This window comes from Pinus tabuliformis, chromosome 9, assembly GCF_031772625.1.
Source record: "Pinus tabuliformis cultivar Carrire ecotype Pingquan chromosome 9, CPIR1, whole genome shotgun sequence".
Taxonomy (NCBI): Eukaryota; Viridiplantae; Streptophyta; class Pinopsida; order Pinales; family Pinaceae; genus Pinus; species Pinus tabuliformis.
This window is the reverse complement of record NC_142307.1, coordinates 666,729,055-666,873,233: the sequence shown is the minus strand read 5'-3', so window position 1 is coordinate 666,873,233 and position 144,179 is coordinate 666,729,055.

Genomic DNA, 144,179 nt, shown 5'->3' with positions numbered 1-144,179 from the left:
AAACATCATAATAGTCCCTCACCACGGGTGCATAGAGTCGACGAACCTCGACATTCTAAGATTATAAGACACCTGACCATGCATTCAATCTTGGCATGCTGGCAATCACCTCGACGTGATGGTTGCACGGGTAGTCTAAGGAGGTGGAGGAGTTGTCCATAAAGTGATAGAAATTCTGGTCATATTTAGAGAAAATCAAAGTTATAATTGTTAAATTTCAAAATTTTAGGTATTTTAGAAGTTTTTAATGGTGCTGAATCTATTTCCATCCTTAAAAAAATGATTCGAAGATTGTTTTTATAAGATTTTTTAAATTTTTTTACCGAGATTATAATGATCCAGGAAATTCCTCCACCTCTTTAGACGACTACGCGTAAGAGTTTGGATGTCATACTCTACAATGAGCTTCCCTCACGGGATCATGATGGCGTCTCATTATTGTTCATTGAGATTTTCGCTAATGGAAGGACAGGGCTGGCGTCAGGATGAGCCGACTTGCCTCCCCGCTCCCTCTTTTAAATCCAACAACCTTCGATGAACACCATTCGTCTCAGACAATAATGAGTCTGGAAGATGTCATGAGCAGGAATTATGCCTCTCATGTTTATTCTCTCTTCTCAGTCAGCAATTGGCTTTTTGCCATACAGACTAGTTATCAAAAATAGGTGCAATCTCAAGAAGCTCAACAGGTGTAATTGGGTTGTTTTCCGCAACAAAACGATCCATGGCACTAGAAAAAGCACTATGTATTTTTTTAAACAGTAACATAAATCAAACCATTACTTTAAGAAGAAGAAACAAAAAAAACATAAATATTATAATAAAAATAAAAAAGGTTAATGAAATGTTAATAATGCAAATTCAACCATAATTATAATAATATTGAGGTCAGCGAGTAACATATACCAAATTGAACCCTCTATACAAACATATATGATTTTTCATCCAAATCCCAATAACCATACAATTTTTCATGGTTTTTCATCCACCTTACAATTTTCATCACATATTTGATTGATGGTTTTCAGGTGAAATAGTTACGCTAGTCATGGCACAAAGCACAAAGATATTATAAAGAATAAAGCGAGCACCATCAATTTGAACCAATAATTCCGCGAATAGGACCATCTTAGCTAGTGGTATTAAAATATTATTGAAAATACGGATAATGAACTTTGTATGCACTTCCATACATATTCCTAATTTCAAGAACATAACAATAAACAAAGTTTCTACATTTTTGATATTATTAAAAATACGGATAATGAACTTTGTATGCACTTCCATACATATTCCTAATTTCAAGAACATAACCATAAACAAAGTTTCTACTCAATGAAATGTAGTTTTCTACAGAAGTTGGTTAGCACACTGAGATCTTTCGAGAAAAAATAAATAGAGAGATACACATTATTTACAACTAAAATATTATTAAAAAATTTGCAATAGAAGCCTTTAGTGCCAGGTATGGAGATCTGCACAAAGAATGTCTTTTACAGGATGTAGAGGGAACTTAAATTAGTTTAACTATGAATAAATTTTAAATTAATATTATTATGTTTCATCGTGCATAGATTTTACAATGTGTAGGATGAGATATGTATGGTAGAATAGGGCGCATAGAGAACTTTATCTGGCAAGAACGAAATTATTGTTAAAAGATTTTCGCACAATATGGCAATTACTGAAGAATGAGTATGGTGTTACATGTTTACAACACATAATTGCACTAACTTTTTGCAATTAAATGATGCATAATGTGCGGATATGACTATTACTTTTACAAATTTTCACATCGTATATCTTATGAATGTTTACAAAGGACGGGGTATGTGTAGGAAAGCGGGGAATATTATTGTGTTTCATTATGCAGAGATTTTATTGTGCACAGAGTTAGGTATGTGTGGGAGAACGGGGGTGCATAAGGAAATTTATTTGACAATGAGGAAACTAATGTTAAAAGCTTTCCTTGTGCGGAGCTTTTACTATGTGGAAGAAGAAGTATGTGTAGGAAAGAAATTAAGTAGTGCTATGATTTTATAGAGCTATGACTCTTTGTAGAGGAGCGGGTTGGGGGGCTCGAGGAATTTTACCAAGAATATCATATACGTCAAACTAAGGGAAACGAGATAACAATATATGCCACTAAAAAAAATAAAAATAAAAAAGAAGGGAAATTAGTATTGGTAGTGCATTATCTTATGTGTGTGCAAAGATTATGTAGAGAACAAATGCATGTGCAAAATTTATGTTAAATGAGGGAAGTGCAGAGGGATCTATTAATTTTAATGTGTACTCAATATTTGACCGGAAGGCATTATTGAGTACGAAAGTAACTATCTGCGGAAGTTTCCAAGGCTTTCACTATGCAGAAAGAACTAGGGCTCCTTTGCGTAGACACGAGTGCTAAATAAATTGTGTTGTGTAGTAACACAAAGTGATTCAATTCATTGCGAGTATAAAATATGGCTTATGTTTTAATAGTAAAATATTAGCAATAAAATCCTTCATTGCGAAGTGAAAAGCTCCACACAGTGAAGGCTAGAAAGCTTCCTCCATACAATGAATCAATTAAATAGAAATAGTATGTATTATTTGTAACTAAAATATTACCAATAATGTAAGCATAAACAATGTTATTGCAAATAGAAAATATGGATTATATTTTCACACTAAAATACTTCAAAATCCTTCGATGTTGAGTGTGGAGATCCGCACATTGAAAGCCTGAAAGCTTCCTCCACATAATGAACCTTCTCCACACTTCTTCACATCCCATAAACAAAGCTTCTATTCAATGAAATGTGGTTTTGTACAAAATCAGTTAAATAGTACTAGTATACATTATTTACAATCAAAATATTATCAATAATGTAAGCATAATCAATGTTATCGTGAAAAAAAAATATGGATTATGTTTTAAAACTAAAATATTAGCAATGAAATCCTTCAGTGCAGAATGTGGAGATCCACGTAATGAAAATTTGAAAGTTATTGTTCGCATTTCTGCAGCTTCTCCTAAAGTGAGCTAATAACATAGTAGTGAGGACCAACATTTTTTATACGTGTTGACATGAAAAAAAAGTATTTTTTGTAAATTTTGTGATTAAAAACTTGTTTATGAGTGTAAGCGTCCATGAATGATGAAGAAGGTGTGTGATTGTGTGGAGTGTAGATCTTCATGCGATCAAAGTTTGAAAGCTTTCTTCGCACAATGGATTTCTTCCACAGTTCCACACATATCCCTATTTACACAAAGATAACCATAAACAAAGTTTTCACTATGGATAGCACAACCTTTAATCAATTGATCAACAAAGTTTTTAGTGTAGAAGAAGTTGATTGTGCTACAGTGTGGAAACCACACTCGGTCTTTCTTGCAGATAGATTCCAGTGTGTGGAGAGGGTTCTTTGGGGATACAAAAAGTCTAATAAACATTAAATAAGAAACATCTATATTTTCTTTTAAATACGAAACACTAATTTATTGCAATAACGACTTTAATAAACATTAAATAAGAAACATCAAATCTTATGCTCAATGAAATATAGTTTGTATAGAATTTTGTGTGCACTCCACGCATCTTTTACTCAACTAACTATTGGTATCTATAAAAGACCGAGATCTCCAAAGGGCTCTTCGAGCAAGAGGGAATACGAAATATGCATTATTTATCACTAAAATATTACCAATAATATTAGCAATAAAAGTTTTAGTGCAAAGTGTGGAAATTCGCACAAAGAATACTTCTGCACAAGAGCCCAAATAAACAAATACTTGAAATATTTGAAAATGTGAAGATAAACATTATTTATAATTAAAATATTTCCAATAATATCATATACGTCAACTTCTTATTAAAATATTAATAATAAAAGTCTTTAATGCAAACATATTTATCAATTATTAACAATTTCCAATGTCAATGGTTGACCAAATACGAAGTCCAGGGATTTCACTATGCAAAAAAGCTTTCTCCACACAATGGACTTCCGTACAAGATCCTAAACAAAGGGATATTTAGAAATACGAATATAAACATTATTTACATTTTATATTGTATACGTCAATCGCTTACTAAAATATTAGCAATAAAATCCTTTAATGCAGATGTATTTATCAATTGATAATAAGGTTAACCAAAAACCGTTATTGAGTACAAAAGTAGCTACATTCACATGTAAAAGGATTTATGCAAAGGGAATCAATTAAATAGTGGTAGAGGCAATGACTACGCTGCATTGTAGCAATTAGCCTTTTTAGCCTTTTTATTCAACCTTCATATAGATATATATGGAATGATTCACCATTTTATTTTATTCATGACATTAGCATGATTACATCATGTAATGAACAATTAATTGAATGCTTAAAATTGTGTGGTTGTGGAGATTATTTAATAATTACAAATATGAACTTGTGAAATGTGTTTGGAATAAATTTCAATATTTAACTAGTGTGTCGAATGTAGTAATTTGTTGCACTGCCAACTCAACAAATAACACACCGGAAAATTTTAAAATTAATTTTTAATTTACAAAAAAATCAATTTAATATTTAAGTTTTTTAAAGCTTTAATAAACTCTGGTTGAAAATTTTGAGAGGCCAAATGTTTCCAATACAAACTATTTACAATATAAATTGCTTGAGAAGGTACAAAATAAATATTATATTTTCTAAATATACAACATTATAAATAAAAAAATTATGGTGAAATTTTTAATAATGCAAAGTCAACAATAAATTATTATGCTTTTTACTTCCGTCAATATTTTATTAATTTTTTTCAAATATTAAATAATTTAAAAATGGTAAATGCACCAAATTTAACCCTTTATTTGAGCATAGATGTTTTTTCAGTTGAAAATAATGGAGAATATGTATTATTGGAGAGAGTTTGTTTCACAATTGTGCGTGCGCCCTAGATTAGAATTAGTTCCTATTTTCTACGAGTTAGTTCTAATCTCCCTAAAACGATGTAAACTTGTATATTTATGTTTTTTATGATCAATTGATAGAGCGTTTGTCTTGAGCAGTCTCTAGGTGCAGTTTTCTCACCTCTGAGTTGCTAGTTTCATATTATAAATTTCATCTTCCATTTTCTAACATGGTATCGGAGCTGATGAGCCTTGGTGGCTGGAGTGAGTGCCTTAGTGGCATAATTAAGCCCTAGTGGTTTGAGAGCCCTAGTGGTTGGAGAGCCCTGATGGCAATGCAGAGCCTTGGTGGCTGGATTCGAAAGCCTTAGTGGCTGAATCATGAACCTTAGTGGTAGTACGGAGCATTGGTCGCTGGGTTGATAGTCTTGGTGGCTGAGAGCCCTTATGGTTAAATCGGTGAACCTGTGATGAGCCTTGGTGGATGGTTCATTTGAGATACTTAGTGGCTGGTTAATCTGAGAGCCTTGTTAGCTGAAGAACTGAGAGACTCAGTGGCTGGAGAAAGGCGCCGTCAAGAGAGCCTTAGTGACAAAGGAGTTGTGGAAAAACTTGTTTTTCTCTCTAAGCTAAGCCAAACTAGCACAAAATTCAGGGCTCATTTACGTGTTCGTCAACATAGCATTGGTTTGGGATCATCATGGGAATTTTCCCTTAATTTTGCACTGATCAGCCTTTCCTTACACGGATGGTCAACAACGCGGGTGATCATCATAGACTTGACCTCCTAATTGCCCACTGGTGCATTTCAATCCCCAATCAATGTGTTGTTCTTCCAGTCGTATTTTGAGGCTGGCGTTGCTCTGATCCTGTGGCATTATTGTTCAGATTGCTGGCATGCATATTGTTTTTTTTTTAAGCTCTGATTTGTGCAAGGATGCCGAGATCCTTTGGTATGTCTTCGATAACATATTGATTGCCTGATAATTCTTCTTGATCGATCCATTCCAGAGATCGTTGGCATAGATTTTGGCACAATTGTTTGTTTTTCCTGACATCATTGGCAGAGATCCTTTGACATCAAGATCGCCCTAATAAACTATCCTTAGATATGAGTCTACTTGATTTATGCATTGAGGTCGAGATCTCAATTCTTCTCTAATTTTACTAGTGTCGCGTTCGTTGAGGTCGAGATCTAATTGAGATCACTTGAAGTTGAGATCACTCCAAAGATCACGTCGTGGGTACTTTTGGAGGTGCGATTCTTTATGAGCCAAGGTGCATTGAAACCCAAGATTGCTTGTTATAGATTGAGGTGCATATAAGCAATATCAATCTATTGGAGAGAGTTTGAAGCTAAGGTCACTCCTTTGGTGAATTTTGTTCTTGGTGTAGTAAGATCGCCAAGATCGTAGTAAGATTGCTCCTGTGTGTTGTTTTTTTTTATCATTGAAAGAATCTCTATTGATTGCTGAAGATTGTAGATTATGTGTTGGATCCATAACTCGGTCCTATCACAATGAATAACCATATGGCAGAAGTGTACCTGAATGAGACCAATAAGCTCGACGGGTCAAATTATACAAATTGGAAGTTCAAATTGCAGACATTGCTCAAGGGTTTGAGTGCATGGGCAATTGAAAATGGGAACAAAGTGAGGCAACTACAGTCAGAGGAGGAATAGCTACAAAAATCCAATACTGGGAGAAGAGGGAGAACAAAGTGAAGGTGTTGTTAAAGATGTTAGTGAAGGATAACATCATCCCTCACATCAGAGAGTGCAAATTTTCCAATGATATCTGGGTAACTCTCAAGGATTTGTATGACATAAAGAATACAAATCACATGTTGTTTCTGAAGAGTAAGTTTCTCTCTATCAGAATGAAGGAAAATGAATCAATTGTTGCATTCATCTCTTGGATCAAAGAACTGAGAGACAAGTTGGCAATATAGGAAAGAAAGTGTCCAACACTGATCTTGTCATGATTGCCTTAAATGGTAGGACTGATGATTATCAAATCTTCATTACAATGCTTATAGCGAGGGAGAAATATCCCACCTCTGAAGAGATGACAGGGAGCTCGATGCACGAAGAAGAGAGGTGGATGAATCTAAAGCCTCAAAATGAAAATATCGCATTGATGGCAAAGAAAAATCCTTTAAGAGGGACACTAGGAGAAGGACAAAAAGGTAGTGGTACTCCCCAAAGAAATCCATTTCAAGGTATGTCTTCGACCAAAATTGATTTAGGAATCAAGTGTTTTTACTGTATCAAATCTAGTCACATTGCTAGGAATTCTTATAAAAAGAGGACTGGTGAAGCTAGACATAGATAGAAGAAGCATATAGAGCACTTTACTGATGAATATCATAATCATGATCTCAAATTATTTTTGTTTGATTCTGCTTTATCTACTAAGACTGATGAGGCCAAAACCTGGTCTGTGGATTCTGGAGCATCCACTCATATGACAGGTAATAAGAAATGGTTTGAAAGTTTTAAAGAGACCAGTAGTAGTGCTAATATCTACCTTGGTGATGAAAGAGAATACTAGATTAAAGGTTATGGAGACATTCCTATGATATTTCCCGATGGTAATATCAGGTGCATCCAAAATGTTATGTATGTACTGGGCATTAAAAATAATTTGATCTCTGTCTCCATGATTGCAGATTAGGACTTGAAGGTAGAGTTTTTCAAAACCTATTGTGTCATAAAGGATTTGTTGGACCACCAAAAGTAGTTGCATCTTGAATATGAGTTGGAGGCCTATACAAGTTGAATTTACAAGCGTGCCATACCAAGCTTTAATATCAACAGCTGTTATAGACATTTTTGTGCCTCGCAGCATGGAGCATGAAATGTCAATAATTACAGGGATCCTCAGTCCCTAAACATGTTGTTCTTACCCCTAGAGGAACAAGGTCAGCAAACCACAGCACTTCCTATCAGTTCTCCACCTGAAAACACTCAAAAACAGGCTATTTTTGGATCATGTCAGCTGCTCCACTGAGCATCTGCGCTGAATGTCAACTGCTCCTCCTTGTACCTGCGCTGAAAGTCAAAACCAATGAAGGCTACCTGCGCTGGGCGAGATTGGCCAAGTGGCACAGTCATTCTGCAAGGTGTCAACTGCCCAGTAAGCTTCCAAACTGACACTTGGTTCAAGGAATTCGCCCTATGATGAGTAAGAGGTACTTGATCTCCATGTGGAAGCAAGGATCTCCAAGTGGACTCAAGAACTGAAGTTTAACTGAAGAGGGAGAGGACACAAGGCAGCTTTAGGTTAGTTTCAAGCTGACTCATCCTTTCTCCAAATCTCCTATATATAGAGCTCTTCTATGAGGTCTAGGGAGGGTGGAATTTTGTGCAAAGCAAGGAAGTGCTGTTGGTTTACAGTTAGAGCTATTGGGTGATTGCTTTTATAGAGGGGAAGAGGAGATTTCTTGCTGCTGGGGAGGTGCTGCTGGATTGGAGCCATTTATGGTTGTAACCTTCTCAGAACCTTTTTCTTCTATCAATAAAGCTTTGATGTTCTCCTATATACTTGTATTGCAATGATGTATTGTTTTTATCTGTATATTTGATTCATTCTAATCCATGCATCAGTTATGAGTACATGTTTCTTGTAGTTTCCCTCTCTTGTTTTTGCAGGATCTTTGTGTAGCTGGTCCGGCAAAGGGAGCAAGGAGCTGGGAACAAGAGGCAAAGAGAGAAGACAGGATCGACAAAAGCGAAAGACATCGGTTGGTCAATCTTTTCTTCCTTCTCTGTACTTTCATAAAGGAAAAATATCAAAGCTTTACTTTCAGTTGTTGCTAAGGAACTATCACCCTTAGAGTAGGGATAGGGTCATTCCGAGTCGGATACTTTTCCCCACAACAAACTGGCGACTCCGCTGGGGACCTAGTATCTTGTTGGTTTATTTTGTTTCTTGCTATTCATCTCATAAACAAGGAGAGCACCAAATCGAACTGCAATTGAGTCCTTCAATTGCAAAGTAGAGGGCAGCTGCTCTGGCTCAGTTTCTGAGCAAGTTTATGATTTGAAGAGCTGATCCACAAGGACTCTTGTGCTCTTTGTGATAGCTTTTCATCCTCTTGATCATCCCTTAGCTTGTACTTGACCTATAGCTTTTTATTTCAGCAAAAACATTGAAATTTTGAGTTTTTTATGACCCGGAAACCCTTGTAAACGCAACTCTCGTGTCTCAGTGCAGGCTGCCCAAAGGCAGTCTGCATTTCAGCGCAGGTACTCCCTTCGAGAACTGCGCTGAAAGTTAGTTTGACAGACCAGAGCCTGCGCTGAACCAGTTAGCCAGTGTCTTGCTGAGGTTTCCTTCTGAGTCTTGGCCCTGTTTTCACTGTTATTTTGCTGCTGATTGCTTGTCATTTGTACTTGCTGTAAACCAAATTTCCTTGACATTATTCCGCCTCAGTTGTGTGATGAAACTGTGATTGTTCTTTCAGTATTTCTTGTTTCAGTTACAGTTTCCCATTGTGAAAAGCAAACCATTATAGCTGTGGCCTCTTAGATCCTGAACTGTAAAAGTATCTTTGTGATCTTAAGAGCTAGTTTTATTACTATTCATGGCTGTTTGAGTTTGTTTGTTTTTCATCTTATGGTTTGAATTCATACATTTTTAGTGTCGAAACAAGTACCTGTAAGGCGTCTTTTGATTTTAGACAAAACTTGTTTGTTTACGCTTCAAATTGAATTCAAAAATTATACGACAGTTTCCTTTTTGTCTTACATCAACATTAAGGAAAAAGAAAAGAAATACATGCATCTTGCATTTGCATTTTTGATAAGTTTGCGTGATTGATCTAGGAGAAAGTGCATTAGTTTGTGCTTTGTGCTCTGTGTGGAAAGATAATGTTTTTCTCTCCCCTCAGTAGTTAGGATTTTCAAAGCTAAAAAGATTGTAAAGCTTGCTTATCATTTTAGCTGCATTTAGGAATTTGTACCAATACATCTCGTGGTGATCCTGAAAGACAAACTGCTAAACAAGATCAACTTAAAATATATTGAATGAATCTAAAAACGCTTTGTAACATAACGCTCACAATAGAGGTCTAGGTAGAGACGTGTTTCGGCGTCGTTAAACGTAGTGACTGTCGATCTCTACGAAGGTGGGTGATTCCTCCTGAGGGGCGATAGCACTAATACGGACTTGTGCTCCCGCGTACCGTCGCGTATATTGGGAGACCCCTATAGGCATTTATCCTTTATCCTTAGGAAGCCGTGTCGGCCGCCCTACTGATCGCGATGCAGTGAACACAGCATTCACGAAGATCGACCACCCGTACCGTAAAACGTATTCTGTGGTTTCGCGAAAGGTTTGGTACACCCTCTGCCTAGATCTCCAGAGCAGTTTCTTTTGGCCTTTTTCAAACTCTATAACTGAAAAAGTCCAACCGAGCATTTGTCACTTCGGGCTCGTTAATACATCGAAGGCGACTAGAGTCATCTTTAGCTTTTTCTCGACTCTTAAAACATGAAAAAGCAAAGTTGTGTCTAAAAGCGTCTAATAAAATTCATTCAATACGGAAACATAATTCCCCTTTTTGTACTTTAGTTGATCGAGTAATCCGCAACCGTGGAGGAAAGTCAATTAGAACTCCGTCGTTCGAGGAGACTCGCGAGTCAACCGTCTTTGTCTCCGGAATCGAGAGTAGTACGGACGAAGCAAACTCGCTTGACCGGGTCAAAATCTCCCATTAAAGTTAGAACAACAGTTCCAACTACATCTGAGATTCTGGTCACTCCTAATATTTCTGGAATCCCTGCCTCTATTGAAGAAGTTCAACAGCGACAGAGGGACAGTTGTACTGATCCTAGTCTGAGAACAAGTACTTGCATAACTGAACCAGTTCCATCTGAAACCGGTCCACAGAGTCTTGTTGCTCAAACAACTGTCGCTGTCAAAGCAACCCCTTCTTCGGCACCAGAAATCTTTTACGGACCTGACGGTCTTCCTCTTCCTCCTGGTCTGATTGCAATAGAGGAAATCGTAGAGGACCAGCAAGCAAATACTCCAACTCATTTTGGAGTAGGCATCACTCTTTTTCCTTCTGCATCAGAAGTTTGTCCATCGCCAGTGGAAGTTCCTGTAGAATCGTTAGGCAGTTTATTGGATAGACTTAAAATGTCTGAGCAACCGTCGACATCTAGGACTGTGCCAAATGACACAGCGACAGCAGAAGCTCCTGCTGTCACTCCGGCGATGTTTGCTGGCATACCAGCTGTCCCGACTAGCTCTCAACAGCTAGAAGGAGTCCACCCAGGGACTATTATGACAACTTGGTCTGTTCCAGTTTGTTCTTCCGGTATAATACCCGGTAATTCTTATGTTGAAACTAGACAAATTGATCCCTTTGGAAATCAGTTTGGACCATCCAGTCCTCAAAGGCAATCTATACCCTTGAGCTCCGGATTGTTACCGTATGGGGGGCAATATGCCCTTTCACTTCCCCCTCCGGGAGGATACCCATACGGCAGTTTTCAACCGCATTCAGGTTTGACTGAAGTTACGACGACTGGTTGGGTGCCTATGTTGCCCCAACAACCGAGAGTTGTATATTCCATGCAACAATGTGTACCTATGTCTAGCATCCCGACGACGCCAGCAATTGTAACCGTGTCGCAAGTTCAATCGATGCCTGTTGTATGTCAACCCCGAGTTGTAATGCAACAGCCCCTTGACCCTGCAACACAACCACAATCGCCAATTGCCGAGACGACACAGATACAAACGGGAACCATAACCCCGCATCTTGGTCCGTCGGTTAGTATCGCACAGCAAAACATGGCTTCGCAGCCATGGATGGTGCAATACCAACAACCTCAGTTTCAACAGGTGTACCAGGGATCTGAGCAACAGATCTTTGCAAATAGTGGGCAACCCTATATTCAGAACGGGTTAAATCAACCACTTTACAGTGGCCAAGCCCACCAGCCATATCAGTCCTATCAACATCAGTTGCATTATGCTGGTATGCAAAGGCCTACTGCTCAGGCGATTCCATCGTATCCTGGGTACGCCTCGCCAAACCTAAATCAGCAGTTGCCATTCGTGGCGACTCTAGAATTACCAGATTTACATCGATTGACGAATGATCCAATCGCCTATGCCCATTGGTGGCCAGCGATTCCTCACAAACTTCCTTCGGACATTCCTAAATTCAATGGAAATCCTGGCGAAGACCCGTCGAATCATGTGATGACTTTCCATCTGTGGTGTTCGTCGAATACCTTGAATGATGATTCGATAAGGCTTCACCTTTTCCAGAGGACATTGACTGGTCCGGCGGCTAAATGGTATATTGAATTACCTAGAGCCTCTTTCGACAATTTTAGTTCCCTAGCCACGACTTTCTTAACACACTTTCAGTTACCTATAAGGTACGAAACTGGAACCGAGATCTTAACCAATTTCAAGCAGACAATGGCCACACATATATCAGATCATATACATGAGTGGCGTCGTCGTCGCAGAATGGTAAAGACTTATGTTCCAGATCAGCTTTTAGTTGAGTGGTTTATAAAGTCGCTTCTTCCTGCTATAACAGAAGATGTGGCCAAGGGAGGCATCGTAACAAAGGAGCAAGTTATTGCTCGTGCCCAGTATTTAGACTTAGTATATACTCAGTCTGGCACGCTCTATGACAAGATACCTGACGCCCCTAGACCGGAATTTTCAATTCCTCCCCCTCCTGGATCAAATAGTGACTCTCATGCCGGCGATGGTGTGATTGGCACTGCAAACGCAAAGTCAACACGGGATTCGTCTAAGAAAACCCGTAAGACTTCGAATCAAAATGCAAATGAGGAACTTCTTGCCTCAAAAGTAAATGCCATGTCGACCGACAAGGGCAAACAACTGAAGCAACCAGGGGGCAAGAAGATAAAGAAAAGGAAAGGGAGACCCCCGACAGGGTGTCATATATGCGATGAGGATTATTGGACAAAAGATTGTCCACATATACCTGAAGTTAAGAAACTCTTCAAGAGTTCAAAAACCCCAGCAGTATTGACTGATCCGTTCCCTAATCCAAGCCAAAATCTGGTTGCCAATCAAAATACTTCCCGATCCCAAGTGCTTATGTTGTCCACCTCAAAGCAGCAGAATAATGCTTTGACAAGGAATAAAGGTTACCGGAATCCACAGCGGTCGAATAACAAGGCTGATAAACAACCTAGTAGTTCGATAACAACTTTGAACGAAGTTGTGCCACCCATCGTTCCTAAGCCGATAATAAACTCGCCAAAGGGAGTAGTACACAAATCGACATTTAATCCTCGTGCAAAAGTAACACAGGATTATAATATAACAGAGGACCTGGCTCAATCATCGTCCGCTATGTCGACACCTGAGGTAGTGCAAAATTGCACCTCCCAAGAGCAAGCTTTATTATCAGCTATAGGTGGGATTGGCCCAATGGATTTCGATCTCCTGGCCTTTGATCATAAAGGATATGACCCTAAGTTACCAGCTCAACAAGCTTTCCTTATTAAAGTGAAAGCCCTCAACAAAACTGTTCATCGAACAATTATTGATGAGGGGGCATCTACATGCCTTATGTCGATGAGTTGCTGGAAAAATTTAGGCTCACCACCCTTGTCGAAATCGTCAACGACTTTAAAAGCATTTGATGGACGATCATACACTCCATACGGGATTTTAAGTAACTTGCAAGTTGAACTGGGGGGCAAAACAGTAGAAGTTGATGTGGAAGTAATCGACGGAAACCTCGATTACAACATCCTACTGGGAAGGCCTTGGATATATGCCATGGCTGCAGTTGTGTCGACCTACTACAGGAGAATTGTATTTCCTTTTCAAGGAAAAATTACAATCGTCGACCAACAAACATTTCTCCCCAACAGTTCTCAAGTTACGGGAAGCAGCACAATGATCCATGAAAGTAATCAATCACTCCAAAATATCGGAGTAGGTCTCCTAAAAGACCCTGCCTTAATGGGTACTTTTGCCCTACCGCCGGCAAGTAATCTGACGGAAGTAGCCACAGTGGAAACCTACAATATGAAATCTTCTATATCCAACGGATTCGGAAAATTCCTAAATATTTTGTCAGCATGGATCATCGCCCTAATGGAAATACTGTAAATACAGTGGGCTCCGAGGACGGTTCTTATCTCGTGTCAACCTCGTTAAAAAGTGAAACAAGGAGTCATGAGGATAGTTCTTTTACTATGTCAACCTCATTAAAAAAATGAAACAAATCCCCTGTTCAAAATTCAAAGGTAAACCTTCATTCCAACAACCAAAGTTGAATGCAATGAAGCTTGGGGGGCACCCTCCTTTGACATACGTCATTATGATGCTGGGGGCATGCATAAAATCGAGCAGTTTTAGCAATGTTCATGCTCGTTAAAAAATAAACGCAATCATCGAGCAGTTTTAGCACATAGTTCATGCTCGTTAAAAAATAAACGCAAGATCCGAGCAGTTTTAACGCGGTCTTCATGCTCGTTAAAAAATAAATAAAAGCAGTGAGCAATGTTCCCTCCAGAGTTTAAGCTCATTTTTATCTAAAAAAAGAACCTATCCCGGTAAATAACCTTTTGAGATCGTAAATCCATCAGCCATAAAAGCCTTGGTCGTGTTTGTGCACCGTCACCTCCACTTTTCATTTGGCCGATCATTCACCTCCATTTGTGTGTTTACCTCTTTTGAGAAACAGCTGCGAAGAGTGATTTCACCTAGCCATCCTTGTGACACTGCCGTGATTGGAGAATTCCAACCTGTACCTGGAATCTGCTGCTATCCCTGTTTATCACTCGTTCCTCAAAAGACGAGTCTTCTTTGAGCTCTTTTCATCTGACTCGTAAAATATGAAAAGTTTGCCGAGTTTTGGCCTTCCAGCTCGTTAAACGACCGGAAGAGCTATCCCTCCTCTAGATTTTAATCTTTTTTGGACCTGAGGGATTATTGCACAAAAAGATCGAGCGCTTGTCTTGTTCGGCTCGTTAAAAGTACTGAACACTCATCCCTTCTGTATTGTTTTATACTTTTTCGGACTTAAGGGATTAGATGACGAGAAAGGAATTTTGGAGTTAACTTTCTGTACCTTTTCAGACTCTCTAAAAATGAAAAGGACCGAGTTTTCCTTGTCGTTAGACTCGTTAAAATGATTAAATAGCGACAAACTTGTCTTTAGACGAGAACGAGTTTCCCTATCGCTAGGCTCGTTAAAACATAGCGATGGGCTTGCCCGAAGGGCAGGTTATAGAACAAGCATATGTTATCCTCCTCAAGCTTGACAAAAATAAAGAGGTACTGGTCAGAAATGACTGGGGAAAAATTGGGAGAACATCAAAGCTTAATGGTAGCAAGTCGCTCTTGAACATGACACTTTTCTTCCGTACCACATCGGGTTGGGTTGTTTCATTCACCGGTCTCATCACCATGGTCTTCGCCAAACCATCCACATTTTGGGGTAATGCTACCGATCCATCGCATCAGTGTCGTTATATGTTCAAGAGAGGTCATTCTGAAAGTGTCAACCGTGTCCCATCCACTGCCATACATTATCCTTCATCCATTCATGATCGCCACCCTGAATCATATGTCACAGTTTGTTTTCACCTCCACTAAAATCATTAGCTCCGTTCCGTGTCATTGATGTGGGATTCATTAAGGCCCTCCTTTGACGGATCGCTTCTTGTCGACTTCAGCTCATTATCCAAGAAGTTGATCTAGGAACAACCCCATCAGTACTTTGAAGCTTGCATGCCTCAATGGCAAGTTTCTCACTTCCGGCGACAGGTATACATCAATGACCTTCGACCAGAAGATTTTGCGTGGCGTTCGACGCCAAGTCCTTTATTCACGCCACGTGAATTGTACTGCAGTACCTTGAGGGTCATTATCATTATCGGTGATTCCTCTCGCGCTTGTTAACGGTTTTTCATCATTGACCGGTAATCAAGCGATGTCTTTCCATGTTCGACTTCAGCGAAATTCTCACATGGATCGACTTGTACTTAGAGTGAAGATCGAACGAGTTTGAAGACCCCGGATCTAGTTTCATCCATCCGGGCTGCGATACATATTCAGGAAATATAAAAGCATTTGTCATGTACATCATTGCAGCAGATGATCATCCTATTCAAAGGATGATAATTTCAGCAGAAAATTATCAGTCTACCATCAGACGATCGTTTGTTCTATGTACCAAAATGTATTTATAAAGCTGAGCATGGGAATGCCCGCCTCAGCTATATCATGAAAACAGAATGAAAAATAATGTATTGTATTGTATCGTATTACAGGGCACCTCTCAGCACTTGAATGAACTTCGGATCCTCTGGATAAAGCATTTCACCCGATAAACGACCTCATACTTTAGGGGGCAACTGTTATAGACATTTTTGTGCCTCGCAGCATGGAGCATGAAATGTCAATAATTACAGGGATCCTCAGTCCCTAAACATGTTGTTCTTACCCCTAGAGGAACAAGGTCAGCAAACCACAGCACTTCCTATCAGTTCTCCACCTGAAAACACTCAAAAACAGGCTATTTTTGGATCATGTCAGCTGCTCCACTGAGCATCTGCGCTGAATGTCAACTGCTCCTCCTTGTACCTGCGCTGAAAGTCAAAACCAATGAAGGCTACCTGCGCTGGGCGAGATTGGCCAAGTGGCACAGTCATTCTGCAAGGTGTCAACTGCCCAGGAAGCTTCCAAACTGACACTTGGTTCAAGGAATTCGCCCTATGATGAGTAAGAGGTACTTGATCTCCATGTGGAAGCAAGGATCTCCAAGTGGACTCAAGAACTGAAGTTTAACTGAAGAGGGAGAGGACACAAGGCAGCTTTAGGTCAGTTTCAAGCTGACTCATCCTTTCTCCAAATCTCCTATATATAGAGCTCTTCTATGAGGTCTAGGGAGGGTGGAATTTTGTGCAAAGCAAGGAAGTGCTGTTGGTTTACAGTTAGAGCTATTGGGTGATTGCTTTTATAGAGGGGAAGAGGAGATTTCTTGCTGCTGGGGAGGTGCTGCTGGATTGGAGCCATTTATGGTTGTAACCTTCTCAGAACCTTTTCTTCTATCAATAAAGCTTTGATGTTCTCCTATATACTTGTATTGCAATGATGTATTGTTTTTATCTGTATATTTGATTCATTCTAATCCATGCATCAGTTATGAGTACATGTTTCTTGTAGTTTCCCTCTCTTGTTTTTGCAGGATCTTTGTGTAGCTGGTCCGGCAAAGGGAGCAAGGAGCTGGGAACAAGAGGCAAAGAGAGAAGACAGGATCGACAAAAGCGAAAGACATCGGTTGGTAAATCTTTTCTTCCTTCTCTGTACTTTCATAAAGGAAAAATATCAAAGCTTTACTTTCAGTTGTTGCTAAGGAACTATCACCCTTAGAGTAGGGATAGGGTCATTCCGAGTCGGATACTTTTCCCCACAACAACAGCTATGACAGCAGAGAATCTTTGGCATCAAATATTTGGATACATCAATCTTCATGACTTATTACTGCTACAAAAACAAGGTATGGTTAATGGACTTCCTATTTTAAAAATGCACATGTTGATTGTGAAGGATGTGCACTTGGGAAGATGCACAGGGATGAATTTCCCTCAATTTTAAATAGAAGAAAGAGAGATATTCTCGAATGCGTGCACACTGATATATGTGGACCAACGCAGACAAGGTCATTAGGAGGAGCTTATTAGATTTTGTTATTTTTTGATGATTGCACAAGACATACCTAGGTATATTTTATCGAAAAGAAAAGTCATACTTTTGAATATTTTAAAGAATTTAGAAGTATGGTTGAAAAGAAAACAAGGAAGGTCATTAAAATTCTTCATTCATAATTTAAAGAGTAGGATTCCAATGAAGAGCCTTGATTTTAAGACTCCATTGGAGGCTTTATATGGTTTTAAGCCCGTAGTTAGTCATTTAAGAGTCTTTTGTTCAAAAGCTTTTGCGCATGTTCCTAAGGAGGATAGGAAAAAATTGGATGCTAAGCCCATAAAATGCATATTTATAGGGTATTGTTTTGAGTTTAAAGCATACAAACTTTTTGATCAATCTACTCACGAGGTATTTGCGAGTAGAGATATTATATTCCATGAACAGGTTGATGAAGGGAACAGCGACAAAGGCTATGGGCAGTGGCACATGCCTTTACCGATTGAAGATATCAATGAGGAAATTACAGACAACCACGTGCAGCAGAAACAACAAAATTAAGAATCAAGTGATGCAGGTACAATCAACAATCCAAGTCCACTAAGGAGTGAGAACGACATATTTGAAGAAAGTTTTCTACCAAGTGTTAAGAAATTTACAACAGAGAGATAAATTATTACTGAGATTTACAGAGAGGAATAATAAAATAACCGACAACAATACACATAAATATTATACACACAATATTTATCCAGGAAAACCCCAAATTCAGGGAAAAACCCAACCCAATGAGATCTCATTAGCGTTGGCCAAAATCCTGACCAATCCGACCAAGTGAGCCTTCACCGCTCACCTCCAAGCCTACATTACAATGAATGATTCTCAACCTTTTATAGGCTCCATTAAATGCAATACCACAAACCATAATACCATGGCTACACTATACCATGTGCCCAAAACCACTACTATTTAACCAAGTCAACCTTGACTCAAACCCCGAGTCAATTTTACCTAACAATTCCCCCCTTAAAATTGAATTGGGGTTCCTTGACTAAATCTAGCCAAAACATGCTAAGTGTGACAACCCTGCTCACTCTAGCACTTACCTCCTTCAAATTTTTTACCCTGGATTTGTTAACCAAACATCCCCCTATTACGTAGGTCTAACCCAGACTTTACCAGTAATTACCCAAGGGTACGCATGCCTTACTAGGTCTTATAGTTGTATGCCCATTTACAAGCAAATTAAAAATTTCACTCCATTATAATATACTTTCTTTTGTTTACCCTTGTTTCTATCTTTGTACATATGAAATCAATGTCCATATAAAAAGAACCCATCTACCGAATTACATGGGTCACCAACTGCTGTGATCGCCATTTATCTAGGCGTTCTTTTCAGGTACATGGTTCATCAATTAATTAATCCACGTGCACATATCCTCCTCATCCACTGAATCTCTGATGACCCAATAATGTGCATCTTTGCTTCACAATTTATGGCTTTTGATCAAGATTTGTAAGAAAAACCCAATTATCTCTCTATCTACCAAGCCAATACAAACCCTTGGCAACAAAAAACGTCATTTTGAAGCCAACTTAGCTCTGATACTAGTTGTTAAGAAATTTACGACAAAGAGATAACTTATTACTAAGATTTACCAAGATTTACAAAGAGAAATAATAAAATAACCAAAAACAATACACATAAATATTATACACATCATATTTATCCAGGAAAACCCCAACCCAATTGATGAGCCCCAATTTTTGGTACAATTTGGGCTCATTTGGCCTACTTGCTTTGCTCAAACCATTCATTTTTTATTGCTTATGCATTCATTTCTTGGTTTATTCGTGTTGTTTGTAGGAAGAAGGGTAGGCATTCTATCTACGTGACTAATACATGATGATTTCAGGTTTTTGGCATTAAAAGGGAGCAAAGACCACGAGAAAGGAGACAAGGAGACAATGAGGTGGCACTGCTGGTTTTTAGGAGAGGATGTCCACAGTCTTGGGGACCTTCCTCGTAATTCCCACCATAGCTCCGAGCTCCAACCAATCTCCCCACCGAGCTTAGAGGCAGCCAACTGTTCTACAGGAACAGCAGTTATAACTGTTCTACAGGATCAGCAGTTTAACCTTCAGTTGGACAGCCGAGCTCCACAAATCAAGGAAACCTGTTGGATTATCATTTTGCATAAATACTGAGGCCGTAGCCTTGGATAGGAGCTTTTTGAACCTTTGCATTACTCTTGTAATTTGGAAGTACGAGCTACAGCTCGGTGTTTGTTCCTTTTGTAAGCCAGTTTTGGCATGACATCTGATTTTTGGTTATGAATAAAGGCAGGCAGATTTTGATCTCATTCTGAGTTTCTAAGGGAGCTATAGCTCTCAGGTTAGGGCCCAACCTGAGAGCAATAGATCTCCTCGGTGTTGTAATGTTATTTGCATTTCGTTCCAGCACTTCGTTTCTTTACTTTGATATGCAATTCGAATTTACAGTCTGCTAATTTAGTCTTTTTCATGAGATTGAATAGGATTAGTTTATGGTAAATTTGCTTCCAGTTGCTTAGGTTAGAAGAGGATAGATATAACTCAGGTTGTTAGAGCTCACTGCCATCTCTGCTTAGGGATTGGGGTGCAGTCCATATCAACCACCAAAAAGAAACGCAGTTCTTCTCACTTCCATGCAAGCTGCAACATAGTCATTTTCGTTGAAGATCCATCCATGCACTTTTGATATTGAACCATACTTCTACATTCCACTTCCATGCACGAGTTTCTTTTCTCGGTTTTCCATTGCTGTTCATAGGTTTAATGGCACAATTATCATAGGTTAATGAATTCTCGTTTTTGGTGCAAGACATAAGTCATTTGTTTCATTTACACTGCTCCATATCATTCCACTTCCTTCTTCTTCTTCTTAACCTCTCCTCAAGCCACCTACTCGGCCTCTGTCCAGCTCGTTTACCCTCCAATTCATCCACTGCCATGTAGCTTCATCTTTTTGACCTTTTGTTAATCCCATCCTTCCAGCCATCAACCCACTGCATGTACTCTTTCTCCATCTGACTTCTCTGCTCCTGAGCCATCACCAGTTCCATCTCCATCTCACCTATCCTCCCACACCACTCCAACACTTCACCATCTCCCAAAACTTCCACGGTCAAACATCCTGTAGAATTGCACAGACTTCCTGTAGAATCCCTGAGTTTCCTGTAGGATCCCCTGCAGACTTCCTGTAGAAGCCTGCAAACTCAGTTGCTGAGCATCCGAACGTGGTAGACTTCTGTGGACTGATGCTAGAGACCCTCAGGGACCTCCCTTAGCCATCCTGACCTTGCCCATGCTTTCCTTCCATTCAAACCGCTCCTGCACAACCAAACCCTAATCAAAAGCATCATCACAATAAATCCAACCACTTAAGAACAAAATACAAAAACATGTCTTTTCAGATGCAAGTAGCTTAGATTCATGCATTTCAACTCACTAGAAGTAATGGCATCATTGGTAGAAGTTTCATTCACATTTTTGCATTGTAAGGGTCAAGCTAGTCAAATTAGGGTTTACTAGGGTTTCCATGCTTTGTTGGCTTTCAGTTTCCTTTTTGCAAAGTAGGTTAGCTTTCTTCAAGATAGCTTTCGTCCATCACTCATAAAGCTTCTTCTGAGAACATATAGAAGTTGGCTTGAGCCCTAGTGGACTTGTGCCAGCTGACCAAGTGACAGCTGCGACAAGAGCTAGTACTTGTGCATACAGCACCGTCGCTTCCAAGTTTGTACGAACTACCGGGTTGATAAAATTAGAGATAGGAAGCTCCAGGAGTTGTAGCATTATTACTACAATACTGGAGCCCACCACCAATGAGATCTCATTAGTGTTGGCCAAAATCCTAACCAATTTGGCCAAGTGAGCCTTCACCGCTCACCTCTAGGCCTACATTACAATGAAGTATTCTCAGCCTTTTATAGGCTCCATTAAATGCAATACCACAGACCATAATACCATGGGTACACTATATGATGTGTCCAAAACCACTACTATTTAACCAGGTCAACCTTGAATCAAACCCCGAGTCAGTTTTACCTAACACCAAGGAGATTAGGTAGGCAGAGTCAATTCCCAGCAAGGTATAGAGACTGTGCTCTTATGACCAGTATTTTAAATTTTGTTGAGCCCCTAAATTATAATGAAGCAAGTCATGATGAATGGAGGGTAGATATGAAACAAGAATATGAGTCAATAATTAAAACCAAAACCTGGGAATTAGTTGAACTTCCAGAAGGGAAACAAACCATAGGTTGTAAATGGTTATATAAACCTAAGTTCAAAGCAGATGGTAGTATAGACAAAAATAAAGTTAGGCTGGTAGCTAAAGTGTACTCGTAGAAATAAGGTTTTGATTATGAAGACACCTTTTCTCCTGTAGCTAAGTTAAACACTATTAGGATGTTAATAGCCTTAGCTAGAAAGCATCATTGGAGGGTACACCAGCGAGATGTGAAATATTCTTTTTTAAATGGAGAATTGAGAAAAGAGGTATATTTAACACAACCTGAAGGGTTTATTGAATAGGGGTAGGAACATTTGGTCTGTAGATTAAAGAAAGCATTGTATGGATTGAAACTGACACCCAGATCGTGGTATGTAAAAATAGACTCTTTTTTCTTGCAGAATGGTTATAAGAGGAGTAAAAATGACCCAAATTTGTATACTGTGTTTGACTTAAAGGGACTAATTGTCTTGATTTCTTTATATGTTGATGATCTGATTATGACTGGAAATGATGATAAATTGATTAAAGAAATCAAAGTGCAAATGTCAAAGGTTTTTGAAATGAAAGACCTTGGAGAGCTACATTATTGTTTAGGTCTTGAAGTTTGGAGGGATTCTGGCCAGACTTTTTTCACACAAGGAAAGCATGTTAGGGGATTATTGAAGAAATTTATAATGGGTTAGTGTAAAGTTGCGTCAGTACCTTTACAACAAAATGTCAAATGTCAGAATGATGATGGTTCTAAGGAGGTGGATGCTACACTACATAAACAACTAGTTGGAAGTCTGATTTATTTGACTACAACTAGACCTAACTTAGCTTTTTCAGTCAGTGTGTTGAGCGACTTTATGTCAAAACCTCTTGAGAATCATTGGGTGGCAGCAAAAGGCGTCTTAAGGTATCTTCAAGGATCCTTAGACTTTAGCATTAAATACACTGATTCTTTTGATGTTAAATTGACAAGTTTTTTAGATTCAGACTGGACTGGAAATCTTGGTGATAGAAGATCCATAACATGTTATGCTTTCAACATTGGTTTCAGGGACATTTCTTGGAGTAGCAAGAAGCATAGTACTATATCCTTATCTTCAACAAAAGTGGGGTATCAAGTTGTATGTGTAGCCACTTGTGAAGCAATTTAGTTGAGGAGACTTCATGATGTTGGAGAAGAACAAAAAGATGCCACTGTGATTAAATATGACAACCAAAGTTCAATCAAGCTAGAAAATAACCTTGTGTTTCATAAAAACACAAAACATATTGATACTCAGTTTCACTTTGTTAGATAAAAGATTCAGTCTGAAGAAATTTTCATTGAATATTGTAATCCCTGTGAGAATGCAGTAGATATCTTCACGAAGCCCCTTGGGAGGATTACATTTGAATTGTTTAGGGTGATGTTAGGTGTGCAAGTGAACCCTTTCTGCATTAAGGGGGGGAGTTGAAAATAATGGAGAATATGTATTATTGGAGAGAGTTTGTTTCACATTTGTGCATGTGTCCTAGATTAAGATTAGTCACTGTTTCTAGGAGTAAATTCTAATCTCGCTAAAATGATGTAAACCTATATATTTATGTTTTTTATGATTAATTGATAGAGCGTTCTTCTTGAGCAGTCTCCAGGGGCAACTTGTTCACCTGTGAGCTGCTAGTTTCAAAATATAAGTCTCATCTTCCATTTTTTAACATTTTCATCCAAATTCCAATAACCATACAATTTTTCATGGTTTTTTATCCAATAACTAGACGAGTTTTTCATCCCACATTTGATGTTTTTTATGTGCAATAGTTACACTCCTAGTGACAAAAAAATATTAGAAAAAGAAAAACGATGGCAACCAATATTTAACAGGGAATAGGTCCATTAATGTGATCGAGTTGTATATGTCTGAACATTAAATTTAACGATAAACATATACTGCGTAGCCACATTAATAGCTCTATAAACTAGAAAATAATCCTCGCCCAAAGCAACCACCATCAATTTGAACCATTAACTCAACTATCGTCTTGGGCAGTGGAACAACTACAAGGGACGGACAAATCAATTCACGTGTGTTACGTGTAGTTATCCATATCAAATCAAAGGAAAACAGGTTTTGACTATAGTGTGTATATTTGTATTTAAAGACCTTTTATTTCAAAACTATTTTTTATTAAATTTGGTTTGAATTATGTGAAAGTTTTGAGTTTTATTTTGTTTATAAACTTGTTATTATCATTTTTATGAATTTTAAGATCTCAAAATGCAAATATATATATATATATATATATATATATATATATATATATATAATTAAAAGTGAATATATCTAAATATATCTAAATATCCTTGATTGCAAAATATTCAATTATGTGGCGAGTTTTATATTTTCATAGAGAATTAATTAAAATGGATATATCTAAATAAAACATCATTGGCTACAAAAAAATTTAACGAATTTATTTTTTATTCAAAATTTTATTATTTTGAAATTTTATAATAGAAATTCAAAACAAAATTTTTATGTTTTATAAATAAAATTAATAATTTAATTATATTATCTTAAAAATAATTGATTTATATATATTAAATTGTTGAATAGTAAAAAAATTAACAAAGCATCAAATGGGCACTGTAATTTCTAATGTGTCTTTCCTTTGCCTATAAGTAAGTTTCGACATTTTTGAAAACAAGTGGTCTCTCCTTTCTGAATTTTTGAGTTACAATGGTTTGACGAGCTATCAGAAGAGAGCTGAAGTTGAATTAAAGAGAAATAAGAATGGTAGAAGCTGGATCCATGTAGCTCTGCGGTAGACACTGGAAAAAGTATCAACCTAACAACTCTAGCTATTTAATTCCTTTCTGCTGGACGATATGAGCACTGCTGAATTTAACTTTAATGTAGATAGATTTCAACAATATTTGGGAATGGGAAAGGAGCAAAGTTAATTATTGGAATTGATTGAATTTGTTTTTTCTTATTAGTTGGATTCTAAATATTCTCAATATTTGCCATGGAAATAACAAAGATAAAGATATATTTTAGAATGAGACATGAGAAAAGTTAATTGTTGAGCCTAGAGACTCATTCTACATCCCAGTATGATGTGTAAGGATGTCAGAGAGTCATCAAAATTGAAATTTTGCTCATGTCTGTCACAATAAAAATTTAAAAATCTGAAGGAAAAAAAAGTGTTTAAATAATACCGCTCATATTAAAAAAATTTGCTCGTGAAGAAATTAGATCCCTCTTGGAAGATAGATCTATGCTGGTTTAAATTGTTTGACCTCCAATCAGTTAAATGCTAAAATATTCCCAAAATATACTATAAAGATAATAAACATAACTACAAATTGATTCCAAATATATTTTAGAATAGACAGGAGTAAAGTTAATTATTAAGATTGTCTGAACTCTTTTCTTCCTTTCAGAGAAATTCGAAAATATTCCCAAGCCTCTAATGAAGATAATAGAAATAAAGATATTCTATGCCAACATTATGTTGAACTACTTTTGTAAAAGCTTTTTTTTTTTTCAGTACAAAAAAAGCAAGATTATATATTAATAGCTCAAAAATAGGAATTTACAATGATATTCAAAAAGTCCCATATTATAAAAGTTCAATCAATGGAGATGCCATTACAACAATCCATCCAAATACATATAGAAAGGGAATAATAAACAGTCCATGTCCTCAGACATATCCAGAATAATAAACTAGTATGCAGTTTAGTATCAAAAGGAAAATAGAAAGTATTCAGCATGTCGACTGCTCCTTCTAGCTCACTGTATAGCGTGAAATAACAACAAGTCCATCAGAGTTACAAAAAATTATACATAAAAGAAGAGGGTATGTAGAAACTAGCCAGGTAATGGGAAGTCTCCCATGTCAATGACTTGCTGATCCAGGGTAATTTCTAAGTGCATTCTTCTAGTGTTACCATTTAAGCCCTTCTTCAATAGTTCATCTGCATCCATATTATGTTCCTTGCCAATATGCCTGATAGTGGAGTTTCCACGTTGATTCCATTGTAGTTTAATTCTTCCCAGCCATCCCTATAATAACGGGTTGGTGATGTTTGCATTACCCATTAATTGATCAATTATAATTTTTGAATCCCCATGGATATGAATAGAAGGGATATCAAGGAAATTTGAAAACCATAAGAGGCCCCATAAGGCCATTTCTTCAGCCTTTGTGTTAGTGCCCCTACCTCCATGCCATAGTGTTCGGTATGTCAGTGTCTTTGAGACAACAAGCCAAAAACCACAGCCACATGTGTGTCGTTGAGCAACACCATCAAAAAAACCCATAGAGTATTCCATCTTAAGTTCAATCCTCTTTTGACGAGGTGTTTTGGAGCAGATTTCATTAGATGTATGCAATGAGTGGTTGATTAAAAAATTTTCAATGATCTTATTGAATTTTTCAGTGCAGTTATGAAAGATACATCTGTTTCTCCACTTCCAAATTTCCCAAAAGATAATGGGCAGAATGATCCTCCACACAAACTTTTGAGAGCTCCACTACTGTAAATAATCTACAATGCCTGCATGTTGGATGTATGGAAAACCAATATATGAAGAAAGTATTTTTCATATCTGAATTGTATGTTGACATGTAAGGAAAATATGGCTGTTATTTTCTGATTCCTCTTTGCAAATAAGACAGATGCCAGGTCCTTGTCATTGTCGCTTTTGCAGGGTTTCCCAAGTAAGATTTTTATTATGGAAAACTAACCAAGTAAATAGTATGATCTTGTTTGGGATATTAGTTTTCCAAAATGCAAATAAAACATGTTTCTCGATCAGATGTGTGTCCTCGGAACAAAGAGAGAGGTATATATCTACAACTTTGATGTTCTCATTCTTCATCTTCCTTGACTAGATTAGTTTATCATGATTTCCAGCATGGCAAATCTCGAGTTGTTTCATCTTAGCAACAATGTGGTCCCAAACCAGGACACATTGCCCAGATAGGCCCAATTCCTGCAAGTTCTTCCAGACTGGGTAAGGACCCCTCCAGAGTGAAATGGCTTGACACCAAAAGAATATGCCTCCTCTATTGAGAGCAATTAAGAGCTGCTCTGGGACCATATCCATATTTCTAGTACCCAGAATGTGGTAAATGCCAATGAGAATGCTGTGGCCAGAGCTAATGTTCCAAGCCAGATATTGTAGGAAAATGTTTGTGACTTTTTTGAAACTGATCCAGATAGCCGATCCATTGGAGACCCCGATGGAGCCTCTACAGAACTAGTATATGAAATTCAATTTCTTTAAATATTTTTGTCTGATGACCAAACTCCATGTTCTTGTCCCAAAAATACCTCTCTGAGGTGACTTGCTTAATAATGCCCATCGAAAATGACGGAGGTCAAGAACACCAAATATTTTTGTCTGATGATGAGACTCCATGTTCCCATCCCAAAAATACCTCTCCAAAGTGATTTGATTAATAATTCCCATCCAAAATGATGGAGGTCAAGAACACCCCATCCCCTCATGGTCTTTCGTAGAGCGATTCTAGATAGTTTGGACAAGTGCAATTTCTTATGTTCATGACAACCCCCCCAAATAAAATTAGCCATAACATGATTGACAGAGTGAATGATGGCAACATGAATGTGATACAGATGGGCCCAGTATACCCCTAGTTGATTAAGGATAGATTATGTAAGGATGAAACGGCCCCCCAGGGATAGATTCGTATATTCCCACCTAGAGCTCTTCTTGTAAAATCTATCTAAGAGCCAAAGCCAATCAGCATTCCTATTATTGCAGGGTTTGATATGGTATCCAAAGTACTTCATGCCATGACTCATCAACTTTGCAATTCCATGATAAATAATAGATTTGTGAGAATTCATATACAGACCAGTAACATTTGCAAATTTCCTAAAAATATGGAAAAGGCGTAACGATGTAAAAACGATTCAACATAACCATAATGAGGACATCATCAACAAAGAAACCATGTGATATGTTGATGTTGCAGCCCATCTTCAGAGCCTGGAAATGATATTGTTCCACCACTTTTGAAATATGCAGGCTCAAGCCATCCATAGCCAGGATAAATAAAAGCAGCGACAAAGAACAACCGTGTCTCAAACCACGCCCTACCTGGAAGAAATTTGTGGGATATCCATTAATGATCATATAATAATCAACATTTATCACGCACGCCATAATCCATTCCACACATTTTAGATGTAGGCCTATTTTGAATAGGACCAACATGAGGTAACCCTAATCCAAGTAGTTGAAAGCCTTCTTCAGATCAACTTGCTGGATGGTTGCATTTAGATTTTTTGTATGTATCGAATGCAAGCATTCTTGTGCATTTGCAATGGCGTCATGTATTTTTCTACCTTGTAGAAACCCATGTTGTTCAGGAGATATATGGCGCGAAAGATTACTTTGCAGACGCCTAGCAATGGTTTTTTAGATAACCTTGTAGATGAGGCTGCACAGAGAAATAGTTATGTAGTCGTCAGAATAGGTAGGAGGATGTCACTACGAGATAAGGGCAATATAAGTAGATTTTATGCGATGGTGTACATACCCAGAAAGTCTAGACTCCACCATTTGCAGAGGTTCTTTTTTGAAAAGATCAAAAAAATGCGTGAACAACTCCATGGTCCACCCATCCGGTCCTAGGCTTTTATCGGCCTTGAAAGATTTGAGGATAGTGAGTAATTCTTCCTCAGTGATGCTCCTGTATAGAGGATAATTTGATTCTTTGTCAAACATATTTGGGTAGTGCTCAATCCCCCAGATGAGGTCTTCAGCATTAATGTTATTGTTGCACTCATATGCCTCTATGAAATGTGCAGTTTCAGCATTAGAGATTTCTTCCTGTGACTGGATATGATTTCCTTCAGCATCTTGAATCCCCCATTCAAAATTTGTGTTACGTCTATGGTTTGCATAACGATGGAAAATTTTTGTATTTATGTCTCCCTCTTTTATCCAGATAGCCTGGCTCTTAAGGCGCCATGTGGCTTCTTCAAATTCTAAGAGTCATTTACTTTTTATTCTAATTCAAGTATGTGCGAGCGGGTAGCATCTGGAAGAATGTTCATGGCCATCAATGGGAGGAGGAGGTCTAGCTCACGTTGAATGTCGTAAATCTCCTTTTTCATGGATTGATTTTTTCTCTTTTGCCAACTTTTCACTTCCCTGTGGAGAGTCTCCAGTTTGTCTATTATATGATCCATAGGGGAGGATTCAATATCCCCCATGCGACGCCATGTATCCCTCACTAATGTATTAAATTCAGGATCATCCAGCCATGTTCTGTTACATTTAGATGGCATACTTAGGCGCACCATCGACTTCTTCCAAATAAGTGTAATAGGCATGTGATCTGAGAAGAAAACATTGATGATTTCTGCCTGCACATCCCCAAAGTGAGCAATCAAGTGTTCATGCATTAAAAAATGGTCGAGTATCTTGGCAACATATGCCTCACTAGCGCATCCATTGTCCTAAGTGGGAGCCACTTCCTCTGGGAAAATGTCCACAAAATTGTGTGCTAGAAGAGCATCACGAAACATCCTCACCAAGGGGTCAATCCTTCTCGGTCGTCCCCAAACTTCTTCTAAAGCAATGGTGCAGTTTAGATCACCAAAATGATGAGGGAGGCTAGCTCCATTATACCAGAAGAAAACAAACAGTTGCAAAAAATAGTCATATCTCTGTAAGGAGCATAGGTATTTAGAATATGAATGTGATCGTCCATTCCTTGGACATGTCTTTCAAGGAGAATGCCTGCAAAACATCTGTATGCTTTAAAAATGACCCATCTAGGGTCCCAAATTTCCATTAGGCCACCAGAGAGACCCATAGTTGTAGTAGCAGATATATGCCATTCCAGGAGCATTTTCTTGAAATACTGTACAACTTGTGGAACAGAGTGCATGGATTCTTTTAAAAGAATGATGTAAGGGTCAAGAGAGTAGAAGAGACTCTTGAGGGACCGGTATTCTAGGGTTGCCCCCAAACCCCGTAAGTTTAGTGACAAAATGAAATTCGTGGAGACATTTTCTCAAGTTATCGTGCTCTAAGGGCCCGTGAGGGGAGAATGTCAGCGATAGCCACATCAACCAAAAGACGGTCCATAGGGGAGGAAAGAGGATTAGGCCTAGGACATCCTCTGAAATGCCATCTTCCATGGTTTTGTTTCCGGCGGATAGTGATATTACCGGCAGAAGTAGGGCTGATGTGCGGGGTAGGAGTGCTAGATGGCTTGTGGATGGTAATGATCCGCAGGTCCAAAGATTTTTTGTTAAGCAGAAAGTCTAGGTCACTGCCCACTAAGTTGGTAGGTGAGTCTAGTGGCGAGGTGGTCGAAGTGACACTTTTCCTAGGTCCCTTGTTTCGGTTAGCGAAAATAGAAGGTGACGAAAATGGAATGTACATGATTTGGGTGGTGGAGGGTAAGTTGTGGGATGGGAATGAAGCCAAGAGATGGTTTTCGGGAGTGTATAATAGGACTAAAAGGAGCCAAATAATCAGACTTTAGTGAAGATAAAGGGGAGGAAGGAACCAAAATGGGCGATGAATCATTTACAGAAGAGTCTGAAGTATGAGAGTGGGGAGGATAGGAGCCAAGAGGAATACCTAGATGATGACGAGTATAATTTCCATGTCGAAAAATATTTGTTGGCCGACCTCCCCCATGATGAGACTTTGAAAATGCACCAGAGAAAGGCCTTTCATGTAGACGTCCTCTCGACCGACGTGGGCATTGTACTAATAGGTGTCTGGTGTGGTGCTAGAGTGAACACTAGACAAGAACTCCCCAGAAGTCCAGTCTCTGAGAAAGCTGAGTCTCGCCCCAAAATAAATCTATATGGTCTGGAAAGCTGCCACGGTATTCTTTTTCTATCAGGATCCATGAAACCCACTTGTCTGGAGCACCCAAGCATCGAGGATCTACATAAACAAATTTTCCAATTACGTTACCAATATCCATAAGGACTTGTTTCGTCCAAAGCTCAATTGGAAAACTCGATAATTTCACCCAAATAAGCTTGTTTTGTGGAGTGTTATGGAGAGAATTGTATCCCATGTACTAGCGGTGTAGTGCAAGGAAGCTCTTCCCATCAATCTAAGGCACATATTTAATTTTCTTCAAAACCTCCTGACTTAGAAAATGGAAGCTATACCAGCCTTTCAATAGCCGCACAATAGTCGACATGTACGTAAGCATTGATTTCCACTTCTTCTCTACCCAATCCCTCATGTCTGGGTCAGAAATTTCTGAGAAGTACCACCTTCCAACTAGAGAGCGCTTCTGTAGATTGGTAACCCTGTCAGATAGAACAACATTGTTTAAAGATAATGTAGGTGGCGAAGAGATGGTTTTAGTTTAATGATGCTTGTGCTTGGTACATCGTCGCCATGCAGCGTGTTCGCCACCCTACGAAAAGAGGATGCATGGTCGCCATCTGGAAGACAGAAATCACCCAATATATTGTGCCAAGTGTCCAATGAATATGGGCCACCCCGACAGTTAGCATCAGAAGATTGAAGGAGTGACTCAGCATCCATCGTGGCCCGAATAAGGGCCTCGTTGGTAGATGAGTTAGAGTAGTGACCTGCCATAATGCCTAGAGCATAAAAACATAGCAACCAGATCCCAAAGCATTGCCTGATGTAAATAAATGACGATGTATAGGCAGGTAGCTGAGAAAAGAAATAAAATGGGTCCATAAATAACTGCAATCCCCTCGAAGACCAGGAGGAATGTTTACGAGGGAGAAGACACGAGTGGAGAATAAACACGCATACCACCAAGATTGAAGTACGTCGTCAAGATATCATCCAAATTGGGCAAAAAGGGCGATGCTGACACGGGGAATAATACCGAATTTAAAGGGGCGATGTACGAGGATCCCGAGAACATGGGAAAGTGTCCGGCGGATAGGTGTTGGCAGTGGGATGTGATCTTAGAAATAAATGCCACCTACACTGGTCGAAATAATCGCTCGTCAGAGAGAGGGACAATTCCGATACTGGAAAAACAATCCGACAAGAGACTAGAGCTGAGAGATTAGTTCAGGGAAGAGCAGAATAGAGGATGGTGGAGATTACCAGGATCCTAGCTACAACAGCAGCAATAACAACCATAGTAGGACATCTAGTAGTTATGCATCCTGAAGCCAAAGTTTTTGTAAGGTCGAGTGATATAGAAAATGCAGGGTCAACGATCCTGGATGGAAGAAAAAACATTAAAGAGCAGGCAAGGTTCTTCCTAAGTGAAAAAGGCCAACCAAGAGTCTCCAAAAGAGTCAGACCCGGATGGCATGTGGACAATGACACAAAGGGTGGAAATGGGTAATATATATATATACAGATGAGAATATAGAGAGCAATAGCAAAGATAAGTAAAATATGACAGAGTACAGAGTGCATGAGGCGATATATAAACATGATATCAAACCCAACAACCTAGCATTCGAAGATAGAGACTAAATAGGAAGGAACCGAGCTAGTACGAGACACCCACAGTGATCAATAACCTCCACAAGATATCTAAATACATACCTTCTAGGCTGTTGGGTGGAGCAGATGATATGTAGACGAAACTTCTGTGCTTTTGATTGAGTTGATTAGGGTATCGTCCAAACGAGTTATGTTCGACCTCCAAAAATTTCTAATCCTTCGCCACAAGCACCTCACTAGCCACCAAACCATCCAGCCGAAACTCTGGTTAGAATTGAGCCTACGCTATGAAGAGAAGAGAAACCAGAGACAGATATCATGGCACTGGAAATGCCACTGATACACTGTCAAACTGTTCAGCCATCCTGGAAGAGCTCCAGAAAACTAGTTGTAAGATCTTCCAATTCCTAATTCGCATTCTCAAGTTTCGAAGAATGATAATTTTCAAAAGCGAAACATTTTATCATAATCAAAAGGCATCGATAATGGCAGTTGCGTAGGCATAATTAACAGAGGAAGGCAAGAGAATATGACCCCTTATTCTGGTAAGCCTGTGGAAAATGGCGACAAATGCTGGTAATATCGAAGAAAAAGTTCTTTTGTAAAATCTTTTCATTTAAGTTACAAGAATCAAGGAAAGCTAAAACACAATGACTTTCCAAGAAATTAAAGCCGCTTTCAAGATAATGCCATCTAATTCACGGGGTAAAAAATGGAAATGCCGAAGTTTGGTGGGTGCAACTAAAATAAATGGATAAATTCAAAAGATAGGACAATCAATTACGTGGAACACTCATTTGAGCAAGAAACTTGATGAGGAAGGACTTAATTCTTTGTAAAACTCAAATGAGTCAGGACCAGTTTGAAGATCACAAAAGCTTTATCGAAGTTACTGGCTCGATTCTGCAAAGAAAATAAAGACAAAAAAATCAGTCGAAATAACAAAATTCTCATTTCACCTGTTAAGAACTTACTACAGGGCTTGATTTAGAGTACGTGAAAAGCTATCACATATAATATATTGCATCAGCACCTCAAATTCAAATTCTGAAGTCCTGATTGTGACAGCTCCAGATCACTGCATAGATAGGGTATGATAAATAAGCGTAGACCATTTTAACAACTATTTATAGTTCATTTCTTCGTCATCAACTATTTATAGACGTTTGACCTATTTATAGACGATTGACCACTGGATATGTAGCTCTACATCTGGGTGAGCCTTATTTTCTATGTTATACACTCTTCAATGAGTATGGGAAGTATATGCTCACCGTTGGATCGAAACAAGTACATTATCCAGCGGTGAGCATATACTGCCCAAACACATTTATGAATTTATAGCATAGCAAATAAGGCTCGCCTGACAGCTCAACTCCTCCTAAGGACACCCAGTGAGCCATATTTTTAAATTTTATTATCGAAGTTCGCCAATAAAAAAGTGGCAACTAATTATTCCAATTCATTATAAAATAAAAAATGAAATGCAATTAAAACAAACCAACGAATTCTTGCAATTCATTATAAAATCAAAATCAAATGCAATTAAAACAAATTATTTGATGTCCTGAAATGTTGGATGTAAAATTTTGGACCATCCCGTCCACCATTCTAACTGAGGTAGATTAGTTCTAATATTTTGGCGCTCACAATTTATCTAGAAGAACATTACTCGAAAAATTCAATGAATCCCAAGGGATATCGATTGTTCTGCGTCCCTGTGTAACAAAGAGTCGTTGCTTGCTTGCGGTTTTGCAGCAAGTAGAGTTTCACATTCTCCAATTGAACCTGGGTGAGTTGGATTTTCGAAAGCTTGCTGTACATTATGACACTCTTGATCCGAGAATCAATTTCATGCAGAGCCTTCAAAAGTAGTATTTCGCTACTGAAGCGATATAGCTACATAATAATTGGTTACATAGCAAGATAGGAGTGTCTGCAACTGGGTGTCCATTGAAGTAGATTGTGTGGACTGTGATGCTTGTGTGGCATAGATCACATAGAGTTTCTAGTGGCAAATAGGAGTGTCTGCAGCTGAGTGTCCGCTGAAGAAGGTTGCGTTGACTATGATGCATGTGTGGCAAAGATTGCAGAGAGTTTCTAATGGAGTGTTGGTAGATAGGAATGTCTACAACTGAGTGTCCACTGAAGAGGGTTTTTGTAATCGTGATGCCTATGTGGCGTAGATCATAGAGAGAGAAACTGACTATTGGAGGGGTGACTAGTATAATTGCATTGAGAAGGCTACCAATATAAGTGTGGAAATGGATTTCTTTAGGGACTCCTAAATGAAGATGTCTGAAACCAACAACAAAAATGAAAGCCCCCTTATCAAGTTATTTTATGTACTGGTGTAAGTTCTAGCTGAGACTAAGACCAACAGACACTTTAAAGTTTAGGTTGTCGTGATTAATGGGAGGTGTTAGAATATTAATCATGATTGTATCAAGTACATTCTAGATGGTCAGTGGAAATCCTGTAGTTGACATGAGTCGATGAGTGTTAGTGAAAAATAAATGACAGTCGTCATATTCAGTATTGAATCTGTGGCTCAACTAGTCTATGAATTGTCATATCTTTAATGAAATCATCAAGCTCACTTTGTGAGTCTTCCACATGGTATCAGAGCCATGTGAGCTTATTGGTTTCATTACTGAGTGGTACTCTTGATCTGTTGTGCGTTGAGTTGAGCCCTGTGAGGAAGAGGCATGGAGGAGCAACCTTGAGGGGTCAACTTCATAGTATTGAGAACTTGTAGGGTAGTGTACATGGTGGAAAGGCTTCTCATGAGAGGTCGCATATTAAAGTGTTGCAACCACTTGTCAAGAATAATAATGTTGAAGAGTTGTGATGAGCGTTGTCACTGTTGTTTCCACATGACATGGAGAGTTGACTGTTATGAAACCAGCTCAAGAAAAGATAAAAAAGATAGATCAACGCCTTAGAATTCAGCCTCTTCGAGGGGGCAACCTCCTTTACATTACATAAATGAACAATTCTTGGATGATTCAAATGAAAAAACCTCCTTTCTATATATAGGAGTCTAAGGAGTCACAATATAATCCAGCCGACCTAACAATAATAATATAAAGCCACAAAAATAACAATAGAGGGATTCTATGGGGCACAGTAATAACAATATGGGGGTAATAGGGGCAAAACAATATTAATAAGGGGTATAACTACAATAGTAATGGGGTAATCACTAGTATTATAGGGACCCAACATGCCCCTCTCCTTCAAAAAAGTGTTGTCCTCAACGCTTGAGTAGTTCTGGATACTTCTGCATAAAATTCTCATCCTCCCATGTGGAATCTTCAGCGGATAAGTTCTTCCACTTGATAAGATACTCTGAAATTGAACGATTTCGTAGTTGTCGAGTTCTTGTTTCTGTGACTACTTCCGGTTCTAATATAATTTTTCCTTCCTCGTCAAGTTCTGGCAATATTGTTTGAACTGGGAGCTTGTCGCCTATAACCTTCTTTAAACATGAAACATGGAAAACTGGGTGCAATTGAGAAGCTACAGGAAGCTCCAATTTGTATGCCATAGTACCAATCTTTTGCAACACCTTGTACGGACCATAATACTTTGGTGATAATTTATTATCCTTATTAGCTTGCTTGAGGGACATTTGCTTATATGGTTGTAGCCGTAGGAATACCCAATCACCTACATCAATACTTCTTTCACTGCGATGTTGATCTGCCTGTTGTTTCATTCTATTCTGTGCCAACACGAGGTTATCCTTTAAGAGTTGGAGGACTTGTTGTTGATGTTCGATGTGATGTTCCATTGCCTGAACCTTAGAATTTTCTCTTAAATATGATGTGATGGATGGTGGTTGATACCCATAAAGTACCATAAATGGGGTCATTTTTGTTGTTGTATGGAAGGAAGTGTTATACCACCATTCAGCCAGAGGCAACCATTTGACCCATTGTGTCTGTTTATCAGATACAAAGCAACGAAGATATCCTTCCAAACATTTGTTTACTATCTCAGTTTGCCCATCAGATTGAGGATGATAAGATGAGCTATGAGCTAACTGAATACCAAGACAAGAAAATAATTTTGTCCAAAAATTTCTAGTGAAAATGGGATCTCTGTCACTTACAATAATCTTCGGGTTTCCATGTAGCTTTTGAATTGTTTCCATAAATGCAGTAGAAACTGTACTGGATTTAAATGGATGTGATAATGCACAAAAGTGTGCATACTTGGTAAGTCTGTCAACTACCACCATGATGACACTCTTTCCCTCAGACTTGGGTAAACCTGTGATAAAATCCATTGAAACCTCCTCCCAACGTTGGCTTGGAATGGATAAAGGTTGTAATAGACCTGGTGTCTTAATTGTTTCCACTTTATTTTGTTGGCAAACCAAACATTCCGCCACAAACTTTTGAATATCTGATTTAAGGCCATCCCAAAAAATTCCTTCCTAACCCTGTGGTAAGTTTTTAAAAATCCTGAGTGCCCTCGTAAGGGAGAAGTGTGCAATTCCATAAGAATCTTTTGTTTTAGCTGGGAATTCTTACAAAGGTATAAGTGATCTTTGTACCATAACGAATCATTTTGCCAGCTAAATGTATCAGACGTACTGGAATCTTGTTGTAACTTTCGAATAAGTGCCCACACTTCTTCGTCATTCTTCCATTCCTCCCTTGCTTCGTTTATCCAATCTGGTTGGATAATAGAAATGGCGCACAACAATGATTCCACATCCTCATCCTTTCTTGAGAGTGCATCTGCCACCACATTTTGCTTCCCTTTTTTGTAGATGATTTCAAAGTCATAACCCAGCATCTTTGTGACCCACTTTTGTTGCTCTTCAGAGGATAATCTTTGTTCTAAAAAGTATTTTAGGCTATCATGATCCGTTTTTACCTTGAAGTGTCTTCCCATTAGGTAGAGTCGCCATTTCTTAAGTGCATGGAGTATTGCCAACATTTCCTTCTCATAAATAACTTTTCTTAAAAACTTTCCCTTGATTGGACGACTTTCAAAAGCAATGGGTCTTTCATCTTGCATTAGAAAAGCACCAATTCCATTTCCTGAAGCATCACATTCCACAATAAAGGTTTTCGTGAAGTCCGGTGTAGCTAAGACCGGTGCTTGGCACATTGCCTCTTTAAGATGTTCAAAGGCCTTTGTTGCTTCCAGAGTCCATGAAAATGCATCTTTCTTCAATAATGTTGTTAGAGGTGCTGCTATTCTCCCATAATTCTTAACAAACTTGCGATAATACCCTGTCAACCCGAGAAATCCTCGCAGATGCTTTATGGATGTGGGGATTTTCCATTCCTTAATGGCTTTAATTTTGCTAGGGTCTACCTTAACTCCTTCATGAGATACAATATGACCCAAATATTCAACCTCCTGGACTCCAAAGAAACATTTGGATCTTTTTGCATATAATTGTTTCTCCTTCAATAGCTGTAGCACCCTGTCAACATGTTCAACATGATCCTTCCAAGACTTGCTGTAGATTAGTATATCATCAAAAAATACTAACACAAATTTTCTAAGGAACGGTTTGAAAATTGAATTCATCACACCTTGAAATGTTGAAGGTGCATTGGTAAGGCCAAAAGGCATGACCAAAAATTCATAATGACCCTCATGAGTTCTAAATGCTGTTTTCGGAATGTCTTCAATGATGATATCCCGAATGGAGATCCAACTTGGTGAAGTAAATTGATCCATGCAATTCATCCAGTAATTCATCAATGACAGGAATGGGGAACTTATCTTTAATAGTGAGCTTGTTGAGCTCCGTATAATCCGGACACATGCTCCATAATCCATCCTTCTTGTGCACCAATACTACTGGAGCAGAGAAAGAACTTTGACTCGGTTGAATTATACCAGCCTCTAGCATTTCTGCGACCATACGTTCAATTTCACTCTTTTGGACATAGGGATATCTGTACAGTCTGATGTTTGGAGGAACACTTCCTAGAATCAGATGAATAGCATGATCATGATCACGCATAGGTGGGAGACCTTTGGGAGTCTCAAATACCTTGGAATGGTTGTCCAGGACTTTTTGGAGATCTGGAGAAATAGATGATTCCGATGTGGAAACATCTAGCGAGCATAATTGTGCAATTACACCTCTTTGCTCCTTTTTTAGAAGCTTTGTCATACCATTAGAGCTTATTATCTTTCCTGGTTTCCCTGCAATACCCATTAATTCAACTTCCTTACCTTCCGTAGAAAATTTCATGAAAAGTTCTTGAAAATTAAAGGATATTGTACCCAGGGATTGTAGCCATTGGACTCCTAGTACAACATCAGCACCTCCCATTGGAATAGAAAGCATTGGGCTAGTCAATACATATTCTCCCATGGATAGCTTGATATTATGGCACTTTCCAGAGCAATTTATTGTTCCTCCATTTGCAATCATCACTTGACACTCTGGTGCTGGATATAGGAAGCAATTCAATTCTTTTGCTACCTTACAATGAATAAAATTGTGGGTGCTTCCTGAATCAGTAAAAACTATTACCTTTTTCTTCTTGATTTGTTCTTCTATCTTGATGGTTTGAGTAGTGGTAATTCCCACCAATGCATTACAAGATATGGTTGGATTTATTTGTTCTTCATCTAGGCTTTGTTCCTGGAGTATATCCTCTTCTTTTGACCTTTCTTGCTCCTTTTCTTCTTCCTCTTTACAATCTATGTAGAATAATTTCTTCTCAGCACACTTATGACCTTTAGTGTATTTGCTATCACAACTGTAACAAAGCCCTTTTGCTCTTTTTTCTTCCAATTGTTGTGGTGTCAACCTTATAGGTTTTGGAAGACTAGGGGCAACAAAACTTCCGTCTTTATAGTTGTGAGTGGTATGCTTCCTGGTTGCCATAATTTTGCTTTCCATTTTTCTTGCTAACTTGAATGCCTTCTCTAATGAATCAGGTTCCCAAAGGCGAACATCATGTTGGATATTATCCTTTAAAGACCCTATGAAGACATCAATCCTATGCTCCTCTGGAATATCTTTCACCCTTATGTTCAATTTTTGGAACTCCTCAATGTGCTCCATTATTGAACCCTTTTGTTTGAGACTTATCAATTGGCTAAAAAAAGTGTTGCTTTTTGTATCCTCATAATGTGCTACCAATTCTTTCGTAAAAATTGCCCAAGTGATAAATTGTTTACGAGAGCAAAGCCATTGATACCATACAAATTGATTTGGTTCCAAATATAAAGTTGCCATACGTACCTTTTGTGTGTTTTGCACATTATTGAGATCGAAGAATTGCTCCATCTGTAATATCCATGTGGCAGGATCCTTGCCATCAAACTTCCTCATATCAATTTTTGGAATTTGCTTCGATCCAAGATTACCATCTACGGAATCATGATTAACATTTTTTTTATTCTCATCATGAGTTTCCTTTAGTACCCTTTCACCCTTAGTGCCCATTTCTTGTAGCAACTTATTCACATTTACCTTCAATTCGTGCATGTCTGTCTTCAAATCTATCTTCAAATCATCCATCTTAGCTTCCACTTCAATCATCTTAGCTTCTACGCCTTTATTTAAACAATACATCTTAGCTTCTACACCTTTCTTTAAACCATCCATCTTAGATTATGTTCCTTTCTGTGTAAGGGACAGTTGTTGCACTTGGTCTTGTAGTTTTGATATATCGTGTTGCATTTCTTCCTCCTCTTCATGAGTCATGCTAGAGCTTTCAGGTTCCTTACTAGGTGTTTTCATTTTCTTTCCTCGGGGCATCAGTTACCGATAACAATGCTCTACTATGCCCTTTGAATTCCTTCAAAATAAATTTTCAAACCAAGCTTAAGCAAAAATTTAAGAAAATCTACACACCTTTTTTCACTTTGTAGGAGCTCGATATTTCCTCTGATGTATCTTTTTACCTTCCAATCATCTAGTTCTGAATTTGTGACTTGTAGTAGCCCTCTGTGTCCTCTTTCCAATGCCACAAGTCTGACCCAAATTGGATTCTCCAAGGAATATTTATGCGAAATCTCCCACAGTGACTTGATTATAGACTGGTTCAGTAGAGCGAACTAGTACGACGTGCCATGAGTCACTGTTTCGACCTTTGGATCTGGAAAATGTATAAAAGAAACTACAGTCCGTGCTCTTTCTATAACTTCTTACGCAATTTCAATCTGACCCCCAAAGAGAAAGTTATGACGATTTTACCAAGGTCACCTGTTTGGAATGTAATTCAGGAGTCTGCAAAAAGACCAACTTCCTCAGATCATATCTCCGCAAATATAGCGTGAAAAACTCTGAAATTTGGACCCAAGGTTCAGTGCGATCTCTTCTCAAATGGGTTTTTGTTGCAACTTCTGAAACGTCACAGAAAAAAAGTTATAGCGAAAATTCCACGATGACCTGTTTGGAGCAGCGAAACCCTATAATCCAAAGCTCTGATACCAAATGTTATGAAACCAGCTCAAGAAAAGATAGAAAAGATAGATCAACGCCTTAGAATTTAGCCTCTTCGAGGGGGCAACCTCCTTTACATTACATAAATGAACAATTCTTGGATGATTAAAATGACAAAACATCCTTTCTATATATAGGAGTCTAAGGAGTCACAATATAATCCAGCTGACCTAACAATAATAATATAAAGCCACAAAAATAACAATAGAGGGATTCTGTGGGGCACAGTAATAACAATATGGGGGTAATAGGGGCACAACAATATTAATAAGGGGTATAACTACAATAGTAATGGGGTAATCACTAGTATTATAGGGACCCAACATTGACTGTTATGCAGAGATTGTAAGCTAACAGTGGGAGCTGATTATGGCGGCCACCGTATGAGGAGCTAGTGTGACTTGATGAAGCGTCTATTGTGGATTGAGTTTCCCAGAGAAATGGGTGTTGCATAGTAGTGATTAATTGTGCACCAGTGAGTTTGTTGACGAGTCGGTTTAGTAAGTCGTGTTGTGAACGTTGAAGAGTTAAATCCAGAAAAAATCTAGGGGGGAAAGAGATTTGTGTCTGGTAAGGGAGAACCCCACGAAATGGTGATTGATTGTGATAATGGCTTCAAATAACTGCCCAGAGAGGAATACGAGCTGATGGGGACAAGAAGCATAAGGTCATGTGATAATTGTAATGAAGAAGAAATTCGATGCACCATGGAGACTGAGGGAACTTGTGCTGAGGAGCGGTTGACTAGACACAGTTATTTTCTTAAAATAAGTGGCAGACTACATTGTAGCACATTAAATGCAGGTTCAGGAAATGTGGGCACTAGCAGACTTCTACTCAAATTATAATTCTCAAGCTTTTTTCCATGATTAAATATAAGGTCACCGATCAAATAACGGGCAACACAAGAAAGAGTGATAGGCGTGTTGCACCCAACAAATGCCCACATCAAGTATACAAATTGAAACAAAGTGTTGTTTGATTCCGGAGAGCCTTTGGTGTATTAAGGAGCCCCAGTGATCTGAGTTTAAACATGAATGCAACAAATTACAGAGATAACACCATAAATACAGAGATGAAGTAGAAATAATACTTCATTTAATTAATGTAAAATACTAAAATATGCCTACAAACAGAAATGGAAATAAACTAGCTTGAACGATGGTAACTTATCTCTGAGAAGAGATTTGGCAGCTACATGCCTTTGAACTGTGTTACAATGAGGCTCTAGGGCCTTTTTATTATTGAACAATAAGAGCAAAACCTAAACAACCAAAACCCTAACCCGCAGAGATGTAACACCAAGAGTTTATGGGCCCCATTGGGGTTAGTTGGACATCGAACTTCCAGGGGTCGTGACTTGGTCATATTATCTTCATTTGATGCGCATGATATCGTGTTGGAAGTCTAGGACCCCAAAAGTTGCTAAAAATAGTAAACTGTGCTACAATTAAGGAAACTGAAAAACTGAAAGAGACAGTTGTGGGGGTCCATGTCGAATAGGCGAGTGACCACCAACATCCACCTGGATCATTCCTCCCCCCTGAGGAAGCAATGGTCCCCATTGTCTTGAGTGCCTCCATGAGATGGGGAAACTTCCGCTGAACTTGGTCCCTGGTGACCTGTTCTGCAATCTCTGATGTGTCCAGTAATGGTGGAAAGCATGCTCGAGGGCGGTCCACATTGAACACTTGGTGAAATCCATGGAATGGGGGAATGTTGTGCTTCAAATCATTATTTCCTGTAGCCTTGGTATGGTGTAAGGATCATATCAGACAGGGAAAATTTTAAGAACTCCCCCTAAATTTATAAGTATAATAAATGGGCGAATCTCCATGGTATATAGGAAAAATGGAAGGCGATTTTATCAATAATATAATATGTATATATAATTTTTTGGCGAATCTCTCACCAGGCATGGCGAATATTTTACTTAATTATAAAATCTTGTAAGATCTTGGTATTACCATGGGTTATCATAAACCTGGAGCTTAAAAATTACTATTAGTAATTTATAAAAATTAATATCCAGAGGGATCAAATATTTTTTCACTCTATGCTAGTTGCATATCACGATATTTGATACCTCTCGGGGGTTAGTAGATCTAGAGTAAAGATGGATCTATGCTAGTTTAATTCCCCCATTTAAATAGGCTACATTCTTTTTTCACTCTATGCTAGTTTGCATATCACGATATTTGATACCTCTGGGGGGTTAGTAGATCCAAAGTAAAGATGGATCTATGCTAGTTTAATTCCCCCATTTAAATAGGCTACATTCGAGGTGAATACCATGGGTCAATACCATGTGCCATTTTGGTGAATACCATGGGTCAATACCATGTGCCATTTTTATTTTTATTAATACTAATATTAGGGTTAATAATGTTTTTTTGCATGGTATTAATAACAATCTAGTCCATGGTATTTGTCCCATAGTATTTTTCCCATAGGTTTCACCTAAATATTTGAGTGTCCGTAAATATAAGGTGACTTATGGAGTAAATATAATTTTTTTTTTATTTGTTTACCATACCTCTCGTTTATTTATATTTTTATTAATTTACCATACCTCTTTTACAAATATGGTATTTGGCCCATGGGATTCACTTAAATAAAACCTCTTTCTTGAGCCTTCATAAATAGAACGAGGGTTATGGACTAAATATAAAAAGAGGTTTTATTTATTTACCATACGTCTAGTTTATTTATATTTTTATTTATTTACCATACCTCCACTTTACTTATATTTTTATTTGTTTACACCCTTGCATGTATATAAGGTGACTTATGGAGTAAATATAAAAAATGTTTTATTTATTTACCATACTTCTCATTTATTTATATTTTTATTAATTTACCATACCTCTTTTATAAATATGGTATTTGGCCCATAGGATTCACTTAAATAGAACCTATTCTTGAAAATGGGCGAATGGATTCACTTAAATAAAACCTATTCCTGAAAATGGGCGAATGGAAGGTTGTAACTCCTAATTTCAAGGGCTAAATTTACCTTTTTTACCCTCTCCCTTAAAACAAGGTGGGATATTTGAGGTGACTTGTAAAAATGTACTATGATACAAAATATTCGCCCACTAAAAATTTAAAACCCCTTAATTTCGCCACAGGGCGAACATTCGCCCCTAAAATTTTCTATGATATCAAAGTTGTCTAAGCTTTCAACGGGCTCTTGTAAGGCATTCTTTCTACAAATGCGACCAGACTTTGTCGCCCACTTGAAACTTGTGTGGCACCTGATGTTGATCATGTCGCTACTTGTACTTGGCATTTTCCATAATCGATCGACGATATATCGGCCTGTTGGGTAGAGGTGCTCTGGGAGTCAAATCGAATGAGTGCTTAACCTGACAGTGCAATGGTACCCTTGTGGATGAGGAGAAGAAGTTCATGTATTCTTTCATGACTGTATCCACCTACTTCTGGTATGTGGAGGAACCCTTCCTGGGGGCCATGCATGTGGTTATGATCTTCCCCTTGCTTTGAGAGCGAACCAGAAAGAAATTTTTTTCCTAATCTGGGAGATGAGCTTATTGGCATTTCTTAGCAGAGATCAAAGAGGCGGGGGAAGGTGGGGCTACCTCCGGTATCCTATATAATGAATTACCCAAAGAAATAATAACAACACGAGGCTTTGACTCATACACAACATGTCGCTTCCACAAGTATGGTTGGCCTAATAATACATCACTAACATCCAGAGGTGCAACATCACACAATACCTCATTTGTGAAGGGCTTGATGTTGTAGGGAAGGCGACACTGTTGACAAACTCATAGATCTCATCCTTGGTGAAGCCACCTGATACTGTACGGCTATAGATGTGGTGTTGTCGGTAGGCTCAATCGCTTCATGACCTCTGCTGAAATGAGGTTTTTTTTAGATCCCACTGTCAACAATGAATTACATCGGCGAACCCTTCACCCACATCTGTGAGTGGAAAAGATGCTCGCCCTCCTCTAGATCTTCAGGCTCACTCTTCTAGATCTTGGCAGTGGAAATAGTGGCACTAGGCTCCACATCAATGATCTGCTTCCCTTTTTCATTCCTCTTGTCGAGTTCAGATTCAGGGTCGGAACATGCATCTTATTTTGAAGCCTTTAACTTGGCCACTAGTGGCTGCCTGGTCCGACACTCACTTGTGTTGTAAGTGGGGTTCTTATGGAACTCACACCACTTTCTTGTGTCCTTCTTTGACTTCGTGGTGTTGTTATTTTCTTGCGACTTCGAGGAGTTGTCTTGGGTCACACCGTCTTGGATTTGTCCTTGGTGCTGCAGTTTGGGGAAACCTTTCCCTTGCTTTGGATTCACGGATCGAAAGTCTCGCTTCTTCTATTTAAACTTCTACTTGATTTTGATAAACGTATCAATACGTCCTGCCGAGCGAGGAGATTTTCAAGAACTCCATCTCGTCCTGGATGTACCTGTGTAGGCAACTGCAGTATTTGAGTACCAAATGCCACTCATAATCCTTGATACCCAACTTTATGCGAAGGGTATGAAAAATATTTGTGAACTCTGACACATATTGGTCCCTTCCTTACCACAGCATGGTCCACTTTATGTATTTATCCTCATATCTTCTGACAGGGTAGTATTGCTCCTTGATGGCATCCCGAAATGAATTCCAAGTGGGTGCGGCTGAAAATAGTGACCCTATACTTTCATCCTTCTGCTCGCAGTAGGTTTCTCACTAGTCCTTGACATGGGTTTTTGCTTTGAGAAGTGCAAAAGTGATCTTTTCCCGCCTGGAAAAATCATGAACAGAAAAATAACCTTCTAGCAGATTTAACCATCTATCTACGGCATTTGCATCTATCTGACCCTCGAATATGGGGATTTCAAAGATAACTTGTACCTTAAAGGATGTGGTGTTTCCAGAGTAGCTGTTGGAAGCAAATGTGTCGCCCCTGGGTAGCCACTGAAGGATCTAGGCAAAGTTTTCCATCATCGAGTTCCTTTGTCGCTCGAGGGCTTCTTTGAACAAGATTTTGATAGGATCTCCTACCCCCTCATCTTTATTTTCATCCACCATGGGAGGCCGTTAGGATTTGCGACGCTAGTCTTGCAAAGGTTCGACTAGTTCAGGCCCTAACTCCTTATATCCCCACATCGTTGGGGACATGTAAAGAAAAACAGAGAAAAAGCAGACCGCTCTGATACCACTGATCTAGATTTAAACAAGAACACAACAAATTATAGAGACAACCATAAATATAGAGATGCAATAGAAATAATACTTCATTTCATTAATGTAAAATACTGAAATATGCTTACAAACATAAATGGAAATAAACTAGCTTGGGCGATGGTAGCTTATCTCTGAGAAGAGATGTGGCAGCTACTTCCTCTAAACTGTGTTACAATGAGGCTCAAGGGCCTTTTTATTATTGAACAATAAGATAAAACCCTAAACAACCAAAACCCTAACTCGAGGAGATGTAACAGCAAGAGTTTATGGGCCCCATTGGGGTTAGTTGGATAGCCAACTTCTCGGGGTCGTGACTTGGTCATATTATTTCCATTTGACGTGCATGATACCCCGTTGGAAAGATCTCTCCGAGGACTATAACAAAAAATATGGTTTTATCAAAAGTTGATGGCAGTATATTTCCAAAAAAACGTCGTTTAGGGCCTCAAAACGACTCTGGAAGTTTAGCACCTGAAAAACTGCTAAAAATAGTAAATTGTGCAACAATTAAGGAAACTGAAAAACTGAAAGAAACAGTTGTGGGGGTCCATGTGGGATAGGTGGGTGACCACCAACATCCACATGGATCACCCAGGAGTTGGAAGAACGACATGGAGTACTGGAGGTCGAGGATGTGTGGTGACAGTGTTGTTGATCGCACACCATAAAGTGGATAAGATCATGTGTGTAGGTTTCAAAGCATGAATGTTGTTGGTCATGTTAGCGTGTGTTATGGGCCATGTGAGCATGGATCAAGCTGCCAAGAGGAGGACTTGCGACGTGCTCAACGAAAGTGCAATGCAATCTGTTCAGTTCGGTTTGAGAGCGTGAGCTCTTGCTGCTGTGTGAAATCGGCGTAGTGTGATAGCTATTGGGAATAATGCACCCAGATTCTGTTGAGTTGTATTGTTGTACTGCTTTGTGTAGAGCAATGCGAGAGAGTTGGCCAGTGGCCATTGTCTTAGGGCGTTCAAGCAAGTGGAAAAAGGGCCGATCCAAGTTGGAGGACCAAAGCATTGTGAAGCTATGTGCTTGTTTGTCAGGAGTGTCTGCAAGATAGGAGTGTCTGCAACCGAGTGTTCATTGAAGAAGGTTGTACCGACTATGACGCCTGTGTGGCGTATATCGCAGAGAGTTTCTAGTGGAGTGTTGGTAGATATGAGTGTCTAGAACCGAGTTGATCCAGGTGGATGTTGGTGGCCACCCACCAACCCATTTGGACCCCCACAACTGTCTCTTTCAGTCTTTTCAGTTTCCTAAATTACAGCACAATTTACTATTTTTAGCAGTTTTTTGGGTCCTGAACTTCCGGAGCCGTTTTGAGGCCCTAAACGACGTTTTTTGGGAAATCTGGGGGCAACATGGGTCTTGGACCGATGTTTCCCTTCCCAAAGTGGTAGTACTCGGATAGATCTTTCTAACGAGCTATCGTACGCGTCAAACGGAGATCGTATGCCAAAGTTACGACCCCGGGAAATTGATGTACCAATTTACCCAAACGGGGCCCACAATTTGGCGGTTCATCTTCTAGGGTTAGGTTTTGGGATGTGAAGGGTTTTTCATTGTTTCTCAACAATAAATAGGCCTTCGAGCCTCATTGTAATACATTTTCGGAACAGTTCAGAGGCATGTAGCTGCCACATCTCTTCTCAGAGATAAGCTACCATCGCCCTAGCTAGTTTCTTTCCATTTCTATTTGTAAGCATATTTCAGTATTGTGCAATAATGAAATGAAGTATTATTTCCGCTGCATCTATGTGTTTATGGTTATTGCATCTCTGTATTTATGGTTATCTCTGTAATTTGTTGCGTTCCTGTTTAAATCCGGATCAGTGGTATCAGAGCGGTCTGCTTTTTCTCTGTTTTTCTTTGCATGTCCCCAACGAGGTTGGGATATAAGGAGTTAGGGCTTGAAGTGGTCGAACCTTTGCAAGACCAGCCTCGCAAATCTCGACGGCCTCCCATGGCGGATGAGAAGAAAGACGAGGGGGCAGGAGATCCTATCAAAATCTTGCTCGAAGAAGCGCTCGAGCGGCAAAGGAACGCGATGATGGATAGCTTTGCGCAGATCCTTCAGCGGCTACCCAGAGGCGACGCATCGGCTTCCAACAGCGACTCTGGAAACGCCACACCGTTCAAGGTACAAGTTAATTTTGAAATCCCCATCTTCGAGGGTCAAATAGACGCAGATGCCGTAGATAAATGGTTAAATATACTAGATGGGTATTTTTCTGTTCATGAATTTTCAAATCGGGAAAAGATTATTTTCGCTCTTCTCAAAGCAGCCCCCCACGTCAAGGACTGGTGGGAAACCTACTGCGAGCAGAAGGATGAAAGTACAGGCTCACTATTTTCAGTCGCACCCACTTGGAATGACTTCCGGGATGCCATCAAGGAGCAGTACTACCCTGTCGGAAGCTATGAGGACAAATACATCAAATGGACCACACTGCGGCAGGGACGAGACCAAGATGTGCCGGAGTTCACAAACATTTTTCATACCCTTCGCACATAGTTGGGTATCAAAGATTCTGAGCTGCATCTGGTACTCAAATACCGTGGCTGCCTACACAGATACATCCAGGAAGAGATGGGATTCTTGAACATCCCCTCACTCGGGACAGCATACCGATACGCTGTCAAAATCGAACAAAAGTTCAAATAGAAGAAGCGAGACTTTGGATCTGCAAATCCGAAGCCCAAAGGACAAAGCCAAGGCGGGGTGACCCAAGACAACCCGTCGAAGCCATAAGAAAAGAACAACACCACGAAGCCGAAGAAGGACACAGGGAAGTGGTGTGAGTTCCACAAGAGTCCCACTCATAACACAAGTGAGTGTCGGTCCAAGCAGTCGCTGGTGGCCGAGTTGAAGGCTTCTGAATCAGATGCATGTTCCGACCCTGAGCCAGAACTCGACAAGGGGTATGGCAAAGGGAAGCAGATCATTGATGCGGATCCCAGCGCCACTGTTGCCACCGCCAAGATCCAGAAAGATGAGCCCGAAAATCCAGAGGAAGGGGAGCGTCTTTTCCACTCACAGATGTGGGTGAAGGGTTTGCCGCTACAATTCATTGTCGATAGTGGCAGCCAAAAGAACCTCATTTCAGCAGAGGTTGTGAAGCGGTTGGGCCTACCGACTACACCACACCCGCAGCCGTACAGTATCGGGTGGCTTCACGAAGGACGAGATCTGAAAGTTCGCCAGCAGTGCCGCCTTCCATACAGCATCAAACCCTTCACAGACGAGGTATTGTGTGATGTTACACCTCTGGATGTTTGTGATGTATTATTAGGCCAGCCATACTTGTGGAGGCGACATGCTGTGTATGATTCAAGGCCTCGCGCTGTCATTATTTCTTTGGGTGATTCATTATACAGGATACCAGAGGTAGCTCCACCTACTGCCACATCTTTGATCACTGCTAAGAAAGGCAGCAAGCTCATATCACAGACTAGGAAATTCATTTGTCTGGTTCACTCCCAAAGTAAGGGGAAGATCGTTGCTACATCCATGACCCCTGCAAAGGGTTCCTCCACGCAGCAGCAGCAGCAAAGGGATACGGTCATGACAGAACACAGGAACAACTTCTCCTCATCCACAGGGGTACCACACAAGTTTCAGGTGGGCGACAAAGTTTGGTTACATCTGCAGAGAGAACGCCTTACCAGAACCCATCAGAAACTCAAGCAACTCCGACATGGTCCTTACACCAGTACCAAGGCTACGGGCAACAATGCTTTGAAGCACAACATTCCTCCATTCCTTGGCTTGCACCGAGTGTTCAATGTGGACCGTCGTCGACCATGCTTCCCACCATCACTGGACACATCAGAGATTGCAGGACAAGTTCAACAGATGGAGGAACTCAACGCAATGGGGACCATTGCTTCCTAAGGGGGGAGGAATGATCCAGGTGGATGTTGGTGGCCACCCACCAACCCATTTGGACCCCCACAACTGTCTCTTTCAGTCTTTTCAGTTTCCTAAATTACAGCACAGTTTACTATTTTTAGCAGTTTTTCGGGTCCTGAACTTCCGGAGCCGTTTTGAGGCCCTAAACGACGTTTTTTGGGAAATCTGGGGGTAACATGGGTCCTGGACCATGTTTCCCTTCCCAAAGTGGTAGTACTCGGATAGATCTTTCTAACGAGCTATCGTACGCGTCAAACGGAGATCGTATGCCAAAGTTACGACCCCGGGAAATTGATGTACCAATTTACCCAAACGGGGCCCACAATTTGGCGGTTCATCTTCTAGGGTTAGGTTTTGGGATGTGAAGGGTTTTTCATTGTTTCTCAACAATAAATAGGCCTTCGAGCCTCATTGTAATACATTTTCGGAACAGTTCAGAGGCATGTAGCTGCCACATCTCTTCTCAGAGATAAGCTACCATCGCCCTAGCTAGTTTCTTTCCATTTCTGTTTGTAAGCATATTTCAGTATTGTGCAATAATGAAATGAAGTATTATTTCCGCTGCATCTATGTGTTTATGGTTATTGCATCTCTGTATTTATGGTTATCTCTGTAATTTGTTGCATTCCTGTTTAAATCCGGATCACGAGTGTTCGTTGAAGAGGGTTGTGTCGATCATGATGCCTGTGTGGCGTAGATCGTAGAGAGAAAAACTGGCTATTGGAGCGTTGTCTAGTATAATTGTATCCAGCAAGGTTGCCAATGTAAGCATGGAAATTGATTTCTTTAGGGAGTCCTAAGTTAAGTTGTGTGAGACCAACAACAAAAAGGAAAGCCCCCTTATCAAGTTTTTTTATGTACTACTGTAAGCCCTAGCTGAGACTGAGACCGACAGACACATTAACATTTAGGTCGTCATGATTAAGGGGAGGTGTTAGAATATAAATTACGTCATCTGTGACTTTTTATATGATGGCAAGTCATCAATGTGAGTTCAGGGGAGGTGCATATTTCTAGCTTGTGGTGGGTGGTTGTTTTTGTATTGCGTGTTCTCAGACCCGTGGGGTGTGGAGGCTCAACTGAGGCCACTGGTGTCTCCTTCTGTGCGAGAAGTTAGAGCGATATCAGGTGGGTGGTCCTTTGTTCATTCCAGTGGTGTCGGGAATCCAAAGATGTGCCCTATTCCTCGCTTGGGGCATTCCTCCACCCAAGTGCAGCCCAATTCATGAAATTCTAGCCCAAACATGTCCAGGTCTAAGATCAAGATGGCGAGTGGCAGTGGTGGCCCAATTCAGGGTGGCCGGAGTGGTGGTGAGTCAAGCCGCATGACATCAGGGAGCAAAGGAGGTGGGCTGTCAGGGAGCTCTAGGAGCACACGACCTGCTGCTTGGGGTAGGAGGTGAGGGGTCTCGACGTTAGCTCGGGGTGGCCACACTTCGCATGTCCAATAGTGAGGGGGCTCGGCTCGTCGTGGTGTTTCTGGGTGTTGTGTACTGATGCGTCATGGTGGTCGTGGTCCGCGAAAATTTTGTTGTGTTGAGCAATGTCGGGACTTGATTCAGTCAATTATGGAGCATTTAGATATTTCCTAGCGGGTTCGATAGGAGGAGCATACTTAATTGATAGTAGCTTTGAACAAAATGCATTACTTCCAGTTCCATGTCTGGGAGTGTGTAGTGGTGGTCTGATGAGGGTAGAATTTATTATTAGAGAAGATTGAGAAGATGGAGGCTTGGATGGCCCATTTCGAGTAGCATGTCCAATTCTCCTTTCATTCTTCGCTGCCTCCTTGAACAACCCTAGACAATCTAGCCTCCATCACTTTTGACGACTAGCATGGATACACGTGTTTTATATGTTATGTCTCCTTATGTGCACTGTGTCTCTTTATGTTTTTATGTTTCACTATCATCCGCTTTCAGTGATAGTCAAGAAACCTGGTTGGGGTGAGACTACATGTGTTCTCCTTCTGATGTACCTCTTTTTGGATCCATAAATAAAATATTGACTTACAAAAAACAATGGTCATATTAAAATTAAATTATAAACCCTACGTATAATATTAAACCTTAGGAATATGAATTCTTAGAACAATAAACCTAAGGGATCAACATTATAAACTTAAGAAATAATATTAAACCTAAAGGATTAATATTATAAATCCAAGGTATATAAACCCAAAGAAAAATATTATAAACTCTAAAATAAGCATGGTTGACAATGGTTGATTTTCATATTGAGACAATCCTTGTCACAATGCGATGTTGGACTATGGTTGACCATGCTAGAGCATGATTGATTTTCATATTGAGAAAATATTTGTCACAATGCGACATTAGACCATGGCTTACCATGCTTGATTTTCATATTGAGACAATATGAGTTACAATGTGACATTAGACCATGGTTGAGCATGATTGACAATGGTTGACAACGATTGATTTTATAAACAATGGTTAAACATGGTTGACCATGATTGACCATGGTTTATCGTGATTGATTTTATAAACCCGAGGGAACAATAAACCCAAGGGATTAATACTAAAAACCCAAGGGATTATAAACCCAAGGTATATAAACGCTAAGATAAATATCATAAACCTTTAAATAAACATGGTTGACCACGGTTAACTTTCATATTGAGACAATATTTGTCAAAATGTGACATTGCACAATGCTCAACCATGGTTGAAAGTTTATATTAATAAACCCAAGTGATTGATATTATAAACTCAAGGGATTAATATTAAAACCCTAAGGGATTATGCACTCAAGGGAATAATATTAAACCCAAGCGATTAATTTTTTTTCCTAGGAAAAAAGCGTAATTTTATTAGTGAAAACAAAATTACATGTTACATTTTCAAAGATTCATAGCAACATCAAGTACATGACTGATGATAGGCAAAAACATACAAAAAAAATAAAGAAGAACAATATACATTTGGTAAGAAATCTAGGCTTTTCTCCCTTTCTTTTTTTCCACCTTGTGACATTCCCCTTGGGATGGCAAAGAAGAGACAAGTGGAAGCTGGTTGTGAGGACTAGGTCCTACATTGTCCTTGTCTAAATCTGAATTTTCTGATGTATGGCTACGTTTATACCCACTGCTTTCCATAGCTTCCGGCATGTTTGTTGTTTGTACCTAATTTTCATGTATTTCATTGGGTTCCTAAGTGAAATCCCCCTACTTTTCTGGTACTTGTGATGTCTAGTTGATCTTGGTTTGTGAGGATTCCTCCTCAGCTTTGTCTTCCTCCACTTCCTGTTGGGGTGGAGGGAAATTCCATCCTTTTGCCTGCTTCCCATTCTTATTCCTTCTGAAGGTGTCTTTTTTGGCTTGAGGGCATATATTTTGAAGATTCCCTATTTGTCTGCAAATTATACATCTGAAGGCAGTGTTTTCATAGTCTAGAGTCTGAGTCCAGTTCATCTTCTTATGAATTAGTTGTATGCGGTTCGGAAAACATTTGTTGAGGTCTACATCCACACAAATCCGAGCATGTGTGTAGATCCTTTTGTCCAATCTTTGGGAATCTGTCTTGATATATTTCCCAATGTTGTTCCTGATACCTGTAAGTATGCTCTCATCCCAGAAATGTAGAGGGAGATGGTGCAAACGAATCCACACTGGCATTCTAGAGATGACCATAGTGTTTGCATTGAATGCTGGGAACCAAGGAGTGATGAAAAGTCTCGTCGTTCCCCAGAACCATGGTCCCTCCTGCATAATACTGTCTCTGGCCTCTGATGAAGGGAATTTTACAATGAAAAGTCCTTTAGAGCAAAGGTGTATTTCACAATCTAGTGACGAGTTGGTCCAAATCCAATGAAAAATTTCCACAGTTTTTGGCCAAAAACAATTAAAATGACAAATAATAGCTAGTGATTTGAAAGTTGCACAGTGCACATCTACTTCTGTATCATCTATATTAAGTTATGGGATTGAGTTCAATAGCTCCACGATGTATGGGCTAGAGGATGAACCCTCCTATTTTTTTGGTTCTGTCATTGTTCTTTCCCCTTGCAGTATATTCTTAAAAGAGGGACCTCCTTTTATTTGGTTCCTATTGACTTTTGAGTTTTTCAAAGTAGTGGTCTTGAAGCCCTTACCTGCTTTGAAATTTTTTTTGGTAGACATTGTGCCCCCCCTTAATCTCAAGTTGAAGGAAATGGTGGATACAGATTGAATATGGCAATCCCGTAGAGATCGGATATTTTCTAATGCTCTACCTCCATATATCAGATTTTGCATATGAGCAATATATCCAACCCTCTACATAATGGAATGCTTTAGGAAATTCACATTATCTGCTTGACTAACCCAGACTGATAAGGAAAGCCTAGCTGGAGTTTTTATAAAAAATTGAAAACGATAAGGGGTTACCAAGAACCGGTAGCCATCCTCCCGCTTATTACCCAAAAGCCTCACGACAAGGGGAAGCCCATGAGCCACAGAGGGCCAGAATGAGTGAATATGGCAAAAGAAAAAGCCAGGGCCATCGCATCGAAGGCCAATACAAGCACACGGGCCGACTACCACTTGGGGGGACCTGTGCTGACATGAAACAACAACAAAGTATGTCTTGAAAATAGTCTGTTCACTGCCTCTGTTTTTCCTGAAGCTGGAGAAGCCAGGGAAAAGGAAAAATTGTCGCCCAAGTTGACAAGAAGCCGTAGAAAATGATGTGTTCGTCCTATGCCCACCTCTGTGCCAAAAAAACCCCCAAGAACCCACAATAAGACATTCGACAACTTGCCTTGTGCGATAAATGACCCAAGAGGAAGACAGGGGCCGCCACGCGATGCGACCCAAGATTGGTAGGCGTCCAGAGATTGGAGAAACGCGTGAAAAGAAGCCCACTCCAGACGCAGGGACACCAAATCCGACGGCTTCAACAGAACACAGAGAGCCCACAACAACCCAAACGACCCGTGTGTAGAGACCTCCAAAGGCCCTTAGAGCAAAGGAGTCCCAAGGAGGCAGGACAAGATCGTTAAAGCCTCCGGATACAAACCTCTCCAACGCCCCATTGAACCTTGTCCACCATTCGAGCCATTCAATGAACAAAGTCAAGTGACCGCTCCCAAAAACTTATTTTTGCACTGAAAAACGTTAGGTCTGATTTATTCCATTTTTTTATCAATTCTGTGGAGTTAAAAATAATATGCCATTAATATTATAAACCCTAATATAAATATTATAAACTTGGAAAAATTGAAATGAGAAAACGACCCAAACATGAATCTTTGAAAAAAAATTCGACGGATTCATTGAGCTTCGGCACCTTTGACAAAATTTTGACATATTTGTTGAGCTTGTCATTTACGACACCTTTGGTTTTCTGTACCTTCATTTAAAATCGCCATTTTTCTCCTTTTAAAAAAATTGTGATGTGTGCAGCGCTGATGGGTTTGTCTCTGCATATGTTCGCATCCCTTCAATGCACGAGGTCTGGAATTTGTAACAATCCGACAATTTGGTAAGTTTGTCGTTTTGTGCGCAATTTCTTCTTGGTTGAGCTGAAGATACCCGCACTAAGTATTTTTTTTACATGTGCACATTGAGCCTCAGCCTCTCCCTACCCTTGCTTTTTGTTTGTGAGCCCAAAACATTTTGAAGCATTGCTCTATCTGAAGTCTTATGTGATTTGGGGTCTTTTCTCTCAACTACTCTTAAAGAGTCTTACATTCCTATGTTATGATATCATGACGAAAATTGAAGAAAACAAAACGATGGAGCAGAGAATTTCTCTTTTTTATTACAAATCAGTGAAATAAGATTACATTGAAAACATTACTAATAAATGACTGGAGCGAAAATCTATTAAATTAGACTAACTCAAACTGAACTAGAATACTTAGAAGGACAATTTTGACACCTAACAAATAACTGGAATTAAATTCTCCAACATTTTCTACCAAACTGTATTTTAGATCTGCCCCCAAAACTTATGGCTGTAACGTAAAAGATATAAACATTCAAGCTCTTATAAAGTGATAAAATAAATATTTGTATTACTTAATCTCATTTCGAAGCTCGTTGGCATTCACGAACATTTTTAAAGAATCCTAAAGAGATTATATTGAATTTCAATCAACTATGTTTTGCACATATCAAATTAAATCTTGAAGAATCTTACAAGGGTTTCCAAATGAACCTTAATAAACAATCAAAATAAAAGAATTTCAAATAAATTTGGAAATAAAGTGAATTTAAAGAAATTCAAGTTGAATCTCAAGATAAAATTCTTGTGGGAATTCCACCTACAAGATTCTATAAACTAAAATTTAACAATTAAATTCCAGTTGCATTGCCCAGGCATAATTGAAAAACCTAAACTTATTATTAAAATAAAAAAATTATTGAAATTGGCAAAATTGATCCCGAAAAATACACTTAAAAGTTATCATTTTACCTATTAATTAAACTATACTCAACTTTAAAACAGTTTAAAACTAAAATTTCGAAATCAAACTGACAAACTATATAAACTATCAAAGAATTTACCTAGTTAGACTGTTGTTTAAATTGGCTTTCAAGAATACCAATACAACGTTGAAGTTAATTGGTTTTCTTTAATTCTCAAGTCCCACCCCTAGGAGAATTCAATGCTTCCAATGGAAGGAGGATTCCAGGCAGTATCAACGTACCACAGCATTGATACAGAATTATCTCATTTGTGTACATGTACATCAAGACAGATGTCATCCAATAGGTAAAAAGTTAGAGGACAATAGCAAGTGAACCGTTCCAAAAAGAACATTTTGGGTGTAATTATACTAATAATCATAGTTTTCAGAACTAAAAAGCATAATTGTATTATATTGAGACTACATAAAGGTTCTATATAGTACAAATATTAAGCTTTTAGAAGCTGGAAGATCTTGATCGTGAAAAAAACTGAAGAATGTGTCCCTTCATGAAGGGAAAAAAACCGATCTGAGTTGTTCCACATAAAAAATAGATACAACTTTTTTATGCAATACATGTGGATTTCTGAGATGTAACCTTGATTTCAAAGATTGTTGGACATCCATATATCATACATATACGATGATAAAACAAAAAGGATGAAGAAGGATAGACCTGGATAATCAAAGGTGAGTTAAAAGCCGGGGATTGAGAAGCCCTGAATGATAAAGGATTTCTCACCATATATTACATTCATGGACTAGGAACATGTTTCTAGTAGAAGACCTTCCTTTGACAGGCTGTCCGCTTGCTGGTTCTGAGCTCGGTAAATGTGTTGAATGGTGCAATCTTTCACAAGTCCCCAAGAAAACATAATCCTGTCCATCCAACCTGTGAGGTGTGGGATAATAATAATCATAGTTACCAAGTTCATTCATTCATATTGGGTAGAAAAAATAGCTTTGTGTGATTATAGTAATAATTATAGTTACCAAGTTCATTTATATTAAGTTAAAAAATTAGGAAATTTACATGGGTTGGATTCCCTTGATAGTACACTCATCTTAATATGACAAGGAATTTTCGGTATGATGAAAAAAATCTGTGTTCAGCAGTATGAGAAATCAAAATTTTTAGGTTAAAAGAATTATATTAAAAAATTGAAATTAAATCAATGTAGATTTATCTTAAATATGAATCTAACATGAGTCCAGAGAAATCTAATTTATTCAATTGTAAATTTTAAATTTTCCATTCAAACTATTTTACCGTATAAAATCTCATACACATAAAAATAATATAAAGCACTATTTCCTAATCAGCAGAGTATGAGTGCAATTTGAATATTAGATGATCTGTTTCTGTCTCGTCACAAGGCCACTCTCATTTTTGGCTCAATAAGATTACACATATCAAATGATCGCATTCAATTGATTTGCAATCCCTGCGACTTCTGTTCACAATCTCCATTTCACGCTTCGACGCAATTACTTCTCAGCACCATCTTCTCGAAGCTTTACCAAACTCTCAAGTTTTAATGATTTTTTGGGTTCTAATGCTCTTTTTAATGGAGAAAATAAAAATCTTAAGCTATTCTTTCAAGAAAGTCAAAAACGTAGGAATGAAAAAATAGCAGACATTTTTTTGTCGGGGTTATAAAAAATTTATTGTTTATCTTGATTAATAAAAATGTCAGTTGTTGTTAGTGTGATTTTTTGGGAGTTTTTTTGGTGGGTTTTTCTGTTTTAATTTTTTTTACAAGAATTTATTGAAACTATAAGTTTGATGGAGAAATGTCAGACCAGGAGTAACTCCAAACTAGGCAAAAAACTGATTCATAAATTTCATTAGGTAGCTATTGTTATATACATGAATGTGACTGATCAGTTCATCTTCTTGATGACTGTTCACATTCCACATTCACCCAATCGCAAAGGATTAGGTGTCAACATTCCCCCCCTTAATCTGAAGGGATGTTGGTGAGTCCAAGCATCGTTCTGAATCTTTCAAGCTTTTCTCTTCCAAGCGCTTTGGTGAAGATGTCTGCAATTTTCTCATTTGTGGAACAATGACGAAGATGGATTGTTTTGGCCTCAACATGATGTCGGATCAGATGATATTTAGTATTGATGTGCTTTGGACGATCATGGAACTTTGGGTTCTTGGCCAACTTTATTGCAGAGGTGTTGTCAATCATGAGTGGAGTTGATTGTACTTGTTTTACCTGCAAATTTTCAAGAATTTTCCTGAGCCACACAATTTCTTTCGTTGCTTCAGCTGCTGCCACGTATTCTGCTTCTGTTGTGAAATCTGCTGGAACTGATTGTTTGCGTGATCTCCAAGAGACAGCTCCTGATCCAAGACTCATAGCATATCCTGAAGTAGATACTCCAGTTTCTTTGTCTCCATCGAAGTCTGAATCAGAGTATCCAATCAAGCTGAAGTCGTCCACCTGTGTATACTTGATTCAAGGTCTTGAGTTCCCTTCAAGTACCTTAGAACTCTTTTTGCAGCAGACCAATGTCCCTCACAAGGCTTTTGCATAAACCTGGAGAGGATTCCAACAGCAAATGAAATGTCTGGTCTGGTAGTAGTGAGGTAGATGAGACTTCCTATAAGCTGTCTATACTTTGTTGCATCCTCAAATTCCTTTCCTTCAATAGATGTGAGCTTTAAGTTTTGTTCCATTGGAGTAGAAAGAGGATTGCACTCTGTCATGCCAAATCTGTTTAACAAATATCCAATGTATTTCTTTTGAGAAAGAAATATGGATTTTGGATGTTGGGTTACTTCAATGCCAAGATAGTAATGAACATAGCCCAAATCAGTCATTTCAAAACTTTTTCCTAATTCTTTCTTTATGGATGCAATATAGCTTTCATTGTTCCCTGCCATTAAAAGATCATCTACATATACCACAAGATATACAACTGTTTTGCCAACTTTCTTGACAAATAAAGTTGCATCATCAAGATCAAAATGATTAAAGTTGAGTTTCAGAAGATGCTCAGTTAATTTTTCATACCAGGCTCGCGGTGCTTGTCTGAGGCCATACAAGGACTTCACAAGTTTGCATACTTTTTGTTCATGTCCTTTCACAGCAAATCCTTCAGGTTGGGACATAAAAACATTCTCTTTTAGATCTCCATTCAAGAATGCAGTCTTTACATCCATTTGATGGACTTTCCAACCGTTCTGAGCTGCTAGTGCAAAGAGTGTCCGAATGGTGGCCATTTTGCTGTGGGGGAAAAAGTTTCCTCATAATCGACCCCTTCCTTCTGTGCAAAACCTTTTGCCACAAGCCTAGCTTTGTGCTTGTCAAGTGAGCCATCAACTTTGTACTTGTTCTTGTAGACCCACTTGCAGCCAATTGGTTTGGTTCCAAATGGAGGGTCAACCAGCTTCCAAGTGACATTCTTTATGAGGGCATCATACTCCTTTTTCATCGCTTCTTTCCATTTATCATGAGAAGCAGCTTCTTTGAAGGAAGTTGGTTCAAAATCTGTAGACAAGTTAAATTCACAATCATAAGTAACATCCATATCAACAGGTGAATTAGAGTCATCTACATCACCTCCATTTTGTCAGTTTGAATTTCTGGTTCCTGTTTTTCCAATTTCATCAGGATGAACACTTTCAAGTGTCTTTGTCAGCCACTTTGGGGGACCTTTCTGAGATGGTCCAGGCTGCTCTGTTGATTGAGTTGGGACTGAATCAAGATTGAGTCTCCCATTTCTATCAATTACATCACTTAAAGCATCATACGTTGTTGGAGTTTCATGCAGGGGAGATTGTTCTTCAGAAGAAGATTCCACATGTTGTTCTAGTATAGGAATCCCCCCTTCAAGATGTGGAATCTGATTATCAAATTCTTGAAATGATTTCGTTTTTGTGAATCTATCCAAGCGATCAAGTTGCCGCTCAACAACATTGTCAGAATTGGATGATTCAAGAAAAATGACATCTCTAGTTACAACAAACTTTTTATTTACTTCATCATAGAGGCGGTATGCTTTAGATGTGTTTGAATACCCCAGGAAGATACACTTACGACTTCTAGCACCAAGTTTGTTTCTATGTACCTTTGGTATCAAAGCATAACAGGTGGAACCAAAGATCCTGAGATGTTTTACCGAAGGAACATGTCCATACCACAATTCATAAGGAGTCTTGTTTCTTATAGCATTAGATGGACATCTATTCTTTATATATGCAGCACATAGAACAACATCAGCCCAAAACATTATCTTTACATTTTTGAAGAAAGGCATGGATCGTACCATATTCAAAATTGTTCTATTCATTCTTTCTGCTACACCATTCTGTTGGGGATTATAAGGTACAGTTGTTTGATGTTTAATCCCATGTTGGCGAAGATAGTGTTCAAATTCATTTGATGTACATTCTTTTCCATTATCAGTGCGAATAGACCCAATATGAGATTGTGCATCATTTTCAATCCATTTATGAAAATTCTTTAATGTTTGAAAAGCATCAGATTTGTTCTTCAATAAATAAACCCAACACATTCTGGTGTAATCATCAATAAATGTCATGATATATCTATTTCCATTTGCAGAAGGAACATGCATTGGACCACATAAATCTGAATGAATGAGTTCAAGCTTCCTATGTGCTCTTGAATGTGAATCATGAAAAGACTGTTTGCTATGCTTTCCTAGAATGCAAGCATCACATTGCTTATGTTTCCTAGGAATTGTAGGCAAACCAACAACACCATTTTTCTTCAATAAGCGGAGACTGTCATAGTTTAAATGTCCAAATCTAGCATGCCATAATAAACTTGATGGAAGTGTACCTTCTTCATGACGAGAAATATATGAGAAATTTTGTGCATGAGCAGAGGTTCCTTGCAGTTTGAGAAGCCTTTCTTCTTCTATTCCCCTCATGACAAGTGAGTGGTTAGATGCTTTTCTTACCTCAAGCTTGCCATCAAACATATGAATGGAGTGACCTTGCTGGCGGATGTGGACCAAGGACAGCAAGTTTCTCTTGAGCTGTGGGAGATATAGAACATGATCCAAAAGAAAGTCTGGAAGACCAGGTAGTTTCAGCCTGATTGTGCCAAGCCCTGATGGCTTGATTTTTGACTGATCTGCAAAGTATACTGCTCCATCAACATTGTCAGTGAAATCTTCAAAAAAATCTTTCCTATGAGTCATATGACAGGTTGCTCCTGAATCAAGCAACCAATCATTTTTCGAAGAAGCAAGTGAAGCATTAAACAAATCTTCATTTACTCTAATGTTACATTGTGCCTCAATATAGTGAGCAGATTCAGGTGCTTTACCTTTGTCTGTATCATCAGTTTTACCTTTCTACTGGTTTCTTTTCTGCTCAATTTTGTCACATGGTAGCTTGCATGTAGAAGCATCATGTGATCCATTTCGTTTGCAGCGAATGCAATGCAGATCTGTTTTTTCTCCTTGAGAATGTCTTCCCCCCCTGCCTCTGAAGTATCTTCCTCTTCCTCTTCGTCCACCTCTTCCTCTTGTAGAATCTTGAGCAGGATGCTTTTCTTTATGAGCAAGGCAAACAGTCTCTTCAGAAGATTCAGGGACTGTCTTCTTTCCAAAGGCTTTCTCTCTTTCAACAAACTTTTTCACAAGAGAGTCAAAGGTTATATCTTTAAGATTTCCATTTGCTTGTAAAGACTCAAGATAATTGGAGTAAGTAGGATAGAGTGCCTTGAGAAAAGCAAAAAGAGGGATATCCAGCTCAACCTTAGTGGATTTGATATCATGCATTATGGTTTTAACTTTAGATGCAAGGGCAAGAGGATCATTATTTTCAATTCAAGAGTGAAGAGTTTAATCATGAGCTGAACAACTTCAAGTGCAGAATGTGAGTCATAGAGTTCTTTGAGATTTTGTAAAGCTTCAAAGGCAGTTGAATATGATGAAATATGGCGACTTACTTCTTCATTTACATATGCTGCGATTAATGCATATGCTTTGCTGTTCTTGTTATCCCAAATGACGAGCTCTTTGTCTGATGTAGGCTGTACTGGGTCATTGTCTCCTTCTCCGACACACACTCCCTTCCACAACTCATTGAAGATGAGGGTGTGTTTTATCATCCGGGACCATTCAGGATAGTTCTCCTTGCCAGTGAGAACTATCCCTACCATAGAGATGATTGAATGCATTCTGTAAAAATTCTTCTGCTAAAAAAAAATCCTTATGTCACAGCCTTATGCACTTTATTTTCCTCTAACGTTTGATAGAAGCATCAACATCACTTCAATATATCACTTCAATATATATCAATATATCATGCAATACCACTTTGAAAGCAGCGCAATATATCACTGTATCACTTCAATGTATCAATATGCAATACTATTTTGAAAGCAGCACAGTATATGACTGTATCATTTCAATGTATTAATATATCACTTCAATATATCATCCAATATTATTTTGAAAGCAACGCAATATATAAACGCTTTAAAAATTTTGAATGATACTGCACAATACTCAAACGTTTTAAACTCTCAGTCTTCACTGTTTCAGCAGATTGAGTCTCTTGCAAGCGAAGAGATAGTGTACTTTGCTCCACCGTCGGTCAATTTGTGAAATTGTTGTAGCGGATTTCGTTGCATTCTGGCTGGGGATCGCATCTCCAGATCGAACATCGCTCCTCTTTGTGCAAATATCTCAAAACTTATTTCTGATTCTTAATCGTTGGCTCCTTGCACTTTATAACTGCGTGAATCGATGTCTTTCCCTTGCTTATGGCATAGCTCTTGAAGCTCAGTCACAGGATGCAGTTCAAAAGCAAAATCGATCGCTTGCGAGTCAAATTCGTGGAGAGTCCAGACCCACTAACGTGTGAATAGTTTAGACAAGAGATCTACGACGGCCTATAAAAGTATATACCGTAGAAGGGACGATCGAGGAATATAGAGATTCAGTCTTCACTTTCGTTGACAATTAGCTACTAAAATGAAGCATACACCTATGCAGGAGCTTTTACCCAAGTGCAATAATCGAAAGGTCTTTTTCAATAATAAAACCAAATCAAAAATAGTGAAGGAAAGACAAGTAACGGAATTGCTGAAGCAGATAGACAATGTAATTTCCGAGAATGGAGGACGTCCTTACTCTAATGAGATGTTCCGCGAAGCTCAGGAATCGTCAAGGATGCGCAAGGAACAAAAACATTTTTCACCGGAAAATATGGAAAAACAACAACACGCTGAACAGCTTAAGAAATCGGAAAAAGCGAGTTTGGAATTTGAAGGGGTCGGATCTTGTACAGAGGTGTAATCACTGTGGATTGCAGTTCAAGTGTATCTGGACTCACTAGTGGTTCTAACAGCGGCTTGAAATCTCCACAACGGAAGGATTCGTCTTCAATATTTTCACAAAGTCCTCAATGATCTGTTGCAGAGCCGGTGCATCTTGTGTGGAGAGGTAGCGAATCCACGATGGAATCTTGAGCCTTTGTCAGCGGTGGAGAGGTAGCGAAAAGGGCTCATAACCGATGCGCAGAGAATCAATGAGACACAGGACAATCAATGAGACTCAGGACAATCAATGAGACGCAGGACAGAGGCAGCGCTCAGGTATTCATGCGCAGAGAATCAATGAGAGGAGTTACGACTATTCTTAGGACTAGCTCTGATACCATGTCAGACCAGGAGTAACTCCAGACTAGGCAAAAAACTGATTCATAAATTTCATTAGGTAGCTATTGTTATATACATGAATGTGACTGATCAGTTCATCTTCTTGATGACTGTTCACATTCCACATTCACCCAATCGCAGAGGATTAGGTGTCAACAAGAAACCCTAAACAATTGAAGTGCTCTAGGAGTTTTTCACGGTGCTGAATCTATATATACAGTCAAAAAACCAATTTAAATAACACAAGTTAAGATGTCACCTCAATTTTTTCACAGGATTTTGGCACCAAAAGGTCTAAAAAGTCCCACTAAAGACAACTACTTCAAAATGTGTTTTTCAATGAAACCTTTGTAATCACTTTCTATGTATAGGTAATGGAACCATGAAGAAAGACGCTTCTTTACTCACAATAAAGAAATGTGAAACTACTCCATACCATTATGCAAATATGAATCACACAGAACTCTAAAGAAGACTGAACTATGCGCAACGATAGTGCTTTGACCTTCAACTGCATGTTTGCTTTGTTGACCATATCATCCGCTATTGAATGAAACATAAAAACCAAGAACAATACAGGTTTATCTATTTCAATTTCGGTTATATACATAATTTAAAGGAAAAAATAACTTTTTTTATTAAAAAGAGGTGTTTTATATAGTTAAGGAGGATAAAGATTTTCGTGAACAAATTATTACATCTTTATTTGGTTCTGATGATGAACCATACTTGTTGGTTCTAAATGCGTTGGTCAAAAGTTTTTCTTATGTGTTTTCTATCAAAAGACTTTGCTTAATTCATTATGGATCACAGAAGCCTGAATACCAAAAAGAAATTAAAAAAAAAATTAGAGCGATATGAGAAACTTATAGTCCTGAAAATCAAAACAGAGATCGAGCACAGAGCATTGAAAAAACATAACCACATAATAGACCTAGGGGCAAAAATTCTATGAAAAATCCTCAAAATCAGAAATCTAAGGATCCCACTTCATAGATAGAGCCTTTCTGCAGCATTTCAAAATCATCCTACCAAAACAATGGGGAACTCCACATTTGGACAAAGCATCCACCTTCATGTTGTGTTCGTGGTACACATGAACAAAGGAGATATCACCAATAGAAGGAATGAGCTGCAAAATGTTGTCCATCCAGTGGTGAAGGAGTGGTTTAAAGGGAGTTCATACCTTGCACCCATTCAATGATCGATTTTGAGTCCCCAATAATCTTAATGGAGTCAATTGCAAGCCATTTTTCACACTGTAGGATACCCCAAAGTGTAACAATCTCGGCCTGGAAATTGGTCCCCACACCCCATGCCAATGGAAGCGATATTCATGATAAGGGCATAATTTGATGAGCGCACTACATCCACATCTACCGAGTCTATTCGAGTCACCATCAATGAATCATAATGCATAGGAATCTCCCATTTCTTTGAAAGTTATAGGGCGTTGGGAGGTCCAAGGCTTCCAAGGGCTAATCTCTAGAAAATGGCCAACAATTTTAAGACTTATGGCAGTAGCGCTAGGAGTACTGCCCTCAAATACAACTGCATTTCAGGCTGTCCAGATCCCTCGAAGCATGTACGAAGGGATTGTTTTGTAGCATATGTGCTCAAATGTCTAGTATCTGAGACAACAACTGATGGACTGCCAGTTCAGTCGACCATAATCTGCAACTTATCAGCAACACTCCCCCAAATCTCTCTAGAAAAGGGTTAGTCTAGGAACAAATGTATGTAATCTCCAAAGGTGGCCCCACACAAATGGAATCTTCTCAAACCAATAAGGCCTCGTTTCATCAAGTTTTCCCAGGTAAGAATAAGGTTGAAGAGGGTCAGCCAAGAGAAGCAATTGAGTTTCAAAGGAGCTTCCCACTTCCACATCAAAATAGTCCAATCCTCAAATGGGTTAGTCTTGGGAGAACCAAAGATAATATTCTTTGACTGAAATATTCCATTCACTTTTCTATCGCTCCATGCAAGGGTATTAGGCTTGTTAAAAATGGAAATCCTTGTTGCACGTAATTTATGCTTGTAAGAATCCCATCCAAGTTCTCGCTCAGCAGGGAGGCCCAACTCCCATGAATGTGGCCAAGAATGGGCATATGAATCAAATAGGTCATGATTATGTAGGTCAATGAATACCTATTTGATTTAAATAGACAATGATTTGGTGAGAGAGGTCATGGTCTCCAATAAAGACCTTAATTGTGTCCAACCCAATCAGTATTTTTCTACCATCTCCTACTTGCTAGCACATGATTCGACATAGCTAGGGTTTTTTCGTCATCATTATTCGGAACCCCAAAAACAACCCATTCATCCAGTCTTAGGTGTCAAAGGTATTTCCCCTGTACAATCTCATGCCAGATGCCTAAAGAATTGAAAGCCCTCCAAAGATTTCTAGAGTGTTAGGCCAAATTAAAATGTGTAGCGTCTCTCATTCCCCATCCACCTATCTCAATGGGTTTAGTAAGGAACTCAAGCTTGCAAAGATGGAATTTATTGTTATTACCAACACTTGACCAAAGGAAATTAGTAATAATGGCATCAATTTTTTTATGAAAACTGAGGGAATGAGAAATAAATGCATCTAGAAGACTGAAATTCCTTGTAGTACCACTTTGCTCATTATCACTCTACCTCCTAGAGTAAGGCATCTATGGTCCCACAAGGAAAATTTATTCTTGACTTTACAAATGAACCAATTCCAGTCCAGTATTCGGTAGTTACATGGATTAAGGAAACATCCTAAATACTTGAACCCAAAGGAAAAAAAGGTGGATTTGATGCCAAATAGGAACACAATATGTAAGTTAGTATCTAAATTCATCTCATCCAGAAGGATTTCAAACTTGTGTTGGTTTATGATGAGGCCGAAGGCCCTCTAAAATCTAGAGAATATCTTATGGACATTCCCCCATTGTGATATCTCCGCAGCTCCAAAGCAAAGGACATCGTACACAAATAGGAGATGGGTAGTTGAAGAGTTGGTCGACCCCTAAAACTATTAATGGCTCCAATGCCTTTCGCTTATCTAATACCTGTACTAAGGGAATCCATGACCAAAATAAATAGGACGTGGAAAGTGTGCACCCTTGTCTTAGTCCGAGAGATTTTGAAGAAATCAATTGGATATCCATTGATTAAGACAATCACTAAAGCATAATTCACACAAGCCATGATCCACTTTACATGTTTGTGAGGAAAACCAATTCATAGGAGGATCAATCAGAGGAAATCCCAGTCCATGTGATCGTAAGTCTTCAATATGTCTATTTTCATAAGGAAGGACTTTAACTTGCATATTTTGATGGAGCAAACACTTTCTTAAGCGAATGCCATGACATGTTGAATTATCCTGTCAATAAGGAAACCAAATTGCTTTGGCCAAATATGTGGGGAAAGAATATTTCTACCTCTGTTAGCTATCAATTTAGAAATGAGCTTGTAAACATAATTACAAAGAGAAATGTGTCTAAGGTCATAAAGCATAAAGACTGATATTTTTTAGGGATAAGAGTAAGAAATGTGGCCTTAACAACACTTGATATGAAGCCAAAACTATGAGTTTCTTCCACCATTTGGATGAGCTCGAGGCCCATAAGATCAAAGAAGAAAATGAATAATTCCATGGGCCATCCATCAGGTCTAAGGCTCTTATCCTTAGCCATCTCTTTAAAGGTATGTAAGATCTCTTCTTCTGTAGCAGGACTATCCATGAGACTAATATCTTCTTCATTCACAGACTCAGGGAATAAGCTTGCCATCTCCATTTTATCCTCAATGTTGTCCTCCAAATATCTTTTTTTTTTAAGTATCTAAATACTTCTTCCTTAATTTCCTTGAGTGATGTAAGAAGCCTTCCCTCCTCATTCTGAATATGCTGAATGGAATTCGATGCCTTCCTTTTTCTAGCTGCCCTGTGAAAAAATCTGGTATTTTTTTCACCGCCTTTTATCCAAACAACCCTGCTTTTGAGATGCGACTCTTCCTCCTATGCCTTTAAGATTGTACTTTTCCTCTATATTATCTGCATCACCATATTCTTAAATTGATCATAGAAAAAAATTGGGTTAGAGGGGTCCAAGAAATTTGTTATTTCCTTTTCAATCTCACATAGATCCCTAATTTGTTCTTCCTTGCGCATTCTAGTACAGGTCCAAACCTTTTTCTTAAGTCCCTAGATCTTTAGGCCTATGGTTTCCATTAGTGTTAAATTTTCTGAGGGATTTGAGTGATTCCAAGATTGTTTTACCAATTCCCCAAAGTCCAAATCATTTATCCATGTATGATTAAACTTAAAAGGTATGGAAATTGCATCTGCTTCACCCCTCCATTACAGCAAAATGGCATCATGATCAGAAGCATTAGAATAGAATGTCAAGGCTTCTAGTTTTTCAAATTTCGAGAAAAGAGAAGAATGGACTAGGAATATGTTGAGTCTTTTGGCAATTCCTTCTTCCCCGGAGTGTCCATTTCTCCAAGTTGGGAAAATAGGGTTCAAGATAATGTCCATGAGCAACTTTGAATTAAAAAATTCTTTGAAATAATTAGCTAGAGGGTACATTCTAACCTTTCGATCCCATCATTCTCTAGCTTCCACGATTAGATTCAGGTCCCCAGCTACAATAATGTGTTGAATATCCAGAATGCCATAATCATTGATTTTATCCCAAAAGGCCTTCATGTGGTTGTATGGAACATAAATGTTCAAGATTCAGATCCTAAAACTTTATCCAATATAGTATCCAAATAATATGATACCTTCACTAGTCTTGTAGGCTTTGAAATTGAATCTTTTGAGGTTCCACATGACAGTGAGCCAGCTAGAGATACCAGAGGTAGAAGTAGAACAATCAATCCTTCAATAATATACTGCAATTCAAGGATCTGATTGAGTGGGGGGATCCCATCCCCTAATGTTAGGGACAATATATTCATTAGGAAGTGGAAGACTCGGGAGACACTGATCTAAGGTCCCGAAATTTGCCTTTACCGAAAGTGTCTTTGTCTTCATTGGATGGCCTAGGGTTGATAGGAGGAAAAAGCAACTCCTCAATGGCCTCAAAGAATCTTTCAATGAGCACATATTCAAACCCCCCACATAGAGATTTTTTTTTTTTTATTTAACTTCCTTTTTCTTTCTTCTAGGAAGTCTGCTCTCCCTCGCATTTTGCTTCTGTATGGGGTCATATTCTTCTTAGAAATTCTTTTTAATAGACAAAGGTCTTATGCCATCAGAAGGTACACCCATAATTTCTTATAATTCAGATTCGTCAGGCAGGGGAAAATAGTCTATGTCCAAATGACGGCATTGTCGTATGGGATATAATAAGGAATCTTGGTGATGGATATGGTTAGATTTTAATTTCTGCACAGGCATGGACATGGGCGATTTTACTTTCAGAGGGAGTGTAGGAGACCCAAATTTTGTAGGCAGATTGCTGCAAAATTGATCTTGACCAGACAATTTCGTCCATAGATTTTGAAGGGGAGGAATGGGATAGGAATTTTCCTCTTGCGCATCTTGATGATTTCTTCTTGAATATAGTGCTCCATTTTTTTGCAGAGCCCAACATGATATTTATTCTCTTTAGTGATTCATCAGCCTTTAACCATGTTTCCTTCATGCAATTGATTAAGGCATTTATCTATTAGATGACCAGTTTGTTTACAACCATTACACGTGAAAGGTATTCCCCCAAAATCCACTTGTTGTCTTATGGATAACGTGGCCTAGTAAATGTCGATAGCCTTAAGGATTCTTGATAGATCCATCTCCACAAGGAACCATGAAACTCTTTCTTCCATAAGTATAATGCGCCCTTTGTCCACATGATAAAATTTCACAATCTGGCTAGAAGTCTTTGTAATGGTCTTCTTAGACCATAGTTCAAGAGGAAGTCCAACGAATTTTCCCCACACAATTTTCCTTTTGGGGGCTTCCAATACTGGCTCAAAACCAATATTCCATATTTGTAACTTTAAAACCCTCGTCCATTCACCCAAGCCAAGTCTAGTATCCTATGAACATCTTCTTCCTTTAAGAAGTGGAAACCAAACCAATCGTTCACCAATACATTGAATTTTGGTCTATATCCAAGCAGAGAGATCCAATTCTTCTATATCTAATCCTTCATCTACACACCTGTATAGGATGCATATACCCAATGCCCCACCAAGACACTCTTTTCAATCTAGCAACTTTTTCCCAATACATGTTGACACTCAAGATTAGTCTTTGGATTTCCTCTTGAGTTTTTATCGACTTCTTGTTTCTATTGTTGTTCTTGCGGCGCAAAGGAATATTAGAAAGGGAAGAGGAAGCAGAAGAAACCCGAACAACATCCCTAAGTGGAGATACAACTAGGTGTGGTCTAACTAGCACGGCTTTAATATTCCTTTCTCTATTGGCCACCCCATTCTACGTTGCAATAGTAATATCAATAAGTTCATCTGAATTCGGAATATGTTCAATAAATTTTTGTTGACCAACCATGTCATATTGTGATGTGGATGATGATCTGGTAGTACCACTTGCCCCAGGACCTAAGCAATGGGTCCTCCAATCAAAATCAGTTAAGAGGCCATACTACATATTTTTTTTATAGTTGGGCATCCAAAAACATATTAGGAGGCGCATTTGACAATAATATTTAGATTGGTTCAGACCCCACCACCATTTTCCATTCGAGGATCTCCAAAGGTACTCTCAGAAAATCTCAACCTAATGTCCAATGGTCTTTGAGCAAGCCCCCATTCAGAGACAATGTGCCTTGATGTCGAATATTATGATCCCAATAAATCCAAAAGTTAGTACCTCGAATATTTGAATAAGGTCTCATTCATATCTTTGTCTCTCCAAGAACTTCTCCATAAAATCATCCAGCTACTATATAAATTCTTGTTCATGTTCACTTGATAATTAAGCCTGGGTCACATCTTCCCCTTTGTAGTATCACAATGACAACATCTTTTTTAGTCCTCGTCTTAATAGACAACGAATTTTCATTTCAAATTTATCTACCCCACCAACCAAACTGAATGCAAGATCGAGACTCAGAGGACTCCCAAGTCCCAGACAACCCAAAACCAAGTCTACCAGGCCAATTGTTGAATTTCTACTTCTTTTTGTAGAAAATTTTGCAGTTTTTTGTTAAAAACTTCGTTCTTTTGATCTTTACCTAAAATTTCCATCCATCATTTGATTTCTCTGATAAGAAACATCCCATATCAATCATCTTTCATAACAAAGAAAATTCCTCGATGAGTGATACATTATTCTGTCTCTTAATCAAATTTTTGGCAAGGAATTTGGACACATCAAACCAGAAGACTACAAAAACATAAGTTTCACTTAATCCATCTTCCAGTAATTCTACATAAAATATTCATCACTGGATTCATTATTTTCTTCTGTTTCAACTGGCTCTTTCATTAATTGTATTATAGTCTTAGTAGGCTGTATTTTGGATTTTCTTGAACTCCAAAATGGTATCCATCACCTTGTTGGCTTCTTCAATCTTTGAATCCTCCAGTATTTCTTCTCTATTTACTTGTGAATCCTCCTTCCATTCTTTTGAATATCTTCTATGATAAGATATATAAGGAATATAGCTCCCCCGACTAATACCACACACTGTAATATTTCATATGTACTAATTTCAACCATAATTTTGATCACAAAGAAAATAGAAAAATACTACATACCAAAGAAAGCGTCGCTGAATGCATATAGATTGCATCTCCAACTTACCACTAGCCTCCCATTTTACACTGACCCACAATCACCCAAACCTCTCATACCTGGTAACATCTTCAACTCTCCTCCCTGTAGTGCCTTGAATTTGTCTTACAAAGTTTGTGTAATTTTCTAAATATGATAAGCTTCTGCAAATTTCATCAAACTCAAAAATTTATATGAAATATTTGACATGTTTTACCTTATATTAAATACATTATTACTTTTGGTTTCCATCTTATTTATTACAAATAAACCAACTATCACAAATATCCATAAGTTGAACACTAATATACAATGCATTGGTTTTCTTATCATTTATGAAAGATTTGTAAAAGTACAAAATTAGAGGTCTCGTAGCACCCAAAATGAACTTGTGAGTTATATTATGTGACAATCAAATACAAAAGGAACGAATGACGTCCTATTTAGAATGGCCACAAGCTTCCTATAGAAAGCATGGCAGACCAATATATTCCATGGATTGTTTTAGTGATAGACATTTTGATAAATAAAACTAATATTTTAAAGTGTATTGGTACAAGCCTTTTAAAAGAAAGTAATCCCACCATCCCCATATTCTAAAATTTAAATCCACCCACCACAATTAATTGAAGCAAAAAATTTAGTTAAAGTTCATTAGAATTCTCCCTGATATCCGGGTGCATGGCCACTTGCCACCCCATGCATTAAGTATGTAAAATTTTATTTCTCCTGGCATAATGGTGAGCCTACTCAAGTTCCATCACTACGCTATTCCTTTGCAAAAGGGCAGGATTTGATGCCTTGATCATGTATCACCCTTGTCGCTAGTGGGATTTTACTTGTATCCATGTTGGATGGGCATGTCAAAATATTATGTCAATCGACATGCAAAATGGGGTGAGATTTGGTTGTTTTTAGAGCTCGAGTCGTATGTCGAAGAGATCATTGTAGGTGCGACTCTCAAAGACCTCCCTTTCCTTCTACTCTTGGTGGTTAAGGATAATGGTTATCAAATTAGATACAAAGGCAGCAATGTTGTTTTATACACTGATGTAGTTGATGTAAAATGGGTTAGAACTGTGGGTGGTTGGAGGTACAACTTGGAGTCTATCTTTGGCTCTTGTTTTCAGCTTCAAAGTTCAAGCTGTTAGTTAGTTTTAATACTCTACGCTGATTTTTTGGGTAATATCTTATCCCTAGCTCACTGCATTTTTTTTCTTGGTCTATTTCTAGTGTTGGCTCTATGTGGATGGTTTTCTTGGGTTTATATTGGTGAATTATGGCTTTTTGAGCCTATTGGTCTTGGGCGTTCTGTTTCCTTTCGTGTTTCTCTCCCTCTCTGGTTTTCTCTTTTTCCTATGAAAGGTTTTTCGACTGAAGTCTACATATGGCATATTTGTTAGGATATTTCTTCCCTATGTCACTCTCTGTGTGCATGTTTGGTCGTTGTATGGCTAGGTTTGGCATAGATCTTAGGTGGTGCATCTTATTTGGTCTTGTGTTTTCCTAGGGGGAGGGGGGGTCATCACTCCTAGTTGTTTCTTCTCTAGAGGGTTTGACAATGGGGGGTGCTTGATTGGTAGGCATTATTGGTGTGTGAGGGTGATATGATCCTATACTTGTAGAAATATGGTGACAGAATTTCAACTTCTCAAGAAATTTAATCTAAATCAAGAGACACAATTCTACTCTACTACTCTATGGAAATTAATTCACAATTTAGAACAATATTTGCAAACATGCATCAATCACATACACAAGTACACAAATTTATGTAGGGGAAACCAATTGGTAAAAACCCATTAAGCCTTCTTGCATTAATCAGATGAATAGATAATTTATTATAATTTATTGCTCACTCTGAGCTCATGCTGCAAATGAATAAACTTTCTCTATACTCAATGAGAATGATCAAGAGCTAAAAGATTTGCTCAAAATTCAAAGTCGTTGGATTGGTGTAGAACTCGAATGACCACGTAGTGTTCGTTGTCCTGAATCCTTCGCAACTCGTTTCGCATAAAACAAACATCGTATGCTCTCGAAAAAGAGTTCTATTCATTTTTTAAAACATGTGATTTTTTTGCAAAAATGACAGTCCAGTGAGTGGTGCATATTGTTGATGTGGCATTGACTGGGAATGCCTACATGGTAGGGTGACTGTGCATATGGCTGGGTCGTTTGGCCAATCAGGTGGCACCAAGTATCAAGATCTTGTTTGGTTCATTGGCGCTGATGTGTTAGTTTTTGGTTGGTGGGTTGGTAGCCAACCACAGGCTGCCACGTGGCCCAACCAAGGGCCACCATGTGGCTGCCTGATGGCCACCGAAATTTATGGTAGGTCGAAACTACACTTCGTGGGTTTCGAACTTGAGACCTGCCCAACACAAACAACAGACCTAACCACTACGCCAAACGTGTTACTTGTTATATCATTGGTGGGAATTTCTATTTGAAGTGTTTGGGGCCGCATATGGCATGGGGGCTAGGCTAGGGCCTAGCCCTTGGCCACCCTAGTGGCACAGGACCACACTGGGGGGGGGCGCAAGGGCTGCATCTTAGCCCGGCCCACATGGCCACTACATATGTGGTGTTACCACCGACATTAATGCTGTCAACTAAACCCCATAACTGGCTTGGCATTAACTGAAATTGCCGACATCAAACTGTTAAACCACGCCATGTGATATGGCACGTAAACCATGACCTCACCGCACAGTTTAACCATCGTTTCCAAGTTAACCGCCACCATGAACACCATCTTATCCGCCCATGTGATCACTACGTAAACCACTTGCTGCTACCCAGCATGTTAGCCTAATCACCATACTAACCTTTGCCGCAGACCACCCCATGTGACCAGCCCAATGGTTAAGTCGAAATCATTAGACTTGACCTCCAGCGGAGGGAGCCAGACCCATGTCTTATGTGGGGACCATGTGACCAGGGGCGCGCAAAAATTTGGGGATATTAATGGCCAACTTATCAGTCCTACAATTTTTCCTGCCTAGCAGGAATCGTGCCAGGTTTAACAGGAAGTTTTTGCGTTTTGGGCTCTCGAGCTAGGTTTTGGTCGAATTGTAGGATGGTTAGCTGCAGAACTTGGGAAAAAGAGGAAGGAGGCATAACTTCCTTCGTTTTTGGTCTTTTCGGGAGCAGAAAGAGGTTGATTATGCATTTTGGGGCACTCTGAAGCCAATGAAACAGGTTTTAGAACCATTAGAGCATTTCTGAAGAGACCTTTTGCAGGTTTAAGTCTATCGGTGCTAGCATCAACCAAGAGGCTGATTTAGTTTTTGGAGGCTTTAGAGAATGGAAAGGACCTTGTAGGGGTTTCGCAACCTTGATATGTTTTTTGCAATAGCTGATACATCTATGGTGTAGCTCATATTTCACTTTTCTCATTGTGTCTTTGAGGAAATCTCTCTTTTAGTACTTCAAGTGAATTGTTGTACTTATTATGCTCATTGTTAGATGGAGTATGGGGTCTTGATTTGAGAACCCTTTTCTTGTTGATTGTTTCATGACTAACTATATGTTGTCATGTTTTTAGAGTGAGAGTTCTTTGCAAAAGAATGTTTCCTTGAAGGGGAAACTAACCACTCTTTTGGTCAACACACTTTATATACTCTTTGTCACTAAAGTATTTTGAGCATAATGAGATTGGGTCAAGCCATTGCAGGCTGGACCAAGGAGACGTAGCCTAGGAGGGGTGAAATCCTTTATCAATTTCTGAGTGTATTACTATTATGTTGTTGTTCAGTGTTTTACTTATGTTAATTTTCTCACGAAATTTACATAAAAAGACAAAAAAAAACTCATGTAAAACTTGCAATTTACCTCATAATCCTCAAGCGCTTTGTTTACTATTCTGAATTGCAATTTAGCATAGAAAACACTAACTTTCCCATTCAGATCAAGTTGGTATCAGAGTTCTTCGTTTTCTTTTTGTAAGGAGGACTTAACTGTTTGCAAGTGAATGTGAAGTTTACAAGTTTGAAGCTCAAGAGAGGAGAAGGTTTGGGCAGCAGAGCAAGATTTCCACAATCTCCACCACCAGTTCTACCTCAAATTGCAGTTGAAGCTTCAACAAGCATGGGAATGAGTTCAAAGCATGATAGTCTCCAAGATTCATAAGACATTATTGTATTTCTCCAACAAGAGAACATGGAGCTCAAAATACTACTTGAAGCTACCGAGGAAGAGAAGAAAAATATGTGCCTCATGTTGCAGAATGTTGTGGAGGAACAAACTGATGAATGTTGTTCTACCAAAGCAATAAAGAGTCCCTCCAATACTAAGCAATATTGTGGAAATGGAAAGAATGAAATCTATGGTTCTTGTCAAATGGAGGATGCCTCCTATGTACCAGGGACACAAGGAGGTTTCCTTGAAGCATCCTTCACTGTGTCATCTAGGGCATAAATGAAGGAGGAGTTGTTGGATGAGTACTCACAAGAGACTAGTGCAGAAAGTCCCTCAGAGAAGGAAGATGGAAAAATATGCACCTTTTATCTGAATGTTGATGAGGTTGAGGTTCTATCAATGCCAAAGTCTAAGGAGTTGAAATAAGAAAGACCAAGAGTCCAAGAAGACACCTCAAGAATTAGAAAAGAGTTTAAGAGCATATTTGTCTCTCAGTCAAAAGATGAGGAAAATGGTAAGAATTTACATGCAGTTCTTTGCATGGAAATGTTGATTTAAGCTCTTTTGCAACCTTTGAGAAGCATAGCAAAGGCATAGGAACAACGCTCTTGTCCAAGAAGGGTTACAAGGGAGGATGCCTTGGAGTGAACAATCAAGCCATTGTCCATCCAATTAAGGCAAAGAAGAGACCTCGATATGAAGGTTTGGGCTATGTTGAAAAGGAAGAATGGTCTTCCAACAATAGCTCTTGGGTATCTTGCTTTTTTTGTCATAAGAGAGGACATGAGGAGGTAAATTATTGGGATTTCCATCTGGAATTGGTACTAGCTTGGTCTATAAAGTAATAGGAGGACATGAAATGCAAGACTTCCCCAAAGAGAGATAAGCAAGTTGAAGAAGAGGCTAAGACAATTTCTTCTCACCATTCAAGTTCTCCTCACCAGGTTCATAAGCCAAAGGAAAATCATAAGAGGTATAAGCGTCCTGATTATTCAAAGGATTTTAATGATTACAAACAACATGATGATTTGAATAACATGTTGTGGAATGTTTTTCTGTACACCTTTTATCATGCACCTAACCATTGTGTAGCTAAGTGCGACAAAATGAAAGCATTAGTCGAGAAGATGAATATCTCAATTGGAAATGAGACCAAGAAGGGAAATTATAATCCAAGTTTAAAGACATTTGTGCCAAGAAAAGCTCACAAAAACGTTTGCACTCATTGCAACATAAGTGGGCATTGGATTGAAAATTGTTGGAAGTTTCATCCACATCTTCATCCAAAGAAGGAAAAACAGGTAATGGAATCACTTGAGAAGGAGAAGGTAGAGGAATGTGCAAGGCATGCCATAACCATTCTAGAAGGAAGTGAAGTGTAGAAAGAAAATTCCCTAGCATGGTTGGGTAAGAAATGGTTGGACTATTTGTCTAATTAAAGACTGCATTTATTTTGTATTTCACTTGTTGCATGTCCCCATAGTTGGGCATTTTGTAAAAGTGATGTTTGTGAATAAATCACTTATATGCAACAATGTTTTCTTTGGCATTGTTATGCTATTTTGGCTTCATTTGTATGGGAATTTTGGAGTCAAATATATTCCATATTGTAAGATGCATTTCCATTTGTGGATATTTTAGTAAGCATCCTAAACTTTGAGATGAGTAGCTGCAACACATTCAATATGTTACAAATGTGTCAAGCACTCATTTATACAAGTAATTCCATGTGAAGCTTGTTTGGGTTATTTGCCAAAGTATTTCTAGATTTTATCCTTGGTAAGGATTTTGCAGAAGATTGTCATTGGATTTCATTCTTGGGAAGGATGTTGCTATTGATGGCCATAATGACATAGACTAAGCCAAGAAGTTCATTGAGAAAATTCAATTGGTATCCTCATCTGCTGAACAACTGAAAGTGATCTTTTGGGGTCCAAAAGCTCCTAGCGGGGAGGAGTGATGCACAACTCAAAAAAATGCTCAAAATTCAAAGTTGTCAAATTGGTGTGGAACCTAAATGGATGCATAGTGTTTTTTGTCTTGAATCCAGTGAAACTCATTTCGCGTGAAACAAAAATTGTATGCTTCCAGAAACAAGTCCTATACGTTTTTCAAAACAGGTGATTTTTTGGCAAAAATGACAGCCCAGTCAGCAGTTCATAGTGCTGACGAGGCACTGATTGGGCATGTCTACATGGTAGGGTAATTGGGCATATGACTGGGTCCTTCGGCCAATTAGGTGGCACCAAGTGTCAGGATGTTGTTTGGCTCGTTGGCGCTGATGTGTCAATTTATGGTTGGTGGCCAACTAGAGGCTGTCATGTGGCTGAACCAGGGGATGCCATGTGGTAGCCTGAGGGCCACTAAAATTTATGGTAGGTCAGAATTGCACTTCGTGGGTTTTGAACTTGAGACCTGCCCAACAAAAACATCGGACCTAACAACTACGCAAAACATGTTACTTGTTATATTGTTGGCAAAAATTTCTATTTGAAGTGTTTGAGGGTGGATATGGCATGGGGATCGGGCTAGAGCCTATCCCTTGGCCACCTTAGCACCATGGGACCATAGCGGGGGGATGGGGGGGCAAGGGTTGGACCCTAGCCCGAACCACGTGGTTAATGCATATATGGTGTTACCGCCAACATTAATGCCGCCAACTAAAACCCGTAACCACTGACATCAAACTGTTAAACCGACCCATGTGATATGGCACATAAACCGTGACCTCACCACACAGTTTAACCGGTGTGCCAACTTAACCACCATTACCAGCTTAATTGCCACCACCATGACTATCGTCTTATCTTCCCATGTGATCTTGATCAGTTGCTCATGTCCTAAGTGTCGTAAAATGCTAAAAAATGAAAGTGCTCAGAACTGGTTCAAAGTTGAACTACTGAAAAGTTCTCGTCCTCCTGATTCAAGCACCATGAATGGTTCGAAAAATGGTCGCCGTATGAGAAAGTTATGCCAAAAACAAAATCGCCCAATAACCCTTAATTTTTGAATTTTTCAAAAAAAATTTAAAAAGAATATTCCACAAAATATTCCTTGGAATATTCTAGGGAATATTCCTTTTGGGCAACCAATAGCAAGCTGGCACATGGCAAGCTTAGAGGCAGCCACGTGGCCCAAGGTGACGTCAACAAGGGTATGTGCATTTTTTTTAAATTTTGGTTAGATTGTGGTTTGAACACACAACCTATGTTCTAACACTCCCACACCTTACCGTTAGGCCATTGAAGCACTTCATGATATATGGGCGTAGAAAAATCTATAAGAAGTTTAAAGTTGGTTTGGGCGGGGCCCTAAGGGGACCAGCCCCTAACGACCAGCCCCCATTCCATATGACCTCCGCCCTTGGACCGTGGGCTCCTTCCTTAACCGCCAACATGAACTCCAACGCAAACCACCTGCCGAGGTTTCTGGTCACATGCACACTAAAACTGGAGTTAACTGCCAGTCAGCATGGCAGAAAATTTGGCGGAGCGCCAAATTTGGGCGGTCCCGCCATAATTGGCGGAGCTAACTGGCCCCAACTACAGTTAGCTGGAGTTTTTTTAGGCTAAACTGGAGGGAATCTTTAATGGGCCATAACTTTGGCTAGGAAAGGCGGTTTTGGACGTTTTTTTTTTTTTGGGTATTTTCGACCTTCTGAAGCCATTGACATAGGTCTTACAGATATCTGAGCTCATTTGCAGAGGTTTTAGAGCCGTGGAAGTTCTAGGAGCCACTAGGGCCCAATATTGGGAGAACTGTATAGGGTTGCAGGTATCCATTTGAGGTGAACTAGTAGTCAATCCTGAAGGATTCAAGTGTTCTAAATCCATTTTTACCATCTATTCCACATGTAGATGCTTCTATTCAGATGTATATTCAATTTTAGCATTTAATTAAAACAAGGACAGGCCCATTTGGGAGCCTTGGACCCAGCAGACGTAACCCAGGAGGGGTGAACTGCTTCATCAACTTATTTTGCATCTGTGGTTGATTTATTTTGCAGAACAGATTCGTTTTAGTGTGTTAAACAGTAAAAGGAAATAGATCTGCTATACTTAAATGGGTCTTGAACAGCTGAAATTTTCATTTGTTTCTTTTCTGCAAGACATGGACATCTTTTAAACATGTATATTACTGAATTGAATACCTTGCAAACCATTTACAAGTAGTTTAAAATTCAGATCAAGTTGGTATCGGAGCTATGTTGTTGTTTCTTTGTATCAAAAGCAGTCAAATAAAGCTATAGACAGAGCCTTGAACGAGCCAGGAAGCCTTCGAGATTCTCTTGTTATACAATTTCAAAGTAGATAAATGCTCTTTCAGTCAATCTCTGGTGTAGTTGTCTTTTGATTGTTTTTGTGCAAAGATCTTCTAACTGTCTTGCAAGTATTGATGCTTACCAGGTTGAAACTTAAAAGAGGGGAAGGACAGTTGACTAGAGAACGAGAGAATCCTCAGTAAAGGAAGGCCAGAGAGCCATCACCTCCACCTTCAATTTCACCCTCAAGAGTCTCAGCAGAAGCTTCAAGAATGTCTGCACATGAAGGAGAAATTCCTGCAGACATGGATCCAAAAGAAGAAGAAAGAGTCTTTAGAAAGGCTTTCTTGGACCTCACTGAAATGGTGAGGATATTGTACCAAGAAATAAATGAGAAATTGGCTGGAGAATGGTCCAAACATCCACATGAAGGAGAGGGCTCTTTAGGAGGTAAGAAGGATGATGATCATTCCAAGAAAGGACATGGAGGAAATGGTGATCCACCACCCCCATCGTCACCTTCTTCCTCTTCATCCTCGTCTTCTTCTTCTGTGCATAAGCATAGATCCTCTGGAAAAATTCCTTTTTTGAAGCTTGATGTAAAATTCGAATTACCTATGTTTAATGGTGAAGTGAATGCAAAAAAGCTTGACAACTGGATTGGGCAGTTGGAAGTTTACTTGAGGATCCAGAATATGCATGATGATGCCACAAAGATTCAGTTGGCTTCTTTGAGAATGGATGGAGCAGCATTGGTCTGGTGGGAGGTCAAGACTAAAGAGGAGATCAAGAAATTTGGTAAGGTTACCTTAACATGGCCTGAATTTCTGTTAGCCATTAAAAAACAGTTTTATCCTCTTGCTCACATGCAGAAAGCCATTATGAACTAGAAAAATTTCAGACAACTTAAGGGTCAGAGTGTCCAAGACTACACCCAAGAATTCAGGAGAAGAGCTCTCTTGTTAGGGGTAGATTTACAGACCCAGGAAACCTCGCTGAAATACATTGGTGGCTTGCATAGCTACCTTAGACACACCATCTTGATGTTTAACCCTACTAGCCTGGACGAGATTTTTGTCCAAGCTACCCATTTAGAGGCAAGGGGAAAAAACACATTTGAAGAGGGTAGAAACAAGCCCCCCAAGGGGAAAAAAAAAGAGAAAACCTCCAAGGGAAAAGGCAAAAAGAATGCATCTATCAAACAGGAGAATGAGAAAGTGATCTGTAAACACTGTTCTAAACCAGGTCATGAGGAGCAAAACAGTTGGAAATTACATCCTGAAAAAAAACCTCAATTTAACAAATCCAAAGGGAAACATAAAATTGTTGCTACTACATCTACACCACAAGATTTAGGGGATGATTTAGGTGATGAAACCAAAATTGCAGCCATGGGTTTAAAAAACTTGAAGGGAAAAGAAATTGAAACTCAAGCCAGCACTAGTACCTCAAACTGCCATGTACAAGCTCCTAATGAGGAAGAAAGAATTGAACTGTTTCATGTGAGGGTGATTTCAAAACATACTAAAATTGACACACTTTTTGATAGTGGGTCACAAGCAAACCTTATATCAGAGGACTTGGTCAAGCAGCTTAAACTTGAGACTATTCCACATCTGAAACCATATCCACTTGGATGGATTTGCAAGGATGCAAATTTACAAGGAAAACAAATATCATATTTTCAAAGATGGCAAGGAGTTCATTCTTAGAGCTCATCGCAAGAAGACAAATATAGCGATGGTGAATGCAGGACAAGTAAAAAGGCTGGTCAATTCAAGTAAGAATTTTGTTCTTCTTATGATTAAGCCCAAGGTTGATGTGAATCATGAGTCATTTGACAATTGTGATCCAAAACTTAAGTCAAAACTGTATGATGTAGTTGATGCATATCATGAGATGTTTCAAGAGCCGACAAGTCTGCCTCCTAAGAGGGAGATTCAGCATGAAATCCATTTGCATCCAGATTGTCCTCTTCCAAACATAGGCATGTACCGCATGTCTATTATGGAGAATGCTGAAATAAAGAAGCAAATCAAGGACTTGTTGGACAAGGGTTTCATAAGGCCAAGTACTTCGTCATGTGGGTCACCGATTGTATTGATTCCAAAGAAAGATGGCACTTGGCGTATGTGTGTTGATTTCAGGGCCTTGAACAAGATAATGATAAAGAATCGTTACCCACTCCCAAGGATAGATGATTTTCTAGACCAGCTGAAATATGCTCGATATTTCACTAAGTTAGACTTGCGTAGTGGATATCATCAAGTAAGAATTGAAGAAAGTGACATTTGGAAGACAATGTTTAAAACCAAACAAGGACTCTTTGAATGGCTTGTGATGCCGTTTGGTTTGTGAAATGCACCTGCAACTTTCATGCAGGTAATGGATGATGTCTTGCATCCTTTTCTTGATGATTCCGTTATTGTCTACTTAGATGACATCTTAATTTTCAGCAAGTCTAGAGAAGATCATGTCATGCATGTTAGGAAAGTACTTGATGTTTTGAAGAAGAATCAGTTATTTCTTAAAATGTCAAAGTGTGAATTTGGAAAGACTTCTTTGGTCTATTTGGGACACATAGTAGGAGGAGGTGCTTTGAGAATTGATCCTGCTAAGATTGAGGCTATTGTGAAGTTGCCTACTCCCAAATCCATATCAGAGGTAAGAAGTTTTTTGGGTGCAGCTCAATATTTGAGGAAGTTCATCTCTAACTTCTCTTCTATAGCAGCTCCTATGCATGCAGTGACAAGTGTGAAGCATGCTTTCCAATGGGGAGGCAAGCAGAAAAAAGCTTTCGAATCTTTGAAAGAGAAGATTAGTTCAGCTCCGTCCTTGCATTACCGGATTTGAGACAGCCATTTGAGATACAAACCGATGCTAGTGATTATGCCATGGGTGCAGTTCTTCTACAACATTGTAAGCCTATTTCTTTTCATTCTAAAACTTTTAATGGTGCTGTTGTAAATTATCCTACATATGATAAGGAGTTGTATGCATGGGTACAAAGCGTCAAAAAATGGAAACACTATTTGATGGGCAAAGAAATTGCTATACATACCGACCATCAGCCCTTACAGTACTTGCAATCACAAATCAAGTTACAACAGTCACGACACTTCATATGGATGGGCTTCTTGCAACAGTTCCATTTGGTAATAAGGTACAAGAAAGGTACTCTAAATAAAGTTGCTGATATGCTTTCAAGGCCTATTATTGGTGTTGCTACTTTACTTAAAAATGATTCCATTGTACATGATAGTTACATAGAACAATATGCATCTGATGATGACTTTAAAGATGTGTATGCTAACTTGAGTAAAGGGAATCATGTAGAGGAAAATGACTATCACATGCATAACAATTTTCTATTTCATTTGGGCAAGTTGTGTATACCACAGGGGGAGAGAATAAATGTCATAAGAAAAGCTCATTCTTCTCTTATTGTTGGCCATTTTGGGGTAAGCAAAACAGTTGCACATCTACAAAGGTATTGCTATTGGCCTCGCATGGTAGATTCTGTTTCAAGGTTCATAAGAGGTTGTTCATTATGTGCTACAAGCAAGCCTAGTAATAGGAAGCTTGGCTTGTATACTCCTTTGCCGGTACCTTCTAGACCATGGGAGAGCATCTCTATGGATTTTGTAGGAGGTTTGCCAAAATCTAGAAAGCAGCATGATTATTTATATGCAGTAGTTGATCATTTCAGCAAAATGTGTATACTTATGCCTTGTAAGAAAACTATAACTACTGAACAAACTGCTGAATTATTTTTTCATCATGTATGGATTCACTTTGGTTTGCCTACTTCCATTATTAGTGACAGGGATTCCAGATTTGTGGGGAATTTTTGGTCCAACCTATGGGAGATGATGGACACAAAGTTGAAGAAAAGTATTGCTTTCCATCCGCAAACAGATGGGCAAACAGAAGTTGTGAATAGAACCATTGTGCACCTCTTGAGAGGTTATTGCAGCAAGCATCCCAAGCTTTGGGATGAACATTTGCACTACATACAACATGCTTACAATCGTGCCAAACACTCTTCCACAAACACCTCACCGTTTGAAGCTTGTTTTGGTTACTTGCCAAAATCACCTCTTGATTTCATTCTTGAGAAAGATGTTGCCATTGAGGGACATAGTGATATTGACAAAGCTCGTTCATTCATTGAAATAATTTAGCAAATACATCAGCAAATTCAATAACAGCTTGAGAAGAGTCAAGGCAAGTACAAGGAAAGACAGGACAAGCATAGAGTCGATCACAAGTTTCAAGAAGGGGATGAGGTATGGCTGTACATTAGTAAGGAAAGGACGCAAGGAGAAGGTAAAAAGCTGAAGCCTATTCGTTCTGGTCCATTCAAAATCCTCAAGAAGGTTGGAAATAATGCTCTTCAATTAGATTTGCCTTCCTACATGCAAATGTATTCTATTGTCAATGTGGAGAACTTACGCTTGTATGAACCTCCTTTGATTGCTGATCATGAAAGTGCTGTTCAGCTGCCATCTATAGAAGATTTCTCACCAGAATTCTTAGATGAGCTGAAAGAAGATACAATCATTGACAGAAGGACATGCACTTCAAGGAGGGGCAATGTAGATTATGTTCAGGTTGGTTTCAAAGGCAGCAAACCGAACAAGGAAAAGTGGATGGAGGTGGAAAGAGTGAGGGAGCTGTACCCTCACCTCTTTAACAGGTAGTTGAAGGCTTTTGGGGTCCAAAAGCTTCCCAATGGGGAGGCGTGATCAGGTGCTCATGTCCTAAGTGTTGTAAAATGCTAAAAAATGAAAGTGCTCAGAACTTGTTCAAAGTTGAATGACTGGAAAGTGCTTGTCCTCCTGATTGCGGCGCCGTGAACAGTTCGAAAAACAGTGGCCGTATGAGAAAGTTATGCCAAAAACAAAATCGCCCAATAACCCTTAATTTTTGAATTTTTCAAAAAAATTTAAAAAAGAATATTCCACACAATATTCCTTGGAATATTCAAGGGAATATTTCTTTTGGGCAGCCAATAGCAAGCTGCCACGTGGCAGGCTTGGAGGCAGCCACGTGGCCCAAGGTGACGTCAGCAAGGGTATGTGCATTTTTTTTAAATTTTGGTCGGATTGTGGTTTGAACACACAACCTATGTTCTAACACTCCCACGCCTTACCGTTAGGCCATTGAAGCACTTCATGATATATGGGCAGAGAAAAATCTATAATAAGTTTAAAGTTGGTTTGGGCGGGGCCCTAAGGGGACTAGCCCCCATTCCATGTGACCTCCACCCTTGGACCGTGGGCTCCTTCCTTAATCGCCAGCACGAACTCCAACGCAAACCACCTACCGAGGTTTTCGGTCACATGCATGCTAAAACTGGAGTTAACTGCCAGTCAGCATGGCGGAAAATTTGGCGGAGCACCAAATTTGGGCGGTTCCGCAATAATTGGCGGAGCTAACTAGCCCCAACTACAGTTAGCTGGAGTTTTTTTAGGCTAAACTGGAGGGAATCTTTAATGGGCCATAACTTTGGCTAGGAAAGACGGTTTTGGAAAAATTGCTTTTTTATTTTTGGTATTTTCGACCTTCTGAAACCATTGGCATAGGTCTTACAGCGATCTGAGGTCATTTGCAGAGGTTTTGGAGCCGTGGAAGTTCTAGGAGCCACTAGGGCCCAGTATTGGGAGAACTGTATAGGGTTGCAGGTATCCATTTGAGGTGAACCAGTAGTCAATCCTGAAGGATTCAAGAGTTTTGAATCCATTTTTACCATCTATTCCACCTGTAGATGCTTCTATTCAGCTGTATAGTCAATTTCAGCATTTAATTAAAACAAGGACAGGCCCATTTGGGAGCCTTGGACCCAGCAGACGTAACCCAGGAGGGGTGAATTGCTTCATCAACTTCTTTTGCATCTGTGGTTGATTTATTTTGCAGAAAAAATTCATTTTAGTGTGTTAAACAGTAAAAGGAAATAGATCTGCTATACTTAAATGGGTCATGAACAGCTGAAATTTTCATTTGTTTCTTTTCTAAAAGACATGGACATCTTTTAAACATGTATATTACTGAATTGAATACCTTGCAAACCATTTACAAATAGTTTCAAATTCATATCAGATCTCTGACTAAACTAACTGCCGCTACCCAGCAGGTTAGACTTGACCACCAGCAGAGGGGGCCAGACCCAAGTCTTATGGGGGGGCCATGTGACGAGGGGTGCGCAGAAATTTGGGGGCCTTAATGGCCAAATTATCGGTCCTTTAATTTCACTCACCGAGCAGGATTCATGCCAGGTTTAATAAAAAATTTCCACGTTTGGGGCACTCGAGCCATGTTTTGGACGAATTGTAGGATGGTTAGCTACAGAACATGTGAAAAGGAGGAAGGAGTCATAACTTCCTCAGTTTTTGGTCTTTTCAGGAGCAGAAAGAGGTTTCTGAGGCATTTTTGAGCATCCTGAAGTAAATGGAATAGGTTTCAGAGCCATTGGAGCACTTCTAAAGAGACATTTTGCAGGTTTAAGTCTATGGGTGCTAGGATCATTCAGGAGGTTGAATCCATTTTTGGAGGATTTAGAGAATGGAAAGTACCTTGTAGGGTTTTCCCAGCCTTCATATGTTTTTTGCAGCAACTAAAACATCTATTGTGTAACTGATGTTTCTATTTTCTCACTCTGTCTTTGAGGAAATATCTCTTTTAGTTCTTCAAGTGAGTTATTTTACTTGTTATGCTCATTTTTAGATGGAGTATGTGGTCTTGATTTGAGAACCCTTTTCTTGTTGATTGTTCCATGACTAACTGTAGGTTGTCATATTTCTAGAGTGAGAGTTCTTTACATAAGAATGTTTCCTTGAAGCAGAAACTAGCCACTGTTTTGGTCAGCACACTTTATGTACTCTTTATCACTGAAGTATTTTGAGCATAATGAGATTGGTTCAAGCCATTGGAGGCTGGACGAAGGAGACGTAGCCCAGGAGGGGTAAACTCTTTTATCAATTGCTGAGTGTATTACTATTATGTTGTTGTTCAGTGTTTTACTTATGTTAATTTTCTCATGAAATTTACATAACAACACATAAAAAAAAAATCATGTAAAACTTGCAATTTACCTCATAATCCTCAAGCACTTTGTTTACTATTCTGAATTGGAATTTAGCACAAAAAACAATAAATTGACCATTCATTTCAGAGAATCTCTAACCCAGACTTGGCCAATTTATTCCTTTGCTTGATTCCCTATTTCATTGCGCAAATACTGAGAAATTAGGCCCCTAGTCTTAGGAATTTTCCTCCAATTTATTGCGCAGTTCACAAGCTTGGATGTTTGACTGCATGCAACACTTGTACACTCAAGACTAGTCTACAATTGATGTTACACTGCCTTGGAATCTCCACCATGGACAGGGAACTCAAATTATCTACATGCACTAAATATTTTTGGTCGATTGATGAGTTAAATGGATGATCACTGAGTTACATTATTGTTTCATTGCACAACTGACCTCCAACTAGTTCTATCAATAGTTAGAACTAGTTTAACCAAAAACAACTAGCACTAACTTAATTGGATTACTGCAAATTAGGAACCACACATGCATAACTGAACTCCAATCCTTCTAACTCAAATTTGTTGAGATAACTGAGTAACGAGAGCATCCTACACCAATCTATCATCTTCCCTAGTCATTTTTATACCTTCTCTGGCTGGTTCTATGTGAGTGGATGTCTCCACTCTACCTCCTCTCTAATCCTCCATTTGTGGCTACTCCAAAACATCATGAGGCTCTTCCTTTAGAGCTAAAATATCCTCTTTTGGTTGGATCTAAAGCTGCATCTCAAGAGAGCATCTCATTGATTTGTCCTCATTAAAATTTACATCCCTTCACATAACTGTCATTCTGAGGGAAGGTAAGTGCACCCGGTAATTGTGTAGAGTTTCATTGTAACCCACAAAAACTCCCAACTCTAATGTCGGTTCAAATTTATTCCTTGAATATTTGGGGACATGGCAGTAAACAAAGACTCCAAAAATTCTGAAGTGAGACACATCTGACTTTCCCCCCAAGAAATCCTCCTCTGGTGTAATCATACCAAGGATTTGATGAGGACTCTGGTTCTACAAGTCGGCTATGGTGCTACATGCCTCTACCCACAAATGTAGTGGTATACCTTGGCCATGTAGCATAAATCTCATAGCTCCCACAATGCTCTAGTTTTTCCTCTTAGATACCCCATTTTGTTGTGGGTTGTTGGGTGTTCTGATATCTCCTTGAATGCTTTATTTTGAAAAGAAATCCTTGAATTCATTCAAAACATACTCACCTCCATTTTCACTCTTGAGAGCCTTCACCTTCTTGTCAATATCTTTATCAGCTAGTGCCTTGAATTTTACAAAATTTGAGAAATCCTTCTTCCGCATGAAGAATATCCAACACTTCCTTAAGAAATCGTCAATAAAAATAACATAGTACTTATGTTTGGGAGTGGATGCCATCGAGAAGGGTCCACAAACATCAGAGTGGACTCTCCAAGACTTCATGTTCTTTGTTGTTCGATCATGGAATGTGGATTTCACATACTTCCCCAAGGTACAACCCTTACAAACATCATGTTGCTCAAGTGCTCCTTTAGGGAGGATAGTGGTTATTTACTACATAATTTTTAAGGCACCATGATGCAAATGGCCCAATCTTCTGAGCCATAATTCACCAATAATGTGACTTTTCACTTTCTCTTCCTCACTGCTTAATGCAACAGAATATTCCACATCAATTTTATACAGGTTCTTCACATGAACCCTGATATGCTTCACCTATCTAGTAGCTATGTGCCTCAGAAAGGCTTTACCTTTACTAAAGATTACCTCATATCTGTGCTCTTCCAAAACTGCTACAAAGATGAGGTTCTTCTTTATTCCTAGAAAAACCATGACATCTTTGAGGAGAAGAGGGGATCCTAAGTCCTTCTTAAAGGTTATCGTACCAATCCTGATAGCGTTGTACCTTCCATCTTCCACAAGATCAATATGCGTATGGATATCTTTCTCCTACAGGTCACTAAAAAACTCTCTACACCCTTTCATGTGGAATGAGGAAATAGAGTCCAAGTACCAGACACTTCCCATCATAGTGTTGGCCAAGCATGAGATCAGGGTGAACTCTAGGTCAAATTGTGAAGCCAATGCTTCACCTGTTTCTCCTCCTAATTTCTTCTTTCTAGAGTTTTTGTGTGGACACTTTGTAGCATAGTGCCTGAATTCCTGACAATTGAAGAAATTTATTTTGGACAAGTCTTTCTTCTTTTCCCCTTGGCTAGATTTTGGTTTGGTTTGAGACTTCTTCCCTTTTCTCTTCTTTCCCTTTCCAACCAATGAAATTTTTTCTTGATCCTCCCCCTTTGATGAATTTCCATCTTTGGTATTTCACCTGATTTCTTCTTGTACTAAATTAGACCATAAGTGTTCCCAATTCGGTAATTTCTCCCACCCATTCACTAAGTCTTGATATCTATGCTAGCTTTTGAGAATTCCTAGAAGAGTTAGGCTCACCAGGTCATCTTATACAACATTCACACCAACCCCTCCAAGCTCATCCCCTCAAAGTTTGTCTTTGAGGGTCAGTTTTCTATAGTCACTCCTATTCTCAAAAAAATCTGTAAGTTCCTTCCACCTTCTACACTACGAAAGGAGTTTCTTTGCCATGATATTTGAGACAATTTGGCCTCACACTCCCCCCAAGATTATTATCCTCTCCTTTGCTACATATTTCTTCCAATGGGCTATAGGCACTTGGCATCTGTTGATCCTAGTTTTGGAATGCCTCTCTTGACATATTCTAGAAATCCATTGTCATCAAGCACTGCCTCCATGTGATCCTTCCAAGAAATGAAATTTGGGATTCCTTCCAAGGCATTCTCTAATCTTAGTCCATTGAAGGTCATTTTCCCAACTCTAAAAAAATCCTGCTACACTGAAGCTGCAAACTTGAACCTCCTCAGGAAAAAAGCCAAAATTCTTGTTCTAATGTGAGTCCTCCTCTAATACCATGTAAAACTATGATGATAGAATTGAAACTTCTTAAGAAATTTAATATAAATCAAGATACACAATTCTATTCTACTGCTCTGCGAAAATTATTTCACAATTTAAAACAACATTCATAAACATGTATCAATCGCATACACAAGTACATATATTTATCTAGGGGAAACCAACTGGTAAAAACCTGTTAAGCTTTCTTGCATTAATAAGATGAATAGAGAATGTATTACAATTGCTTTCTCACTTTGAGCTCAACTTGCAAGTGAATAACCTTTCTCTTTGCTCAATGAGAAGCTCTGACCTAGACTTGGTCAATTTTTACTTCTTATTGTGCCCCTATTTCATTGTGCAAATCCTTACGCATTAGACCCCTAGTTTTTAGGAATTTTCCTCCAATTGATTGTGCAATTCCCAAGGTTGGATCTTTGACTTCATGCAACACCTGTACACTCAAGACTAGTCTACAATGAATGTTACATTGCCTTGGAATATCGACCATAGCTAGGGAACTTGAATTCTCTTCATCCACTAGCTATTTTTGTTTGATTGATTAGTTAACTAAATGATCACTGAGTTAGACTGTTGTTCCACTGCACAAACAACCTCCAATCAGTTCTATCAATAGTTAGAACTAGTTTAACTGAATACAATTGGAAATAACTGAATTGGATTGCTACAAATTAGCAATCACACATGGATAACTAAACTCCAAGCCCTCTACCTCAAGTTTACTGAGCTAACTAAGTGACAAGATCCACGTCACCTCAGTTAACTACCTCCATGTTGGCTACTGATGTGGAAATTCAAATTTTCTCAATTTGGCCAAGGAAAAGTCAATTAAGCCTTTCTTGTTACACTTCTCAACAATACTTGTGCTGAATTACTATGTTCTGTCTCTGTAATAACCATGTTAGAAGATGCAAGGCCATAGAGGAGCTAGTGATTGTGGCTAGAAATGTAGAACATGCATCCAGGTCTATGCCCAAGAAATGACTGGCACCAATAATTTAGTGACCTCTACTCACATTTGTGATGTAGACACATCAACCCTAGGCAAACCATTTTTCCTAGACCCAAAAGGGGTCATGCAACTTTCCAAATTGGAGAGAATTCCCTCAAATATAATTTGTATGAAATTAGGAATAATAGATATTTTATTTTTACATAATTATATGAGTACATATTCTAGAAAGAGTCTAGGTTTTTATGAATTTTTATGGGCTAGCACTTTTGGCCATGTGGCCCATTGTAAGAGTGATAGATTCTAAGCTAAGGTGTTAGGCATTTTTCTAGGAGTTGGCATTAGATAAATTTTGAGGTAAAAAATGGGCCTCAAAACAAAAAATGTACAACCCAAATCAACTTTATAAGAACCAATAAGATTCAAGATGATGATGTTAACCATGGGGGACGATTTATCATTTTTTGAATAAAAAAGCTAAAAAATTAAAAAATCACAAAATTAAAAATACTACTTTTTCAACTTGTATTTTCAACTTATCTCCCCACGTTTTGACTCAAATTTCATGTGGGAGCACTCGTTGGATGCGTAATTTAATTCCTCATCCAAGGAGTACCCATGTTGCATACTTTTTATGAACCCTGGTATAAGAAACTTTAGAAATACATGAAAAATGTGATTGTAATCATAGTTTTCCATGTATTTCTCATTTTTTTAGTAACGAGGTCCATCGAAAGTATGCAACATGGGTACTCGTTCGATGAGGAATTAAATTTTTCATCCAACTATTTCTCCCACCCATATTTTGAGTAAAACAATTGGGAGATAAGTTGAAAACACGAGCTGTAAAATAGTTTTTTCTTTTTTCCCTCTAAAAGTTGATGATGTAATGTAATCTTATTTTATTATTTCCACTATTATTTTATAATATTCCTTAGGAGGCTCATTTTAGATCTCAAAATTTCTCTAATGGATAGACATATAATTAGCCTTTATTCTATTAAGATATTTTTGGATCGTAGGTAACCATATATGTACACACAGACAAGGTAGCTAAGAAACCCTAGAGGTGAAACTCAATCAACTTAGAATAGAGCTAAATTTGTTAGGTATATGAGCTCGAGTAGCTCCAATCGAAACATTGTATATTGCTTTATGAATATCCTTAGTTTTAAGTAATAGGTTAAATTGAGTTTAAGGTTCCAAGTGTATTCCTCCCTTTTGTGGAATATATATTTTATGTTCTAAATCATGTGATGTATTAAGATTCCTCTTTGTCTATGTAATCAGTTATAGGGATTGATACCCCGAGCTTGTACTAGCTCGATATCACTTTGTATTGTGGTGATAATTTAGATTCAACACTAAATAAAACCCTAGAATTAGGTTGTAACACCAATCGAGATCATATGTAAAATCTGGAAATTGCATCCCTGAGAAAGGCACAAAGACTATTAATCCAAACAAAATATCACCATAGGTATACCAAGGAGCTCTTAGGCTTACAAATCAACCAATGTCATGACAGGTTGTTGGAGTTATGAATAGAGGAAATCATTTTGGCTAACCTGGATTCAATTGATTGTCTGTCATAGAAAACCACCTATAAGAGTGTCAAGTGGAATTTGGGAAGGATTTTAATTATGGGGAGGAATGACAGTGTGAATTAGAATGAGGAAAATGCAAGGTTCCATGATAGAGAAACCATAATTTAAAATCCCCCCTTCTATTGACGTCATGAGGGGAACTCCCTTGCAATTCATAAGAGTCATGGGATTCCATAAAAAAATCTTGATAGTTCAATAAATCTAGCGTACTTGAGAGCAGAACCATGACTATAGACTCCCCCACTTTCTGATGATGTCACAGAAGCAACCCCCCCATAATTCATATATGTTATTGATTCCCATATTTGATTGTTTTCATTGATCTATATACCCATGCGACAAAAGTACTTGGTTACTAAGGATTCTAGTGATTGTGGTTGATAGGATGTTAGATTAGGCCCTTGGCTAAGTATTGGGGAAAGAGTTTGAATGCAAGCACTACATAAAGTTTCATTGACCATGAGCACTATGAAAGACCATCCATAGGATTTGGGTAGCAGTTCCTACAGAGTTAATCAATTATACAAAGTTTAAGCAAATATGAGTGATTGAGAGCAATTATGTAGGCTAGGTCAAGTGGTACGAGAGCACATATATAATCTTTGGGAAAAGGAAATCATAGTGAGAATGTATTTCCATTGAAAGTGGGAATAAATTTTGCAATATATTCTTTGTAGACAGAAAATCAAGTTTAATTACCACCACTTACTCATATCTAAATTGTTCTAATTCTTCCACTTTGTCCAGTATGCTCAGAGAGTTGTAACAAAGAACAAGCGATGTGCTTAAATGAAAGAATATTGGTGAAAAGAATCTTAACCAATTCCAACTGAGGTTGAAACGGAGGAGGAAGACAAAAAGGCTAATCTATAGAAGGCTCAGTGAGGTATTGGGGTAATCGGTTATTAGAGAAAACTTGTTACCAGGGATTGATTGCAACAAAGAGGAAGCTCACAAAAGGAAGGATAAGATGACTAGTGATGGTCATTACAAAGGTTTAGGTGCAAGCCAAAATAGAGGAAAGGAAGATGTCAAAGGAAATGAGATAAAGAGGAAGATGAGTGATGAGGAAATTAATGATCGAGAATGGGTGAGTTAAAGAAAATACTCAGTATGGTAAGTATGATGCTACAAGAAATGGAGAATGAAGAATAGATAATTGGATGGGAACTTAAGAAAAATATGAAGTGGCTTATTAGGTAACTGTATACCATGAAGTTGAGGCACCTAATGAGTTCCCTGTTGAGAGGTGAAAAGCTCAAATACGTAAGTATGATGATGAAGAGAGAGTTCATTATTATGAATCAAAGAAAGAGAAGTTCCTTGGAGAAGAAGAATATGAAGATGACGATATTACAATAGAGAGGCCTATCAAGAGACTCATGAACTGTGGGGATAGTTCAAAGAAGTATAAAAGGCTAAAGATAGAGAATGAGTTTAGAAAGAATTATGTTTTTGAAATTGACTATTTGTGTGTGAATGCATATTTTTCAAGTTATGAGGATGAACAATTATTGAAAGTTGTCCTAAAGAAATGGAAAAGTGAAAATTCTTCCAAGAAGTGGAGGAAATAAGAATTCATAAGGAGAGGATTTGTCACTAGAAACTATTATAAAGAAAGAGGAGGATAAAAGGATTTGTTTCAAAGGCATTGAAGAAGGGAAGAACTAGAAAACTGTCAAAAAGTTGGAAGGGACATAATTTCCTTGTAGAGGGGATTAAGTAGGAAACTGTACATAGTTAAAGTATGAAGCCTATCACGACATGCAAAGGAAGGATCAAGGAGACAAAGTGCAGCAGTTAGATGCAATGCTCATGAAATTTGATGAAACAATCAATTTTTTGAAGGAATGTAAGTTTAGAGAAGAGAAATTAATTAATCCTCAAACTAATCATGTAGTTGCAAGTGTGAAGTGAATTGAGACAAGGATAAGAATGCCTCATAAGAATGAAACTTCATTTCATTCAAATCAAGGAGATGAGAATCTCATGGAATTCTCATAGAAGCAAATGGAAGAGTTATTTGAATTATCAAATGAGACTGAAAAGTCTCTAACTTTACAAACTAATTGTTTATTTAAGTATGTGTTTACCAGTATTGGAGATGGTGGAGTTGACAAAGAAACTACCACAATGAAGGAAAAAAATAGGCAATATCAAAGGAAATTATAGGATGTGAATTTTTGTAAGGGAGATAAAGATAAACATATGAGCCAATGAACTCATCAAGACAGAGCCAAGGAGGAGTTTCATACTCCAAAGGATGAAATGGAAGCTGAAAGGGAGAGCTCAACCCAAAAGGTTACAAAAGGGCTAGACGAAGTTATGAAGACTAAAGATAGCCAAAAATAATGAAGAGGAATGAATATAGAAAGCATCCAAGAAAGAAAATTCGAGGAAGACAAGGTAGGGAAAGAAGTGCTAGACTTGAACAACATGAAGGGGAGGTAGAATGTGTAACTAAGGAGCAAGACATACATTGTAATCAAATTAAGCAACATTTAGGATGTTAGCTTGGAAATTTGGATTAACCACAATTTCTTTGTAGGATTGTCTACATTTTAGGTCCATAAGTGGATCCATTATCAAGGCGTAAAGGCCCGAGGGAAATAATGTCGAGAGAACAATAAATATAAAAAGGAAAAAGGAAGGAAAACAAAAGAATGTTGGCTATTAAGGCCTACATTACAGAAATTTTGAGGTCTAAAATGGGCCTCCTATGAAAGTTGTACAACCAAAATAAATTTTATAAGAACGAATAGGATTCAAGATGATGATGTCAACCATGGGGGATGATTCACCAATTTTGGGGTAAAAAAGTAAAAGGATTAAAAGATAATAAAATAATAAAACTTCTTTTTCAACTTATACCCCTAAGGTTTTACTAAAATTTTGGGTGATAGTACTCGTTGGTGAAAAGATTGATTCCTCATCCAAGGAGTACCCATGTTGCATACTTTCAATGGACTCTGGTACACGAAAAATGAGAAATACATGAAAAAATGTGATTGTAATAATGTTTTTCATGTATTTCTCATTTTTCGTGTTGCGGGGTACATCAAATGTATGCAACATGGGTACTAATTGGATGAGGAATCAAATTATGCATCCAATGAATTTTCCCTCTTGAAATTATAGTAAACCGATAGGGAGATAAGATGAAAATGCGAGTTGAAAAAAGTAGTTTTTCCTTTTTCCCTTTAAAATTTGATGATGTAGTCTAATATTATTTTATTATTTCCACTATTGTTTTATAATGTCCTTAGGAGGCCCATTTTAGACCTCAAAATTCCCTTAATGAAGATGTAGGATCCTGTGATGAGATTGTGAGGCAGCTATATGCCTTATTAAAGTATGAGGAAATTTGTCATAAAATTTTGGAAAATGACTATAAAGTCATGATCACTAAAGAACAAATCATTGACTTAGAACAACATCTACAAATTCATGGATTTTATAGACAACTAGATGATGTAGGAAGCTATGGCTCTAAGGAAATTTTTAAGAAATGCATTGGCATGTTAGTTGGTTGGAAAAGGAGGTTATGTGCCTTACAATTTTGTGATAAAGGGTATGGAGAAAGACTTTTTATGGTTCTCCCACATCAATATTTTGTTGAATTGATGTCAACTGTGCATGGAAAATATGTGTTTTGATAAGTGAAGAGTATCCTCAAGGATATGAGGATAATAAAGGCTATGATAGAGTAGAAATAAAGAAATAAATGGGCAACAATGATATGCACCAACAAAGGATAGAGATACATATTGAGAATGACAAGTTATGGATGAAGAAGATGCCTAAGGAGAGTTATAGTCGAATGAATAAAGGATCTAGTAGTCAAGTAAGATTATCCTAAAATGCTTTCGCAGACAAGACAATTAGACAAAAAATCAATGTATGGGACCCTGGAAGACTACATATAATAATGGAACAACGGGATAGAAAACAAGTGGACAACAATAGAATCAATTGTTGGATCTAGGTGGAAGAAATAATTTGAATACATATGACTAGGAGGTCATAAAAATTTCTACTTGGGGAGTCTGATGCAAGGGAATCAAACCTAGGAAAACCATTTTTCCTAAACTGAATGGGGGTTAAGGAATTTTCCAAAGGGGAGATATTTCCCTCAAATTCAATTTATATAAGATTACCAATAGTGGAATTTGATGTAATTACAAGTGTGGATATTCTAGAAATGATCTAGGTTGTTAGGAGTTTTGATGAGCTAGCACATTTGGACATGTGGCCCATTGTAAGAGTGAAAATGCTAGGCTGAGGTGTTAAGAAATTTTCTAGGAGACATGACAAATGTCTAATTAGCCTTATTCTGTTAAGTTATTTCTAAGGTATAGGTAACCATATATGTACACACAGATAGGGTAGTTAAGTAGCCCTACAGGTGGAAATCAGTTAGCTTGGAATAGAGCTTAATCGATTAGGTATGTGAGCTGGAGTAGCTCTAGAAACAACATTGTATATTTATTTGTAAATATCCTTAGTTATGAGTAACAAAGTGATTTAAGTTTGAGGTTCCATGTGTATTCTACCTTTTTATATAATATAGGTTTTATGTCCTGAAACTGGTGACATATTAATAATCCTCTTTATCTATGTAATTGTTTATTGGAATATATATCCTTGAGGTTTCACTGGCTTGATATCACTTTGTATTGTGGTGATAATTCAGATTCAATACTAAATCGCATCTTGGAATTTGGTTACAACACCCGTCAAGATCATATGTAAAATGTAGAAATTATGTACCTTAGAGATAGAACAAAGTGCACGGAGTGTGAATCTGAGAAAATTATTACAAGGATTATATCAGGGAACTCTTATGCCTGCTAACCAACCAATTCCATGGAAAAATACCGATTCACAAATAGAGGAAATAATTTTGGTTAAATTGGATTCAATTGATCACCCACCATATGAAACTACATATAAAAGTGTTGACTAGAAGTTGGGAAGGATTCACATTTTGGGGAGGAATGAAAATGATAATTGGCATGAGGACAACACAAAGTTCCATGAGAGAAAAACTATGAGTGTTGACCCCCCCACCCCTTCCATTGATGTCACAGGGGATGCCCCCTACAATTAATAACCATCATCAATTCCCCTATTTGATTGCGAACATTGATCTCCAGGCTCGTGTAATGAAGCCACTTGGTCACGAAGGAGTCGTGTGGCCATGATTCATAATGTGTCGGGTTAAGACCTTGGCCAAGGATTGGGGTAAGAGCATGGGCACAAGCACTCTACATATTTTAGTTGATCATGAGTGCTACAACGCATCGTCCATAAGATTTTGTTAGTGACTCCTGCGAGGTTAAATAATAACATGAAGCTAAGGCAAAGAAAATCAATCAAGGGAAGTTACATAGGTTGCGTCAATTCAAGAGTGTTGAAAAGTGTGCAACAAGAAATGCTTGCTGAGAATGCAACAAGATGATGGATCTTCGTGGAAAGGAGTCGCCTTCACTAAGTGGGCCCGCAGGCAAATTATGTCGCAAAGTCTATTTTTGGATCACAGTAGGAGTGATCACAACAGGAGTGATCACAACAGGAATGATCACAGCAGGAGTGATCAGAGTCTATTTTTAGACTGCTAGTCAAAAATAGAAAAGTCAAATATTATTGTCTCATAATAATATTTAGATTATAAACTTTATCTTATTCTCTTGGAGCACTTGAGTTTGAGCTACAGATGTGGGACATGCAGCTATCAGAAGGAAATACACTTTATTTATGAGTCAGTTGAGCTATTGCATGCAGGACATCAGTTAGAACTCATGTGGTTGAGTTCTGTGGAGTTGGATCAGTAGTTAATGGAGTTGTATTTAGTTTGACTTAGTTGAACTAGTTGTATTTAGTCTAACTGATCAATAGACTAAGTGATGAATTGTGTGAATTAGTTATTAATTAATTCACTAATTATTAACTCATAATGCAACTGAAGAATACATCAGTTAACTCAGTGCATGTACAGTTCAGAGGTTGAGATTGATATCAGTTGTGCATGAGATTGTGCACATGCATGGGATTGAGTTATGCCAATGATCTCTACGTAGTTTGGGCCAATACCAAGCGAAATATAGCTTGTGCTCATGTGATTTACAATGTGGGTGATTTTCACAAGGTAAATAGGAGTTTGGATCAGCCATTCTCATTCATTCTCTTGCAGGATTGTGCAGTGGAGGCAAGCAAAGTAGCGAAGGAGATTTGGAGATCAGATCTGAGTTGTATTGTGTGTAACAGGTGGAGATAGTACTGAGTACTTGTGAGGAGTATTGTACTATTTTTGTTACATGTTCTCTATCTATATAATATACAGATAGTTGGGGTTTTTAGCGAGATGCTTTCCCCGGGAAAACACTGTGTTGATATGTGTGATTGATGCTTCTATGTGCGCATGTTATTGTTTCTGCTTCTGTATATTGATGATCAACGTAGAGGAGCTTATGTATTGTGCATGTATTCCACAATAGTGCATGATCAGGATAATCTCTGTTGAATATGTGTTTATTATTCAAAATTTCTACATGGTATCAAAGCTAGATGATTTGTAGAAAAAGTTTCTACATGGTATCGGAGTTGTTGATCATCAAATCTATTATTCAGAAAGTGTTTACATTTTATTTCTTCAGGCAGAGTCTGTAATCAGGCCAGGTAGCCTCTGGATTCATCCTTCTTTTGGAAGGTGAGATATCTGGTGAATGCCCATACAGTCGATCTCTGTACAAGAAATAATTTGTTCTCACGAATTTTAGATCAGAAGCGGTTGAGTTTTTTTGAGCTGTGGAATGGCGCTCAAGGATAAAACTCAGAAATATTAAGTGTGAGAATGGAGATAGTATGTCGTAGTATCTCACGAAGTTCACCCAGTGCAGGGATGAGCTGGGAAGTGTGGGGGTGATTTTTGAGGATGAGGATATGGTGAGTATAACACTCCTTGGCCTTCCTAAGAGTTGGCATAGCTACCAGGACTCGGTGAATGGAAGGGAGAAATTGCTAGGATGGGAGAGACTTTGGTTAGATCTTGTGCAAGAGGAGATTAGACGGCGCACCAGAGACAGTTCTTCATCTATGCATGATGAGGAGAACTGTGCCTTAGCGAGTAAGGCGAAGAAGGGGAAGGGGAAGGTTTCTCTTTCTGAATCTAGTTCTTCTAATGATGGGAAGAAGGTTGACAAGTCGAAGGTGCGATGCTTTCGTTGTCATGAGTTGGGCCATTATGCTACTAATTGCCCAAAGAAGAAGTCCAAGAAGGGATCTGGGGAAGGATCTGAAGGTGAGGCAGCCTCACTTGCTTCACAGTTTGGGTTGGACTTCACACTCTTGGCATGCATGGTTTCATCCATGGTGGGAAGTGGTTGGTTTCTTGACAGTGGAGCTTCTTTCCACATGACCGGTGACAAAATTTTGTTCAGTACTTTGGAGGAGAAAGATCTCCAAATACTCAAAGGGATGGGTAATGATGAGAAGTATAGTGTCTCAGGTGTAGGCACGGTTATTTTTCACAGGGAGCATGGAGCTCGCCTTACCTTGACCGATGTCAAGTATGTACCAGGACTGAAGAGAAACTTGGTGTCGATCGCGATGCTGGAAGACAGAGGCTATGATGTAGTCTTCAGTAAGGGAAAGGTTTTCCTTAGACACATCATCACAAGACAGGTGAAGCAGATTAGTTCTCGGGTCAAGAACCTGTATGCTCTTGAGGTTCAAGATGCATGCAAAGCCTTGAGAAACGAGGCAACTGATGGAGACTTGGTGGTTGAGAGGGAGCATATATTACCTCTCAACATGCAAATCCAGAAGAAGTCTTAGACGATTATGGAGGAGCCACAATTGGTGCAACAGCTTCAGGAGGTTGTGGAGCAGCCACAACAAGGGAAGCTGAGAGGAGATCGAGTAGAGACATCTACTCATGCAGAGACCTCCACTAGGGGGAAACTTCGAGCTAGGTGGGCTGAGGGATCGCATGCAGCCATACCTCCAGGTAGGAGGTGGGGTGATGTGGATTGATCATCCCAAGGAGGATGGGCAAGATCCTTGAGGTACCTAACCTCTTGGATTAGACCTTGCTACGGGAGCCTCGATGTGGAGTAGCAAGAACTGATTGATTGGGTAGAGACAGATGCGGATGGAGTGCCAGAGAGAGTGACAGTGCAGGGAATCCCAGGACAGCGCATAACATGCAGGCTGAAGCAATGAGAGAGGCACAAATGTTTTGCGCAGTGCTAGGTGGCACAGAGAGGTGTGAAATGGTGCGAGATGCATGGAGATGTTGCAGTAGCACAGATATCAGAGAGGGAGCACTTGTCAGCAACAGGTAGAGCTTCAGCATCAGAGTAAGTTCCTAGCCCAACAGAGTGGTCAGTTGGGAGTGTTTTTGTTCCAAGTGTTGTTGGAGCAAAGTGGAGCAGGCAGATGTGTTGCATGCAGAACATTCCAGAGTTAAAAGATCGGGTTTGAGAGGAAGCCTTTCTTGTTGAGAGTGTTGAAAATTGTGCAACAAGAAATGCTTGTTGAGAATGCAACAAGATGATGGAGCTTAGTGGAAAGGAGTCGCCTTCACTAAGTGGGCCTGTAGGAAAATTATGGTGCAAAGTCTATTTTTGGATCACAGCAGGAGTGATCACAGCAGGAATGATCACAATAGGAGTGATCATAGAAGGAGTGATCACAGTAGGAGTGATCAGAGTCTATTTTTAGACTGCCAGTCAAAAATAGAAAAGTCAAATATTATTGTCTCATAATAATATTTAGACTATAAACTTTATCTTATTCTCTTGGAGCACTTCAGTTTGAGCTACAGATGTGGCACATGTAGCTGTCAGAAGGAAATACGCTTTCTTTATGAGTAAGTTGAGCTATTGCATGCAGGACATCAGATAGAACTCATGTGGTTGAGTTCTGTGGAGTTGGATGAGCAGTTAATGGAGTTGTGTTCAGTTTGACTTAGTTGAACTAGTTGTATTTAGTCTAACTGATCAATAGACTAAGTGATGAGTTGTGTGAATTAGTTATTAATTAATTCACTAATTATTAACTCATAATGCAACTGAAGAATACATCAGTTAACTCAGTGCATGTACAGTTCAGAGGTTGAGATTGATATCAGTTGTGCATGAGATTGTGCACATGCATGGGATTGAGTTATGCCAATGATCTCTGTGTAGTGTGGGCCAATACCAAGTGAAATATAGCTTGTTGTCACATGATTTACAGTGTGGGTGATTTTCACAAGGTAAATAGGAGTTTGGATCAGCCATTCTCATTCATTCTCTTGCAGGATTGTGCAGTGGAGGAGATTTGGAGATCAGATCTGAGTTGTATTGTGTGTAATAGGTGGATATAGTGCTGAGTACTTGTGAGGAGTATTGTACTATGTTTGTTACATGTTCTCAATCAATACAATATACAGATAGTTGGGGTTTTTAGCGAGATGCTTTCCCTGGGAAAATACTGTGCTGATATGTGTGATTGATGCTTCTATGTGCGCATGTTATTATTTCTGCTTCTGTAAATTGATGATCAACATAGAGGAGCTTATGTATTGTGCATGTATTCCACAATAGTGCATGATCAAGATAATCTCTGTTGAATATGTGTTTATTATTCAAAATTTCTACAAGGAGGAGATACATTAGTTTGAGAATCTTGATACTCAAGATTGATATGATTATTTAGATTCTGAATTAATGGAGGAATTTTCCCATTATCTTCGTGAACTTGGTCATACGAGGGGAAGAAGAAACCAATATATGAACTCTATAACACTACACTAATAGTTGAATACCCTTCAAGATTTTTATAAAAGGAGAATAACGAGGAAAATAATGCTATAATCACGTTTCTAAATGATACTTATAGGGCTCGGTGGAAATATCATTCATGTCTTGAAAGGATAGATTCTCACTTAGCACACATAGTGAGGCACATCCAATGTGAGTTTAAGCTCTTTGCACCAACCGATACTAATGTGAATGACACTGATCTAGCGACATCTTTGGATAACTAAATTGGATGTTATGTTATTTTTATTTTCTAACCTATTGTCTCATTTTCATATGGCTTTTTCATGACGAGCTATTGTTTCTTGATTTTGTTAAAACTCAATGTCTTCTTATATCATCCAACAGATATGCTTTCCATTAAGGTGGAGTGAGGGCGGTATATATTTTTTGTAGTTGGTATACCAATGATGTAACTTGATTTCCAAAAGTAATACAAATATAACCTACGTTAAAAATAATAATAAGAATAATTAAAAATAAAATAAAATAGAAAAGAAAAGAAGAAGTTTATTATAATTTAGAAATATATGATGTAAAATAATTTGATATAGTTAAAAAAAATCATATTAAAGTCTAAAAATTGTATCAAATATATATATATATATATATAAATGACTATAAGTGTTTTTTTCCAAAGCTTCTTTCATGTTTCCCCAACTCCACCTTGATTGGAAAATATCAATAATTAATCTTGTTGAAGGGAGAAGATAAGTAGTTAATCTTTTTGTTCACATTCCTGAGGTCTACATGGCTTGATGAGTAGTTAATGTGGTTGAAGGAAAATATGATTAGTTAATGTTTTTGTTCACATTTTTGGGGGCTATGCAGCATTAATCAATTTAGCTTTGGTCCAAATTTATTAGAAGTCTTAATTTATCAATAATTTGAATTAAAATAGTTAAATATTATTTTGATTTGATTTGTAAAATTGTTGTCATATAAATGTAAATTTGAATATATATATATATATATACACACACACACACACTAGCATTTGCACTAAGATGCGCAAAGTAGCGCTGATAGGACATGCAGATCATGAGCTCATTTGTGTTTGAGCCAAAAAGACAGCTTATTATGTATCATAGGTTTTGATATTGGAGGTTTTAACATGACAAGGATCCCAAATATGCGATATTAGGCAGAGTGAAATCATTGGGCATGGGTCGCTAGTGTTAATGTGTTGGGATCAGTGATAAGAAATTAACAAAGGATTTGTGTGCTAAACGAAATAAGTTGGGGCGTTTTATTTCTCCTCCAAAATGGATGCATGGTCGCAAAAGACTAGATCTGACAAGAGATACCTAGAAACAATGTGCCAACACGATTGATATGCGGTAGCTGAATTCGATAGTCTCAAGGCTCATAGTAGGCCAAAAAGGGGTAATACATTGCATTACTCACAAGGTGACATGTGGCAGATACGTGGCGATGATGGCGTCACTTATGGGAGATCAGAGATCAGAGGTTGAGGCATATTATGCATCAAAGCGAAACTTCTGATTGATAACCTTGGATTGAAGCGTTCCAATATAGGGGATAGATTGCAGTCACGTGAAAAGCTATAGGACCAAGGGCCAAACACAGAAGGTGATCGGCGATTGGAAAATTGACATATAATCCACAAAGGTTACACCTCCGAATGGAAATTTCCGATAGAGAGGGCTCCCATTTGGGGGCTAGCGTGATCGTCACAAAGAGTTGAAAGGATGCAAGGGCTATTGGAATATCGCAACCAGAGATCGACAAATGCAAGAAAAGGTTTCATTCCAAAAGTTACGATGAAGGGTAGATGCGATATTATATTAAAGATGTTTTGATCAAATAAACTGGGTCCGGAGATAGAAGAGATTGCAAGTTTTTCCAATACAACCAACTTATTTTTTTGATTAAAATCTTCGATAAAGCTGACACATACAGTTAGACATATCACAATCGGAGATCGGCGGATCTAAGAGAAGGTTTCATTTGAAAAGTTGTGATGAAGGGGAGATGCAATTTTGTATTAAAGATGTTCTCATAAAAGTAATTGGATCCTAAGACAAAGGAGATCGTAAGTTTTGGTAGGACAACGATGTGATTTCTCCTATAAAAATGTCCATTAAAGCTGAACTGTGATGAAGGCCACGTGGATGCACTTTCTATCAATTAATGCTGAAATGAAGTGAATCTATGGTTTTTGATATTGTAAATTCTTTCATTAATACTAAGGATCTTCGAATATTTCGCTGAGAAAAGTATTGGATTCATGCATAATTGGTCATTTTTTCTAAGTGCAGGTGTTGGTCATTCTTGTGTGTTTTCCTCATTGGCTAGTATCGATAAGTAGAATTCATGAGAAATGTCTCGACCAGCCAAACACAGAAGGAAAATTCTTGGTCAACATGAGCCAGTTGGTCCTACCCCTGAGGTCACAAAAATCCTTGGGTTATTTCCCGACTCAACATGCACCCCTAATGTTGGGGTCTCTAGCTGGGAGGCCATGTATAAGCTTTTTGAAGATGAAGAGACAAAATTTATAGAACTAATAGTTAGAGAAGAGGATATGGTTCCTGTTTCAGAAATTACATACCATGATATGACCAATTCGTTTCTCCATAGAATTTGTGCTCACCCAAGCATCTTGCTTTATATGGATATGATCAGATGGGTCATTGATCATACAAACATTGTAAATAGGAACTTGATGACCCAAGGATAGATGATCATCGGCTCTTTCACTACAAAAGACTTGTCCATAATGTACCACATCTCAGTAGCTAAGAAGAAATATGATAAACAGTTCGTTGAGAATTTCATGCAAGAAAATGAACACCAATTTGAGGCCATTTGAGGATGGATAAGAGACTCTAGCAAGCATAAGCAGGAGGAAAAGGGTATGTATGTTATAGACTCTATTAATGCACCCTATTTCTTTTGTTGTTGCAATGATATGTAGATTGTTTGTCTATGAGAATACCCAGAAGTTTTCAGACCAATGGGCACCCTTGATTGAAGTTGCCTCTGATGGTTATGTAATGGACTGGGAAACTATTTTATCCAACAATATAAGCAACGTAATCCTAGAATGTAGTAAAAAACATAAGTTTACTGAAATTATTGTTGTCCCATACTACATGAGTGCCTAGATTATGGATTTTATTTGTTTCACCTCAGATTTTCCATCCATGGGATGGAAATGGCCTATTGAAGACACTTTTCCTATTCATGTTTACCATGATATTCTATGGGAGTCAAAATAATGACTCCATTTTTACAAGATTAGCCATGGAGTTGTCCTTCCTATTTACCAGTTTGTTTTCAATGAGAAGTGTCCAAGAATCTTTGTTGAAGCCAATATTGACCTGTTATCAATTGGAAGATGGTTTGGGGAGGAATCGTTTACCTATGTTCAATTTTTGGCAGCCTTGCACAACCTCATGTTTTCCCCTTGTATGTCCCTGATAAGTTCCTAGCACGGGAAATAACCTACGAAACTGTGGGAGATGGCCTGTCTAAGGTCATGAAAGAAAGCAAGAAGACAATGTGGCACGATTTTCCGTATCGATGTGGATTCTATTCTTTACAGAATTTCAAACATGCTACTAAGGAGATGGAGGAAATCCAATTGATGAACTTTCCAACTGTTCCAAATTGGCAGTATGATCCAGTAGATACTACGAAAAATATTACAACACATGAAAAGATCAAGCAGTTTACAAATGAGCCTGATAAATTTGATGATTTCTTTCAATCAACATTAAATTATTCAGAGGTTGAAAGAGAAGCAAAAGGATGGTTTATTCCAAAGGAATTAGTGTAGTTTCATCAATATAGGGTTAAAAGGATTTCCCAATTGCCGAGTGAAATTTTGAATCTAAATCACCAGAACATGGAAAATGTCACAGGAGCAGGCACATCTCAGAGTTAAGATGTAGTTCATGTAACTGAAACATTGAAAACTAGCGAATTAGAGGCAGAGAAGGTAGCGATCGAAGAAATTCTGGATGGGATTTATGAAGAGTTTATTAAAGGGAGTGACCCTAAAAAACAACAAATTTTATTGCAGACACATATTGCTCATACTTTTGTCATCACTGAGAAGAGCTTGCTCACTTTTTAGTATTCTAAGGAAACTATGGATAGTGATGATCTTGAAATCATCCTAGTTTTTTCAATCTCTGAGGTCATCCTAAATATTGAGGATATTCCTCCTCTAGACATATTTTACAGTCCGAGACATAGAGCAGTAGTCATCAGGCAGAGAAAGAGGAGAAGGACTGAACAAAGGCAGGTTTTGGTCCCTGTAAATTCCTCTTTTGAAGTACTGTGGAAAGATTCCAAAGTGACCCCTGTTGAAGATCTTGGGAGACTATCACAATATGCAGGAGCTTATGCTAGTGCAACAACTGAAGAATCCACAAAAGCGCAACAAATCCTAAGGGATAAAGATGATAGAATAAGGCACCTTGAACAAAATTTAAAAAACGAAAAGCAAGGAATCATCCAGCAATGGCAAGCTCAATTTGCACAATTGTAAATCAATTTCTATGGGCTGAAGATTCAATATGAATCTGACATGAGGATTCGGGATGTCCACATACAGGAGCTAGAGTGCAGGATTAAGTAACTGAAGGCTAATCCTGAGACGACATAATTCATGAAAGAAGTAGGGGAGCTAAATAATTTTCTTTCTCATCAGTAGGTTCTATTTTCCCAAAACCTGGGCATTATTGAAGAGATGTGTTAATCAGCTGATGCACTTGTGAATCAACTGTTCGATCTAAGGACATGTTGAAGCCCCGAAAATCGAGTTGACAACAAGGGGGATACCCACCCGGTCCGGAACTTGGTTGGCAGCTCCTTGTCCGTTTGGTATAGCAGGTCCGACTGGGGATAATGGGACCAGTTTCCCAATCTAGGGTGTGTGTGTGTGTGTAGAGTTGGATGATGCTGATCTAGAAGTATTTTAAGCTAATTTAATTCGAACTTCTAAACTGACTCTATGCTATTGTAATCTAATAAAAAAAACACATCTAATCTATGCTAACCCGGGGTGTATTTCTTTTATTATGCGATCTAAAGAGATTTCGAACAATAACTGGTAATAAAGATCATTCAGCTATCATAAGAATAGAAATCAATTAAGATAAACCATTCTGCATAAAAAGTTAGGCAAAACAGTTGTGAACAACATATCGCATAATAAGTTATTCATATGTTAAGCACAAATAAATGACTCCACCATACAAAAGTGCCAAATGGTAACCCACACATTCATACATTAACATATAAACAACTAAAACTGCATATCACTCTAAGAATATAAGCAGAAATTGGTCAAGAGATAAAAGTACCATTTATGACTGATTTCACTCATAAACTTCAAGCAATAACGATTTATCTCTACTTGTTCTAATATCTACTAAGAGTACAGAAGTGCAACATCAGTAGCAGACATTAAATGCAAACATTACTAAACCTCGATCCATTCATTCATCAAAACCTCCTCTGAGGGTGCAGAAGTGCATGTTCTGAGGACAAGTTTTTGACAAATTTCTGGACCCTTCTCCAAATGCAATGAGAAGGGTTAAAATACTACTTCCTAATTCTAATAATAGTATTATTACAAAATTTAGGATGCGGTTTTCAAATGACCGTCCTTTTTCGAATCTAGTTGAAAGAAAAAACAACATTCTAAATAAAGTCACTTATGAACTTGGTCCTTAAAGTTGCAAGTGTTCAGCGTGGGCTTAAGGAGAGTCGATTGACTGATTTCTGCGCTGAGATGGGCTGTGTAAACGACATCTACGAGAGCTGGCGCTACTTTTTTGGGCGCGTTTGTAATGCATTTCACCGTCATCCATTGGCTGTGCGGTTTAACTAAGTACGTCCAGTAACATTCCCAATTCAACCTGGCCAATGCTTGGATTTCTTTCCCTTTTTCCTGTGCTTTCTGCCTCCATTCTGTTTCCAGTTGTGACTTTTTTGGTAGGTATCCCGGGGTGGTCTCTGCAATTAAATTGGCCCTGTGTAAATTCTCATTTACACAGTCGATAAGAATACTTGCCTGAGTTGCCGCTGTCTCTGCTGCTTGCTTCGCCTGCCTGATTTGATCGTCTCATTTATTAAAGAGAAACTCTTTATGATTTTCGTCTATCCTGGGTGCACCTTCTCTTTTTCCTTCATCATCATCCTGCCAAGTCAAATATTCTGTCACCCTCTTGTCATTCTGATCATAGTCACTCCGCAAGTCCATCACTTGACTGGTGATTTTATCGCTCAGCTCGCAATAGTGACTCCACTGTGATATTTTTCGTCCCAACTCTTCCTGTTGCTGCAATAGTTGCTTGTTCAAGCCAATAGATTCTGAAATAAATTCTGCTAGCTTAGGCTCATCTTTATGCATTTCTTGTAAAGTCTGCAATTGTTTTTCTTTCCCTTCGAGACTTCTTTGATAGCCTATCTGCATCTGTTGAAAGTCTTCCTGTAGTTTCTCAAGCTGTCTGGAAGCTTCAGTGTTAGCGTTGGCTTGTTGCAACTGTTGTTGTAGCAGCTGTATATGATTTTCTTGTTCTTTCAATAGTTGTTGAACTTCTGATGCCTTGTCAATAGTCGCAGAAGCATATGCTCCTGCGATCTAAGACAACTTTGTGAGATTTTCGGCCGGATTATTATTGGGGTCTTTCCATAAGACGTACAAATGTTCAGGATCTTGTGACAGTGTACTTTCTAGTTTTCTCTTCTTCCTCTGTCTCCTTATAACTGCTTTTTGTTGGGGATTATAGAATACATCCAGTGGGAGAATTTCTTCTACATTAAGAAGAAGCTCAGAAATTTGGGCGATATGAACGTGTTCTTCTTTTGCGACACTACTGACTATGGTAGAAACCACTTCTTGCACCACCTGTGTGTTGTTCACAGGTGTTTTCGTTGCTTGTCCTTCAAGATTGATCAATTCGTTGAAGGTTTCCCATTCTTTGTCTAGCTCTGTTGTGCCGAGTGGTGCTTCGATGACAGGAGGGGGGACATCTCTTGGTGGGGAGGCGACAACGTGCTGTTGAGACATTGCACTTGACTGAGCTGTATCTTTGGCTGTTTCTTCGTTCTTTTCTTGGTCGTATACAGACTCTTTAGGATGCTCAGGTACTCCTTGCGAGGCGTTGGACTTAGATCTGGAAGTGCTAGAGTTTTCGCTGAGGCTAATGCTCGGAGTCGGTTCTCTAGCAGGCAATCGCAGCTTCTCTAAAGGAATACTGGCCAGCCTTCTTTCTCTGTATAACATGAATCTTTGGAGGTCATCTGGAGACAACCTCGACCGAGCTTCCCGCAAAATTTCTTGGAGCGAACTCTTATTCTGAAACAGATCATCAAACAAATCTTTCTTCCCAGAGAACACTCTTATTTTTACATTCGTTGTGAACTCTTGGGCAACATCATTTGGGTCGAATGGCCTTTGTGGGAATTTAAATAATTGAAGACACGTCACATTCTCCACTTCGCCGAAAGCGTGTCCCACATCGAACAAAGAGAAGACCCCACAAGCTACAGGAAATTGAGGCCATATGGCCTTCTTCTTGTCCTTTAGGTCTTTGGTCAGGCTGCCTTCAGAACAGGTCTGATACGCGATTTCCCGAGCCAAAAGCTTATCAGGGACATATAGGGGTAGGACATGTGGAGGTACGGTGCTTCCAAAAACTCTAATGTAAGTAAACCATTCTTCCCCGAACCATCTCGCAATGGGGATGATGTCAATTTGTGCCTCGGGAGAGCACCTCGGGGGGTCTTTGTCATAGATTATTTTATATAGGGGCAAAATAAGCCCATGGCAAATCTGGTAGAAGTGAGGGGAAAACTGGGAATCCCACAATACCTTATGATAAACATGGATGGGAAATGGGTCTTGGGTAGTCCATTTCCAACCCATAGTAGGGAATTTAGATACAAGACAAACAGAATCCATAATATATGTAGACAGATAAAAAGGAGGATAGACCCTTTGAGACAGGGATCTTTTAGACTGGTAATTGATAACAGCTATGTATAGATTATCAGAAAGAATTTTGGCCCAATCTATAATTTCGGCATTTGTGGCAGCATCAATTAATGGTAGCCATTCAGACGAAAACTTGTTGATATCCGGCATTCCAAATAACCTACAGAGCATGGCCGCAGCAAAACAATATGGAGAGGTGAGGGAACCAGTGCTGTACATACCGTTTTTATCCTTTTTGAGCGGCTCCTCTTTTCTAGACCATTCTTTGGTGGTGTCTGATAGATCTGGGTTCTCAGCTGTGAACTTCTTAACAAATTGTGCATTATAGGTCGCTTGTGGTTCAGGAAGATGATACATAAGCTTCAAATCTTGTGTAGCAAACGATTCGACGAGCCCGTATCCTTGAACTTTGAAATTTATGTTGTTTAAGTCTGCATCATCCAGTTTCCACTTGATCATATCGGTATATGGTAGAATTCTGGGTCTTGCCACTATTCTGTGAAGAAATGAACATGCTAGGTCCTCTAAGGATGCCTCAGAAGAGCGCGGGGCATCTGCGACAGCAACAACCTTCATTATTCTAGGTTTTTCCTCTTCTAGCAGCCTGTACATGCTTTCCCATGTTGATATCCCTACATCTCTGTTACAGGTTGTGTCTGTATACAGAGGCGCCATCTCTTTAGTCTTCTCCTTTGCTTTGGAGCTTTGAGCTTTATTTTTCTTTCCCATTTCTCTCTGCGTTTGTGTCTGAGTCGTCTTAGCTCTTCGTTCCTGCAGATTACGAGTGAAATGGAAATGACTGATCCAGAAAGGTGATGGGAGAGTTTTAAATGCAGCAGATAAATCAAATATTCCACCTTACATGAAGTAAATCTCTACCAAGGCACGCGTCTTTAATCCATTTAATAACTGACAACTAATTCATTTACTATCATTAAAAGCGCATGATTTCAGGTCAGATTATGGTAAGTGGCTTTTCTTTGAATGGCGTGCCCGAAGGATTCGTACTGAAGTGATTTATGATTTGCTGATGTAACCTTGCATATCGCACGATCACTAATCGAATCATCGCAAATCGCAAGGATGTAGCATCGCAGCGATCGCAACATCGCAGATCGCATAAATTTGATGTTTGCCAAATCTTGCCGACTCATTTCTGCGATATGCGATCTAGCGATCGGCGTTATCCCGGATCGGTGAATCTTTAAGTTTTTCTTTATGGGCACTACTTTGTTGCGATGCGAGGTTATTTTTAACACGAGGGTCGTGCACATATCAATTTTTTAAAGAGAAATGAAGGTATTTCCTATCCTTTTGCAACGCGACTTTAAAGATTTTCTCCTCATCATAAACTTAGGCTAAAAATATCCAAGAGGCTTTACCTAAGCATATGATTGTAACCTCAAAAAGAAATTTTGCTTTTCCTAAAAATTTAACTAAGGGTCCCCATTCGTCTAGTATCTTGGTCGATATTTAAATGAACTAGGGGGGGTGTTGCTGGCCACAACAGGACATATGGAAAGGAAGTTGAAGAGAAAATCTCTGATTTCACTGACTGGAAGAAAAACTCTAAGGGTCGATTAGTGAACATGCCAAGGTAGAATAATCTCAGAAAGAAACTGTCTTCCAAGAATGGGAGATAAGGCTTAAAAATGCAGAGATGGCAATATATAGTGTCAGGGACATATCTAGCAACATGATTCAATCAATCAATGACAGCCTCTTCAAGGAAAATTTAATCTTGGAGTGCCCAGAAGATATGTTTCTCGATGTTAAAATATTGATAAAATCTTGGCAAGAATCATCAAAGACAAAGGCTGAGCGGATAAAATATCTATCAAACATTGACTTGGAATTCCATTGGCATTTCCTAGTCAAACCACATGGGAAATGGTTGATGCTTATGTGTCTTCTAAATAAATCTAGTCATGTTTTGGAGAATTTGGCATCTACGGATAAATACTAATTCCATAGATAACTAATTGTATCTAGAACAACAATTCAAAGTGTTTTAGACTTTTCCTATAAGTAATATATAAGATGAGAAGATAAGAAGACCTACTTGTAGTTTCACTTTCCTCTCGACTCCTTTGTATTGACCCTATCGCTCCTTCCTATACTTAATATGCTTGAGAAGTATCCTGTAAACACATCAGAAAATAAAGAACATATCAAAGCATACGATCTATTGAATATAAGTGAAAGGAATCAGATACAATTCAAACATATAAGAATTATGAAACAATACAAACATATGGGAAAAAGGTTCAAACACTTTATTAGATAGAAGAAGGAGTTACAACCATTGGTGTTTGATTCAAATCCATTCTTCCAGCTTGGATCCCATCCACATCACATCAAAAGCATGACAAACTTGTAGCATTACAATACTTGCTTCAAAGCCAAATTTCATAGCAGCATTATCTCCTTACAATTCAACATAATCCAACCCCTTGATCACTTAGATGAATGGTCAATTTATAGGAAGATGAAGGAGGTTTTGTCATAAATGGTGGCATTGAATGGCCTTCCATACTTAGAATTAGTTCCATGGTGGAAGGGATGAGAGGATAGGATGCACCTTAACTCATTCCTCATCCATTGTTGAGCTCATAGGAGTTGATAAGTGAGGGAACCTTCTAGATGAGTCCAAAAGATAAGAGTATTACCTAAACCCTATGTGAATCTCGCTCATTCTCACCTAATGCAGGTGAAAGGAAGCCTAAGTTCTCTGCAAAGCACCCTGGCAGTGGACTCAACTACTCTGCAGTGCACCTTTACAAGGGATTACCTGCGCTGGTCCCTATAGAGGCTATTTTTGGATGTCTTGAAGTCATGAAACTGTCTGGGAAGGTGGAATTCAAAGGGATGACTTGTTTAGGGCATGAAGCAACTGAAATTAGGGTTTGATGAGCCCTAAAACACTGATCGAGATGTTGGGATTTGATGTGGCCAAATGGATCTGTAGAGCTGCCCCCTAAAGCATGAAGTCGGAAAAATGCCAATGTCGAATGAAATGCTTTACGATGTGATGAAGAGGTATCAAAGTGGAAGGTGACCTACATCAATTACAATACATATATCATGACATTTGATTTTACATGAATTGCTGAGGGAAGGCATACCCATGCTCATCTTATAAACTTTCATTACATGTACATAAACTGTCTTCTACATATATAGACCCATGATTAGAATGACCATTAATGTAAATCCATTGTACATATGATTTAGTACTCCTAAAATCGTAGCCCAGATGGATGAAACTAGATCTGGAGTTTTCTATCTCGTTCAATTTTTCACTCAAGTATGAGTCTAACCATGTGAATATGTGATATGAAGTTGAACATGGGAAGACACCATCTGATTACCAGCCAATGATGTAAGCTATTAATAGATGCGAGAGAAATAACTGATAATGATAATGATCCTCAAAGTGCTGCAGTACATTCTGCATGGTGTGAATGACTGATTTGATGTCGAACACCATACAAAGTGTTTCTGTTGAAGGCCATTGATGTATGCCTATCACCGAAAGCGAGAAACCTGCCATTGATGTATGCAAGTCTCAAGGTACTGAAAGGGTGTTTCTAAGTAAACTTCTTGGATAATGTACTGATGTCGACAAGAAGTGACTTGTCGCATGAGGGCCTTGATCTATCACACATCAGCGACACAAAACGAGTGTAGTGATTTTAGAGATGGAATTTGACTGACAACACAAGGTTCAAGAATGGTGGGCATGAAGGTTTATGGTATTGCAAAGGATGGATTTGGACTGAATGACATCTCTTGAACATATCGGTGACAATGAATGAATTGGTAGCATTGACACAAAACCAAAGTAATCGATGGTGTGATAGACCATAGGTATGATAACCATCAAGCAGATAACCCAACCCAAAGAGTCTGAATGAATTGGCAGCATTGACCCAAAACAAAAAGTGATGGATGGTGTGATAGACCATAGGTATGATAACCATCAAGCAGATAACCCAACCCAAATAGTCACATAGATGAAGTGAAAGTGTCATGTTCAAGAGCGACCTGCTACCATAAAGTGGCTTACCCCTTTTTCCCATTTTCCCTAGTCATTGCTGACCAGTACCTCTTTATTTTTATCAAGCTTGGGGAGGATAACATATTCTTGTTATATAATTCCACCCTTTGGGTGAATCCATCGCAATGTGATGTTTTAACAAGTCTAGCGAAGGTGAAACCCAGTCTTGTCTAGATGGACAAGTTTGTCGCTATTTGATGTTTTAACGAGTTTAACGACAAAGATAACTCAGTCCTTTTCATATTTAGAGAGTTTGAAAAGGGAAAAAAAGAAAACTCCACAAGTTCTTTTTCATAAATTAATCTCTCAAGCCCAAAAGAGCATAAAATAATACAAGAGAGATGTCGTTTCCAATCCGTTAACGAGCTGAAAAGGACAAGCACTCGACAATATTATCATATTTTGAGAGTATGAAAAGGGCTTAAAGAGGACTCCACTTTGAGGAACGAGTGGTGTCTAGGATAGCAACTAGTTCCAGTGATGTTGGAACTTCTCAAAACATGTTGATTTATGTGAACAGGCTGGCTAATAAGACCACTCATTGCAATTGTTCCTCAAAAAAGGGTAAAAAAACCAAGTGAAAGCATATGATCAACCAAAGGGATGGTGGTGATGGGATGAAAACAACCAAGGCTCATCTGACAAAAAAGGCTGATAGAATGGCAATCATGAGGGTTAAAAATGGAAATGGGTTCATTTTTACACAAGCTTGAAGCATATGGATCTCTGCTTTGATTCAGTTTCATGTTTACACAAGCTTGAAATGAAAAAATATGCTTGGATTCAGTTTCATTTTTACACAACCTTGAAACAAAGAACTATGCTTGAGATTGGTTTACATGCCCCCAACATGATGAAAGGGAGAGTCTCCTGTAACCAAATGGAAGTCGCTGCAGTGAAGCAGGACGGTTATCCAACACTTTCCTAGCTTCATCCAGATAGGGAAAAAGGGGAATGGGGTGATTCCCTTCACATAACCTATAGGGAAACTTAACTTTACCACTAAGTGCATGCCCCCAAGCTTAATTACATTCACCTAAGTAGACTACTCGTGGCTATTAGGTGGATGGAATTAAGGCTCTTTTACGAGATCAAGTGAAAGAATCGACTGGGATTTTACGAGATCTAGTCAAACACTCGACTTGGAAATTTGCACCATGGGACCTTGTTTCATTTTTTAGTGAGCTTGACACAAGACAAGGAACTCTGCTCAGATTCCTTGTTTCATTTTTTAACGAGCTTGACAAAAGACAAGGAACTATGCTCATACTCCTTGTTTCATTTTTTAACGAGGTTGACACAAGACCAGGAAATATCATCATTGCAGTTGTTTCATTTTTTAATGAGTTTGACACAGTAAAAGAACTATCCTCATATACTTAGTTTCATTTTTTAATGAGGTTGAAACAAAACAAGGAACTATCCTCATATCCTTGGTTTCATTTTTTAACGAGGTTAACACAAGACAAGGAACTATCCTCATATCCTTGGTTTCATTTTTTAACGAGGTTGACACAAGACAAGGAACTATCCTCATATTCCTTTGTTTAATTTTTTAACGAGGTGGACACAAGACCAGGAACTATCCTCATATTCCTCAATCACGACTCATATGAGGTCATGACTTCCAAGAGATTCTCATCTGATGGGAGAAAAATGCTCTGGAAGGGATCCATATCAAGGAAGCCAAGATCTAGTTCCAATACCCGCAATACATAATGTACAACATCATGGAATTGATTGTTCGTTGGTGTAGGCATGGAATGGGTTGCCACATAATTAACCCATGGCAGGGACGATACCGTTGGTACAAAAGGACCATTTAGGTAAGATGGTTAACTGGAAGCCATATTTGGACCGGGAAATGAAAGCTGGTCAACGGTGACAATTCTACCTTCATGCAGGAAACAAATCACTCGAAAGAGTGTTGAAACAATAGCTCCCATGTCATAAACATATTCGCACCCAAGAAGTAAATTGTAATCTAATGGGCTTGGAGCTACCATCACATTCAGATAAATGATTTTTCCTCCCAAAGTAATAGGCAACTAAGGAAGGATCCCTAATGGTTGACGGGTTCCTCTATTAAAAGCCAACAGATTTTGGGTAACATGCACAAGCGGCAGCGAATCGAGTGCTTGCTAAGCAGTAGAGGAAAGGATACTCAAAGATGAACCTTCATTTATAATAGTGCCAAATACAATCATATTACAAACCTGTACTATGATCTATAAAGGCATATAAGAAGGAAGACGACATCCTACCAGTGGATTCTAATCAAAGGAAGTGACCAGAATACTTGGAGGGGGTACTGTAGAAACAGGAGAATTAACCCCTTGAGTTATGGGAGTGGGAGGATTTTCCTTTTGTCTTGATCGAACAGGAGGACTACCCCCAATCTTATTTGAATCTGAAGAAAAAAAAGAACTCGAGTGGTATCATATTCACTCTCTTCGGGAAAGGTACGATTAAATGAAGGTGAAATTCTGTCAACTATTACCTCAACCTGTTGATTTTGGTCGGGTATAGACTCATAGGATTCACTTTTAGAGAGAGTGGGTTTGATCGACGGTTGATTTTGGTCAGTCAATTCATCAACTAGCGGAGGATTTAGGGAGAGTTTCTTGTAACCAGATGGAGGTCTTTTCGGTGATGCAGAATGGTTATCCAACACTTTTTTGGCTTCATCCAAATAGGGACAAAGGTGAATGGGGTGATTCCCTTTAGAAAACCTATAGGGAAACTTAAATTTACCCTTCTTTCCATGAACTTTACTACCACTATTTGATGGTGTCACCAACATGATCTCCAGAAGTTCATGACACAAGATGATGTGAATGAGAAGACCATTCTTCTATGATCTGAGGAATACCAAAAAAATTCCAATGAAGATGGTCTCTCGCACAAAGTTTGCATGGATATCGAACTTTGTGAGGCTTGACAGACAGTTTCTCATTAGATTTTTCATTCAAAGAAATGATTTCTTGGTTTCCCCTCTGCTGAATTTGCTTCTTCTTCTTCCCTTTCTTCTTCTTCTTAGCCACATGGTTACAAGTACCAATACTTTTACCAGGCGAAGAGGAAGAAGGCAAAGGGTCAACTTTAGGATCAACTGGAGGTTGATTTTATCCATTTGAAGGAGTACTCGATTGCAGATAAATCACGACATTTTGAACCAAGGAGGTTGAAAATAACCATACTGGAAAGCCAATTGTAAATCCTGGAAGGGACAATGTGGCCGTGTATGGAGCACCAATATTTTCAGAAGGAGGAAAAGGACTAGGATTCCCATTAAAAGAAATTCCTTGATCGGTGGACTCCGAATTTTTTTCGCCATATGCTTCAACCTAAGATCAACTAAGGAGTGAGCGAGGAGGATGTTATACGTGGTCAAATAAATTTATTTTAATCAAACTAACATAACAATACATAGAGGGATAATCTAGGAAAAAGGATCACCAAGAAACAATGAACTACAGAATACCTCCTGGTGAACCAAGAAGTACGAGCAGGGAATCTCCCCGAATGCTGTGTTCAGTGCATCATAGTGTACAAGGCAGCCGACTCAGTTACCTAAGGATCGATAGAAACCTAGTGTTATTCTCCCATATATAGCCAAAGGTATGTGGAGTCCAGTCTATATAAGTGTTATCTAATGCAAAACCGCACAGTGAGAGCATTCCCATATACTTTACGTATCGTAACACCGCCCTATATTACCGAAGGTACGTGGACGAGCTACGATATACTCACGTCCGTGGAATGAGGTATCACACTCGGGATGTATTGCAGACAAGTTAGCAACAACTACTTTGTTTTACGACGCTGGAACACGCCTCTAGCCTAGACCCACTAAATGTTTTTCGTTAGGTGACAATGCTCCATTAGGTAAATTCAGATAAATTTTAAGTTGATCTTATTTAGAATTTTCCTTTCAAGGTTCACCACATGATGTATGTTTGCAATTCCTAAAGTGCAACTAATATGATAAGCATTCTTCTCATTCAATTGAACAATGAAAACCTTATCTAGTAGGGATAGAGTAATCAAATCTTTGACAAAGAGCAAAGAGCACATCTAATGCAATTTCCCTAGATATTCCTTTCAAGCATTCACAGACTACAATATGAACAATGCAATTTTTTCATTTCGAATCCCTTAATGTTATGATGAAAAAAAAGGAAACTAATGCAGATACAATCAATCAATATTTAACAAGAACGAACACTTTACAATAGTTCTATTTCGAAGGAAAAGAAGACTTTTATGACACTTTCTTTCGAACAAAGATTAATCAACTATATTCTAACTTTGACTATAGATCGATAATGACAAAGAAAAAACATAAGAAACATTAATCAATCAATTCAAAGTAGGGATAGCAAAGGAGATAGAAACTTGTTCTCTGAGATATGACTTTCATTGATCAATCAACAAGAAATTAAACACAGGAAAGTTGGTAAAAAGTCAATCCAAAGGTGAAAATTTTCCCTAAGGTGGATCAGCGCAGGTCAAAGAGGGCTTAACTGCACTGTAGAGCATTGTCTCTCACTTAAGGGTGCTCTGCAGAGCACTGTCCCCTGACCAAGCCTGTGTTGATTCCTAAGAGGCCACTCGAGAGCCATCTAACCTCAATTTTTGACCAAAAATCAATGCAAAAGAGATGAAATACAGTCAATGAATACAAGTAGGGTCTGCAAGGATGTCCTAGGAGGTGGTTAAGCTACTAGGAAAGAGTATCATCCCCAGTGGAGTCGCCAATTTGCTTTGGAGAATTTGGTATCTATGGATAAATACTAATTCCCTAGATAAGTAGTTGTATCTAGAACAACAGTTTAAAGTGTTTTAGACTTTTCCTATAAGCAATAGATAATATGAGAAGATAAGAAGACCTACTTGTAGTTTCTCTTTCCTCTCATCTCCTTTGTATTGATGATGTCACTCCTTCATGTACTTAATACGCTTGAGAAGTACCCTGTAAACACAATAGAAAACAAAGAACCGATAAAAGCATAGGATCTATTGAATATAAGTGAAAGGAATCAGATACAAGTCACACATATAAGCATTATGAAACAATACAAACATATGGAAAAAAGGTTCAAACACTTTATTAGTTAGAAGAAGGAATTACAACCATTGGTGTCTGATTCAAAGACATTCCTCCAGCTTGGATCCCATCCACATCACATCAAAATCATGACAAACTTGTAACATTACAATACTTGCTTCAAAGCCAAATCTCATAGCAGCATTATCTCCTTACAATTCAACATAATCCAGCCCCTTGATCACTTAGATGAGTGGTCAATTTATAGGAAGATGAAGGAGGTTTTGTCATAAATGGTGGCATTGAATGGCCTTCCATACTTAGAATTAGTTCCATGGAGGAAGGGATGAGAGGATAGGATGCACCTTAACTCATTCCTCATCCATTTCCGAGCTCATAGGAGTTGATAAGTGAGGGAACCTTCTAGATGACTCCAAAAGATAAGAATATTCCCGAAACCCTATGTGAATTTCGCTCATTCTCTCCCAGAGTAGGTGAAAGGAAGCCTAAGTGCTCTGCAAAGCACCCTATCAGTGGACTTAACTACTTTGCAGCACACCTTTACAAGGTCTTACCTGTGCTAGTCCCTCTAGAAGCTATTTCTAGATGTCTTCAAGTCATGAAACTGTCTGGGAAGGAGGAATTCAAAAGGGTGACTTGTTTAGGGCATGAAGCAACTGAAATTAGGGTTTGATGAGCCCTAAAACACTGATTTGGATGTTGGGATTTAATGTGCCCAAATGGATCTGTAACAAGTTAGGTGGTGCAAGCTCTCAGCGATGCGTTATTCACTACACGGATGTGCATTATGCATGAACATCCACCTGAATTGAAGGCGATGATAGATATATTGGAACTTCAATAGAAATTGCTAGAGAAACCTTCCCCAATTCTTGATGAACTTGCTGTAACAGGACTGTACTATTAGTTTTTATTTTTATTTTAAGTGTGGTTTGTTTGGAGCCTCACAACATTTTATGGACTTTTCTATATTTGAGTCTCGAATTTAAACTTTAAATCCCCTTCATTGTTATTAAGAAATGGGCTTCTGAAATTTTGCGAGAAGTGTTTTGGTTTTTACTACTATAGCTATAAACAATTCTTAATAAAAAGAAGAATGAAAATGCTTTTACTTGTGAGTAGAGTGAATGTGTATCACGTACTATTATCTTTACATTGATGCTATGTTTTTGGGCTGAAGTATTTTTTTAATTCAAGTTTGTTTTAATTCAAGTTTTTCATATATGTTATTCTATGCGAATAGATTAGTATCACCATTGATGTGCTTAAATCGAAATGTGTTTGGTATACAAATGAACAATGATGTCATATATGTGCAGTTGATGATTTGGTATTTTTGTTATATGATAGCACTTGAAACCTCCCGATGCCTGACTTGTGATAGAGCACTTCCTCCGAGATACATATCTCACCGATATTCTTGAAGGCGTGTGCTATGATATGCGATAATATCTAACCTCATATTTGCTCCAATCTCTGATATGTGGACCTGATATGGTGTATTAATTCATTGCAGACCCGGTATATTTAAAAAAATTGGATTTAATCTAAGATTGAATCTGTTTATCATAACTTTTGTTATGTGTCATCATCTAAAATGGTTGACAAGATGGACACGATATTGATATTAAAATGATTTTAATTGAAGTTTGATGTCCATCATATCAAAGCTTTATTATAATGTAAGTTTGAAAAATGTGGAATGTTGCGATTATCTCTGATATAAAAACCTCCTATATTATGGACCTGATACAATTATTAAAATGTCCACCATATCAGAGCTTTATTATAGCGCAATTTTGAAAAATGTGGAATGTTGCGATTATCTCCGATATCAAAACCTTCAATATTATGGACCCAATACAGTTATTAAAATGAGTTAATTATGCTATCGCATCCGTTCTAGATTGGAGGTACCCATATCACAATTTTTTTTTGTTGTGTCATTTTGAATGGTCTGATGAGTAAACGTCTGATTCCACTACTGGTTCTAGATTGAAGGACTGCATTATGTTGATTATGTTTACATATGTGGTACATCCCTGTGGGGATGACATATATATATGTGTGTGTGTGTAAAAGCTGAAGGAGAAGATGTGTGTAATGATTGCCAAAGGTAAACATAGAATGTTTTATGCTTAAGAGGCATAACAAATCACATGCTATAACAAACCACATGATAACAAAGATTAGGCAACATAAGAAACAACATGCTATAATAAACCACATGACAAAAAAGAGTAATAACTTATTAAAGAAGAGACAGAACTTATTACATGTCATGGTCTCCCTCCAAGAGGTTTGATCAAACTTGAAAGATAGTGGGTTTTGAGACCCTTTTATTAATATGAATATTACATAGCAAACCCTCTAGATAGTAGGGTCTTTATCCGCTTGCATGTCTTTTGTTTTGCAAGTCACAAGTTTTTGTGTTGCATGGGAAGCATGAGATTAATGTCAAGGGGAGTTTCCCCTTGGGATCAAATGAGGCACCAACTCTTCCTAAATGGCCTACAACTTGGCCTTCTCAACAGGTTGGATACCTATTATTTTCGTCTTAGGATGGTTTTCAAGGCACCAGAAGTTTCTTCAAGTGCCATGGAGCTGCTTGCAGGCTCGACATAGGGTCTAGCACTGTTGGCATGTAGCAGGAGAGGTAGGAAGCTCTTAGGAGTCCATAACAAAATCATGCTAAGTAAGCAAGGTAGGAGCTTCTATTTCGCCTTCAGTAGGATTCCTTCCCAGTGGGAACGGAAGACTCATCGACCACAAATCCATTGAGAAGTGGGAATGGAAGACTCACCGACCACAAATCCATTGAGAACATATCACCTAAGCTTAGGAGGGATAACAACATAGATCATCCTAAGTAACCAAACATATCATCATCAAACCGTGAAGCACGTCTAGGAGTGTATGCGATTCCTGAGATAGAGACATAGTTGACAAGACTGGGTCGAGGAAGCCTTTACAACAACAGAGCTTATAACCGGTGAGGTTCTAGAGCTCTTCGGCTAAGACACTACATGATGTAGAGGTGAGGTTTGTTGGTTGAGTCATGACAAGAATCAAAGAGAAGGCTTTGTTGCAGTGCATAGAAGTGAGGCTATGAACTTAAAGGATATTTTTGGATAACCTTATCCTTTTGATGGTCAAAACCCTAGTCAAGGGAGGCTTCTGATTGGTGGAAGTAGATTTCCCCTCACATGATTTGTCAGAATGATGTGGTAGGAAATCCATGGAGTGGTTATAGTCTATTGGTGGGAGGAACATTTTGATAATAGATTTATATCAGAGGTGTAACATTGGGGGAATTATTTTAGAAATCTCTGATAGTAAAACTCTTATACATATAACATTGGTTCTTTATAATAACAAGAAAATATCTAAACTCTGAAACACATAAGTGATAGCACTTTTAAAAGTTTTCGGTGTATTATATTAAGAACTATCGGAGGAGGCCACATGGCATATTAGACTCTGCTTTAGCAAATCAGAGATTCCCTATTGGAATTTGTTGTTATGTGACACGATTCAAAATCACTGCTATATGATATGCGATAAAGGGTTGGATTTCGATTTTGCAATATGCTAATCTTGCAGGTTGTCTAATATCGGAGCTTAGAGGCAATCACATATCGGAATAGACACTCTTAGGATGAAAATAGATTTGTGAGTAACTGAGAGTAGTTTATTTTTTTCTTTTTTTTTGTTGTCAAACATTTTGAAAGTATTTGATTTGAATTAGAGTTGTATAACCATGTTCATATCAATCGCCAAAACACGACCTTGTAAAATTTGTCCAATTTGTTTTTTCTATTTTAAAATTGAATCAAAAGTATGCTTATTGAAATGAAATTGGAAGGGGTTAGTTCAATATAAAAGGGCTAAATTTGCATAGAAATACGAGTGCTGGACTCAAGGGTTATTTGTTTCATGTATTCTAATTAATGAATAGTAAAAAAGTCGTAAAAAAAATATTAAGTCAAATTGAAAAATAAAACAGAACGACAGGATAAGAAAAAGTGGAAGAACAAATGATCCAAAAGGAAGTTACAAATACATAGGGGTACCCATTACTAATATGATAGAAATAAAGTCAAGTTGGGAGTGTTTTATTTCTTACCAAAACAGTTTGGAAAGTTTGTTCATTTTGAGTCCTTTTGTTGTTTGGAAAAAATGTTGCGAACTTTTGTGGTAAGTCACTCCTTAGAGAGATGAAAAGAGATTTGGCAGCAAGTGAGAACATATATTTTAGTTTCTATTTCACTGTCAAATGTTTTTGAAATAATTTATTAGAAGCACTGTTGTAAAAGTATGCTCATATTAATCAGCGAAATGAAAACTTCTAAAGTTTGTCTTATTTTTTTTCTAAAGACAAATACACACAATATGTTATTTTGTAGAAAGGGGAAAATGTATGGAATTTTAACTGCATTTCACAACAACTACCTGTAAAAGAAAGAAACTATTGTGAAATTGAATTCAAAGTATACTTATTGAAAGCGAATCAAAAGGAGCTAGACACAACGATAAAAAATTGAGGTGGTTGTAAAGACTTTGATGCTAGAACTGATTCCTCTCGCTGCCTATGCTTGATGTAAGAATTTCCTTACATGTGGGAGTAGCGACTGAAGGAAAACGGTGGATAGACGCGAATATCATCCAATGTTCAAACTCTGGAGATAACAATGAATGTTAAGCCTTATCGGTCTATGTTGCTAATGTCTAATGTTTCCTTTCGTAATGTCATTCCTTGTGATTTATGTATTGTCAAACCCCATGCCATTCGAAGGGGAAGTTTCCTGTGAGACCCTCACGTTATTGGGCCAAGTGTAACATAATATAGGTTCAAAGCATCCCATGGCGGACCTTTGTATTGGAAGAAGTCAACAACAAAAAATGATGGTAATTGAGGGGGTTTTGATCTAGCTGCATAGAAAATGGAAATTACTTTTCCAAGTGCTCAGTTTACAAGACCTACTTCAACCCACAAGTTATATGTGAGGAAAACCTATTGTTCATTGCAAATAAGAACTTTTGCATCCAACTGTTCAGCTTCTTCATGTGCACCAATAGGATGGTGGTTCCCTTTCTGTACATAGCAGTGTGAAATTTTCATATTCAATTTTTTGAGCATTTGTTTGTTATGGAATTCCATAGCTAGGTTGGTTGAATATATGTGGATTGCCTTGTCAAATTCCTAATGTTCATCCTTTGACAAAATTTTTTTTTTCCATGAAATGAGAAGGTTACATTCTTTGATTGTTTGTGTTTCATTTCTGAGATTCGTGATAAATTATCGGAATTCAATTTGAAGAGGGTTTGTCCCTTGTTGATGAAAGATGGTAGATAGTGTGACGACCATGTCAAAGCTGCACCATAAGGCATTTTCGCGTGATGTGTCAACATACATGGGGATGTCCTTCATAGGAGGTAGTTTCCCAAGATCACCAACAAGTATGATAGACCGATTGTCGAAAGGCACATTCTGATACGAAAGAAATACCTCCCTTCAGAGATCATCTATCTGTGAAAGAATTTCAAGGCCAATAAAGATCATTTCATTGATTAAAATGTTTTTGATGTGACAAAGTTTTTCTTCGAGATGAAAAACTTCAAGAGGATGCATTGACACTAAAGGAATGTGAAGGGAATAATGGATTGTAAGAGCCTTTATGTTAAATGATGCAACACTTATTGGAGTGAGTAGGAGCAATGGAATTTAATTGGGAAGAGATTCAGCAAGAAAGGTATCTTTTAGGAAATCAATTAAATGAGACTTCCCCATGCCATTGATGCCTTGGATGAGCATTATAAGTGGAGGAATGGAGGAAGTGGTCCTAAAGTGGGTGAGGACAATGGTGAAAGCAATTTACTAGGTGGGCGATAGTGAGGTGAGTGAGTGGGGAAATAGAGACGGGGTAGAATGGATTTGGGTGGATGAGCAACTAAAGTCTATGAGATGTATGGTTGTATCTTGCAAAGGGAGAGGGATCGTAGTGTGGGCCCAATTGTGGTTACAATTAAAGTCATGATGTCCAACCATGTCAATGTCATCTATTTCCATGTTGTTTCCAAGGTGTAGCTTAGAAAGGAATTTCCATTCATCAATGTCTATGGATTCATGGGGGTTCAACATCTCATAAGTGGAGATGTCATCAAAGCAAGGGGAAGGGAAGGTTTTAGGGGCTTTATGAACATTCTAGGGAACATGCGCATAGTTTTTTTGTTCCAAATGTGACATGATTACTTCATTGGCGGAGCCTATGTCTGATGGCAGTGTGTGGAAAGGGAAGTATAGAAATAGTTCACTCCAGTAGAAGGAAGCGTAGGATGCATCAACAAGAGAAGGACTGAATAATAGGAAGGGAGGACATGAACGATCTTGCAAGGATTTATTTCTTTCCATTGGTTATGTTTTCGGCGAGCAGAAAAGGATCAGGAACGTGCAGCTTCAAGAAGAGTTAATGTTTCAAGAAAAGCAGGTCTATTCGTGTATGATACAATGAAGGGTGGTATTGGGAAGGGGGAACCTATACAATGAGAAACACATCAAAACATAGTTCCAGTAACTTTGAGGGAAACAAATGAGTGGCTACAAATTGAAAGGGGTAGTTTTTGTAGCATGTGGCATGTTTCCATTGTGTTGATGTCCCTATTGGCAATTGTTTCTGTTAAAATTTTTCGAACAACACTAATAACAGGTGTTTCGTGGTGGACAACCTGGGAGACATGTGACAAAATTTGCCGATAACTTTCTAATTTTGTTTCTGGTTTCAACACATATTTCACAATGTAGTGCAGAACAACATGCCAAGACAAAACTAGTAGACAATCGATGTTTTTTCTCCAGATGTATAACATGTTAGAGTTGTGTACATTTAACCTGTCATCATTATGAGTAGGGACATATTTCTTTTTTCCACTGTCATCGATGATCAAAGAGGAGGTGGGATTCAAATCCCATGGAACTCCATAGTGGAAAACAAGAGTAGGACCTTTTCTACTAAGACATGAAGAGGGGTGGCATTTTGTATGTCGTTGAACACAATTAAGTAGATTCTCGTAGTCTTGTAGGTGAGATGATGCAAATATCAATGGTGGTGGGAGGATGCATGGGTCATTCTCTGTAGAGATGTGTACATAAGGTCCATGTTGTTCACGAGCGTGAAGATTCCAAGCAGAAATGTGTTCAAGTGAATTTTAGAGCCAAAGGAAACCATGTACGTGTGATAAGCCCCTATGTTCTCACTAATATATACAAAGATGAAAAAGGAAATTTTGTGAGGTGGCTGCACATCTAGACAAAGAAATAAAAAGGAGAAGGATGGTCAGGGAAATACCTGCACCAGAATTCCTTTGCATGTAAACCTTTTTGCAAGACCTCTTCGAGGAATATTGTTAATAAACAATGAATGTTCTACATTGCAAGATGTGGATTGTTGATTATATTCTTGAATTTCCATCGAGACAACTCAGATGAATCCCAAGGGGGGCTTCCAAGAATGACCATGTGCATGTCATGCCATTTGGTGTTAGCTACACTTAGGGTGAAGAAGAAAGTAGGGCTACCTATTTGTATGATCATATTAGTGATTTCATCTCTACGTTTGTTCCAGGACGAGCATGTCCCTCTAAGACCTAATCCGAAGTGCATAATTTGGTCAGGAAGAATGGAATCAACTATGTCATGGAGGCATGCATGAAGTTCTGCAACGGCCATTGGAAATCCCTCTTCAAGGTTTCTCTTCACGAAAACAAAAATATTTGCTTGAATACAATGCCACAACATAAGATTTACAAGTAATACCCGAATCTTTGATGCTGGGCAAAACGATTATCATAGTAGTGTATGAGGTGAACACCATATTCTTGCATTTCAAAATTTCTAAGACGTAGCTGATCAATCATAGTAGCTCCTATGGGGAAGAGTGTGGGGAATTCCATAGAAATGAGTCCTTCTGTGGTATATTCATTGATAGCAAAGGGGGAAATAGAGGGTGAAGAAAGTGAAGTAGTGGAATTAAGATGGGGAGACTGCAGGTAGTTGTATATTTCTTTAAGATCGGTATGGGAATTAGGGAGTGTGGATACAAAAGAGGATGGAGGTTTGTTGGAGTGGGGTTTATAGGAATGTTATCATTAAAAGTAGGGAATTCAAGTCGTGGTTCAGGAGAGGAGGGGTAGATGTGATGTACGACAGGAGACATATCAGTAGGGTGAGTTGGCAAGGAATATATTGCAACTTGGTCCAATTGGAAATCCTTGTAGTAGGGATCATGGGCTAGTTTTTAATCTAAAGTTGAAAGAACATGTGTCCCACTAACAATGAAATCATATGTTTCTTGGTCACAACCATGCCTAGTAACAACAATGATGTCCAATTCGAAAACAAAGTGTGGTAAAATGTTGGCGATGACAGTGATGTCTCGCGGGAAACAAATAGTATAACTAATTTATTTGTAATTTCCACCTCGTGAATGCATGAATTTCAAGATTGGGATGACACGTGATATGAGAATTTCTTTTGTTTTTGTTAGAGAAAGAAGAACAAACAGTTGGTTGCCAGGGTCCATGTTGTTCGCAAGGGAGAAGCATTGGGCAAATTTTGTAGTTTCATACTGGGAGAAATAACGGTTACCATGTAAGAATTTTGTTTTCATATTTGGGTATGATTCTTTGCATATGGATCAAATATGCAAGGGAGATAGATCATCTATCCTTTCATGGAATCATTGGTGTGCATGGTTAAGTCCAGCGTCGACCAAAATATGGGAATGGCAGGGTGAAGGAGGATGAGTCGATGGTCGAGTGTGCGATGTACATGGGCAAGAAGTGGTAGCGAATGGAGGAAGTTTAAGGGTAGGTGAATTTAGAGTGGGGAATGTTGAAGGAGATGGGTTTTCAAGTGAAGCTTCAGGATGATGGGCAAGAGAAACATTAGACGGGGGTATAGTTGGAAAGATTTGGGTGTTTAAATCAACTTTATATTTGAGGCGTCTTTGTTTGTTGGACTAGTCTTTCTTCTGTGCATAAAGAAGTATATTTTGAGCATTTCTTGATGAGTTTGTAGAAGGTGTTGGCATGTCCATCCTAATACAAACATGGGGAGACAAGTTCAAGTGATTATAGGAGAACTGAAAGAGTTGTCTTAAGCGCAAAGATAGAGTACATAGCTCGGAAATGCAATAACTTCATTAGTGGGTATATTTTTGAAGTAGTGCATTCTAACTTATAAATTAGATGTATCTTTTGACAAAGTTGATGAAGTTTAGTGGCCAAAGAGGCCTTTTTTATAATAAAGTTTATGATTCTTTGATAATATGTACTAATGCCCTACGATTCAAACTTTTTAATTGGAACTTTGTCAAAGCTATCTATGTAGCATAGAACAAGATTAGAATCAAACTTGTTTCAACAAAGTGTTTTTGTGGTGATGGATAAGTATCTATCATTATTTTACCAAGTAGATTTAAGGAAACCAAACAACAACCCTTTGTAAGAATCCATTGTTTGTATTTAGGTACATAAAGACCAATATAAAAGGATGTAAATATTATATTTGTTTAGAAGGAAGAAGAAAAAAACATATATACTATATGTAAAAGTAAAAGATGGATAAATATGCAAAGGTGGAAACTGCAACAGTATGATAGGTGTATATACATAGAGAAGAGAAGTAAAATGATGATGTGAACAAAATGAAAATGGATGGAAAAGCATATAGAATTTATTCTTTACACTTTGTGGTTGCATGGGGAAAATAAATAGAATTTCAAAGATGTTGAACAACTAGAGCAATAGAAATTTTTTCGATTTCCTGGAGGAGACCAGAACATGTAGAACTATAGGTTATTTCCTCTGAATTGATTAACACAAACTTCAAATGGTCCACACCATTCAATATATTTGTTTTCACACACAGTGTGAAGAGGAAAGGATGGCATTAAACCCTTGCATGAAGCTTGTGGATAGCACCAGTATCACTGGAGAGTATGAACAATTATTTTTCTTGGACACCCATGAGTTCAGTTGTAGCATTATCAAATGCGATGACATTTTCCAATACGCCTATGTGGTCATGCATTTCAAGTTTCAACACATACTAATAGTCACATTCCAGGAAGGCCCCACCACATTTTGTGTAGTGCCACATTCCATTTGAGTGGTTGATAAAAATTTTCATGCATTGCATGCGATCAGATGAGAGAGGGCATGCAAGGAAGTAGAAATCTTGCATGTCAATAGAGGTGATGGTTCCATGAAGAGAGAACCATGTTGGTTTTCTACCAAGATGTGAGTCTATGAGGTCAAGAATTGTATGTTGTGGGTAGCTCTGCTTGGAAGTTCCTGAGAATTTTCTACTTAACGATGGTGAAGAGTCCAAGTAGTATCTTTGATGAAACCATGATTGGAGCTATTTAGTCTTTGGAATGTCGAGATCTAGCATGAAGCTGGTGGTCGAGAGAGTCCCAACAATTCTTCATTAAATTTGGCTATGTGAGCCCCTTTGATTGCAAGCACGATCAAAGCACCAGAAGAGGCAAGTTCAACGAGTTGCTTGCCCAAGGTGTGGCAATGCTCCGTCCATATGGTGATGTCGATACTATAGCCAGACATGTCTTCCAAGATGATAGTTTTCCTAGGTGTTTCAGAGCCATCTCTTTGACGAATAGTGGAAGTTGCAGAAGTGGATGTGACAATGCCAATCATGTCAACAATTGAGCCAAGGTTTGGAGATCTGATTTCATCTATAGATTTAAAATGGGAACAGTGGAAAGGAATTGTCGAAACATCATCTATGGAAGGTTCAATAATGGAAGTTGCAGAGATGTAAACTTCCCATTTGCTATCCAGATGGTTGTAATTTGTGTTTGTTGATTTCATAGTGCCATTTGAAAACATGTAAGGCTTCCAAATTTGGACAAGGTCATGCAAGGAATCTGTGAGATCACTGAAGGCAAAGATATGGATTATATCATTGGCAGAATCAACGAGGTCAAATCCAAAGAGTTTTTTGGACCCTCAAGAATTGTTGTAGGAGCGAACGAGTGTTTTTACAAGCACCCTACCGTGGATCGACCATTGTTTATGATAGGGGCTTAGCATCATGAAGAGTGGAGGACAATTGAGTTGATGATGACATAGAATCTTGTGTCGAAGAAAAATTAGATGAGGTGGGGGCATGTGACGTTGAAGAGGTTGGTTGGTATGTCTATGTTTGTACAATTTGAAGAAGGTTCAGGGCCCCAATCAAAGTTGCACGACGTTTGAGAAATTCTAGTTCAATAATTTGTAGACTTATGAAAAGAATAAAATAAAGAGAAGAGAAACACGACATTAGTCAGAGTGACAGTGGTAGAGGGAGGGAAAGAATAGGAAAACATCAAGAATATGGTGAAGAGTGAAAATACAAATAGTTTTGCAAAAGAGGCAACTGACTTCTTTGAGAATGATAATTGAGCTCAACTGGAGGGCACCAAAGACAACATGGGCATTGTAAGCAAATGGAAGCAAAGTTCTGCGCTGAGAGGTACTGTCGGAATAGAAATGTGGTAGTTTTGGGATGATGTCTTTGTGGAAGTAAGAAGGTCGAGCTTAATGATTTGGAGCGATGGTTGGATCGTTGTAGAGCCAACGAGAAACAAAGTCATGGCATTCATTGTCAAGGCAACTTCCATGATGATGACGAAAGGAGTTGTCCTAAAAGGTGAAAGACCATAAAATGATGTCAACATTGGAAGATAATAGGAAATAAAGAAGCGAGCGTGATCATTCATAGGATTGACATGCTTGGAGCCAAATGAAAGAAGAAAGATTTACAATTTAGATTATTGCCAATAGTCAAAGGCAAAGGGAAATGAAAATTGAAATGTTTAAACGTAGAAAGTTGGATGTCTATATATGGAATTTTAGAAACTCTACAAGTGGGTGTGTTGCATGTCTTGACAAAGCACATAGTATTCTAAGCTATGCATGCAGTATGAAAACATTGATACTTTCCATTTGAGTGTAGAAGACAATATGGTTAGTAGGTTCTCAATTCTCACCTGTTTGTTATTGAAATTCTGGGGTAGTTATTCATTTTAAGACAAAAACAAAACATGCAGTAGCAACAACAAGAGAAACAGTAAGAGACTAGCAATAGCACAATAACAATGATAGAAAATGAAACTCGAAAAATTAACACAATAGTGCGACGTGAAGAGGCTAAATAGAGCATACACCCATCTACTAGCTAAGTAGAGAGACCAATAAATGAGAGTCAGGACATGTGGTAGAGGTCATGGGGTTATCAATGACAAAGACAATGATATAGATGCTCATCCGAGTGAGAGTAAAGTGATAATAAATGCACATAGGTGGGTCATTAATTGAATTATTGAATGGAATAGTCCTCGATGTCATGATGTGTGGATAATTTTCAAACCTTAATCAAAGGAAAATGTCACATATTGATTAGATATACATGGGAGCTTCGAGATTTTGAAAATTTTACATGATAAGAATCCTTTTTGGAAGATCTCAAGTTGAAAGTCTGCTCCAGAATAGCAAAATGGCTCGTTTGAATAAACACATATAATAAAGTGTCCAGGGCATAAAACATATCTATTTCATGTGAGCGAGAATAAAGTGAAAGTAAACACACATGCTCAATCCATTAATTAGATTAATGAATAGAGTAGCCACCGAAACCAAGATGCATTTAGAGGTTTTAAACTGCAACCGTTAAAAAACATGGTATATTGATTAAATATATATGGGAGTTTTTGGTCATTGAAACCTTCACAACAGAAGAAATATTTTGGAAATCTGTGGGAAGAAAAGGCCAATTGATTATATTAATTTTCCTATGTACAAGGGTGTAAAACATTAGACCTTCATATGAGGGATAATAAAAAAACATTAAATGAAAATAGTTGGCTAACCAACGGTAATTAATGAATAAAAATAGACACCAAGAGAAAGATACATGCATAAAGAGTGGATCTTATTGGAGGCCGCATTCCAAAAGCTATGATAAGGGGCAAATGAGATTTCACATTTAATTTTGGTATGATAAAACAATCAAGGTTGCATATTAGTGGTTGGAGGTCCATAGCATAGTTTAGAGATTCGGAAATTAGATATTTCCTTATTATTACATAGGACCAATGCTACATGTATCAGAATTCTCGAAAATAATTTCCGCGATGTTGTTAGTCTGACATAAATCTATTATAAAGAGGTTCGTCTAACCAATAGACTAACTGGAATATCCATGAGGTTCGATGTGTCAGTGCCTTATCTGTTTCAGATATCTAGTGATCCTTGTCTACCTCCGAAAAGGTGATTTTTTCAAGTTTCGACTTCTCATTATGTAGATTGCTATTCCTTCTAATTTATGGACCCTCCAAAGATATGAAAAATAATTCAATAGAACATTGCATCTGCTCTGAAGAAAAACTTTCAGAGAAGCAGCCAAATCTTAAAAGTGTTAATATTGCGAGTTGCGATATGCAATTGTATGTGTTTAGGAACACATTGTAGGAAGCAATTGGTTGTGACAAGTGACGTGGGGAGGCTAACACCATGATGACGTGCGAAAAGGGTGGACACATGGTAGGCGGATTCGACAGTTTCAAGGCTCACAAAAGGCCAAAAAAGGGTGACATGTGGAATTATTCAAAAGGTTACACGTGGAAGATATGTGGAAATGATGTTCTCACGTATGGGATATCAATGATTGGAAGTTGAGGCAATTTGAAGAATCAAAGTGAAACCTCGGATTCATAACCCCCAATGGGAGGGCTTCGATACGGGGCCTAGAATATGGTCATGTGAAGAGCCACAAGACCAAGACCCAGACATAGAAGGTGATCAGAAATTGCCAATCGGTGAATTGACATGGCATACACCAAGGTTACACCTCCCATTGGAAATCATCGATAGAGAGGGCTTTGAGAAGCATTGTTTGGCACTTCATCTCTAAATGGTTTCAATCTGGATGCCTATAATGGGTTAGAGATCTATCTCTTTGTCTTTCTATTAGTGTGATAATACTGATAAATACTGTGGTCACAGGAAGATCCACAGGGCAAAGACCCAAATGTAGAAGGTGATCAACAATTGACAATTGGCGAATTGACATGTCGTGCAACAAGGTTACACCTCTGATTATAAATTTCTGATAGAGAGCACTCCGATTTGGGGTTTCACTCACACATTAGAGGCAATAATTGGTTACAACAAGTGACGTAGGGAGGCTGATGTCATGATGACGTGCCGAAAGGGTTGACACGTGGTAGGAGGATTTGACAGTTTCAAGGCTCACAATAACCCAAAAAAGGGTGATACATGGAATTATTCAAAAGGTTACATGTTGGAGATACGTTGCAGTGATGTCGTCACGTATGGGAGATTAGTGATCAGAGGTTGAGGTGATTTGAAAAATCAAAGTGAAACCTCTGATTCATAACCCCCAGTGGGAGGGCTCTAATATGGGGGCTAGATTGCGATCACGTGAAGAGCCACAAGATCAAGGCCCAGATGTAGAAGGTGATCAGTGATTTCCAATCGGTGAATTGACATTGCGTACACCAAGGTTTCACCTCCCATTGGAAATCATCGATAGGGTTGGATCTGATAAGCACCATTTGGTGATTCATCTCTAAACAATTTTGAGTTGGACACCTATAATGGGTTAGAGATCTATCTTTCTATCTCTGTAGTAGCATGATTGTACTGATAAATAATGTGGTCACAGGAAGAGCCACAGGACCAAAGCCCAAATGCAGAAGGTGATAGGTGATCAACAATTAGCGAATTGACATGCCATGCACCAAGGTTACACCTCTGATTAGAAATCACAAATAGAGAGCACTTCGATTTGGGGCTTCACTCACGCGTTACAAGCAACAATTGGTTGCGACAAGTGACATGGGGAGGTTGACGTGATGATGGTGTGCCAAAATAGTTGACATGTGGCAGGAAGATTCAATAGTTTCAAGGCTCACAATAGGAAAAAAAGGGTGACACGTGGCATTATTCAAAAGGTTACACGTGGTAGTGATGTCGTCACATATGGGAGATTAGCGATTAGAGGTTGAGGCGATTTGAAAAATCGAAGTGAAACCTTTTATTCATAACCCTTGATGGGAGGGCGCCGATATGGGGGCTAGACTGTAGTCATGTGAAGAGCCACAGGACCAAGGCCCAGACATAGAAGGTCATCGGTGATTGCCAATCGACGAACTGACATGGCGTACACCAAGGTTACACCTCCCATTGGAAATCTCTGATAGAGAGGGCTTCGATAAGAAATTTTTGGTGCTTCATCTCTAAACGGTTTCACGATGGATGCCTATAATGGGTTAGATATCTATCTCTCTGTCTCTGTATTAGTGTGATTGTACTAATAAATATTGCAGTCACGGGAAGAGCCACAGGACCAAGGCTGAAATGCAGAAGGTTATTAGCGATCAAAAATTGACAAATTGACATGTCGTGCACCAAGGTTAAACCTCCAATTAGGAATCGTTGATAGAGAGCGCTCCAATTTGGGGCTTCACTCATTTCCTCTCCACATAGATTAGGTCGCATCACTCATCGGAGGTCACAATTTTTGGGACTGCAACCAAAATGCTACATTATGGAACTTTCGATTATGATTCCATGATATTATAAAGGCCCAGGTGCATGTGATGTGTTCCCATGCATGTGTTGTGGTTCCAAATTCATTCCAAAGAACCTCAGGTGAAGGAAATAGTAGATCAGAGGCCTGTTAGTTCTAGTCTTCTCTACCTGTCACTAGGGATCAAAATGGGCTCTTACTATGTCTGGTTTTTAGAGATGTTTTGCACATGAGTTTCAATGAAAATAATATCCTAAGTATGTTCATTATAAGCAGCTCAGAAAGAGATTTCCAACGGTATATTTCACACCTAAAACCGGTTCTTGGATCAGAAGATATGATCGAAATGAATGATTGATTCTTGGTTATGCATGTTTTTAGGTCATTTGCTGCACATAGGGACAAGTTTAATACAAAATCAGTTTTTGAATTAATGGACATGAATTTTACAAAAGTGAAAGAGGTTTTTGTCAACCACATACCAAATAAAAAAAGCCTCCTTCAGTTTATGCACAGGTGTTACTATGTGGGAGATATGCAGTGATATTTGAAGCCTACATTGAAACAAAACAAATTTTGCATTTGTTTTATTGTTTTAGTCATTGTAGTGCGGCGCCATTTTACAACAAATGGAAAGTAATTTTGAGAAACAAAACGAGGTTTTTGTCAACCACGAGCCATATAACAAAAAACTCTTTCATTGTATTGACATGTGTCATGAATTGGAATATTTGACTAGATCGTCATAACCTATTTTTATAGATTTAAATATTTAATGATTTCCTGTTTTAGAGATTACTTTGTGGCACAGATTCTGAGCAACTAGAAACGAATTTACAAAATTTTAGAGAGGTTTTTCTCAAACATGGCCTTATCTACAAAAATTTCTTTTAGTTTTGTAATAGGTGTTATGGTTCAAGAGATACGAGTTCATCTTTGACCCCTATTTTCAGAAATTCGATCCAAATTTAATGTAACTGTTTCTATCTTTAGGGATATGGTCGAGTTCAACTCCCTTAGTATAGGGATGAGCTAATTGTATATATTTTATGAATTTTAGAATGTAAAGGACTCAAATTTTTCAGCAGAGGAAAACTGCTATGGACTGTGTAAAACCTTTTCTAAATATTATTTTTAATGGAGCATTTTCTGCCCTTTAGATTTGGGATCCATCATGGTGTTTAATGTGCAGCATGTTTTTCTTGTAAATTAATTTCCATGCTTTGTTTTTCTGCTAATTTCATTATAGAATTCTCTAAGAGAAGTGTTAGGAATCCATCCACGCATGATGCTCCTTTCACAATGATTATGTTCTTTAATGTAGTGGTTATCTTTTCAGAATCCATCCTCTGTTAGATGCTCTGTTGAGTAATCATGTGCTTCTCTTTCTTCTAAAGTTGCCACTGTAGATCCATCCCTTGATTGATGCCTACAGGGTAGCGGTCTTTTTCCTCTTTTCTTCTCTCATTATATCTTTAATCTGGCTAAACATTGCGCTTACTTTTCCCTAAGTTTGCTGATAGAAACACTACAACAAAACCAGCGATTAACGTCCCTTTTTACTTCTTTTTTTGCATCTAGAGCCCATTTTTGGTGCTATTTGCATCCATTTATCAAATATGGTGCAAAACTTGACACAAAATTTGCATCAAGTTTTGCACCAAATCTTACACCAAGTTTAGCACCAGGTATTGCAATAGGTTTTGCACCACGTTTTGCACCAAATTTTATGCCAAGTTTTGTGTCATCCTTTACACCAGGTTTTGTTCGAGGTTTTGCATCAAGTTTGGCACCTAATTTTGTTTGACATACTTTTGCATCCTCATTTGCATCCACTTTTTGCACCTACACTTGCATCAACTTTTGCATCGACTTTCGCATCCTTTTTTGCATCCTTTTTTAAATCATTTTTTGCATCCATTTTTTCATCCATTTGTGCGTCCCTTTTGCGCCAAGTTTTACATCGTGTTTTGTGTCTAGTTTTGCATAAAATTTTGCATCTACTTTTGTTGCATCCACTTTGCCCTCTTGTTTGGCATCCATATTTACATCCTCTTTTGCATCTATTATTGTACCCACTATTGCATCTAATATTTTTGTGCCACAATTAGCGCCTAGTTTGGCACCTCCTTTTGCACCCACTTTTGATTATAATTTTGCATCCACGTTTGCATCCTCATTTGCATCTAGGTTTTCATCAACTACTACATCTATTTTTGCATCCCTTTTTGTATCCAATTTTGGACCGAGATTTGCATCGGGTTTTGTGTCTCGTTTTGCATCTACTTTTGCATCGACTTCTATTGCATCCACTTTTGCACACAATTTTGCATCCACTGTTGCACCCATTTTAAATTTCACTTTTTGCATCCCTTTTTACATCTTCATTTGCATCATACTTTGATTCTTTTTTTGCATCTATCATTACATCCACTTTTGTTATGCCACAATTTGCACCATGTTTTGCACTCACTGTTGTATCCACGTTTGCTTCCAATTTTGCATCCATGTTCACATCCTCTTTTGCATCAAATATTGCATCTATTTTTGCATCCACTTTTATGTCAGGTTTATGCATTGGGTTTTGCATCTCGTTTTGTATCTACTTACATTATATCCATTTTTTGCATCCAATTTTGTTTTTCCTGTTGCATCAATGTTTGCTTCCACTTTTACATCCATTTTTGCATCTTATTTTGCATATTTTTTTGTCTATTGTTACATCCACTTTTGTTGCACCATATCTTGCGCCTACCATTGCAACCACATTTTTTTCCACATTTGCATCCCCTATTGCATCCACTTTTGTTTCATCCATTTTTGCATATACTTTTGTTTCCGTTGTTGCATCCACATTTGTTTCACCACAATTTGTGCCAAGTTTTACACCTACCATTGGACCCATGTTTGCTTGCACTTTTGCCTTCATGTTTGCATCCAAGTTTGCATTGACAACTGCATCTACTTTTGCATCCACTTTTGTGTCAGTTTTTTCATGTTGTTGTGCATCTACTTATGTTGTATCCACTTTTCATCCAATTTTACTTCTATTGTTGCCCCCATTTCTATGTTCGCTTTTGCATCCCTTTTCCAACACTCATCATATTTTCTGCATTGATGATATTCCTTATGGCATTGACAATTATGAACAATTGATGACAATGTCAATAATATTGACAATGATGAAAATGAAGATGATGGCGATGACATGAATTGTGATTATGATGATAAAGACGATAGTGGTTACAATGACAATGATGATGATGGCAATGATTATGATGATGACGATGCTAATGACGTTGGCGAATCTTCCCAATTTTAGATGTTGTCATTGTCATAATCATAAGCATTATCTTTGGTGTCATGATCATCATTTTCATCTAGGTCATCATCAAAAACAATAATGGCATGAATGATGATGATGCATGATTACAACAATGTCGATAGAAATTACATTAATGATGATGATGGGGATGATAAAAATGACAACGACGATGATAATGGTGGTGATGATGATCATCATCGATCATCTGTCAAAAATAGAGTGGTTATTTCTCTTACGTATATCAATGTGTCCTAAACAACCCTTTTCTAGCACTGATCACATTTTTTGGGTTGATGATATTTCTTACAACATCTACAATTATGAACAATTGCAAACAATGTCCATAATGATGATGATGATGGCATGAATGGTGATTATGATGATAATGTAATGATGGCAATAACAATGACAAGGATGATGGTGATGATGATGACAATGATTATGATAATGAGAATGACCTTACAATCTTATGGATTCGTGAACAATTACTAGTTTCAATACCATCTTCTGGATATGTATTACTATCATACTTTTTAAATTTTCTGTCTCTCTTGAGGTATCTTACTATAATGGTTTTGTCAACACTAGAAAGATATCTTGTTGTAATGGTGGTTCTAATGTTAGCACTAGAAAAGTTTAGTAGGGAGGATGCTACTACAAGAGGAATTCCTTCTAAGTGACTATGGCATTCAAAATGAGGCTTTATGGGCTGCTTGTTAACACATGTTCTCATGCTCATATAAAATTAATGTGAAAAGTTGCTTTAATTGGTTCCCATGCATAATTGATATTGATAATGGGGTGGTATAAAATTGTAATGGGCATATCCGTTAGTTAGTTATGATGGGTCAACAACATTGAAACCATCCAAGTGACATTTCACCTTGGAACAATCGTCGCTCGTGCGAAAACACGAAGTTTATGTAAATGAAAGTTGTGATTGTAGTGGAATTAAAACCATCGAGAAATATCAAAGAAGACGCTGCCTACTAGTTTTGAAAGACAACCAAGGCATTGCACAACTATTTGCGTTAGGATGTAGTGAGGGAATCGAAGGAAATTTGGCAGCCCTAAGTTGCCATTACTATTGCCAATCACACATTCAATAGTAACCATAAAAGGTAGCCACATATAAACAGAACCTCGAGGTGTTGACAGTCAGAATCTATTGTAATAGCTTTGACGTATATATAGTGTTGTGTTTAGATGAGAATGAAGTGGGCTTCATCCAGGGTTCGGCTCAATCCTCGTCCATTCCATGCAGTGGTGTTTAATTCGCCAAGCAAGAGAATATTACGTGAGTGTTCAGAGTTAAATCAACAGAAATCAAGGACGTGTGATTGTCAAATTATTGCTCCTCCCTTATGATTGAGCGCTTGATGCGATGGTCATTATCCTTGGGTGATACTTTTATTCCCCATTTTCTATTGAAAAAGTAGCGTTTTTCTGTTCGATTATGATAGGATTGGATGAACGCCGGTTTGGGTGGATGTAGACCCATGTTTTTTTGTGGTGATTTACAAATGTCTTGAGCATAAGAAAAAAATCCTTGACCAAGGTCCATGGTTTTGGGGATGAGTTGGTCTTCTAGTGAAGCCATGGTTTCCCAACTTCAATCCTCTCACTATGTTGCCGATGACTACTCTAGTATGGGTAAGATTCCCAATTTTCCCATTCACTTTACCCATCTAGATCTCTTAGAAAAAGTGGGAAATTTTATTGGAAGATTCGTCAAAGTAGAAAGGGAAAGACTTTTGAAAGGCATTTTCACCTATGTTTGCATATGTGTTTAGGTAGATCCCAATGAAGTTTTACGAGATAAAATTGAGCTCAAGTGGATGGGAATTGTGTATTCCCAACCCCTGGACTATGAAAATACAACTTTTTGATATAGGAATTACCAACAAGATAGACACCTTCAAACTGTCTGTCCCTTTCCAATAGGGGCTTCCTCCTTACAGTCATCTAAGAACTCTAGCTGCAGTTGGAGGGATCTTAAGGAAAGAGAGGGATCCAAAATGTAACACCCCTCCCTTGTGTGTCAAACTTTGCAAACCTAAGCTGAGAAAAGCTAGGTATGATGTGTAATATAAAAAGTAAATACATTATTAATAAATTAATCACTTGGAAAAGCGAGACACCAAGAGATGAGATTCTTGCCAAATCACATTGGTGAATGGGAAAGGATAATTCTTTCATGGTAAAGCTTCTCGATTTAATTCTAGATAAGTTGGATGGATTGGAGATAAATATCCATTGAGAAAAACATAAAAGTTGTGCGGGAGAGAAAGGCAATCTTCTATGAGGAAAATCCTCATGGGAGAGAAAGGTGAGCTTTTATGAGATAAGCCTACGCAAATGGATAAAAAGATCCATAAAAGCGAGACACCGCTAATGGAAACCATATCATTAAAGAAGGTATTAAATACCCATTGCATAGATCAATTGGAGGCGGTTGATCCATGGCAAGAACCTCGACTCGGTGGTGAACTGAAGAGTCATTTCTAGGTTGGGTAGCGGTGCTCTGTTTTCCAAGTGTCGTTCTCTCTTTTGATCTAGTTTGACTCACTTGCATGGATTGTTCTGTATGTTGGTTTCTTACCCTGTATGTTATAAATTCCTTAGCATATGAGAGAATTTGCTTGAGTTTTAAATGCACTGCATGTGGCGTTAATGAGATGATTTTATGGATGCACATAAATGAAATTCTAATTACAGTCACAGTATGTGGATCTTATGTAGAATTGGTGTTAACCTGTCTTTTGTTAAGATAGTGAATAGTCGTGCTTGAGCCGCTATGCAAATTTGTTAACTGTGGTTAAGGCTCGACTGTATAAACTATGGTACAAGTTATTTGTGCTATGCATCCAATGCTGCGCTTCTGATTAATTGTGCATAATCCCTAAGATACACATGTTAACGTGTCATGCAACTGTGGCAGACGGATTATTGATTATGTATGATAAATGATTTTGTTTTGAAACGGTAGAGCCTATGGTTCGGGTTATCTAATATATGCATTATGCATTATAGGATGAATTGCATCCATTGAGGCGTTCTAATTATTTATTTGTATTGCATAAGATATATGTTGGTGGTACTTTCGGCCATGACAATAGGAATATGAACATGCTATATGGCAAAGCTAGTTATTGTAAATGGATGACCTGATCTCCATAAATGTTGGATTGAATCCTCAAAGGAGGGATACTCGAATGCGGGATATTGAATAATATTGATTGATTCCTCCTCTGTGATGTGATGTAGGCATGGGTAGAAGTGCTTGTGTTAGCTTTGTTATGAGGTAGTTGTATATGAACGCGTGTGACAACCATTACATCTAAATTTATTACAAGCTAAAATTAGTAAAGGAAACCAATATGTTGCCTTTAATACTGTGGCTAGGAGGTGTCTACTGAAAGAGGACCCAAAGTTGATCATAATTCATGGAACAAGGTACCAATCAACCTTAAGCACAATGCAAGAATAGGATGAAAACCTTAAGCATGACCACCAACTCATCGAATGGCCTTGAGGCTGCAATATGCAAGAAGAGGATGAAAAACATTGACTTTGAAAGCTTTTACAACCAAAGAACCTTAAAACCCCAACTCCCTCCTTAGGACAAGTGTATTTGAGTTTACCAAGAGTTGGCTTCCAACACACCCAACGCTCAATGCCAAACATGACATGGTACACTAAAACACAAAGACCGTAAAACCTTTCAACATATCGACAAAGTACACATTCTTCCTTGAAATACACATTCTAAGGAAACCCACAAATGACTTCTCCTCATTTTGAGGATGGTACCTAAGTTAAATTGGATTGCATAGGGATTTCTTAACACAGGGTTCAAAATTATTACAACAATATACTCATTAATCACTAAATATGTCATTTGTAGGAATTGCAGTTAGGTGGGGAGGATAACACTCCTATCCATTTTTAAAGCTACACCCAATTAATAAGTTCTCCATGTGCCACAATAAATGCAATTTTTATGACTATAGTGACACATCCCTCGAGATTTCCTTCCACACCAACACTTTTATCCATGAACTAAAGAGTGACTATTTCATTATTATATTATACATACATGTTAATATAAGCATTAAAATTTGTATTCCTTTGTAAAAAATGATAGTCCAAGAGATACATTTGATCACCTTGTCTTGTATCCAATATCCAATGTTGACCCCTATATCCTTAGATCTAGAGCGAAGGTTTCATTTCTAATGTTGTGTTTGAGCTTATCTAATTAAATATTTGGGTTAGCCAAGGTCATTACTTAACTTAATGGCTTTGCAATATACAATGTATCATATTTTTTTTAAGTTCAATTGGTGAGATATGTCTGGGGGATTGAACTTTCGATCACTTGGATACACAAGGGCTTGCCAACATGCTTTTTTCCAATTGTGCTACTACCCTCAGAAAATATACAATGTATCATATTAACATCCACTTAAACCAAATTGACTTTTGGGACACATGTCTCTTTGATGATGAAGGGAATCCAATTATGTGATGTCAAACACATTCCCTCACAAACACTCACAAAGACCCTAAACTTTTTAGGGTTCGAACCTAGGTTGTCTGTTATGAAACCAACTCACAAAAAGATAGAAAAGATAGATCAACAACTTAGAAATCAGCCTCTTCGAGGGGAAACCTCCTTTACATTACACAAAAGAACAATTATTGGATGATACAAATGACAAAGCCTCATTTCTATATATAGGAGTCTAAGGGGTCACAATATAATCAAAGTCAACATAACAATAATAATATAAGGGCACAAAAATAACAATAGTGGGCTTTTATGGGGCACAATAATAACAATATGGGGACAATAAGGGCACAACAATAACAGTAAGGGCCACAATGACACTAGTAATGGGGGAATCACTAGTGTTATAGGGACCTAACATTGTCTATATGGAAACACTGTATAATTTTGAATTTATTTATTGTAAATTTGTACATAGATGGATATTCCTTTCTTTGCATTTATCTTTTAGACTTCTTGCTTTCACCAATTGATTTAGAGCTTATGGAGTCTCAAGTAGCACCAATCCCCTTGCTTCTATTGGATTGAATAACATGATTTCTCTTTTGAAATCCATAATATCTCATTCACATGCTTCCTATTTCTCCCATAAGACTTTAGCACAGACTCCATGATCATGTTTGTGTCCCTCTTAATAACGCACTCCTTGGAAGGGGCCATAAAATATTTTATTAGGACTAAACTTGGATGTCTCTTCTTTCTTGCCCTTTGATTCTTCATTCAATCATACCACCCATCAACTTGTTATTTTTCCATTTTTCTTATAATGACCTTTGTTGTTGGGAAGGTGCCTTTCAAGTATTTTGTCTTTGCATATAGATACACATAAAGTATCATTATTTTAATCTAATGGACGTGGTTGTTAAAATCACCAATATTTAATTAAATATGCATTGTTATACCTTTGCTCAAGTCAACTTCAATTCAAATTCTAACACATGTGTGTATAACCTTCCTTGCTTAGTTTGTATATTGTTGTAAGTCCCCAATATATTTATGTTGGCTTTTGAAAGATCATCTCATCCCAAAATAAGTAGGGGGGATTCAATATTCAAATCCGGCAGAGTGGGGTTGAAGAAATGGATATTGAAGATGGATTCAATTATAGAAACTATCTTTTG